Here is a 144,179-nt window from a genome sequence, read left to right as displayed (position 1 = left end):
GCAACAAGAACAAAAATGATGCGTGTATAAACGTTTGTATTATCTAATGCCGAAGAGTTTGTTCATTTAAACCGCGTTTATCTCATACGATATATTGTATATCGGAAGTGTATTATGTTTAAGAAACGCTAAGTCGCGTTATGTCTGTAAAATAGTGTTTTATCAAAATGTCTGTAAATACGCCTTTATTAAAATGTTATCAAACATGTTTTGCGTCTTACAATGATAATTGTATCGTATTTATGCATTGTGATTATTGTCCGTCGTGAAGCTTAATTAATTACTAGTAGCGTATTAACTTTTGTGTAAGACGTATCATCGTTTTATGAGTCGATGTATTATGACAACAGTATGTTTGGTTTTTTTTTTCACGCAAGCAATTCAGATCCACTCTAAAACTCATTACATGAGTGTACTGCTTTTACCAGTTTGTAATGTAGACGACAAGACACGCACTCAAAAAAAAAAAAAATGTAACCCACCAACAAACAAACGCATGTAATGTACACAACGCGAGAACGAACGAACGATTCTTTTGTACGTACAAACTGATCATTTATTCATGATGTGAATAAAAACACGAGAGCTTTGTTACATACACTGAAAAGATACATCTTGTCACAATCTTCCTTGTTTGTTTTGGTAGCCTAACGTTTAATCGGTTGTGTGTAGCGATTTGGCAATTTGTCTTAGTATCAGCTCTTTATCACGGATTGGTGCGTAAATAGGGAAGTGGTGATTGATGTATGCATGAACTTGGCGATCATTGTGTAAGCGATTGTGATTAAAGCGTGCGAGAATGCTACCAGTACTTTCCCCCCTAACTCTACGTAAAAGATAAAACAAACAATATTGTCCACACACTGTGGACCAATTAGACTGTAACGCTGTTTCATTGTATCGCCACGACCGACAATTCTTATCTAAGAAATTAACAAAATATTTGGAATATAAGGAGGGATGTCTGGCGAATGAATCGAAAAATTCCCCATGTCCGTTATCATCTATATAAATGGCTAACCAGTGACTTCCCGGTTGAGCGTGATTATCGGCATTAACGATCAAAGCCGCTGGAAAGGCTTTTACACCCCTTGGTAATTGATCGGAAGGAAACACTCCCAAAAATATGTTATTCAATTCGTAACAATTTTCTACAACGTTTAATATATCTCTAGTGTCCATCCTGAATCGAAGCACCACGTATACGCTTCAGACTCCAAAATCCAAGACGATATTTCGGCTTCGGTCAATCTCCACGATGCTCTCGTACTCGGCGTATACAAGGACATTGATGGTTATAGGCAGAGCTCTGGCAAATTGCATTTCTAGCCGTAGGTTTCCTTGCCTTCTCAGATTAAAGGTGTCTCCCGAGGATAGGTCCGGAGTCAGATCAAATGCGTACAAGCTATAGCCGTCCGCGTAGTCTTGACGGCTGATGCCATTGCCTTTGTCGTGAAAGAGAGTGTTTGTTCCCGAAAAGAGTGTCTGGTAAGCGAGAATATAGTTCGGGTTTGGTTCGGAGAACTTCGGTCTCAGCGGTTTCCAGGGGACTTGCTCCGTGTCGGCGTAGAGGGCGAGGAAGTTCAGGTCAAAGTGCTGGAAATTGTATGGGTTGAGCGCGTAGTCTCCGTTAAAGGCTGCGTTGCTTACGCAGCCTATGACTAGTCGTTTGGGCAGCTGACCTAAAATGAGACTTTCCCTGGTAAATGACAGATTACCGCGAGGGATGGAAAATGTCTTCACTTCGACTCTGCGAATCGGATACTTGGCCGTTTGACTCTCTAGCGTTTTGGCGTGAAGCAAGGCTGTTTCAGGGTTGAGTTTGATGCGTCTCACGTATAGAGAGGCTTCGCTGATGACAACTTTATAGTTGCTGTCAGGAGTAGATGACATTAAACTGAATTCATCTTTGCTGCGGTTCAGTTTAAGTTTGATGTCTAGGCCTCCGAGAAGAAGGCGATCCTGAAAGACCATATCCAGATGAAGCGTGCCTATCATGTCCACTGTGTTACCATTCTTGATAAACGAATGGCGAGTTTTCAGTCCTTGATTCGTGGAGCTTTCCGATAAGGGATTGTTGTCTTCCATGCCTCCAGCGGTGTCTTTGTAAAACAAAGCGGATGTCAATTGACTCTGTTTTGCTTCAGGCCCGTATGTCAGAAGCGATTCCAGCATAGCGCGATAATTGTAGGTATTGTTAGACGGAGTGATCAAGCGATCATTCAGCATTAGATCAACGTCGCTGAATAAGGTGTGCAAAAACATGTTCGTGGGTGCAACCTTGGCTTCCTCCTGTATGGGAGATCCATCGGGGTTAGTCACTTTTGCTCGAACGTGAAGTAAGGTTTGCGACAAGTCGGTGTATTCTTCCGGTGAGCCTTGGATGTGAAACTGAATGGGCGTGGCGTCCGTGATGTTTGTCAATGGAAAATATTGCACCCATTTCCCCTTTTCTACAGTAACTTGGGTTGGGGGTAACGAAAACAGATCCGTTTCGGACTTGTCGCATGGACAGGATGACTTGTGAGGTTTATCCATGGTAGTTGTTTATAGGGCAAGTGTAGGCACGAAAAAGTTATAATGCGTCGAATATATCGGGACTTCTTTTCCGTCTCTTGTTCTTGCTGGAAGTGAGGACCGGTCGAGCTCTGTCCTTCTTTTTATGCATGTTCGATTTGTGTTTTTTTGCGCGGGTTGTTAATTTCATTTCTTTGACAATTCTGTTCAATTCGGCGCTGGAAGCATCTTTGAGACGGTTTCCTTTCACGACATTTTGCGCGACGTTTATCCCGCTTTGTAGAGCTCTCTTTCCAAGCAGCTTACCACCTTGTGTTATAAGCGGTAAAGCCGTTTTAAATAAACCTTTTAACATTCCACCTAATCCGTATCCACGTTGTATTCTCGCCCCACGAAAGACTGGCACCGATCCACCAATCTGAACTGAGCTCGGTATAATTCCATTTCTCACGTTTAGATACTGTTTCAGAGACATTATTGGTATTGATTATTTATATTGCCGATTAAATTATTGCTCGTGCTATCATAGATATTAATAAAATAGGGCTGGCTTCCTGACAGAACGGAAATGAAGTATCGCTATGACTTTCCCACTTTCAAATGGCACCTTTTCTCCCAAATCATTCCTTATATCAATAGACACTATGTCAATGTATTTTGATTTTACGGGATAGTAATGAGGCCGTTGAAACGAGTGCGAAACAACTTCTCCAACCTTCTTTCGATTTACAGATACAATTTTCAGCAAGGGAGCGCTAATATCTCCTACTCTCTGATTTTCTATAATATCGGTATAAACGTATATAGCATGTAAAGCGCCATCAACGTCAGGCAGAAAGGGCGCCTCCGTGTTCGTCTCCGTGATTGTCCCGTCGGGAAACCCGATCAATTGTCCTAATCCCGCACTCACGCGCAAGCCACTACGTGGTGCCAACGTGACGGCTACTCTACCTGTGTTGTCATTGGTGCGAAAATTTACGTGACTTTGGAGGTTTTCGGGCAAAGACTTTTTGATGGCGTTACATACGTTAGCCGTTTCGCGGTAATAACCATTCGGTATGCATCCACTATGCACTTCGCGATTTTCAACGTGAAAACTAAATTTGTTATTGCTAGCGTTCACGTTAAACCACGAAAAGGGATAAATAAATTCGACCAAAGCGACTTCCCAACCACCTTGTAAAGAAAGAGGCGTCGCTAATTTGGTTTTATAACTGGTGAGAACATTGTTCGGAAAATAATTCATGGAACTATTCGACGGAAGCGTGACGTAAAATTGTTCTTCGCTCTCCATCGTGACCCAATCATAAATGACAATCTAGTCAGTTATGATACTCTTTATCTATCTCATCTACCCACTGATTAAAAGAGGAAGGATAACCAACAAATTTGACAAAATACTGCCTTTTCTTTCCTCTCTTTCTCGTCTTAAGCACTTGTTCAACTCCGTAATAGCCCTCTTTCGGTTTGTTTACTTTCTGCAATTCTGGTTCGTAAAAGGTGCCCGTAAGCGATTCTCCCTTATCGTCTTCTAATTCGTAAATAGGTAAGCCTCTGTATTTGCGACGTTTGACATTAAACAGTTCCTCTGTCCAATTTGGTAAATACCCCTTTTCAAATTTTTGCTTGGCCTTGCTAATACGCACTCGGTCACCTTTCTCAAACTTTCCACTATACCCACTATCAGACTTGATCGAGATAGAGTCTTTATACAATGTTTTCCAAACGTCTCCTTCGTTCCTTTTGCTGACGAGATTGGGCTTAGTTTTGATAGATCTGTGGTAGCTATTATTGTAGGCCGTCACTAGCTTTTGGAGAATCGTTGTGTACTTCAAAGTATTTCTATGGGTAAAATATTTCCACATTTTTTCTTTGAGAGTTCTATTAAACCTTTCAACCACGCTCGCCTTCGTGTCATTTTCCGTAGTAAAAAACTCTATGTCTCTCTCCTTTAAAAATGTCTGTACTCGGCGATTCGTAAATTCCGTCCCTTTATCTGTTTGTATCTTTAACGGTACGCGCCCTGATTTAAAAATACCCTTGATAGCCCTTGTTAATGCAATGCCAGTTTTGTCTTTCAACGCTACCACCCAAGCATATTTTGAGAGGACATCTATGACAGTAAGCAAATATCTGTTACCACCGTTATGTCTAGAAAGTGAAGACACATCTACCAGATCCATTTGCCATTGTTCATCCATACCAGTCACTAACACCTTACTCTTAGGAAATGTTCGCCTTACGGGTTTGTGAAGTGTGTAAGTATCAACGCTCGCTAACCACTCCTTAATTTGTTTGCGTGACAGCTTATGTACACCGTCCTCCTTAACAAACTTATGCAAGCGATCTACACCGCCAAAACTCGCCTCATGCTCAGGATTAAAGTATATTTGTCTCAGATATCCATCCATTGCATCCGCATTAACAACCTCACGCATTTAATAATAGCTATTCAAATGCACTCGCACCGTTCTTCAGCTCGCTTATAACTCAAATCTGTCTATCTGTCTGTCTGTCTGTCTCCTTCTCTCTACCCATTTTGTCTATCTGTTTGTTTGTTCGTTTGTTTATTTTCTAATACCCCCCTTAATCTATTTCAAGATCAAACACACACACACACACACACACACACACATGCAATTGTATATTTAAAAGAAATGTATATGTAAATATTGTTACGTACATGTATATGAATATATCCATATCAAGGACATGTCGGTGCGCGAAACATACGGGTATACGCATATTCACTCAAGCAATCGATCATACTAAATCTAGAGTGCACGAACGAGTAAGCCCAGAATTCACCAAACAACATCAACAAATCCACAATTTTGTTTGTAAACACTATCAATAAAATCAACAAAATACAAACGAGTTTCAAATTTTCACGGAATCATCCATACAGTATTAAAAAAAAGGCTTTTATTCGCAAATTTACTGAGTAGCATCATGTTATACACGTATTACATCCATATAAAAATAATCCATAGGGAGCTAGCTATCTAGCAAACTAGTATATTTGCTTATTTGTTATTGGGGGAGGGGGGTTGGGGTTGGGAGCGGCTGGGGTAGAGAGTAACAAAAAAAAAAGGAAAAAAAGAGCTCGGATGACAAAAAAAAAAAAGGAGGGAGGAGCTGTACAAAACTGGTTACAAGCTTAACACCTGTTTTTTGAGTGTTTTCTGTATTGCTTCTCTACCTAACTGAAAGTGGAAAAACTCCACCATTTCCACCACCAACAGCTCTCTATCCTCTTCAAAGAGTTCCTCCCAATGATAAATCTGGCGCAGTTGTCCAATCAGGTCAGTCTCACTGACTGACCTGATTGCTTCATCAAAATAATCATCGACTATTTCACTCCAACTCCTCCACAAACACTCTACATGGTCCATCTGTCCTGGCCGGTCGTGTTGGCAACCGTAGCAGCGAGAACGTACCACCTCATTAATCCTTCTCGTCACCACCGCTCCAACTACAACCATCAGCGACGCCGAGAGACTCGCCGTCTCCTCCTCCTCCTCCTCCTTCCCAGTTTTGGTCCGGTCTCCGTCCTCCTTCTCATCCCTCTTTTCCTCCTCCTCCTCTCCGTCTTGGTCCTGCCAACCGGCGTGTCCTCCCTCCTCCTTCTTCCCCTCATCCTCCTTCTCAGACCCAGGCACAGCACCAAACTGGATAGTTGTCCTTACTTCGTCCAGCAAGGCTTGGGGTATCTCAGCTAGCTGCCCCGACCGTTCCGGAGCCCAGCAAAAACGAGGACTTTTAAAGGGAGATAACACCACACAGGGAGGTGTATCGCCTCCGCTGACAATCTCCCCAGGCTCAAGTTCGGCGCGAGCATCCTGTTGTAGAGCAGGGTAGATAATGCACAGCGAAGAAAGCAACCGTAAATATACTAGTCCGACACAACCTTCGACTATTCTATTTCTTCTTTTTTTTCTTTGTAAAAAAAAAATAAATAAATAAATAATCTCCACGCCTATCCATCATCCCCCTGTTGGTTAACTTTTTTTTCTTCTATTTTGTATAATGTTCTCACTCCTTGTATCAATTTGACTTTCACATTAATAAAAAATGTATTTCAAAAACACAAACAAACAAACAAACAAGATATAAAGTTCACTTCGTTGACTTCAACTTTCTCTGCTTTGACAAAAACCTATCCGCTTCGGTGACATGAGCATTTACCGACCTCATCACTTTCATGAACTCTTTCCAGTTTTCTAAAGTGAGATTGATGCCTCTTTTTCCAGCAAACATTTTTGGTCCACTATCTTTTTTCTGATAATATTCCCTGATATTCACGTAGGGTTTCCCATAAAACGTTTTGACTACTACAAAACGAGATTTCCCAATTTCAAACGCAGCTTTGACACCCTCCTCGAATTTGTACGGTTTTTCTAAAGGCTGATTTTCACTAGTTGTCGGTTGCATCTTGCTTACATTTTCACACGACGAATCCTATCAAATAAAATTAAAAAAAAACAAATCAACAAATACTACGAACGTTTAAACCTACTACCATCATCCCATCAGCGATCATCATTATCACGCAACGCCATATTTCAACTTTCAGTAGCACATTCAACGAAACAGACATCATCAAAAAAAAAAATACTGTACGCCAACACTCGATCATTACGACATGATATCCACAATACAAACGACACTATACATTGTATCAAAACTACGTTTCGAATCTTACCTGGAAAGCGTTGTTAAGCAAGTTCTCTGCCAACTGATGCGGAGATAGTAGTGCACGGTTTTCCTCTGATGCCGCTACAGCAGCGTACGATGATGAAGCAGAAGCCATGATAAAGTCGGAATGTTGTAGACTCACAGTCAATTTGCTCACAGCTAAAAAAATCGCAACAGCAAATGCATGTCGTTCTCCTCGCTGTCAAGTTATTTATACACTTTCTACCACAGCTTTACCCCACCATCATAATTAATCCCAATCTTTGAACGTAACTACCATCATTCTTCACATATTTCCTTGCTCCAAAAAAAAATCACACCAGTCGATGCTCTCCAACCTTTCACACAACACGTTATAAATCATGTGAACAAGTCTGTCAAACTTCAACTTGACCCATAAAATACCACCATAATTTCACCATTTACCAACATTCACTACCATCAACTCTTTCTCATACACCTGACACGTAACTCCATTACCCTTATATTTTCATATCGCACCCCATTCATACCCTCATCTCTTTTTACGACTTCCCCCCAGAGCAAGGGATTAAGCCCCCAACTCTATCTATACGCCAGTCTATCTATATACCAATACCTATTCTTCTTGCGTTATGTTTTGTTCAAAAAAGGAAGAATGAAAATAAATGAAATGAAATGAAATGAAATGAAATGAAATGGCCACATGCTTGCCATCAATAGCTGCCACACAGTGGGGAAAATTCCACCTCTTGTAGAATCCACCAGCAAGTTGTCTCCATCCACCAGGGGTTGAAGGGACTGTCATGACTTCATCTGCATACTCGTCACATATGGCCTGACACACTTCCCTCACCACTACAGATAGGGTGTTTTCAGGCACCCTCCACCCATATTGCATGTAGGAGTACTTGGTGCCAGACACAAGATGACGGAGAGTAGCTGCCAACTTGAGACCTTCTTCTAGCGGCTCCCTGTACCAGGTGTACTGCCTCCTGATTCTTCCTCTGACCCTCTCCAGGATTTCATCGTAGAGTTCAGGAGGCATTCAGAGAAATTTCTTGAAAGTCGAAGGGTCTTCTCTTCGGAGCTTAACCAACAGCTGGTCGTAGATTCCAAAAGCCCTTCTTCTGGCAGGGTTCAGCCACGTCCTTTTTTTACGTTGTTTGACGCCTCGTCTCCATCTGAAGCGGCCTCTGATGAACTGGTGTAGGTTCAGCTGCTGATGTATAAATTCATTCTGGGCCATTGCGAGTATAAATACTGGACTCTGAGGCGGGCTGCATCTTCCATTTTTCTGAAGAAACTTTGAAACTTTCGGGTGGAATGTTTATATATGAATAGCGCGGTGAGTGGCTGATCACAGAGAGCAGCTCAGCGTTCGCCAATTTTTCGTCAGGTCATTCGCTCGTATTCGTATCACTTCGCAATCCATAGTTTGTCATAGTATCTCCTAGACTTGTCTTCGTGTATGCATCGCCTTTCAAATTTAGTAAAAGTTAATCTCAGTTTCCCTTCGCATAGAAGATGGGAAGCGAAAATACGTTTGTCATAGTATCTTCGTTTCTATGCGCAAGTCATATTTAGTCATCGTGTTGCTTCGTTTAGGGTTCTTTCGAGATCGGTCCACCTTGGCGAAAGCGCGATGAGGGACTATGCGTGACAATAGCACACAAACGATGAACGAACGATTACCGCAGACTAAATAAGAGATGCAAATGACAGACGATTTTTCAGTTCGTCGGGAAATTTTAAACATGTTCAAAAATCCCGTGCGAATTTGAATAATCGCAACTGTTAGTTCAGAAGGTGTACGAACCTAAACACGAAGGGTAAATATAACTTACTATCAATTACCATTGAAAACGATTTTTCCAAAAATGCCTTTCGCCAGCCATCGCAAGTCATATTTCAGGCAATTCTCTTAGTTGTGAGGGGGCCTTAAACAGCAGGATAATCCAGGAGATGCCAATCTGCCTCTAGCCCGTTTTCCTTCGACGACGACGGTGACAACAAGTTTTCGTCGACTTAGCCAGGCGAACCATCAGGCGGTCTGGAGCAAACGCCCACCTGCGATTGCTACACAGCAACCAGTGGAAGCCTTACCGAGGTCGATCCAGGGCGTCGAGACTGTGTGAATGGCAATGCACACCCAGCGGCCAACGCCCTTCTGCCCGGCATAGTCGCGGAGCTGCAAGCTGACCTGAGATTCAGCGACGTCCCCGTGCATCGACGCGTTCTCCACGTGATAGCGTCTGGCGTCGCCTCCCCGTCACGTCGCAGATGAGTAGGGCCCCGACGTTGGTTTTCTGAGGGTAAAACCCTGGCCAGGTATTACATAATCTGTCTTTAAGTTGTTTTTCGTTGAAACGATCCCTTCTACCCTTGAATTGTTATGGTTGATTTCGCTGTAATGTTTTAAAGAATTATTATTCCGGTTGGAAACTGATTGTTAAGCAAATTCCTAATAAAGCTCCGGAAGATTTGTTCATTTCAATAATTCACTGAGACCGCCTTGCATTCATTTGTGTGAACTTGACCGTAACAGTAAATGATATTATAATATATTTATGAAATGTAAAAACTCACCAAAATGTCAATAGTGATATCTGTATATGGAATGCCATTAGGGAAACAATACAAAATTCATTTCACTCCAGCCAATATTCATTTCACTTTTAACAAATACATTTCACTCACCAACATTTACTCTGTTTTTTACAAATATACATTTCACTTTTAAATAAGAATTCATTTCACTTTTCACAAAAACACATTTCACTTTTAGATAAAAAATCATTTCACTTTTCACAAAAAACATTTCACTTTTAGATAAAAATTCATTTCACTCTTCACAAAATGTATTTCACCTTTTTAACCAAAAACATTTGACTTTTCACAAAAATTCATTTCACTTTTCAAGAAAAAAAAATAAATCATTTCATTTTCCGTAAAAAAAAAAATCATTTCACTTTGGTGTACCATATTATTCTGACGAAACCATTTCACTGCACTAAAACCATTTCACTCTGATCCAAAAAAAAAATACGTTCCTCTTTTTTCCCGGCCAAAAGGTGGTGCCAGTTTGAGAGGAGTCACAGTGCCATGGCACTTTGTTAGCACTGAGCTGAGGTGAGTGGCCGGCCAGCCGGCCGGCTGGCTATGCAGTACCCGGATTTAGCGCGCTACACCGGCGCGGCAGCGACGCGAGGCGAACTAGCAGTCGATGGCCCTCGCCTCGGCCTCACTCACATGCACGCTCGTGCCGTTACATGCATACTACATCGAGAATTGAATCTACGCCTGACTTGCTGAATAATGCGTGCATCTTGGACTGGAATAGAGGGTTCGATTTATCGCAATACTCATTTTCAAAGATGGGTACCGTACGGTATGGGTCCGTTTCAGGCCCGTAACTGGAGGGGGGGGGGGTTCAAGGGGTTCGAATGAACCCCCCGCTAGCGAGCAGGGTCCGCTTGAACAAAAAAAAAAAGGTGAAAACTTCTTCCCGGGCAAAGCTCCAAATACGACAGAAGAGTGATTTCTAAAGATAAAACAACAACAGCAACCAAAATAAAACAAAAACAAAAAGCCAGCATGACCCAAACTCAACTAAAGTCTCTTGCGCTTCTCCATAATCTATTCACTACCACAAAGTGATCAACCTGGAAGAGGTGGTTGATATCTTCAGCAACACAAATCGAAGAAGGATGATGCTGAACTTGGTACAGATAATATAGGTATAAGAACAAGGGCGCCGGAAGCGGGAGAGGGGGATAGGTTGCAGGGGAGGCACTTGCCCCCCCCCCCCCCAAAAAAAAAAAAAGAATAATGATAATAATGATAATGATAATAATAATAAATATATAAATGAATAAAATCATAATTCATTATTAAAATACTGTAGCGAACAACAGGGCCTTGGCACTTATACAGACCGAGCCGACCGTCCGTTTGATCGAAATATTCGATCACTCTATGAAGAGGACAAAACCTCAAGTTTCCCACCACTCGTACGTCACCAGTCTACACCTTGCACTTCACACCATCTGATTCAAAGGCACATTCTCACTTTCATATCTAATTCACCCAACACACTGACAAGTGAATTTTCACTCTCACTCCCGACGTCGTTTCTAGAGTACGTTGTCCTCCGACGTTCGCCCTGGAAGTACGTCGTTTGTACTTTTCATTTCCAAAGTACTGTACTTCGTTCTCCGACGTCAGTTCTGGAAGTACGTCGGACGTACTTGTCCCTTCCAAAGTTCTGAACTTCGTTCTCCGACGTCCATTCTGGAAGTACGTCGGACGTACTTGTTCCTTCCAAAGTTCTGAACTTCGTTCTCCCACGTCAGTTCTGGAAGTACGTCGGACGTACTTGTCCCTTCCAAAGTTCTGAACTTCGTTCTCCGACGTCCATATTGGAAGTACGTCGGACGTATTTGTTCCTTCCAAAGTACTGAACTTCGTTCTCCGACGTCCGTCCAGATACTCAGTTATCCCACGGTGCAGCAAAGCCCGCTCGAGAATGCTCGCAAAGGCTGCTGGATGAGTTGTCTTCTGCACTAGAACCACCGGTTGCCATCCTAGTCTCACCAGCATTCATTCCAACCAATACGTATTTTACATTGAACACGAATGTATCACAACTTCAGAGGCGGTGTGCCGGAACACCAACTTGTTTATTTACAGGTATAGTGTGTACATTCTCATGTTCAAAACTTGTACCGAGTCCATGACAAACAGACAATACTATCCCGAGGATAAGTCTCTCTTCTCAACTACTTAAAGGACAAGTTCACCTTCATAAACATAAGGATTGAGAGAATGCAACAATATTAGTAGAACACATCAGTGAAAGTTTGAGGAAAATTGGACAATCGATGCAAAAGTTATGAATTTTTAAAATTTTTGTGTTGGAACCGCTGGATGAGGAGACTACTACAGCTTGTGAGTCATATGCGTACAACAGTATAAAGAAAATGTAAAGAAAATTCAACATATTTTCACTTTTAACGCATAATAAAAGAGCACTTGACTTGCCTCTTTCTAAAGGCAGGGGGAATAATATTACCCATAACATTTGTCGGTAACGAGTCGGGGGAATGTGTACTTTTTTCAAAAGATGAAATTTTGTGAAATTCTCTTTATATGTTCCTTATATTGTTGTACGTATGTGACATCTAAGTTATTCACACACTGCAGTAGTCTTCTCATCCAGCGGTTACTGCACAAAAACTTCAAAAATTCATAACTTTTGAACGGATTGTCCGATTTTCCTCAAACTTTCAATGATGTGTTCTACTAATATTGCTACATTCTCTCAATCCTTATGTTTATGAAGGTGAACTTTACCTTTAATATTGAGAGCATGAGCAGAGTAACAGGCGTGAATATACCAAGCTCAAGAGATAAGGAAATGAGGTAGCTAATAGTACCTGTGCTAAATCATTATAGACATGGTTATCAATTTCCCCTAAAATTTCCTTTATTCTTTCTTTATTTTTACACAGAGTTAATCTATCCCTTTAAACTCTTCACACTTTAATTGAAATCATTTAAATCAAACATCAACACCATTTTCAGTCCCATAACTGATCATGTTTACTAATTAAACAACGTTAATTGTCTAAAATGTGTCATATGGCCAACCTGTATACACACGTATACACACACACAATGCTAACTGTATGTGTCAAACCTCTGTAACACAACTTTGAACTAACTGTAGGAATTATCGCTGCACTTATCATCCATACTTTTTATCACTATCTGAATCTCCACAAAAAGCACTAATTGACAAATAATCATCAATACAGAAGACTGACTTAAAGGAACAATTTCAAACACTCTATTAGAATGCATAGCTTGTTACATGTATAAATCAGCACAAAGTAAGCCACCACGGCTACATTGTATTATTGAATTGCTACGAACAAATTTCGGGTTAGAAATGGTTTCTCACGAATTCCATATGAATTGCGCTACATACTACACAAAATGTAGATATCATTTTTTAACAATACATTATAATACCTATACACTATAATATTTTCTTATGAGTAAATTTATTGTATAGATGGTAGCCTCGCATCCTTGAGTGTGCCCCCTGAAACATACCTTTTGTAAACCTTACATTTTCCCTTTCTTTGATTTGATTTGATTTATTTGCGCTTAATTCCGGTTACATCAGATATGATTATGTACACGTTACTTATGACAAACAGTATTCCCTTTCTTCTATGCATTTTAGCAGTATAAGAATAATTTTATTGCTCGAACTATGCGATCACGTTTAAGCTTTTAATGAATACATTTCAGACGAATGGCAAAGTGAAAGTGGCTCGCTCACTCTGCCCGTACATAGTAAAATGAACAGTTTTCATAAGTTATATTATGATGATAGTCCTTCGCAGTGATGTTTGTTTTATGAAAACTGTTCATTTTACTATATTTATGTACGGGCAGAGCGAGCGAGCCATTTTCACTTTGTCATTCGTCTGAAATGTATTCATTAAAAGCTTAAACGTGATCGCATTGCAGGGGAGTCACCAGCTTTTTTTCAAGAGGGTGCGTTTTGACACTAAATGTAACGAGATTTTTTGGACAGACATTTGGAATAATTATAGGAAGCTCTAAATCCCTAGACTTTTACTGTTTTTTTTTGAGGGAAACCAACCGAGGAAAGGGCATCGGCGTAGCTAGGATTTCATTTTTTTTTTTTTTTTTGGGGGGGGGGGCAAGTGCCACCCCTGCAACCCCTCCCCCTCCCCCGCTTCCGGCGCCCTTGTTCTTATACCTATATTATCTATACCAAGTTCAGCATCATCCTTCTTCGATTTGTGTTGCTGAAGATATCAACCACCTCTTCCAGGTTGATCACTTTGTGGTAGTGAATATGGAGAAGCGCAAGAGACGTTAGTTGAGTTTGGGTCATGCTGGCTTTTGTTTTTGTTTTTGTTTTATTTTGGTTGTTGTTGTTTTATCTTTAAAAATCATTCTTCTGTCGTATTTGGAGCTTTGCCCGGGAAGAATGTTTCACTTTTTCTTTTGTTTTGTTTAAGCGGACCCTGCTCGCTAGCGTGGGGGGGGGGGGGGGGGGGTTGTTCGAACCCCCTGAACCCCCCCCCCCCCTCCTCCAGTTACGGGCCTGAAACGTACCCATACCGTACGGTACCCATCTTTGAAAATGAGTATTGCGATAAATCGAACCCTCTATTCCAGTCCAAGATGCATGCATTATTCAGCAAGTCAGGCGTAGATTCAATTCTCGATGTAGTATGCATGTAACGGCACGAGCGTGCATGTGGGTGAGGCCGAGGCGAGGGCCATCGACTGCTAGCTCGCCTCGCATCGCTGCCGCGTCGGCGTAGCGCGCTAAATCTAGGTACTGCATAGCCAGCCGCCCGGCTGGCCGGCCACTCACCTCAACTCAGTGCTAACAAAGTGCCATGGCACTGTGACTCCTCTCACACAGGCGCCACCTTTTGGCCGGGAAAAAAGAGGAACGTATCTTTTTTTTTTATCAGAGTGATATGGTTTTATCGCAGTGAAATGGTTTCGTCAGAGTGATATGGTACGCCAAAGTGAAATGATTTTTTTTTACCGAAAAATGAAATGATTTATTTTTTTTACTTGAAAAGTGAAATGAATTTTTGTGAAAAGTCAAATGTTTTTGGTTATAAAATGAAATACATTTTGTGAAGAGTGAAATGAATTTTTATTTAAAAGTGAAATGTATTTTTGTGAAAAGTGAAATGAATTTTTATTCAAAAGTGAAATGTATTTTTGTAAAAATTAAAATAAATGTTGGTAAGTGAAACGTATTTGTTAAAAGTGAAATGAATATTGGCTGGAGTGAAATCAATTTTGTATTGTTTCCCTAATGGCGTTCCATATCTGTACACATGTCTCTCAGTGAAGAACAAATATTAATTCTTAATTCCTCCCAGTGAAAAAAGTTTGCGAAAAAAAAAAGATGAGTGAAATCCTGGGAGTCCAAATATTGAAATAACTCTGTATCGCCAATGCTTTGGCGGGGGGGGGGGGGGGGGGGGTATTCTTCTTTTATCAACACCATCTATTATATGGTAAGACAATCTTTTCATTAATAATTATCATTTTCTAATATTTAATAAGACAATTTGAGATTGGAGTGCGAGAGGAAATCTTACCTTTTCACTTATAATGATTATTTCCTCACATTCAACATACCGTTATAATTCGCTTAATGTCCCGTCTTAAAATCAAAAGGCCCACAATATAGGTATGAGAGGGTCGTGAGTTTTAACAACGAGAAGCAAACAATCGCAAAAAAAAAAATCAAATCAAACTGTCTCTTGCGGTTTCTTTGATCTTTTTCTTTGTATTCCTTGTAATGGGTTTTTCTTTGTGTCGCAACCCCCCCCCCCCCCCCAAAAAAAAAAAAAAAAAAAACAGGGCAGCGCCTCTTCATCAGGTATCGTTCCACTATCGAGCGTTACACAACAACAACAGGTTTTTGGCGGGATACAAATGTCGATCTCCGGAAAGGCCTACGTCAAAATGACCTGGCTGTCTCATGCAACACGCTATTTGTTGTTGGTATGGGGATGGTTGGTAAAAAGGGCTTAACGGTGGAGGTTTTCACCAATCCAACGTCTGACTTACCGGGGCACCTTGTGACCTTAACCACTGGCGTCATACCCAACAAAGCTCTCATAGCCGTCTCATGTGAATGATAGAGTGTACTGCCACTTGAAGCTGGGTAATCATTCAATGATCAACATAATCACATGGTTGAAGTTTCGAAATCTTTCACTTGATAGCTGAAAACAAGTGTTTAAAGCCGTATTGGTGAGTATATTGCAATAGGACTCTTTAAAGTCTCATAAGATTATCTCGTAATCACGTATCGAGTAAAACTAGGGCCCTTAACTGCCTAAATATACACTCTCTTTTTTTTCTGTTATTCTTTATGGGACAACTCGATTGAAAAAAAAAAACACCAACAAAGCAAAACAGACTGCCTCGTCAGTTTTCATTCCCGAAGGTGGGGGAATCTATTGTGTTTGTATGTGTGTCAATCTGTCTGGTATGTACATAATTGGAATTCGTTATTACAGTGAGGTGTATTCACTTTGCACATTAATGTTCTTACAATATAAAAATTGTTTCAAGCCATTGGGGTGTTGCTCACACGGCTTTTGAATTAACTTTAATTTCACAATAAAAAAATAGTGATCATGCTTCTGAAATATTTCTTTGAATGGGTAAGCCAAATATACTTTGGAAAGGTGTACTTGTAGGAAGATATACCTGTATAACAGTTAGTGAAGACACTTTTTCTTGATATCAGCGAAACTTTTACTTGAAGAGAATTGAAGAATATTGATATGCGGTGAACACCTGGTCTTGATATGTGTACACGGTATATACTACTTAAAGTTGTTGAGGGAAATTTTTAAAACCATTTACTTTTATAGTTCCGGCACATTTATTGTCATATTATGTTCACTTCATGTTGATAGAGTGCAATCATAGTTCCTTCTTGCGAACGAGTCCATAGATTGTTGTAATGAGTCTGAAATACCACGTGTGTGGCGCTGTCGAGTGGATTTTAGGTAATTTGTGTTCAATAGAAGGATTATGCAATGCTAGCTAAACACACACACACACACACACACACACACACACACACACACACTTTCAAATTCCCTACTAATGGACACCGAATTTGTATACACATATTGTTGGCACTTTTCTGGTGTATATACTAGTAGAAAATAGAAAATGATTGAAATACGTCAGATGTAATAAAGTGGATTCTTCTTTCAAAACTGTTGACAGTTGACCGGCGTTTATAATTACCTTTTGGACCAAACATAACAGTTTCCGTATAACCTTTTCCCTTACAACGAGGTGGAACATTTCACAACACTCAGGAGAATAACGTACATGTACATAATTATCGATATTCTCCAAAAGAAAAAGAAAGAATAAAAAACTTCTACCCCTGTATCGAGCAACGCATATATTCGAGGAAGGTAGCAGAATTGATCGTGGTTGGTTGCCAGATGGTGTACATCTGGACAAGTAAAAATATGAAATTTGAGGCGTTAAATTGATGTATTATGCATACAGTTAAACTGGAAGAAAGATAGGTAAAAAAAGAAATACTTAAGCGTTAATGGAAATCAACTAATTAAATTCTTCGAAATAAAGATAAATTATAGAGTCAAATGATTTTAACAATGAAAATTGAACGTCAAATAGAACTTGTTTATGTTGACTGAATTGGAATGATTATAGTTCGATGTTATGCTCCTATAATGAAATTAAAGTTGTAACTTTGAGAACGAAATTGAACCTTTATCCAGCTGGCGCTAAATTGAATAAGACTTTGCCTCGTTAAATTGGATAAATTTTCCTCTAGATTGAATAAAATAGAAGCTAAAAGAAATGACATGAAACGAGATTGACTATGAAAGAATTAAGATGAGTCTTAAAAGCAGAACATTGTGGCAACTGACATGAACTGATGAATGTGAAAGCCTTGTAGTTAATTTGAATGCAAATGTGATGTAATTTGGCGGGAAATCCTATATCATACTCATACTCATGCTTTATTGGTCAAAAAGGCATTATTGTTTGTCTCTTCATGTCTTCGTGGAGCCAATACACACAAATTATATTATATATATATATATATATATATATACAGCTGTATATGTAATATATGTAACTATATTATTGAATTGACTGAGAGTATAGAACTCTCCTTTATTTCATTCAACATTTAGAATTTATACAGTTAAAAAGATGAAAAATAACATAATTCACGCATAATACACAAAGGAATGACAAAGATCGTCATATAATAAAGTGGTAACAAGTCAGACTTTGAACAAAAAATCAGACTTAAAAAAAAGAACAAGAGAAGAGAAGTGGAGAAAAGTGAAAGAAAAAAGTGTCCCGTAAAAGCCGCAAGGGTTTGCAGTGATTGGATCAACTGACAATGAAGAGTTAGATAATACAAGAATAATAGCAAACTTAGCGCTATGTTTGGGTGATATAAGTGGTGGATCAAGTGTGAAACAACGTGAAACTAGTATTTGGCGTGGAGAATATTTTGAGTTGTTTTTTGAACGTCCTGTTAAATTGTGAATTTCGAATACTGGGCGGTAGCGAATTCCAAGTGACCGGTCCAAGGTGTCGAATTGATTTTGAATGGATGTTTGTTTTCTATTTTCCAGCGATTGGATTTGGATGACTGACGGTGTTATAACTATGTACTTTATCATTCAAACAAAACATTTCAGTGAGGTGTGGGGGAAGACTTTTAGTGAAATACCTATGCATTAAAGAGGCAACTTGCAAGATATTGCAGTCATGGACATTCAATGTGTGAAAACGGTGGAACAATCATGGTTTTGACGGAGCAAGATATATCTGTATATAATGAGTGTTCGTACAAACACGGAGTGCTTTCTTTTGGAGTCGTAGCACTCTTGACACTTTAAAGGGATGTAACGAAGCCCATAACACATTACAATACATTATATGGGGTGAAATGAATGCGTCATATATTAACAAGAGGATATTACAAGGCAATATACTTTTCAAATTATTCACAACTCCAACAACCCTGGATACCTTACAACAGACAAAACTTATATGAGAATCCCACGTCAAACAGTCATCAAGTTGTACTCCAAGGTATGTGACAACAGATCGAGCGGTGCTCTATCAAAATATTACTAACATAAAGTTTCACATAGTTACATACGCTCAGCAAAAAAAGAAGAAGATTTGTTTATTTCTTTTAATCTAGTGATTTAAGAATCCATGCGACAATTTCAAGAAACAAACATTATTTTCAATTTCCTAATTTGAAAAAAAAAACTCAAATTTCTATCATTTTTGTTTATTATTATTTCTTCTCTTATTTTATTTGAATTTAGGTTTGACATAAGATGCTTCATTTTCCTCCATTATTTTTAACCTTCATCGATCTTTTGGGCTTTAAAGATATCATAGAGATCAAAAGTTTATATTTGCAACTTCAACATTCATGTTTCTTTATGTGTGAAATTTATTGTTTGTTCTTATTATTCTATGGAAGAGCACATAAGCATGAATGACAACTTGTTCAGTTGTGCAATTTTTACTTTTGTGCCCTGGAAGAGATAAACAATGGTGTTCACTCATGCATAAAATTTCCCTTTTTGACGTCCTACCAGGTTGATAGCCAATTAATTATTACCTTCAATATCTTATATAATACATTAGCGGTCAGCCAAATATTCTATGAGAAATCAAAACTTGAAAAAGCGTTTACTTTCTTTTTTTGCTGAGTGTGTATAATACATGTATATGTACAATGTGTATATATATATATATCATTATATATATATATATATATATATATATATATATATATTATATATTGTAGTTGCCTCGCGTATTGGCAGTACTAGAAATAGCAATAATGATGTCACAACAGAGAAATGTATTAAATGTCAATCCTGATTTTAATAATCCGAATTTTCGACGATGCGTCCTCTTCATCAGGGATGACAGTGCGCACTGTCAGCAGGCGGGTCCTCTACCTGCTTTGCCAACGGAAACGGCGTATCTCTACATTTCGGTGCAGGAGTAGGCAGGTGACATCTTTTCCGAAACCCTGTCCCCTTTCCTTCCTATGTAAATAATATCACTTGTAAATATCATAAATAAATTTGATTAGTTTTTTTTTCTAAATAATTAGAAGTTGTGTACGTTTTTGTAATTGCATTTGAGGGTATAATTGAATAATTTTTTGGAGCAAATTGCCCACCCGCCAGAGAGCTCCACAAATCTAAAAGAACAACAACATATATATATATATATATATATATATATATATATATATATATATATATAATAACCTCTAAGTCAATAGAATACTCCCTGCACGATACTCTGTTTATAAGCTCTGTCCAATGAAGTTGAGGATCGAGATTGAACTTGTACCTAGTACTCGGTATTCGAAAAGGCATTCTGAATATGAGTATGTACACATTATAGCCATAAATAAATAAGTTTGTGTTCCGGTACATCGCCTACGAAGTTGGGATGCATTCGAGTTCAGTATATGACAGGTATTGGTTGGAATGAGTGCTGAATGCCGACGAAACTATATAGGATGCCCATCGGTGGTTCTGCACTAGAAGACAACTCGTCCAGCAGCCCTTGCGAACATTCTCGAGCGGGCTTTGCTGCAACGGGGGATAACTGAGTTTCTGGACGGACATCCGACGTTACGGTACTTCCAGCACGGACGTCGGAGAACGAAGTACAGCACTTTGGAAAGGACAAGTACGTCAGACGTACTTCAAGAACAGACGTCGGAGAACGAAGTACAGTACTTTGGAAATGAAAAGTACGAACGACGTACTTCAAGGGCGAACGTCGGAAGACGACGTACTTCTGAACTAAAGTGCAGAACGACGAAGTACAAGGGCGGACTTCGGGAAACGACTTACTTTCTGAATGACGTCAAAGAACGGCACACTATAGGAACGACGTCGGGAGTGATAGTGAGAATTCACTTGTTAGTGTGTTGGGTTTTGAAAGTGAGAATGTGCCTTTGAATCAGATGGTGTGAAGTGCAAGGTGTAGATTGGTGACGTACAAATGGTGGAAGATTTAAGGTTTTATCCTCTTCATAGAGTGGTCGTATATTTCGATCAAATGGACAGTTGGCTCGGACGGCATAAGTGCCAAGGCCCCGTGTTCGCTACAATATATATATATATATATATATATATATATATATATATACCGGATGTCCCCCAGAAAAGCGGAACGGTGGATTTTTAGTACCTTGCGCTCTAAAAGTGATACATTTTTTGACATCATTAGAAAGAGCATCTTCCGCAGAAGACCATGATACCAAAAATCATTAAATTTGAATCAGTACTTTTTATTCTACGCTAATTTCTGTAAATGCAGTCATTTTCAATTCTATGCGACTTATGAGATAATAATTTGGGTGCGACACGCGTTCCATACGGTGATTTGTGTAAGCTCGTTGATCTATCTCGACAAAAGATAACGCTTTCATATTAGGCGCGCACACACACAGACACAGACAGACACACACACACACACTGTTTTTTGCTGGCCCGTGCCCAATGTGAAAGCTGTATCTTTTGTTGACATGGATCACCGAGCTTACACAATAATATTCACCGTATGGATCGCGTGCTGCACTCAAATTATTATCTCATAAGTCGCAAAATTCCGGCGAAATTTGAAAATGACTGCATTTTCAGAAATTGGCGTGGAATAAAAAGTACTGAACCAAATTTAATGGTTTCGGTATCATTGTCTTTTGCGGAAGATGCTGTTTCTAATGATGTCAAAAAATATATCACTTAAGTAACGCAAGTACTGAAAATCAACAGTTCCGATTTTTTGGGACACCCAGTATATATATATATATATATTGTGACGGCCGCTCTCGCCGTCGCTCTCGGCCGCCTTCATACTCGCCTCATTATCTACACCTTCTCCACCCCCATCTCCCTGGTGCCTGCCCGCCTTCACTTCTTCGGCCGGGATCCGTGTGGCGGCAGGGGACGATACCGTGGGATCACTGAGGCGTTCATCTGACCGATAGAGGGCGCTCCTTGTCTTGTACATTACTATTCTTTCTGGATAATAAAGTATTTGTCAGGTCCGAGCGGTATCTTATAGATCCTCAAAATTGGAAATGTACAGGACGAAATTCTAGTTCATAGTATCACTGTGACATGTATGACATGTGTGACATGGATTCGTTTCCATCAAAGTATATGATGATGAAGTAAAGGGAAGTAAAGATTTCTATCTGAAGTGTAGAGGTTTTGTAGGTTGTAATGCTGGAGTATTCGTAACTTAAGTTTCTCACACTAATAAGATGTCAGAAGAGATTTATCTTTCAATTCAAAGTGAAACAATCCAGATAACAATTCTCCGTTGGGCCAACGTCAGTAATGGTCGCCACGGTTGCGGTCGGTGAGATGACGTTGGCTCAACGTTGGGCAAATGTCTTTATGGTCGCTACATGCGGTCGGTGGATATAATTGGGTATCCTACGTTGGGCCAACGTTGGCGGTACGGTACGGTCGCAGAGAACTAACGTTGGCACAACTTTGGGCCACCGTCTCACCTTGTCCGTGATGCAAGATCGATATTGGTTGGTAATTCTAAGTTGGGGCAACGTTGACAATGGTCGGCACGGTCGCAGTCGGCAAGCTAATGGTGGTACAAGGTTGAGCCATTATTTTACTTTCGTTCCCGAGGGAAGGTGGTTATTGTTTGGCAAACCTACGTTGGACCGACGTTGGCAATTTTTGTTTTCGCACAGCCGGTGAGATAACGTCGGCACAACGTTGGACCACCCGTCTTACTTTTGTCATTGATGCCATATAGATATTGTTTGGCTATCCTACGTTGGGCCAACATTGGCGATGGTCGGCATGATCGCAGTCAGTATGCTTACGTTGGAACAACATTGGCTCTTTGTCTTACTTTTGTAACTAATCTAAATACCCCTTTCCCGCTGCCACTCTCGGTGAAACGCCGTTGGATTCCCCGTTGAACTCACCGGGCAACATCGGGTGAAATTTTCAGTGCCGTCTTTTCACACCTACGACAATGCTCTCGGTGAAATTTGTTATGCAACTTTCCCCTAGACGTGTTTTCTGCTCGCTCCGCGGCCGATCCCAGCGGAAGTGTGTAATAATGGCGCGATATTTCGCGCGCTAATTTGAACGTACTGTATGCAGTGCGTAGTGGTTGGTTCGTACTCGTAATTCTCTACCTCTATTGATGGTAATTGGCATATTCGGAGGGCCTTCTTTTTATTGCTCAAAGTGTTGTAATTCGCGACATTAGCCGTTCATTACTGGGTACAAAAAGAGAAAGAAAGAATGGAATTTGCTATCACTGTACACCCAGCACTTGACAAGCACAACGTACCGTACGATAACACTGGAAGAGGAAGAAGAAAAAGAAGACACGGCAACTTGAGTACACTCTAATCAGCTCAGTTTATTTGTACAATTAAACAATACAACACGATGCAATACCACAATGCCGTCGCGGCTGTGAACGTCACACGAACGACATACTACTGTAGTCGTGTGTATGTTTACATGGGTATACACCAACTACGTGTGGATTAATCTGGGCGCTAGCTAGCGAAAAACATAATTTGCATATTTCGCACGGTGTTTCACCGAGACGACGTTTCACGCTGGGCGTTCCTTGGTGAACCACCGGGGGACTCCCGTTGAACTATCGGTGTTTACCCAGGACACTTCTAGGGTAAGAATTGCCCAAAATTTAATCGGTGTTTCACCTAGGTTTCAACCAACACTGCGGGGTTCCCCGGGTGCCCTCGGGGAAGATTTCCTTCAGCGGGAAAGGGGTATAAGGCATCGGGCCAACATTTGCCCAACAGTGAAATCCTTTTGGTCAAACGTCATGCGTGTATGTTGGCACATCATATTATGACGTTGGCTCAACGTCATTTTAGCCGTCAGACCACCACTGGTCCAACAGTGAAAGTCTGACGTTGGAGTGACGTTGGTACAATGTCAAACCAACCATATTATATCCACTAAAAGGGTAGCATTTGTCCAATGTTTATCCAGCTTACAAGTGTGTATGTTGGCACAACATTAAGAAATTTGACGTCGCGCTGACGTCATTTTGGCCACCTAGCCAATATTGGCCCAACAGTGAAAGCCTGACGTTGGACTGACTTTTGTTCAATGTCAGACCGACATTATACCAACTATGTTACCACTTTGAATGCTGCGTTGGCCCAATGTAGGTAAAAATAATTAATGTCATGCGTGTATATTGGTACATCGTCAGAATATGACATTGGCTCAACGTCATTTTGGTCGACAGGCCAACATTGGTCAAACAGTGAAAGTCGGGCGTTGGCACAATGTGAAATCAACATAACATCAATCATATTTCCATTCTGAATACTGGAATGTTAATCAAATTTGAAAATGTGTATGTTGGCACAACGTTCGAAATCTGAGGTCGTTTCGACGTAATTGTGGCCATCAGGTCAACATTGGCGCAACAGAAAAAGCCTGACGTTGAAACAACGTTGGTTCAATGTCAGACCGACATATACCAACCATGTTACCACCTTGAATGCTGCGTTGATCTAATGTTGGTAAAACATCATGGGTGTATGTTGGCACGAAGTCAGAATATGACTTTGGCTCAACGTCATTCTGGTCGTCGGCCCACCACTGCCCAACAGTGAAAGTCTGACATTGGAATAACCTTGGCACAATATCAAATCATCATCATATCAACCATATTCCACTTTGAATACTGCATTTGCCTAGTGTTAATCTAACTTGAAAATGTGTATGTTAATTGGCACAGGGTTGGAAATATGGCGTCGCTCTGACGTCACTTTGGCCATCAGGTCGACATTGGCCCAACAGTGAAAGCTTGTCATTGGACCGACGTTGGTTCAATGTCAGACCGACATTATACCAATCATGATATCAATTTGAATGCTGCGTTGGTCTAATGTTACCCTTTTAATAGCCTGGATATTGATGGTCTCAGTTTGTATTCTATATAAATCTGTTATGAATCAAGCCATCGTTACTCATTACCCCTGCATTGTCTTTATTTTATGGGCAGGGATTATTATTACCACTTCAAGAAATCTGGGGGAAAATTATATCCTATCAACTTCGACGCCATCGATCATCGTAATTATCATCATCAGCACCATAATCATCATCATCATCATCATCATCGCAATTTCCACTACCATCAACCTCAACATCATCATCACCACCACCACCATTATCATCATCTCGTTTCAATCACTGTCACCATCATATTATCATCTTCATTATTAACAACTACCATCAGCAGTAGCATCATAACTAATATAATCATCATATCATTATCATCATCATCGCAGCAGCAGCAGCACCACCACTACATCATCATTATCATCATCATCATCATCATCGCCATTTCCACTACCAACAACCTCAACATCATCAACACCACCACCACCACCATTATCATCATCTCGTTTCAACCGTCACCACCATCATATTATCATCTTCATTATTAACACTACCATCAGCAGTAGCATCATAACTAATATAATCATCATATCATCATTATCATCATCATCGCAGCAGCAGCACCACCACCACTACATCATCATCATTATCATCATCATCATCATCATCATCATCATCGCCATTTCCACTACCATCAACCTCAACATCATCACCACCACCACCACCACCATTATCATCATCTCGTTTCAACCACTGTCACCACCATCATATTATCATCTTCATTATTAACACTACCATCAGCAGTAGCATCATAACTAATGTAATCATCATATCATCATTATCATCATCATCGCAGCAGCAGCACCACCACCACTACATCATCATCATCATCATCATCATTATCAACATCATCATCATTATCATCATCATCATTATCAACATCATCATCATTATCATCATCATCATCATCATCATTATCATCATCATCATCATCATTATCATCATCATCGCCATCATCATCATCATCATCAGTATCAACATCATCATCATTATCATCATCATCATCATCATCATTATCATCATCATCATAATCATTATCAACATCATCGCCATCATAATCATCATCATCAATATCATTACCATCCCGTCATCATCATCACCAGCAGCGGCAACAATAGCATCATCCCAACATGGATCACCATCATCATCATTGTCATTGTCATTGTCGTATATTTTTATCATCACTGTCATAATCGTAATCGCCAGCATCATGGGGCATTTCGAAACACTGTCCAAGTTGACTTCAAGACAAAGATTGAAATCGGACCGATTATAATACATTATCAACTTTGATGCAGAATAAAAAATTCATGTTTTTGCATACTGGAAGATTAATGCGTTACCATATCCAGAATTCAACTACTTAACGCTTTTTCATCATACTGAGATCCGAGTCTGACGGAACAATAATATACTAGTCTGTTTATTTTGAATCTTGTGTCTTGTTGGTGGACTCTTAAAAGTGAAGGTAAAGTACTACTGCAATGTTAATATCTTTTCTAGAGATGTGAAAGTTGAATTCAGCAACAACAGTTACTTGTCTGTACAGCACGTAAAATAACGACACGGACAAACTGTTATCGTTTACTTTGAAAGTTCTGTAAGTTATATTGAATTATCGGAAATAATATAGACAATGCACAACATGACAGAAACAACAACAAAAGATCGAAATAAATTCGGTTGTAATGCATCTTTCTGTTCAACCATGAATCTAGACTCATGATTAACCTCTGACCTCTACGAGTTTATCTACTCTGATGTCTAACTACTATGAAAAGGTGGGATTGGTTATATCATACAAATGGAACATTCAGACAGTGTTCAATAAAAACTCCCCGAGTCGAAGCAAAGTCCCCTATGTACACACATACATGTACTTGTATTCATAGTTAGTTTCATAAATACGTCAATGTCATTATAGTCAGTCGTCACTCCAGCCATTGATAAACTACATGAATAGGCTTGTAACATGGTGCTCGCGTTTTGCTCAGTTCGCGACGAGAGGACGCCACCGACGCTGAGAGATTGAAGGGATTAAGAAGTCGCATCTGAGGGACCATGCGACACAAAATCTACGAACATTGAGATAATTCACTTTTGATCAATCATAGCTGTAGACATACCGTGGCAGTTGTTGAGACAAGACAGTGTGAAACTATAGCCTTACTGACATCACGTTCTAGGAGAAAAGTTAGAGTGAAGGCAAGGTGTGAAATTTCAATGACTATATATAGCCACACAGATATATTAACATTACACATCTGTTTTCCTGCTAGGACTATGAAATTTCACGTGATAATACGGCAATTTGGGTTCTCAGATATTATGCAGCACTCATGCATTTAAATAGAACATGAAATACAAACGAGGACAGTACAACAACTGTACGGATTTCATTCATCACAATTGTTCAAGATATGGCATGATGAATTTCATATTTTCTTAAATCTTCTTTCTTTGAGAGGTTACAACCAAATAACAAAAAAAAAAAAGTCACTAAAAGTAAGGTTAAAATGGTTAGGAATGTATGCAAGAACTATACAGTTTTAAGCAGAACATTCTGTCTTTTTTTAACACAAAAGCAAAAGATCATTCCGTTATATTTTCAAAAAGCGATAGTCAAATTGGGTTAACAAATGGAGTGCAATGCCGACTAGTGATGGATAAGTCACTGAGTGTGCAATCATCGGTTAACGGGATTTCCCATTACTTTGCTAAAACGAAGTTATAGCGACAACCTGAAGTACTACTTCTTCTGAATGAACAGAACTTATTATCATTTTTAAATTTTAGCTTCACACTGAAAAATGGTGTATTGTTACGTCGATTACTTGAGTTAGACTTCTCATGCTATAATATGTTCTTGTATAAAATGCGGCACCCAAGCATGGAACATAATCATCTTAACAGCATCTAATAGCATTGTTTGAGAAATCTCTGTCTTGTGCTTCCTTTCTTAACTTTTTGTTTTTATTTTGTTGGCAAAGTGGAGAAATACGGTTCTTTCGGTGAAAATGGCGTTGTATACATCCTCTGCAATACTATTGATGTGCATCGCAAGAGTCCAAGTCAATGAAAACTTGCCTTGAGAAGGACGGATAAAAGTGGCTGATTTTATGACGTAACACAATGTTTGTTACGTAGTGAGCCCAATGTGCCGTATTGCCATAAAATTAAACAAGTCATGCGTGTGCCTGAGTGCTATAAGGATGCTCAAATAGTTAAAGACCACCTCACACGTTGTTATGATTGTGTGATACTTTAACGGATTGATATCTATTGTATCAGTCCAATTTATTTGTTGTTGTTGTTGTTTTTTTCATTAGCTTTTCCCACACCAACAGTATAGCCATAAAGGCGCAATTTAACCTATGAGCATAGTACAGAACAGCAAACAAGGGAAAATCTATAATTACACCACGTATGTAAAAAAAAAAGAATTATGCTTATAGAGGTTTAAAAAAAGTTCCAATGAATATTAGTAGAAATAGGCAAGAATGATGAAACATACTCGTGTTTGTGAGCAAATCCACTTCATCATTGGTTTCTCGAATTTCAAGAAGAGAGGAAGAATTGATATCACAACAAAGACATTTCACTCCCTCCATGTAAGACATTGACAACTTCAAATCGTCATTATTAGTAGTATGTGATTGAATATCAAATATCATTTTTTTTTTCTATACACACTCGTCTCTTATGAAGCATCATACATTACATAGTACACTACGATAGCACGGTACACTAATACATCGTACACACAAGCAATACAACATTCAGTACAAAAAGAAAATCGTCAGTATCCGTCTAAACTCTCACCCTCTAATTATTGAAATAGGTTGAAAACACAAGAACTGTTCACGTTTCTTTCAAAATACTCTATTTTTCATATTGTGCGGCAAGTTCGCAAATAGCTGTTATTTCATAGCCCAAACATTATTTCGCCCTCCCCCTTTCCCCCAATGCAAGACTTCACCCACGTTTGTTTGATTCAGATATTCATTTCATTCTTTTTCACTACCAGTAAAAAGTGAAAATAGATCGCCTTGTTTATTGCTGCAATATACGGAAAATAACCTAGAGAAGGAAAAGAGTAAAAATTTATACTGATGGCCACGACGCGCATGCGCGATTTCCATCGTTACAAATACCTTTCGAGTTCCCGACACTTCTATACCAAAAGGTGTACCGATGACTACGAAGAAGACTCTGAATAGATTCTCAATTCATCCGTCTCCCCTGGCTAGATCCTCTTATCCGTGTGACCAGTTACATTTAAAGTGGCATTGGTTTGCTTCTATTAGTTTTCTGTGCTTGTAAATCTGACATGTAACAGTGTTTGTTGGTTTGCTTGTTTGTCTGTTTTTTTATCACCCTTGAATGAAGTTCACCATTCGCAGCAAACAAAGTCCAATGGCATATACACCAGCTATCTAAATCGTAAGTCATAATTATTCTTGATATAGGTGAAAAAAAAAAAAGCAAATTGGCGCTCCGCATGATGGAACGTATTAACAATGTTGCTCTTGGAATTCATCGTTCAAAATGACATAGTTCAATACTTTCCATGTCTCCACCTCTTTGCTTCCAATCTTATTCTGAGCAGGAATTTCAGGTCATATAGTTCTAGTTTTGGTCGCCAAAGTAAGCCAGGGTATGATGTACTAATGCGAGGATATGAATTAGTTCGTCTTTGTTTTAAGCACTATACACGTGGACAATTTTATAGTGTTTCTTGCTTGAAAAAGAAATGCAGATAGGAACATTGAATAGATTTGATAGTTCTAACATTTCATCAGATGTTGGAAATGGTATAATGGGAACCTACTGGGAAAATAAACAGATATAAATACACATTTACTGACAGAGTGATGAAAGAGGTCAGAGAGATTTATACTATTTCAGCAATAACTAGCTCATTGAAAATTTGTGCGTTCAGACAAGGCAAGACTGGTATTTCGACTTTGCGTAGAATGTCACTGGCTCATTCTCTTTGCTTTCTCTGGACACCGTCTGTTGATATTACATGTAAGTCTAAACATACATACATACGCACATACACACTCACAACGTAGCAAAACCCGGTATCTGGCATAGAGCAAACAAAAGATAAACTTAATGATTTCGGCCGGTATCTGGCATATAGAGCGAACAAAAGATAAACGTAATAATTTCATGTCGTAAATGCAATGACTGATGCTGTCAAAATTGGGAAAGACGGCATGCTACCACACACTAAAATATGCAACTATGCTCGATAGTCATTCACGAGATGTGTGTGCGTGTGTGTATCTTGGGACATGCTTGGGTGTGTGAATATCCCGTATCGCTTTAGCTCTTTTTTATTTTGATTTGATAGTTTCGAACACGCCATGGGGACTCACGGTTGCACAACGTCCTGAGCAGTTGAATACGCTCTAGGCGACAGTCAACATAAAATCATTGTGGTTTATCGTCTACAACGCTCTATTACCAATATTCCGACGGCTGTTCACTTTGCGAAGCATTGAGAAATCATGCTGAACCCTATAATGTGAGCAATGGCAAAGTGAATGGAGACGCGCACAGTAATTGTGCATGTCGCAGAACTACCTGAAAATTTGATACTCTCATCTTCAATGTCACGAACGTAACCATTACTCATATTTATTTCCAATGAAATAGATGTCATGATAGTATCAGCCTCATTCTCTTTAATACGCATCACCCCTCCCCCCCCCCCCCCCACACACACACACATACACACACTCACACACTCACTCACATCACAAAGATAGTTATCAGGAGAACTTCCTTGGACTGTCTTACAGCCAATCTTAAGACCGTTTGAGGTATAAAACAAACATGCCGACAATCACATTTGCTGGTTTTCAGGGAAAGCAAATAGGATTATGTGAAAGATGCCACAAAAGAGGGCAACAATCTGATTCACAATGAATGACATAACATTTCTTGGCGTCTTACATTATGGTCAAATAAGATAACAAAAATATAACAATGTAACCTTGTTGTGACAAAAAGGAAACATGGTGGAACAGTACAGACGGTAGTAACTGCTATATACAAAGTAGGCATGATAGGCGGGCTCAGTTTATAGTGCATGATCAAACATCTCATGTCAGTCGAAAAAAAAATAGCAACGTGAAAATAATTTAAAAAGTAATGATAGGGTGAGGGCCGATAAAACTTTCTCTAATCTTTTTAAATGAGACTTGATTACAATAGTGTGTGGATTTAACAGACAATACTCATGCAACTGGTTGCTGAATCACGTAGCTCCGGTTTATCATTACCTATAATTTCTCGATTTGAAGAATGATTTCGTTCTTTTGGTGGCATTACACGGATACAGTAGTATTTAGGTACCAGACAATTTGCACGAGTGGAAATAACCTGTGATTTCGATAATTCAGTCTTTGTCAAGCATTTTCTAACCATCCTATACCACAGTGAAGTAATAGTCCATAGAGGTAAAGAGCATGGAGGTACCATTTTAATGTTACATGTAGATGCTGCGACCGACAACATGCCGAACGCTGGCTGGTCTATGCATCTCTTTTACGTCGCTACAGCGATGATTAATTAAATGCGGCGAGTCGCATCAAATCTACACCTTATCCTCGAAAAGAATGAAGAGCGGCTGAGGACGAGAACGCTATAGAAACACCAATGTCCCACGCAACAGTTTGAATGTCACGAACAAAAGACTGAGGAGCCACCTTTAGACGGACCATGTTGCTCAGCTTCCCCATGTCGCTCCCGAGGCTTTCGGTGTTGCTGACAGAGACAGCTGCGTTTAGTCGTCGTCGCGGCCAGGAACTCTAAAACTCTGGCATACCCGCGGCTCGGAACAGATCCGCGGTCCTCGAGGCCTAGATACAAGTTGCAGCTCAGTACTGTGGATACGCTATGTACAATAAGAAAGAAAAAAAAATGATCCTAAATGATTGGTAGGTACCCTGTACTTTCCTATTGCAGGAACCCACTGATTGCCGTCACGGACCGACTGGAGGTCCCTACGCTATAAGTGTCGGTTTTTCTGGGGACTACTGGATGCGCGGCCAGTACTGGTGAGAAGGATGAGTGTCAGCGGGGGAGGAGCCCGGCACTTGCACGGGAACAGACATGCCGGGAGAGATCAGGCCTGTCGACGAGAGAAGCGTGTAGAGAGGAGGAGGAGGAGGAGGTGGTGGAGAAGGAGGAGGAGGAGGTGGTGGTGGTGGAGGAGGAGGAGGAGGAGGAGGATGGGGAGGAGGTGGTGGAGGAGGAGGAGGAGGAGGTGGTGGAGGAGGAGGAGGAGGAGGTGGTGGAGGAGGGGGAGGAGGTGGTGGTGGAAGTGGAGGAGGAGGAGAAGGAGGGGAGAGGGAGGAGGAGAGGGAGGGGGAGGAGGAGGAGGAGGTGGTGGAGGTGAAGGAGGTGGTGGAGGTGGAGGAGAAGGAGGAAGAGGGGGAGGGGAGGAGGAGGTGAAGGAAGAGGTGGAGGAGGAGGATGAGGATGAGGAGAACAAGGAGGAGAGAAGAACAACAAAAATCAGTTTTAAAAAATGTTTCTAAAACATGATATCGTTGCAGATCTAATGGATACATACTTTCATCTGAAGATTTCTGAACATTACACAACATGAGAAACTGATTTTCCGAATAAGAAGCACAGGCATAAGAATTTCAGCAATGCCGTTATACGCTGTTAATGTCAGTCGGGAATAAAGCTTGAGGTCTTGAAAAGGTAAGAGGAATCAAAATGATGCTAATCCAATCTTGAATTCCTGCAGACGAATAAAAAATATAAAAATTGCAGTGCGTCTCTCCTTCACACATCGCACCACCTATCTCCAGCCCCTCACAAAACTGATCAAACACTGTAGACGTAGACGTAGACGTACACTAATAATTTTGTTACATTGCTGGACGATGGTAGTTTCTTTCAATCACTACATTTAAAGGCAAAAATATTTTCATGGAAAGCATCAAGTTTTATCGCCTAATTGAATGAGAAATCGGCAGAGAATGACATCAAGATATACGTAAACATCATTATTGTTAACAATGAGCTCAACATGTAATGTCCCCATGATTGAACAAGACAACATTGAACTGAATTTTTGCGAAGTGGTCGACATTTCGATATTTCAAAATTTCCCCGTTGAGTTTTCATGTACTGTGGTCTAATCCTTACAAGAAATATCACAGATTATATTAGTAGATGAAATATATGACAGATGAAGAAACGTGATTTTTACCATTATTGCAAGCGCTGTTCATGTGCGGTTGATGCATGCCTGGATGGCCGGTGTGTCCGTGCGAAGACAGCGAGTGGTGATTCGGTGGAGCCGAGTAGAGCGAGTCGTAGCCGTGGGACGGCTGGTGCAGCAGCCGCGTGTACGAGCTGGTGTCGCGCGACACCGCCTGCATGCCGAGGTTGGGCGCCGAGGCCATGGAGAAGCTTGGCATGGGCGGGATGGCGCTGTATGAGTCGGCGGCGGTGCGCGGGACCATGGTCGCCGCGGACGGTTGCGGGATGGGCTGGTACACGCTGACGTTGTTGCTGCTGAAGCCGCCGCTGATTGAGAGGTGGTTGGAAGACTGCGAGTGCACGCTGCCCACCTCCGCCTGCTGTCGTCGCTGGTTTCGCAGCTTTTCTTCCCGTCTCCACTTGGCACGACGATTCGAAAACCACACCTACAACGAGAATATCATAGGTATCAATGTATTGTGCATTGATTTATTTGTTCGTTTGTCTATTCGTTGCTGAAGATTTTATTGACCAATAAATGTAGCGATTGAGATTTATTTCATTGGGAGTAACGCTCGGGGTAGGTATAATAGACCGAATGCGTGCGGTACACATCAGACAGTTTTGATTGATTGGCTGATTGACTAATTTCATTTCTGCATTTCTTTTTCATACACAAATGAAACACAAAGTCAGTTTAAAAAAACAGTAATTGAGTGAAATATTGTGTGAATAAAACAGTCTAAGTAGGTAAGCGATTATTAAAAATTTGCAATATTATCCCATGAAAATACAAAACGAAGACAGGTGTTATTTCATCATGCATACGCAAAACGATTCAAATGTGTAGTACATGCCGTTCAAAAGACAAACTTTAAAAGTAACTCTGAATACAAGTGTAGGCCTATATCAGAAATACAGAAGACCATCTTCATAGGTAAACGTTACAATACTACAGAATTTTTTTTTTCGATTACAAAGAATTATTGCGATTCAAAAGGGAGAGAAGAACTATCAAGAATAATTTTCGCCTTTGTCCACTAGCTGGTTTTCAATGATCGATGTGACAAATAGACCGTACCTGTATCCTTGCTTCCGGTAGATCGATCTTTTGTGCAAGTCGCTCTCTCGCAAAGACGTCTGGGTAATGTGTTCGCTCGAATTCTGCGGGAGCAATACAGGAGGAAAATTTGATCGATTGAACCACATCGCATTCCATACATTTTAAGATCAAGAGATCGAATCTGACAAATTCTGACATTCTCACCCTTTTTTTTTCTCTCACTTTAAAAAGAGTTAGACGAAGTATGATCGTTATGGCACAAACGTGAAATCTTGTATGTGAAATGACTATTATTTCTTAGATGATTGATATGATGATGTATTCTTTTTTCATTCATTTTTATTTACATTTCCAAATAATATACATGTATATAACGAAAGACAAGTAAATAGTATATTCAATGTGCAACATACACATTAAAGACGCAAATGTTGTTTCATTTAAAAAAAATGAAAGCTGAGGGGCTGTTCAATGAACGAACTTGTACGATTCTGCCCCCCCCCCCCCCCCTTACGGAACATTATTACGCCGCATTGTACAAAACATACGAAATAAGAAAAGTCAAGCAAATCAACCGATGCGAATATATTTTAGATATTATTATATCACTATGTATTTATCATTACATGATTTTATTAACAACATACAACGGTCGTCATCCCGAAGGACATGAGCATGACGAAATTGACAGTAATTATGATAATTTGTACGAAATCCTGGGAGAAAGACTGTCTGTCCAAAACAAGTGGTTACAGACAGTTGCCGCGCGATTGAATACTATGAAACGCCACGTATGCACTAATTTGAAAAGCAGCACTTCAATCGTCAAAGTCAGATTGACAATTGTTGACTTGGAAAAGAATTTAGTAAGATGTTGAGACGGTAATCCCTTGTATCGTATCCACGGATAGATAAGGTTTACACACATACTGACTCGATGTTGAGTATGAGGAGAGAGGTACAGCGCATTCGATTCAATACAATTTATCATTCAACTCAAGCATTGTCAAGTTTATTTCCACAAATTCAGTAAAAAAAACAAACAGAGAGACAATCAATCAAGATATACATATACAAACCAAAATCATTTCAGGTAAGTACATAATCATAATTGAAAAGTGTGTGACGGAGATTGTCATAACAATTTGAGTAATAGTGTTGGAGATAAAATGAAATGAAATGAAATAGTAGGCCATTGGCCTTTCGAGGCTGATCCCATTAATAAGTTTACAACGTTTGAAGCTATACGTCGTTACATCATAGGTCGCAAGTTACACCAAAAATCAAATTTTGCAATGATTAAGGACAAGGAAAAGAACATCCAAAAGAAAGGAACCCAGGCATACGAAAAACAACTATACAGGAGTGGGACAAAATTAATATTATTGTGTAACTTACACGAAACCAAGAACAAAAATCTTCTTTATATCGTTGTAACAATTTTTCTCTATAGTCAGTACGAATATTTCTTTTGGCGTAAGCGGGACAAAGGCGTTAAATTCATCAAAAAGATTTGATACTCCGAAGAAATTGAAGATTGATATTTGACGGTGCGCCTTAGGACAATCGAAAATCAGACCGGTATATTTTGTAAGAGCATAAACAAACAACTATGAATGTGGTCACTGATTTGGAACAAGTCGATTTTGCTCAAAATGACATTCAGCTGTTTCGGGTTCGCTTGGTAAATCATAACTTTTGCAATTGAAAAAAAAAAAAAGGAGAGAAGAAAAAAGAAATGCTTTTCAAAGAGTCCATGATGGAAAAAAAATAAGTCATTCTGAACCGAGTTTGACAGATCTGTATAAAAACAAAGTTTTGACCAGAAATAACTTCAGAATTATTTTTGTATGGGAACTTGGGTATACATCACTCTCTCTCCCTCTTTTTCTCTCCTTCTCCCTCTCTCCCTCCCTCCCTCCCCCGCCCCCCCCCCTCTCTCTTCTCTCCATCTTTCTATATACAGGGATTGTATTAATATGCAATACACGAATAGTCATATACAATTAAATGAATACTCTCTTTTGTGCCCTACAATCGACGTCATAATTATGGACTGAGATTCAAATGGAATTAATCAGCAAATGCATTGAGATGAGTCATAAGACCCTCTGCCGCTAATACCCGTTTGTCGTTCCTTACCCGCTCCCCCCCCCCTTTTTTGTGTGTGTGTGTCTTTCTTCACTGTCTCTAAATCACGGGGCACATCCACCAGGGATGACTTACATGCAGGGCTGGCTGGCAACTACATGCGTGCGAGTGAAGTAAACCTAGTCCTATATAACGTTAGCCATTGATAAGCGTTCGATTTACCTACAATCCATTCGTGGTGTTAGTTCAAAGTTGATCAGATATACAACGAATAATTAATAATGATATCAATAATGATGATGATGATGGTGATGATGATGATGATGATGATGAAGGCGATGATGATGATGATGCTAATGATGATTTTGATAATGATATCAGTCACTAGCATCATCGTCAACATCCTCACCATCATTATCACAATTATCGTCATCACCATCATCATCATCACCATCAGCACAATCATCACCATCACATCTTCACCACCATCACCATCATCATCATCATCATCATCATCACCATCACCATCATCATCGTCAACATCCTCACCATCATCACCACAATCAGCATCATCATCATCATCATCATCATCACCATCAGCACAATCATCACCATCAGCATAATCAGCACCATCATCATCACCACCATCATCATCACCATCATCACCATCACCATCATCACCACCATCATCATCATCATCATCATCATCTCCAGTGTACCGTTATCATCATACTCAGACAACAAAACTAGAAAACAGGCAAATGATGCCGACCCCTTGTGGCTCGCCCCAGGTGACAGGCAATAGTCAGCAAACGGTTTCAACCAGGCACATTGTGACATTAGAAGCAGAAGAGGAAGAAAAAAAAAGAAGGAGGAGGAGGAGGAGGAGGAGAAGAAGAAGAAGAAGAAGAAGAAGAAGAAAAGATGGTGTTGGAGGAGGAAGATGAGGAGGAGGAGAAGAAGAAGAAGAAGAAGAAAATGAAGAAGAAAAAGAAGAAGAAGAAGAAGAAGAAGAAGAAGAAGAAGAAGAAAAAGAAACAGAAGAAAAAAAAGTAGAGGAAGAAGAAGAACATCACCATCAACATTATCACCATCGTTGGCATCATGATTTAGAATCATCTCGCTCTTTCTATCAAAAGTGCAATACATTGAGACCATTCAGTTTCGCATACCCATTGACATGATTGTACCATGGCTTCACTACTGGAGTTATGTCGATCTGGCTGCCACGGTGAATAGATTCACCTACAGTCATTCCTTCGTTTTTATAAGATAAAACTGTATGTCTTTAACACTGAATTATTTGAACAGTTTGTTGGTTCAGTATAACCTTACGGACAGTATAAGCCTTTGTACTGGTCTTCCAGAAAATGAGTAGATTATCACAAACACCAGCCTCAATGTCAAACTTCCTTCTCGTAACGTACGTACACATTCATGTCAACGCACGAGTAGTAAGTATGGATGCCAACAAATTTGCATTTGCCGTCCGTCTTTCGCACCGCGCTCCCTGATTTTACTCAAGAACAGCAAGTGCTGCCGACGGCTCGCTGGAGGGACTCGGTGTACCGAGCTATCACCGGCCAATATATCACCCGCGAAGTCAGGCGTAATGAAGGTGCGAAACTCCCTCAACAACAAAAAGAGGTAGAGGAGGAGGAGGAGGAGGAGGAGGAGGAGGAAGAAGAAAAGGAGTATTGACGAGATGGGGAAAGATGAGGGGGGGGGGAGGAAGGGGTAAGCAAGGAGTGAAGATGTACTGGTCGCACTCTCATATTCCAAAGAGCTGTGCAAGGGACCTTGGGTCTTAATTGGATGAGAGTTCGCGCGAAATGCTAACCGCAAGAAGCCGCAGTACCGGACTTGCCTCGTCGCCATGGCAACATGGCCTCCTTACCATCTAAATGTCACACCAAATACCAATAATCTTGACTTTTAAAGACAGAAAAATACTCTACTACACAGATAACAATTCCTAAGAAAAAAAAACAGATATAAATACTATTCGTGTTTTCCTGTTTGTTTGTTCTTTAAGAGTCCACACGAATGGAATAACATTCTTTATCTATTATTTAGTCACCACAATGCACATTTTCCTCGTATAAATTCGCGTCATACACTGTGCAAAGTATCTAGCTTCAAACCAGTCAATGATATAGGAGCAAAATATCCATCTTGCATGAACACATGTTTTCTCACTGAAAACCCTCACAAAAATATTGCTGCATTTTTGTTATTGAATTATCTAATAACTCGTTAGTGCTGCACTGACACTTCGCGGATTATTGTGAAGCTTGCAAGCTGTGACGATAATTATCTACCAAAAAGGATTGGTCAAACTATGGAGCTAACTACTAAGCTCCACTGTCAAACTGTTCGAAGATCGACATTATGTGTATCTGTCATCTCTATTGACATACAAAGATAGTATGATTCGTTTTTGGATATCAAACTTCGGCTGTGTATTTTGTTTTGGATTTTCTAACAATTACTTTACCTCGACAACGAACCCTGACATTTATTTTGTTCTAATCAGGGAGATTGGTGGGAATCGCGAATGGTATGCAACATCATGCCTGATGCTTTTCAATATAATCATGAACTTCTATTTACGAACTTTGCTCTTTTTGATGCTGTGTTGTCGCGGAAATACATTTCAAGATCAGACTTCTATAGCGTATGATAGCCCTGGAAGAGGTATTACTCAAAAAAGGCATGGTTGATAAAGAACGGGACTTGACCGCACAGAGAGAAATTATATTTGATATGAAAATCCATTATGCAATCCTGTTTTCAAACAATCAAAACACAAAATGTCGAAGCATCTGCGGAAATCGATCCAGAGCCATTCACCTTAAGATTCCATGACAGTCTATACGCATTGGAAGAAACCCTGAGTCGAGGTATTAACAAAACAGTTTTATGCCTTGATGTATTTGGCACACCGGTAAGTTTTGTTGTTTTTGGGTTTTTTTTTTCGCTAACATGGCATCGATCAGACGTTGGTTAGACTACGAGAATCAGAATAATCTGAGGAGCACGTGATCAGGAAGGGATGGGGAGAGAGATAAAAAGTATGGCGATTGATAGCGACAGAGGAAGGAGGGAGCGAAAGTCATAGAATCGAGAAAAAAGGAGAAAAAAAATCATATATATGATAAAAACAAAGCACAAGAGCTGCCTTCCTCGTAATGGTCATACCTAACTAACGCTGACATGACCAATGGATTCACACTTGTGTCTGGTTCACTAAGTGTGTCCATAACCGCCACTGTTTAGGCGTCCATAGCTTTTTCGATTGATTGAATCCATCAATATTCATGAACTTCTTCCGCTGACGCGCATCATGGAAACCTGGAAGTATCCAACGAATTAAGCGCGAGCAAAAAAAGAAAGAAAGAAAAGAAATCAACTGGTAGCACAAAACAAAAAGAAAATGAATTTTGTAATAAAAAAGGAGGAAGAGAGGGGAAGAGGAGAAGGACCGGCAGCATTCGACTGATCTGACTGATTAAATTGACGCTGGGGTGTGGGTACAGGAGACTGTCGCGGTGAGCTAGAGGCCAGGACCTTTCAGTGTGACTGTCGGGGAAAGACGCCCCGCCGAGCGCCCCCGTCGAGTCCACGTTCGTGATCTCGCTCGCTGCTCGTCATCGTTACCATATATTATTATGCTAGTCTCTGTACCGAATGTAATATATTCTCTCAGAGACAAGCATTTGATAACAATAGGAATATTGCATTATACACTGTATTATAATACATATTCGTATAGAGATAACAATATCAGTATTGTAATATTATTCCACATTCAATTACCATAGTACTTCATAGACTGATAGAGTGGCTTAATAGAATAAACACAGAAAGAAAGAAAGAAAGATCTCAAGTTCATTATAGCGTCATAGCTTTGGCCGAAGATTCGAAAAGAGCATGTCATTTTGGCGAGGAGAGCATCGTAGTGACCCCCCCCCCCCCGATTGTCTAGATAATGACATTGACAATAATAATTTAGCGATTCTGCTGCTACAATTTCGACTGTCTCATATTTGTATTGTTGGAAGATGAAAAGAAGTGTAAGTATGATAATGATTATTAGGATAAATATCTTACAAGTATATAACTCGACTTCGTTCACAACTGTTTTTAAATCACTTCTTAACCTGTAAATATTGATGATAACGATGATAACATGATACAAAATAATTATTTTCATAATCATGAGTAGTTGTATAGAAAGTCAGAAAATTTTGACGACACTAACAGTAATAATGATGATGTTGAAGACGATGATAATAATGACGATGATAGTAATAATAACGATAATAATAATGATAATAATAATAATAATAATAATGATAATGACAATAATAATAATCATAATAATAATAATAATAATAATAATCACAATTATACTAATAATGATAAGGAGGAGGAAAAGGAGGAGGAAGAGGAGGAGAAAAAAGATGAAGATGATGAACTAAGAATAAAAACCAGAAGAAAGCGGAGAACAAGTACGTTGGTGCCACAAACACTTTCCGAATATTTCACTAGGAGAACATGCCAATGAGAGAGAAAAAACAAGACGACCAAAACCAAGCAAGAAAAAACAGAAAGAAAGAAAGAAAGAAAAAATAACTGAGGTGTCATCCAAAGCCTTCGCCAATAATTGAGCCAATATGATGAGCTTATATGACACGTATTATACAGCGACCTTGGCTTGACCGTGCGTTATATCACGCGTGTACGTGTGCCGATTAGTTTGCGCACGGATGATCCCCACCACGGTATATTTCCTGCGATGATATAGCAGCACCTATGACTAAGTTGTCGCAGCAAATCGTGCCCACTCCACTGCAAAAGAAGTCCCCCCCCCCCCCCCCCCATCATTCCTACATTCCTATAATGAAATGACTTAAGAGAACAGTGTAAATATCCATACGCAAGCGCTTATTTATTTCGAAAGGAAAACTTACTCTCAACGGTTGAAAAACAGCACCCAAAGAATTGTATATTCTTATTTATTATCATTATCATTATCATTATTCGTTGAGTGGGGGTAGTTTATGATGGTTTAATTCTCCTCGAATTAGCAATAGTTGTAGATTAAAGCAGTTGAAGTAAAAGTAGAAGTAGCAAGCTTTATCGTCAGGATAAATAATGTCATTATCAATGTGAGTTTTTCACACTCTACGGTTTGATAATCAATCAAAAGAACACACAGCAGCTTTCGCTAGATATCCGGCATGTTATGACTGTGATAACGAATTAGTAAAGACTGTAACAGCCACTTCAAGTAGCAAAAGTATATTCGCTTATTGTCATACATAATTGCCTTATACACTTTGTATGGATCCACCATTCCGTTTGTCATTCATGACATCTGGCGTGATTGTGATGTTGATTCTAGATGAATTATTATTACACGGCATGTTACTGGTACGCGGCTGCAGGGCATATAATGGGCAAGCTCCTTCAAACATTGATTAGCCGCTATCATAATCTTGTAAATTATCAGCATCCTTTCAAGTATTTCACATTCCATGCTGGGAGAAAAGGAGCATTTCTGCTTTTCTCTCGAAGATATATGTAGTATGCTCCATCGTAAATACAACGTTTTTATTGTACAACGAGTTAGCTCTATTCTTGTTCACTAAATTGAGATATGTGCCAGTACACCTGCTTAAAAAAACAAAAAAAAACAAACAAACAAACAAAACCAGAAAATGATAAAACATAAGAGATATCTTTAATCATAGTCTAATAATAATATTCCTCTTTAGGCCTAAGCATCGAAAGCGGCAGTATCGGGAAGGTTTTCTTTTGCTCTATTGAGATGACGGACTTATAGGCCCTACTTTAAAATGTAAGGAAATGGCGCGTAACTATTTTTGAGAGAAAAACTCTTCATGTCTTATACCATTACCATTTGTATGAATTGTGTGTGTTTATGTTGTGTGTATTTGATTATGCGTTATGTGTATGTATGGTGTATGTGTGTACATTATCTTTATAACATATTTTGTCGTTATGCATGTATGTACAAAGTAGGTATATTTATATGTGTATATGCACGTATGTATGTATGTATGTATGTATGTATGTGTATGTATGGATAGATGGATGTTTTGTATGTAAGGTTGTGTGTACGTATAAAGCCATGTATATCTTTATGTGTGTACAAGAATCGTATGAATGTATGTATGCACAGATCTATAATATAGAAAGAATGATTGACAATTTTTTCACGTCGGACAGAATTCTATCTAACGATTGGTCTCCCGACCCACCGCCGTCTCGTCGCCGCCTCGGCTTCGGTCGACTCCCGCCTAGAATCCGCCAGACCCAGCGGCCCGCGGGGTCGGCGTTAATCGCGTTACGCGGGCAAATGCACACCGTTGTCACCTTCGCCTAGCATTGGCCATGGACTTCAACAGGGACATGGCCATACCATTGGACGCTGCAGCTAGAGTGCGGGGCGCTTGCTCCTAAAAAAACAAAGGGACCTTTTTCCAACTCGATTAAGTAATGGGATTGAACTTAATCATGATCTATTAATAAGTAATGATTGAGGCATCCACTGGACGTGAGTACAGCGTGGCTATTTGTTTATGTTCTTCTTCCCTGATGTGCAATAAAGTTATTGATGTTTAATGTAAGGATTACCTGATCAAGAAATCGGCATTTGAATCAAAATACCCCCTCCCTCCTCCATCCTATTCAAAGATTGTGTATAGCTTCTGGCTTTCCCCATGTTGCTTTTGTGCCCCGTTCTTCATAAAACATAATTTCACGTCAAAACGCTATCTTAGTGCATAAAGGAAGCCAAGTATGAACTATAGGACGAATGCCAAGTTCCCTCACCTGATATAAACGAAGCCAACCTGGTTATTATCAGTAAACAGATTTCAAACCTGTCATGTGATGTAGAATGTGGTATAAGATACAAAACTATTACAATGAATTTTATCGTCATTCAGGTAAAAAAAAAAGTGAAAAGCAAATGTCAATTATTGATCACACGCCTGAACAATAAATCAAATAAAAAAAAATAATCAAACAAGATAATTATCATCATGCATACAAGTTCGAGACAAGGAAGTATAATGGTACTCACTGTGTGAGAAATTGTATATCTGGATGTGTTTGGGTTAAGATCTGGCTTGGATGGTCAAGAACGGAGCAAGGGCCTAATACATAATTATTACGCATCTTTACATAATTATGTATATTGAAATTGAAGACCAAGGCAAAATGATAGGCTTCATAATGGATAGTCTTGTGGGAACACTGTGGGCGAGTTTATAACGTAGTCAGATGAAAAGACGTTTCATCTTGATCTTCAGATTCCTAGAATGACGATAATGAGTCACACACACAGAGTGAAACACAAGAAATGGCAATTGTGCCCCCTTTCCCCTACACGCTTCCCTTTGGTTGCGGTATTTTATATGTTACAAAATAATTATAAGCCATTCCATTGGGGTTGATATTAGCATCTGCGCAAAGACAGAGAGAAGAGAAGATGAGAGAGAGAGGGGGGGGGGGGGCGGGGAAGCACTGGGGGGGGGGGGGATAAGGAGAAGACAATTTGCCAAAGTGAACATACATACATGCATGTACCAATTTTCACATCAAATTTTTCATATCTCCGGCAGTGGCACTCAAAATTTTAACGCAAGCGCGATTTTACTCTAGCCTTTTAAGTGGCCATCAGGTGTAATGCATTATGAAACGCCTGCGTGACTCTAATGCAGTGCGCCCTCAGTCAGCAGAAAATACACAACGGGCGCCATTAAGTGCAACATTGTACGAAAAGAGCGCTACATGACACATTATTCATGAAACCATGACAACCGCGTTGACAAGGGATAGTGAAGAATTATATGTCAGAAGAACAAAGAATGGCAGTGATGATGACTGTGATAGCGATGATGCTGAAGATGAGATGTACGGGACACAGAGTCAGAATTTTCATTTTACCACAGTGATTGTACCCCAACCTCTCGAAATATGCGTTTTGTCAACGAAGTAATCTACTACACTGATACTACAGAGCTATGTTATTAAGCGTAAAAACCAAATTTCACCGTTGCGGTATATATAGTGTGAAGTTGTGATATGAAATTGTTGACACTTATACACAAACAAACATATCACCACACGCTGGAATCATTTCAATTTGCTCTGTGTTTGTTGTATGATATGTAGCTACAGCACATTTTGTGGTTCAAAGTGCATACATTTTGAAAGAGCGGCAACCCTATCTGTTGCGTTAGTTCTTTTTGAAGGTGAGTGTGCAATTTATTTTAATGCTGACATGATTGATGATAAATGCCCCTAAATCACCTTTGTTGTTGTTGTTGTTAGCGTTGCCAGTTATCGACTAAAATGTATACGACAAGATATTAGTGTCATTTAATGTTGCGTCAATAACATTATACAACGTATAAATACATTGCTTTTAAGCACTACATTTTGACGGAGTTTGTTGATTATCGTCTGCGGTGAACGCATGCCGATGAAATAGCTTCGCGAAAGTTGATGCGCACATTATAAAATACAGCGCGCGGGAGGAAGAACATCGAAATACAACAATTATATGAACTACAGCTTAAAAAGGGAACCGCTTTTATCCACGCTTCAAGTCGTAGTACTCCTTTTGTCCATGACAACACACGCAGATCAGCGGAGCAGTAAGTAGTTCCGATAAAGGGTGACAGACGGCTAGCGGACGGTTCGATAGCAAAAATGTGACGAGTTAGGTCGTCAACGCAGTGTCTCATGATCATGAATCAATTTCCAAAGAATTAAACACAAACATCCCTGCAGAACGGCATTAAAATCGCGTCAAAATACCCTCTTCCCCCTTCGTCTATTCCCCATGCGCGTACACGGACTATACCCGATCGCCGCGGCATATTCCCTGGACTACGTCAATTATTCACAACGTTCTCCCGATTGGGCATAAAGGCCAAGGCGTGCGCGGTTGGCACAGAGCTTGCGGTAGGATCGTATACCTAGTTGTAGTACGCCAGCAAACGGTGCGGCGCCTCACTCTCTTGCCGAAGCCAGTGCCTCGCCTTCATATTAGACTCGCTCCCAGGTGATCAATTATTAAATATTAACAGACCTCATTTAGCTCCCGGTACCGACTGATTTTAGTGTTGAGCCTAATAAGCTCATAATTACTTCTTAAGCCGCACAGCAACCTGTAATGCAGCGCCTCTCCTTTTTTTCTCTTTTTTAAACTTATTTTTTTTCTCTTTTTTGGTAGATTTTTTATACAAGTAAAAAAATTCAAAAGAAATTTCAGTATCTGCATCCTGCAAATTGCGATAAATATTTTAATGAATAAATGAATTTTAAACCATTAATAAATAAATGCCATGTCAAATACATAATATAGTTATCACGGAAATATAATATTGTATCTAACAACATATTTCATTTTTCTTAATGTTACATTCACTTCCAATTTTGTTTCAAAACATGACACTAAAAAAGTCCCACTGAAGTTTGGGACATAACTGGTAATGACTATTTGGGGCATAACTGCATGGTGATGATTATTTGGGACATAACTGCATGGTAATGATTATTTGGGACATAACTGGTAATTATTATTTGGGGCATACAGTAACTGGTAATGATTATTTGGGACATAACTGCATGGTAATGATTACATGTATTTGGGACATAACTGGTAATTATCATTTGGGACATAACTGGTAATGATTATTTGGGACATAACTGGTAATGATTATTTGGGACATAACTGGTAATGATTATTTGGGACATAACTGGTAATGATTATTTGGGACATAACTGGTAATGATTATTTGGGACATAACTGAACGGTAATGATTATTTGGGACATAACTGGTAATGATTATTTGGGACATAACTGGTAATGGTTATTTGGGACATAACTGGTAATGATTATTTGGGACATAACTGGTAATGATTATTCGGGACATAACTGGTAAAGATTATTTGGGACATAACTGGTAATAACTATTTGGGACATAACTGGTAATGATTATTCGGGACTTAACTGGTAATGATTATTTGGGACTTAACTGGTAATGATTGTTTGGGACATAACTGGTAATGATTATTCGGGACATAACTGGTAATGATTATTTGGGACATAACTGGTAATGATTAGTTGGGACTTCATAACTGGTAATGATTATTTGGGACATAACTGGTAATGATTATTTGGGACATAACTGGTCATGATTATTCGGGACATAACTGGTAATGATTATTTGGGACATAACTGGTAATGATTATTCGGGACATAACTGGCAATGATTATTCGGGACATAACTGGTAATGATTATTTGGGACATAACTGCTATGGTAATGATTATTTGGGACATAACTGGTAATGATTATTCGGGACATAACTGGTAATGATTATTTGGGACATAACTGGTAATGATTATTTGGGACATAACTGGTAATGATTATTTGGGACATAACTGGTAAGATTATTAGGGACATAACTGGTAATGATTATTTGGGACATAACTGGTAATGATTATTTTGGGCATAACTGGTATTGATTATTTGGGGCATAACTGGTAATGATTATTTGGGACATAACTGGTAATGATTATATGGGACATAACTGGTAATGATTATTTGGGACATAACTGGTAATGATTATTTGGGACATAACTGGTAATTATTATTTGGGATTTATTATTTGTCTTGCAAACAAGACAATATCACAAGGAGATTAATTCCAATAAAGTCTCTTCCATTTCCAATAACTTTTATTTCACATAGTAAGGTCACATTATGATTGTATAACATCACACTTTATTTTTCCCCTGTTAAAAAAAGCGCCTCAATTCATTTGTATAATTATGTATATGCAAAATATTGTACTGTAATTACACACTGTTGGAAATGGAAAGAAATGAAATTATATGAGAAATGAAATGAAATAAAAGAGATTTTCTTTTGGAGAAAGCAAATAAAGCCCAATAGATACAATAATATTTAAAGGTATGACATTGTATACAATGTCATAATAACTCGTGGAACGAAACAGATTTTTAAAATGTCTATGCAATATTAACTTGATATTTCTAATTTCATGGGAGAAAGCTAACTAAAAAGCGAATAAGCTTTGAGAGAAATGTCTCTTCGAGACAGACAGACAGACAGACAGACAGACAGAAGATAGACAGACAGATAATATGTTAAGGTCGACTGAGCGAAACTAAAATGTGGAAAACAGAAACACAAAATCCCAGAAACATGATCATGAGTACGTGCTTGATCGTAACATAAGACAAATACATATGTCAAAGGTATAGATATGTGTCATTCAACTGATGTTTGATGTCTGGAAAAAAAAGACATCGGAAAACTGAAAAACAACGACACACGCTGAAACTCCCACATATGACTTGCCCGCATGTGTGCAAAATATGCACATTTACTAGTTCACATAATACTCATTTTGTTCGCATATCTCTGACGGGGATGTGAAGAATGAAAACGAAACGGAATCAAATAATATGAAACTAGGAGCTGGTAGCAATCTACGATACCTCACGCTGATGATATTTCTCATACCCCCTCCCCTCCCATATTAAATCAGAATTCCATCAACTGCCAACGATCCGTTACAGATTACGACTATGATTCAGATGCGTGAGCGAAGGGCTTTCGGCAAATCAAACGCTCAAACGCTGTCGCGGTTGTAGGTATAAAGTGAGCATGACGATACGAAAAAGCTATTTTCTCGAAACAACGAGCTTGCCTTCTCAGAAGAGGGATGTACCCACAGAGCGTGAAATTATCTATTTTGTCGAGTGAGAGGAGCAACAGATCAACGAACAATAGTTATCTGTTCCAGTTCTTCGTCTTTTATATTCATCCATCTCAATATGGTAGGTGGGGACGACGATATTTCTGTTTTGTGCACCATTGCCTGTGAATAGGATCCCACGGCATATATACAATCGCAGCACAGTCATCAATGACTAAAAATTCCTTGCTTGATAAGAGATATTTCTTGTTTGTTTAAATTGGTCATCGTGTCGGTTGAAAGATCCTATTTGTCATCCATTGAGTGACTGATACCACCCCCCCCCCCCTCGTACCCTCTGCCAATCTACAGCTATGCAGTCAGCGAACGGCATACAGTCCCACAGGTTGTTCCTTCACACTTCAGTCTTTTTTTTTTTGGGGGGGGGGGGGAGTGAAAAAGGACAGCACATTTTGACCAGATAGATTCTTAGTTTCAGTGTATTTTATGATTCACGATTAGCCGTGTCAGCGTATGAATAATTGGCGTGACTCAGACCATTTTTAGCTTAAAAAGAAAAAGAAAAAGAAAAGACGAACGGGATTTTGATAAAGAGATAGCCTACAAGAAAAAACGGAAAGAAAAAAAATCAATATGTAGATGCGTCAGCTACTTTTCTCTTAATTGAGCAACGAATTGCTGCGCCACGACGTACACACTAAAAGCCCAATCATATCCCTCTTTAAAGTGAACCCTCTCTACGTGGTCAAGTTCACTGTAGACATTTAATCACGATGGAATCCGACCAGGAGAACACAAGTGATAGGACAGTATGAAAAAAAGCCAAACCAAATCGGAATACAATAAGAACTATGATAGTATTGTAATTTCACAAGCTTTCATTCCACAATGGTATCGACAAAGAGAAAGCGCGCAAACTGGATGAGCTACTGTGATGTCACCGATGACGTCACCGTCTAAAGATATTTCATTGTAGAGTTTGCATAGATTAAAACAAAACTGTAGCATTGCTGCATAAGCAGTCAGCATGCGATATAATGAGATTTGAAGTTGGTTGCTATCTTGGAAAGTTGAATGAGTGATTAGAAGTTCAAAAATGTGTTACCCCCCCCCCCCCCCCAAAAAAAAAAAGAATAACACGAAATGAATCTTTGGTCCACTGGCTGACCGTTTCGCCTGCTTGTTTGTTGTGAAAGTAAAATCGTAAGAGTGACATACTACCTATTACTCTTTGTTCCATCTTGATTTCATTTCAACTTGCATATCAAATTCTGCAAATTACCATGCTTTTGACGTTCCATCCTAAAACATAACAAAGACGCTGACATTAAAAGGACAATTACCCTTTTGCGCAAATCATTGTGGGTGCCCACAAATTTTCGTTTCCTCGCCTTCACTGCCATAGAATGCACAATCAACTTTTATCTGATTTAAAGGTATATAATTTGAATACATAGAAATAATAACATAAATATTAATCAAAATGATTGGATGAGAGCTATCACGTAACCAGCCTTTTATTTGGTGTTCAGGCCCAACTTCACTTTTCACCTGCCAGGCGTTTATAGGATATGATGTCTATGACCTAAGTGTACAAACGACCTTACGTTTGCAGCAGCCAGCCGCATTGTTTGTGTATCGCAAAAGCGTAGCAATAATCATGTGTGCGGTTTAGTCAGCTCAGAGGTGAATCATGGTTACTGGAGGGTATAAATCATGTCATCAACTTATAAAACGAATGATGCACATCGCTTGATATATTTTGAACTGTTCAAAACTCATTCGGTTCCGTCTCGTCTGTTTCCGACTGTTCCACTGTTACTGTCAATGTATAACCAATACAAACGCCTTGTGTAATTTACAATATTTCCCTAGTTCTCAGAAGTTCATGGTTTAAATTCTGCCCATGTTAAAGGCGTATCTTGCACATGCGCGTGTCAGCTTCCATTCAGCCTACGTGACGTGTCACACGTAGTTACGCAATCAGAATTTGCAAAAATAAAAAAGCAAAACAAAACAGAACAGAAAAAACAAACAAAAAAGATACACTAGATTTAAAGTACCGTTGTCAATTCGAGAAACTTTGTGTTGAAATGCCTAATCCCCCGCACTCTTGCCTATGTACATCTGGATTTCGAGGAGGAATTACACCTTTAAGACAGAGCTGCTCCTACATCTTGTCGTGTGCTCAGTGAGGAAAACCAACAACTTTCTATCCCTCATTTTGCTAAGCGCCTAAGAAGGTCTTTGATAAAGGACCTCGATTCTATCTAGCTTGTAATGACGTCATTCTCTGGTGCGCGCCTCGAGCCATTCGAGTCACGATTAGGAAAAGTCGCACCTATATTCAAAGACTTACACGACTCAAACTCATCAAAAACATTCACGGAAATGAATAAGATGAACCCAAAACGTCCTTTCCATCCCAACTCCTTAAATATAAGAGTACGACTCAATCACCTTCAAAACACTTTATGGAAAGGAAAAAAACATGAACTCGGGAAGAACTTTTTTCTATCTCTTTTTGCTTTGCAAGAAACATTACTACTTCCTAAGGTGTTTAGCCTTGAATACGATCATTCTAAAGGCAAAGAAGGACTGAATTGCAAAACAGGCTTCAGTTTCTTTAATAGCTGTATCTCCTCCTTAAAAGATATTGTGTAACACTGCTCTTCATCTCCTAAGCAAGCAGTGATCTATAAGGCAGTATCTCCATTTCGTGTGAATCGGATGTAATTTGTTGCTTGGTCTCGCATGATTATGGTACAGACGGACTAGCTTTTGCTTTTTGAAAACTTGAAGAGTGTGATTGCAAAACAAGTTATGTCTATTCATATCAATTTGCGATATTCGCGATTGAAGCTGCTGAAAAGCACCGAACGCATGATATAAAGACACGGGACATTTGTAATCACAGCTTCAATGAAACACCTTGTTCTTTAACAAGCGAGGTTTGTCTGAAAAGGTTTCATTTTGTTCTAACTGATGATGGACTTACTCTAAAATGTTTTAAAAATGTTTTGAAATGGCGCTTCACCCATTTTAGCGACCAAGCTCTTACTACACTTTGAGTGAGTTGTTACCTTTTTCTAGTTCCTCGATCTGCTGAGCAGTGAATGATGTTCTGTTCCTCTGCAGCTTCCTCTTCAGTCGAAGCCTTGCTTGGGCGTCTTCATCGTCGTCGGGTTTTGCATCATGTTCGCCTGCATCAGCAACAAAGGCAAAAAAAGAAGTCGATTATTGAGTCAATTACGAAGAAGCGGTACCAGTCCGCGCAATGGAGAAACGGACAAAACTCGAATGGCCCGTGTTTTGCTGTACTATAGCACAAGATAGTCACAGTTACCACAAGTTCAGTTCTGCTTTTCTATTTTTTTCCCCGGAAGAGAAGAAAGGCGATATAGTCGCCAGTCACTAATACAATCGCCTAAAGGTCAGGGAGAGGAAATGTTGAACTAAAGAGTCACTTGGCTTTAGCAGGGATGGACGAGTATACAGGAAATATTTCTTTCTTTCTTCCTCAAAATTGATTCCTCTCCTTCTTCTCTTTATTTTCTTATCTTCTTACTGAGAGATAAAGCAATGGATACAAGAAGTCGGAGCAGTGATGAATACCTCTGAAAAACTGCAGAGGAATAATGACACATAAAGTGTACCTCAGAACAAGCATGGATGAAATAGGGATAACAAAATTACAATGCTGTTGATGAAGTGCATATTGGTGATAGGATTGAAGGTTAGCCAAACCGCTATGAAAGATCATCACAAAGTGAAAGGGGCTTTCCTATCGTATCAACAGAGACTGAGAAACAAGGGTCAACAACATCAGACATGACACGAAGTGTGGCACCTTTCGCCGAAGAAATGACCAGAATATGGATGTATGAGAAAGGATCTTCGCAGAAAGATCTACACAAAATAATGAAGTATCAAGCTGTCAATCTATTTATCTATTTCATCCGTAACTCATAGTCTCCCCTCTGTCTATCTGCCTGCCTGTCTGTCTGTCTGTCTGTCTGTCTGTCTCTGTCTGTCTGTCTCTCTGTCTGTCTCTCTTTGTCTGTCTGGCATCATCTGTATCTCTGTCTGTCTCTATTTCTCTCACTTTCTATCTATCTATATATGAAGAGCTTGCTTCCAAAAGGCGCTAAATCCATCATTTTTCAATGGATTTAGCGCATTTTGGTTGCAAGCTCTTCATATCTATCTATCTATCTATACCTATCTATCTGTCTACCTACCTATCTATCTATCTATCTATCTATCTATCTATCTATCTACCTATTTATCTATCTTTCTATCTATGTATCTATTTATCTATGTATCTACCTATATATTTATCTACCTATCTATAATCTATTTATCTATCTATCTATACATCTATCTATCTTTCTATCTATCTATCTATCTATCTATCTATCTATCTATACCTTTCTATCTGTCTACCTATCTATCTATCTACCTAGTTATCTATTCACCTATCTATCTATCTATCTGTCCACCTATCCATCTATCTACCTATTTATCTATACTCCTATCTATCTATCTATCTATCTGTCTATCTATCTGTTTGTCTGTCTGTTTGTCTGTCTGTCAGTCTGTCTATCTACCTATCTATCTATGTACCTATCTCTTTCTCTCTCCCTCCCTCTATAATACCATCTCGATACTCTTGATTACTTGGTGGCCTAAGTTCATCCTGAGAGTCAGGTCGTTGGCGTCAGCTGAAGTACATTATAAAAACTTCGACAAATAATGTGTGTTACAAGGGAGCCGCCCATCTCAACATACTCCCTTATTCACTTCATCAAGACTGGGTACAGGGAACATGGATGAATATCTTAAAGATAATACAATACTGAAGATAGCGTACAGTATTCTCTCGACATGTCAAACCAAGGCATCGGGGCTTCTGCGCAGCAACCGCTGTAGCGTGGCATGCAGAAAGTTTTCCAAGTGTAGTCGCGGCTAATCCAAGTAACGTCAGTTTAAGCTAAGCTTGCTCTCAGAATAGCACAGCTTACTCTTCCCTCTTTCTCCAACGTGTCCTCCTTTTGTCTCTTGATGTCTTCTTGCTCATCAATTTTGTTTTTCCTTCCTTTCTCGTCTCCGTGAAAGTCCGCCTGAAACAAGAGGACTACACGTCGAAAGCATTCGACAGTTAAAACGAATACGCGAGCCTCTCTTTAACAGTATCATCAGAGTCAACTCCGCGATTCTTTAGAATTCAGTTACCGGAAATAAACACACCAGCTGAAAAGTTTATCCAACTTTGTCCACGTGCATTACTCTCTAGAAGGTTGCTGCAACCATAAAGGTAAGAACACAGACGGATCTGCGGATTGCTATATAGTGCAAACGTCAGAGACAGTGACAGAAAGCCGGTGCACTAAAGTTGACTCCTTTCCGAAACTGCGGCCAGTGACAAACGTTTGTAATTTTCCCTTCTCAGCAGACTTTTGGAAAGGGCAGTAGAACTTTTTTTTTTCCGCGCTGGCTAACTCACAAGTATTCCATATTCTAATGAGTGAAGAACAACGTAAAGTTTGGGAGTTATGGCAATTTCTTTTCCACTCTTTGCTAGAATAACCAGCGTCGGGATCGTAGACGCCAGTGCTGTTATCCCCAAAACCCAAGTTGCAGATTGCCAAAGAGGCGTGATGAAAAATTACCACTCCTCGCCGGAGATTTTCGACAACTGATGAAAAGAAACACTCCATTTCAAGTGCGTTCATTGACATCGCTTCACCAAAGTGCAATTTTCGCAATAAACAACGGAGAAATGGTGTCTTTTATTCCGCCAATAGTACATTCAATTGCAGCTTTTTATTTGTATGAAAAGACACAAAATGGTTCCAGAATTGGCGATCGTTTTCCCCCTTCTAAAGTGTGACAATGCACTGCTCTAACAAAAGTGCACGATTGCCTATTGGGCGCAGGGCGACAGAAAGTTTAGTTTCTCGCTCCTTTCGCGAACTCTTGTAGAAATAAATACTTTTCTCAGGAGTCAAGGGAAATACATCATACTGGATGACTAATTGCATTGTTCAAGTATGATAAATCCATCAGCTCATTTTTGTCTCAAAAGAACACAACACCACCAAACTGCCGCGTAGCGGACAGAAAGACAACAACGGGGAAAGAAAAAAGAAACGCATTGCATCTTAATTCCAAAGCTTCAAAATCTTACGTCGTCTGATCGGCACCTTCCAAAGAAAACAACAACAATATATGTAGAAAGTTGAAGCAGGAAGGAAGGGGAAAAAAGAGGACGGGCAATAAACAATATAGGCCTAAGTATAAGTATAGCATTCTTACTTTTGACAATCTGCATACGATACAATAGTGGGCCAGGAAACAAAGATGTAGAGAAACACACATCACACACAGTGACAAACACATGCACACACATTGTGCGTCGTATGAATGAAAGGGAAGAAAAAACAACTGCGCGATTTTACAGCCAATCAATCGCATACCTCGTTAATAACTATTCCACTCCGGGAAACACAATGGCAAATCTGCTATGCCAAGGCACTCTTACACCACCACTCCACACCGGGAAAAGAATGCGAAGTGTTTTGATATGATGATTGTAGTAAATTGAAAGAAATCAGAAGCACAAAGGTACTCTAATTTTCATACTTCCATCCAGCACGAGATATTTCCCCCTCTACATTTTGCCGTATCGTTATTTACAAAGCTGAAGTGATTCGTAATTCTGATTCCTTCTAAATTCTCTCTCTCTCCTTCTCTCCCTCTCTCTCTCTCTCTCTCCTTCTCTCTTTCCCACTCTGATAAAGCGATCAAGATCAATCGTGGCGACGCTATACACCTAATTAATTTCACATTGATACCCTTTTATAGGGACATTTTGAAGAAAATCTTAAAACCCTGCATCCAGTCTTTCGAGTGTCCATTTTTGTTAAACCGCATCATTACCAACAAATAAAGCGCAAGTCATACATTTTTTATCAGTTTTTTTTTTTTTTTTTTTACAATATAATGTGTAGACATGTCGGTCATTGAACTCTGTATATCGTCATGTTTGTAGAAATGCACTAAAGTAAAGTAGGCACTTCTATGAAAAGCGTCGTTACAGAAATTTTAATCTTAAAGTAGGGGGGGGGGGGTCGTGGGAAAAGAAAAATAGAATCAACAACCCGACAACACGAATACAAAATAGCAATTGACTGAGTACAAGATATCAATAATTCTAGCAGGCTAAGGACCTCCTACAGTATGTGGTAACCTGTTATTCCACACACCTGCATATTATACACACACAAAAAAGTTATCTATACTTCTAGTGTCGCACTTGGCATAAGCTGTTGTTATGTCGGGCAAATCTATAAGCAGCAGACTTTCTGGCTGTCTGGTTAAAGCATCTTTTGGAAAGACATATACGCCCTATCTAATTTGTATACGTTATTAGACATCTGTTGTACAGATGTATTATATTGTGTTTGTGTGATACGAGATTTCGTTTTGTTTCGTTGATTTTATCGTGTCAAGTTCCAGTTATAATGGAGTTTACGTCGAAGTAATGATGTTACAGTCTTTTGTTATATAGCTCGGGTTGAGACCATGTTCGCGCATCATTATGTCTTTAACATTTATTCTCAGATTTCAACTTTCATAGATTGACCACGAGGTTCTATTTGTTTGCAATATTATGCTTCCTATAGCTGGATTTATTTCATCTTGTTATGTTATTTGATGTATTTTTCATCGATATATCATGAGAATAGATTGATAATGAAAATTGAAATTGAAATTAAACACTCGGGCCAGGTGAGGTTGTTTAGAACCAGTTTCCATGGCGGTGAGTGGCTGTGACATTGCACCTTGTTACTCTACACGTGACTGTCGGAGAACCAAGAAAGTCCACAAAATGGGCAGGCCAGTCAATCCATTCCTTCCTCTTCAGCTTGTTATTCCAATTCTTTGTATCATTATTCGTGATTTTTAAACTGTGAATAAACAAACAAAGAAACTAGTCTGTTTACAAGCATGATGTGATGAGTCATCAAACCTCAGCTAGAGAATTCCAAGAACATAATATTTGGGACGCGGGACAACGCCAGGTGCACAGATTTTTGTTTGTTTGTTTGTTTGTTTGTATGTTTTTAAATCAATGGGGTGTGCTAGAGAGAAGGGAGGAGGAGGAGGAATAGAAAAACATTAACCCATTGTCTAAGGAAACCCGACGAACCACGTATCGATCTATGATCATTTTCATCACATAGCCTTTTATTAATGGAACAAGATACGTTTCTATAAAGATGATAATAATATGTTACATCGAATATACAGTAACTATCATTCTTTTACGTTTGTAGGCCTTATATACATGAATTTTGGGACTGAAATGAAAGTTAAAAGGATCGAATAACCATCATATATCGGAGTCATTTATAATGGGCTCTGTCTGTCGCTTACTGCAAAGAAATATTTTGAAATCACTGCGCCTGTGTTGTCACTTTTATCTATCGTCTCTCTATGCAATTATTCATTTCAGAATTTCATCATTTTTTTTTTCATCATTTATCTATTCATTTACTTACTTGCTTGTTTATTTATGTATGGAATACTTCGTTTATTCATCCATTCAATCACTCACGTCCTCATCCATCCATTTATGCTACTAATTCATTCGGTGATTAATAATCATACATTCATTAATTTTGCGCTTTTATTATGACGGGAAATGGGTGGCGCGCAGACATTATCACCAAAAGGTTTGATGTTGTTACAAAGAGTCAGAAACGTGATTTTGAGTAGTTCCTAAACTGACAGGAGCCATGTGATTGGTTACTGCTTGTTGTCATTTATGGCTCACCTTGTCTATTTTTGTTTGTGTTTTGATATAGTTTTCTTTGTTTAGAAAAACTAGTAACAGAAGCTACAACCATGGAGCTATACTGCAACGTTCAACAGTGCCCACGCGCCAACGCCAGAGTAGTTGCTCGTGTCTGCTTTGTACAGCAAGAGAGTAGCGAAGCTATGCAGAGCATTGTATCATGCCAAGATTGTATTATTTGCTCACAACACGGTGCTTGTAAGACACAAATATTCAGAGTTCTGTTTTATAGGTTACTTCGCGTTTAGATTTCTGTAAACTCCTGACTCGGCCCGGGAGAGCATAGAGCGTGGCGCATCGCTTTAGAGCGCCATCTTTTGTCACATTTTGTGTATCTATAGGTATTGTTAATTATATATAATATGGAGAGTTCTGCGTGGCATTCAGCTAGAGGCCTGGGTCTATACATGCGTGATTTGTGTGAATCTGAGTTTGAGCATGGATTTATTTCACGTGCCCTCAAGGGTAGAAATCAGAATGATGCTCAGAGGTAAGCGCTCATGAGGCCGACAGTTTGAAAGTAACGGCACCCCTCCCATCTCTTTCCCCTGTTAAACAGACGTCAGATTAGGGTGTGAAAGAGGTCATACAAAAAACAAAAACAAAAAACAAAAACATAAACTGACCCACTGCGAGAGTTGCGTGGTTTGTTGAATTGTACAAAAATATCATGCAGTATTTGTGTTAGTACGTAGGATCTCGTTTTAAATTCTTATATTACTGCAAACCCATCCTCCTTGCATGATGATGAAACGCAACAAAGAAAAGCAATCGGGGAAAAAGCGGGAAAATATTAAGCAAAGGCAGAAAAACAAAAAGAAATAACGATACCTGATAGACAAGTCGAATTAATAATAAAATAAAAAACAAACACAATAAAGAAATGCAATCGATAGAAAAAAAGTCAAGCAAAGACAAGAATATAAACAGTGGCGTATCTAGGGAAAACGGCGCCCGGGGCAAGTGCGAAAATTGCGCCCCTAATTTCTGAAAAAGTGTTCAACCCCAACCCCATTCTGGTAGGGACTTTAAAAAAAGTCCACATGATATGCTTTTTCAAGCACTTAAAAGGGGTCTTTTGAGGGTGATTTAAATGTAATAAATTTTGATAAATTTTGACGAGCGAGCGCAGTGAGCGAGCCGAAAATTTTTGTATATTTCCGCGTCATCATCACGTTTTGTTCTTATCTTCTTCTTTCTTTTTTTTTGGATAAATTTTGGCGAGCGAGCGCAGCGAGAGAGCCGAAAATTTTTGTATTTCAGCTTACAAAACATGGAATTCTTGTAACTTTTTGCCTATTAAATCTTACAGTTCTAATCAAGATATAGTGACGGCCTTATAGATAACGATTTATACCAACAAACTGAGGCGAGCATGTTGATAAATTTTGGCGAGAGCGAGCGCAGCGAGCGAGCCGAAAATTTGTGTATTTCAGCTTACAAAACATGGAATTCTTGTCATTTTTTGCCTATTAAATCTTACAGTTCTAATCAAGATATAATGACAGCCTTATAGATAACGATTTATACCAACAAACTGAGGCGAGCATGTTGATAAATTTTGGCGAGCGAGCCGAAAATTTGTGTATTTCAGCTTACAAAACATGGAATTCTTGTCATTTTTTGCCGATTAAATCTTACAATTCTAATCAAGATATAGTGACGACCTTATAGATAACGATTTATACCAACAAACTGAGGACTTGAAAAATTACTTTAAATTAGTACGCACGAGTGAGCCTAAATTTGTATATTTCAGCGCCATTATCGATCACGCTTTGTTCTTATCTTCTTTTTTTTTTTGATAAATTTTGGCGAGCGAGCACATCGAGCGAGCCAAAAATTGCTGTATTTCAGCTTACAGAACATGGAATTCTTGTCATTTTTTGCTTATCAAATCTTACAATTCTAATCCAGATATAGTGACGGCCTTATAGATAACGATTTATACCAACGAACTGAGGACTTGAAAAAAATACTCTAAATTAGTACGCGCGAATGAGCCGAAATTTGTATATATCCGCGTCATCATTAGCTACGTTTTGTTCTTATCTTGTTCGATTTTGTTTTTTGCGCCCCCCCCCCCCCCGTATGTTCGACAACTTTGGCGCCCTCGTTTGATCAAATGGGCGATCGCTTCAGAACGAAAGAAATAAAATTGCAGCCGCTGCTCCGTGTAATATTCTGCCTTCTAACGATGGCATGTGCGAACACAATATACATTGTCATTTTGTCCGCGTCATCATCACGTTTTGTTCTTATCTTCGTTTTTATATATATAAATTTTTGCGAGCAGTTAGCGAGCGCAGCGAGAGAGCCAAAATTTCAGTTTACATAACACGGAATTCTTGTGTGAACACAATAAACATTGTCATTTTTTGTTTTTATCTTGTTTGATTTAGTTTTCTCTCCCCCCCCCCCCCCCCCGGTCTGGGCGAGGTTTTTTTTTTCTTCTTCTTCTTCTTCTTCTTCTTCTACTTTTTCTTTTTTCTTCTTCTTCTTCTTTCTTTCTTTTTCTTCGTTTTTTTTTCGTTTTTTCGTTTTCGGCGCCCCCAAGGAGTGGCGCCCGGGGCACGTGCCCCCCTTGCCCCCCCCTAGATACGCCACTGAATATAAAAGACAAAGAAATTCTGATAGCCAAGTCGAATTAATTATGTGTTGAAGTCTTTTAAGGGTCATTTTAATGCCCTGTTTTATTTCCTTGTCGGAAACGATCAATGTTTGTTCCATCAAAATAACTTTTCCTTTATGTTATGGATGTAGTTCATGCCATCTGTATTGTTCATATAGCAATAAAAGAAACATAAGTACAAATGCCGACATAAGAGAGAAGCAAACTTCTCGCATCGCTGACAACGACTGAACACATGATTGGCCAGATGTGATTCTTGTCGATGAATAGCGCCAACTGTAGTCTGATGTTGATTATGAACTAAAAGTATTTCATTCACTGATCTCTATAGAAAATATCTGGATATCTCATATAGACCAGTCGTATTGAAGCTACCGCGTCGCCATTTTACCATGCATATTGCCTTACATTTTGTGTACCGAGCTCGCGACATCATGTGATCTTCGTGACGGTGTTTGAAAATGTGTTCAAATACCCATAGAGTGCGTGGTAAGATGGCGGCGGGGCGGCTTCACTTGTTTGTACAGTATGGATGGGTTAATGAGATATCTAGATACCTCCCACCTATCGAGATCAGTGATTTTTATAGACATATATATATTTATTGATTTATTCATTATTATCATCATTATTACTATTATCATTATTGTTATTATTATCATTATCATTATTATTATTATTATTATTATTATTATTATTATTATTATTATTATTATTATTATTATTATCATCATCATTATTATCATCATTATTATCCTATTATCATTATCATTTTACACGGAGCTAAATGCATTACACTGCCCAAACATGAACAGTAGCATTGTGCTATTAAGATCTACACTGAAACGTCGAAGCAATAAAATGATCTTATGTGGGTTATTAACTGCAAAATTGGAAAAGGTTTTGGATCCGTGCAATAAGAGCAAGGGATGAAGTACTTGCATTATATTATATATGTTAGAACGACTCTTTATTGAACGTCTGTTAAGATTATCACTATGATTCTTAACGTCATTCTCACGTACCAAACATTATCTATATGTTAACGTTCCTATAGTATGAGTATTTAGGTCAATATTATGATTTAAGAGACATTAAAGCAATGTGAAACTAAAATGGAGTTCCATTCTTTCAAGTAACAGGCAATATGATGCTCAGAGAATCAACTCTTTGTGCAATCTCGTTGTAGTATAAGTGAACTATTGAACTCAGATCTGCCCCTAGCGGAGATGTCATCTGAAAAGTTAGCCTCTACTCACAACATCATCGAGAGCGTTTGCCAAGATGTGCGGTTATTGTTTCCAATACACGATTATGTCAAACGTTTTATAGAATGTATACCCCGACGCTTGAGTCAAAATACCAATACTACGGGTTGAGCGATATATTTTAATACAATAACGTCATCCAGATAAAAAGGAAAAAAAGTGCAGCTATTTGTAGAATGTCGCTGCCAAACGCATTGCGTACATGGGGAATCCAGGTACTATTGTGGCAACAAAAATAACCGCGTGCCCTGCCCGACCATTTTACAGGTATTTTCCATATGCATTCATTACAAAATTACGTCGAAGCTGCTGCCATTCGCTCTTTGTGATTCTAATTGTGGCTGTAAGGTGACTGGAATAATAGCTAGAAAATGCTAGCGAAGAGAGAGAGAGAGAGAGAGAGAGAGAGAGAAATAGGGAGAGAAAAACATAACAATTTCCCCACTGCCTGGTAACTAGAAGGGGAGAAAGAGAAGAAAAAAGAGAGAAAAAATATCTTACTGTCAAAGTCATACGGAGAAAAAAAAAATCGCGAATTCATGGGGGATTCGCCAAAGGCAATTTTTCAGCAAATGAAAGGGGCACATTGAGCTTGGGGAAGGAATTAAAAGAAAAAAAAAAATAGATGAAAAAGAAAGAGAGAAAAAAAATGAGGTGGTAGGCGCGTACATTCATTGGGTATCTTAAATATAAAAACAGTCCTTAACAGGTCATGATGAAAGTACAGCAACCCTCAACACAAAACGCACGTTATGTCAAGACAAAATGAAAGAAAGAACAGCGAAGAAACAACAAACAGTCATGACAGAGAGAGAGAAAGAGAAAGAGAGATAGACAGAGAGAGAGAGAGAGAGAGAGAGAGGGATGAAGATTAAAACAGTCAAACGTCATGAAAGCAAAAGGCATCGTGAATGGTTGCCCCTCATGAACATAAGATTATATTATACGATGTGTTTTATCTGAAGAAGCAATGTAACAGCGTGCTTCGTCGCCTTAACAGCTGATTACATCGGGTAATGATCATTGATTCGCTCGTGTTTTCATTCCAATCGTCTAGAAATAATCATTCTTTATGATCGCCTTTCTTTCTTCAATTTTTTTTAAACACACAATAATCATTTAACTTGCAGTGCGAATTCCATACATCTCTGATGCCGGAATATACTCCTCACTAATATTCAAATTTGGAATGTCACCCCTAGCTATGGAGGACTATACAATACATTTCTTTATTTAAAAAAAAAAGAATGTATACCACCAGTAGATACATTATGTTCTCGCAATACAACACTCAAAGACATAATATTATGATAGTCACCAATTTCACCCCTGTCTTTGGTCTATTCCTGGCTTGAAATTCAGATGAATTATCATAGTTTGTTTGTTTGCTTCTTTCATTAGTTTGACATCATTTCCTTACCTATTTCCTTACATATTTGCACAAAAATATGTGCAAAACCAGTGCGTATACAATAAGAGCAAGCACGCAAAACAAACAAGATATGATCCATATGGATTACTATTTTTGGCGGAGAACCCGTCGTACTGAGCGTCATTTTGAATTTCAAGAGCCTGTCCCTTTCCTTGTATACTTTCCCTTTCCGAATGAACCTTTTATTTTCTGTGCCGTTTTCTTTTGCTTCGTTTTCCATTTACGTTTCTGTTTGGTCATTTCCTCATTCTAAAAGGGAAAAGGGACGACGGGGATGTAGTCATGGGCGTCACCAGGGGGGGTGCGTTGGGTGCGAACGCACCCCCCTTCAGACCCTAAAAAAAAAAAAAAAAAAAAAAATCATGGGCAAAAAAATTCGCACCCCTGGTTCTGGCAGCACTGATTTTATACATATCTACTGTATAGTACAGGTGTATTCTATACAGTGTTTACTATTTAGATAGATTTTGGACATCTTCCCATGCTTGGCCACTTCGACGCCACCTCGCTGGTCATACCTCCCCCAGTCATGAACATAAACCGACACCCTTGACTACCAGTGGCGGATCCAGGGGGAGGGGCGCACCGGGCGTCCCCGCCCCCTCTCAATTTTCAAAGCGAAAAAGTATAGCTACAAACGGCAGTTTTTGGACTGTAAAATGTCAAAATTTTCAAGCTCGCTCGCTCCGCTCGCTGGCATTTTAGTCGTAATGCCATTCTCCCGAAGTTGCTGCCAGTATTTGCCGGCAGTTCCACCCGGTGCGCCCCCCCCCCCCCCCTTACTGCAAAAAAAAAAAAATTAAATTAAAAAAAAAAAAATATATATATATATAGCTACAAACGGCAGTTTTGGGCATGTAAAATGTCACAATTTTCAAGCTCGATCGCTCCGCTCGCTCGCATTTGAATTCACCTGATATTGCTGCCAGTAATTGCCAGCAGTTGCGCCCGGTGCGCCCCCCCCCCCCTTAATTTCGAAAGCAAAAAAGATATAGCTTAAAACGGCAGTTTTTGGACTGTTTAATGTCAAAATTTTCAAGCTCGCTCGCATTTAATCTTTACGCAATTCCCCTGATGTTACTGCCAGTAATTGTCTGCAGTTGCGCCCGGTGCGCCCCCCTCCCCTTAATTTCCAAAGCGAAAAAATATAGCTACAAACGGCAGTTTTTCTACTGTAAAATGTCAAAAATGTTCAAGCTCGCTCTCTTCACTCGCTCGCATTGAATCGTTATGCAATTCACCTGGACCCTGTGTTATGAAGAGTTAAAATTGATTATAAAGTTGATTTCTATCATAAGTCAATGGCAGCCTGTGTGTTAAGGAAATTTAAAATAGATTATAACTTTTGATAAGACAGGGTCCAGATGTTGCTGCCAGTAATTGCCAGCAGTTGCGCCCGGTGGCATGCGCTCCACCCCCCCCCCCCAAAAAAAAAAAAAAAAAATTCCAAAGCGAAGAAATACGGCTAAGAACGGCAGTTTTTGGACTGTAAAATATAAAATTTTCAAGCTCGCTCGCATTTAATCGTTATGCAATTCACCTGATGTTGCTGCCAGTAATTGCCAGCAGTTCCCGCCTGGTGCGCCCCCCCCCCCCTCCCTTGATTTCCAAAGCGAAAAAATATGGCTGAGAACGGCAGCTTCTGGACTGTAAAATGTGAAATTTTCAAGCTCGTTCGCTCCGCTCGCTCGCATGTAATCGTTATGCTCTCCTGATGTTGCTGCCAGTAATTGCTAGGAGTTGCGCTCGATGTGCCCCCTTACATTCTAAAGCGAAAAAATATAGCAACAAACGGCAGGGTTTTTTTTTTTCTACTGTAAAATGTCAAAATATTCAAGCTCGCTCGCTCCGCTCGCTCGCATTTAATTGTTATGCCTTTCTCCTGATGTTGCTGGCAGTAATTGCTTGCAGTTGCGCCCGGTGCGCCCTCCCCCTTTATTTCTAAAGCAAAAAAAATAAAGCTCCAAATGGTAGTTTTTTTACTGTAAAATGTCAAAATTTTCAAGCTCGCTCTCTTCGCTTACTCGCATTTAATCGTTATGCCATTCATCTGATGTTGCTGCCAGTAATTGCCTGCAGTTGCGCCCGGTGCGCCCCCCCCCCCCTTAATTTCCAAAGCAACAAAATATGGCGACTAACGGCAGTTTTGGGACTGTAAAAAATGCCAAAAATTTTAAAGCTCGCTCGCTCCGCTCGCTCGCGTGTAATCGTTAAGTCATTCTCCCGATATTGCTGCCAGTAATTTGTCGTTTTACACCGTCATTCCATAATCCATTTATAGGGGGACAACCCCCTCCCACAACCTCCCCTCTTGCTCGTTCCGCTTGTTCGGGCTCGGTCGCGTTCATGACATCAGTGTAAGAATTATTACTAGAAGTTTATTTGAATTATACCATTTATGGGCAAATTGTTCAATAATAATTTACTTCAAAGTGTACTGATACCTTAAACAAGTGGGACTGTTTCAAGTCGATAAAACACGCAAAATACCTGCATCAAATTGCACCATTTACAACATCAAAATGCAAAAAGCGCTCACCGTGGGAGGGGGACACTCCCTCCCACATCCTCCCCCTCGCCCACTCCTCTCGCTCTTGCTTGGCCGCGTTCATGATATTCAGTGTAAATATTAAAACAGGAAGTTTGTTTGGATGATACTTTTTTATAGGCAAATTGTTTGATGATAATCTACATCAAAATATACTGCTTCACTTTAAACACGTGGGACTGTTTCAAGTCGATAAAACAAGCAAAGCATGCATTAAATCCCCCCTCGCTCTCTCCGCTTGCTCGGGCTCGGTCGCGTTCATGACATCAGTGTGTTAAAGAATCAATACAATAAGTTTATTGAAATGATATAGTTTATAGGCACATTGTTCAACAACAAATTCCATCAAAATGTACTGCTACCTTAAACAAATGGGACTGTTTCAAGTCGACAAAAACACGCAAAAAGCCTGCATCAAATTGCACCATTTACAACATCAAAATGCAAAAAGTTCTCACCGTGGGAGGGGGGGGGGGCAACAGGAACTTCCACCCCCCCCCCCTTGCTCGCTCCCTCGCATACTAACAACCCCCCCCCCCTCCCACAAAAAAAAAAAATAAATAAATAAATAAATAAATAAAATAAAAAAATAAAAAAAGATGAAATCCTAGCTACGCCGGTGCCCTTTCCCCGCTTGGTTTCCCTCAAAAACAGTAAAAGTCTAGGGATTGAGAGCTTCCTTTTTTCCAAATGTCTGTCAAAAAAAGAATCTCCCTTACATTAGGGTCAAAACGCACCCCCCTTGAAAAAAAGCTGGTGACGCCCCTGGTAGTGAAAGTTACCAGCCGACATCCCGAGATTTTTATCTCGTCCGAGCTTTCACAGCGGTGGGATGCACCGGCTGAAAGCAGCAGACACTGCCTGGCTCATGCGGTACGCTAAGCCCTTACTCCCGGCTGTTCGTTGTCTGCGGAAAGTGACGAGGGACCATAACCGTGCACGTATTACACGCAATTAAAAGCCTCCATTGGCGGGAACACTCAATGATCACCATCAGCTCAAATAATGACTCAAAAATGAAGGAAAAAAACACAGAAAAAAAAAACAGGCGCCAATGACGATTGTGTGCTGCTTCGGAGAAAAAAAAAGAAGGAAAAAGAGCAACAATACATCAACATTAGACATTGAATTCTAAAAAAAAAAGAAAAAGTTCGTTAATTCCGCGGACACAGTGATTGATAGAAAGAGTTTGGTTACATCAGCTCCATGTATACCGAGGTCTCTAACGCATACTTCGGCTTTTTACTGGATGTCGAACATTTCTTTTGCCGGGTTAAATTGAAATTGATGAAAAAAAAAGGGCTCACATAGGAAGCGTGGAATAATCTATACTGTCGACATAAAGGCCGTCTTCTGGGAAAACTGTTTTCGTATTCAGAGAAGTAAGCGGATTACACGAAAGTGATTACTGAAATAAAAACCTTCACTGAGCAGGATTTGTACAAAGACGGACGTCTTCAGACTGAGTTGATACGTGGGCACCAATACTTTCACCTCGAGTGGCATTGTGAAGACGGAGTGGGAAGGAATTACGAACACAAACAGACATGATACGCGCTTTGTGTGACGAGAACGCGCGCGTTGACAGCGTGATTTCTTTTTCTGGCACAGGTGGGGAGTGAACGACGACGCAGATAGTGTCCGTACGTGCACGAGTTTTCCATTGCAAAGTCGTCTCGTCGACACGATGGGTTCTTTCCATGTTTGTGTGTGTGCGTGTGTGTGTATGTGTGTGCATGTGTTCAATTCATAAACATTGAAACAAAAAAAAAACACGTAAGTAGTTGTGGAAAAATGTGAGTAAAAGTAAACTACTTTGCAACATCAGCAGGAGAGAGAGAACTCTCGGAAAAGACAACTTTATTCAAAATTAATACTACTACTTCTGACAATGATAGAAATAGTAATAAGGAGGATGATAATGATAATAATGACACGATTGTAACAACGATAATTGTTGATAATAATGATAATAATAATGATAATAATAGTAATAATAAAGAATAATGACAAAACCATATATTATCTATTTCTGATGTAAATTCTTCTCATTCATCCAGTCGAAGTACAAGATCAAAGATTAGTTGAATCAAGAAACTGGAAATAAACTCACTGTTGCGACGTGTCGCCAATTATCAATTGGCTTCTTCGGGCGAATGAAGCTCCCGATGATGGAATGGCCCTTAAATAGTGCGAGATTGTGCACAGGGCCATTCCATCATCGGGAGCTTCATTCGCCCGAAGAAGCCAATTGATAATTGGCGAAACGTCGCAACAGTGAGTTTATTTCCAGTTTCTTGATTCAACTAATCTTTGATTATCTATTTCTCTTCCGTTCTGTTATAATCGTAATACTATGAAAGGTTGAAGTCTCTGGAATGCTACTATCTCCTGGTAAAAGGAAATATCCCCCGAACTTCGCCAGTGGTCTCACACTCAAAGCAGCCTTAAAATTGATAGTACACATATTTTGACTTACAACAGGTATCTTGCTAGAATATCAAAATCTCTATGAATGTATGGCCATTTCGTGACTAAGTTTTATTGGGGGGAAAAAGTTGTGAATGAAAAGAGAAAGCAGCATGCTGATGCTATTTTGAATGTTCTGGATATTTGTTGCAGTTAAAAAAGAAATACTCTTTCTTATGAATGTAATCGGAAAAACTTAACGACGATGTCATAGAATGTTCTTAGTCACGTACTTTTTGATATATGATTTTATATGATATGTTAAATTACACATATTATGTATTATTAACTGATGTTCTATGCTGCGCATGGCAAAGTACATTGCATTTCATATTAAAACCCTTTTTACTTGTAATGGACAAGTTCATTACTTCACTTCCTCTTTGATAGCACTCGTTACGGGCATTCCTGGTTTCATATCTACGGAAGAAATGAACCTACCGACAGGCCATAGGTCAAGAAGACTCAGCTAGCGTTGCCATGGTCGTTAATGATAATCCTCTTTTTATTTGACACATAACAACAAATGGTATTATTTTCAACCTATATACACGTAGTTATGAACACCACTCTTCCTGATATCAACAAAACAATGTGGCGATAATATCATAATAATGTAATATTTCCCAATTACTGTGGGATATTGATCTGCTATCAACTGCTGACGAATTCTGAAGTAGTCGCCGTGATCTATGCTTATGGGTTATAGTACATTTTCATGAACTTTTCATTGTTGTTGTTGCTATGTATCACATCATGCCCTTATAAGATCTCTTCTTGCTAGAGAGTTATTCTCACTGGGCCAAGATATTAGAGTATATGTGGATACACTGTGATGGTATAAACTCTATAAGTATGGATGATAAGTCTGTAACTCTGTAACTCTGTAAGTATGGAGGATTGCCAAACATTGATATCGAACATGGCGGTGATGGCTTCGCTTTTCAAACGTGTTAACATGTTACCTTGAATATTGAAACACCTTGTTTTGTGCTATTTTCACCAATTCTTTCTTTATCTTTATATCTTTTTTTTCAGCGTCCATTGTGAATTACGACTATGTAATATAGCAAATAGTCGATATTTCTGTCTCCAACCTTACTCGTATCGTTCGGTGATTTGAAAAAAAAAAATCCATGCCACATGGCACAATAATTGCCTGATATAAATACATTACTTCCAAGCCATCGCTCCTTAAAATTTTTGCCATTTTCATTCTCATATTTCGCCGAATCTTTGCTGTGCGCCTAGCCCCGCTACACCTCTCAACTATACAAACCCGAGGGGAGCGCGTTATGAGTTGAACTACGTAATTTTTGCAATTACGCCACGCTTCGCCGACGAAAATGCCCTATCCGCACTTCTCGCCACGAAGGGGTAATTTTATGGACGGGCATCAACGGCAACAGACCGACGAAGGATTTTTACTTTTTCCCCCTCTTTTTCTCTATCTACATTCCCCTCGTCGCAGCCGGCGATTTCTGCTTCTACATACTATCGGCAGTTTTCCCATAGTGTACCCTTTGCACCTTTTTTCCCTATACATCCCATGTGTTTGGCGATCTCTCAAAAGCCAAGTTTTGAATGTACACACATAAATCATAAGCATTCATTCTTACTTCGATCAGTTCATCCATCAAACCATCCATCCATACATACATACATACATACATACACACATACACATACATACACGCATACATATACATACTATACATACATTGTACATACATACATACATACAAACTGTACATAAAGTCAACACAACATACCCACACTCACACGTACGAATATTGATATCATTTTTCCAATTCCCAACATGTTATGCTCCAAAGTTGGTTTGTATGCTAGCTATAATGAAATCACTGACAAAAGACTTAATTTGGATATAAAAAAGTAAATATCGTTATTTCTATTAAGGCCTCCGATGGATATCATTTTTGCTAAAAGAGTATAGATCCTTCTATTTTCATCGTTTTGCTGGTTCTTGCATGGACATCCTACGAGATTTATTATTCAGACATTAATTCGTCATACCCGTGATCATGATCATCCTCCTACAAAGGAATTCCTGCCAAGACATCCACGTAAAACCTACCATGTCATGAATGTCGTTCATTCCTTGTCCCTTGCCCCCCCCCCCAATTTTCCCTCCTCCGCCCCTTCTTTTTTCCCCTATCTCTTTACCTCACCCCTCAATCCCAAATCGAAGTTGTTCCGTTATTGTCCATATGCCTCCTCTCTATTCTACGCCTTATATTCCCGCACGTATTCTCCCCCATTCCTGTTTCCCCCCCCCCTTCCTTCATCTTCGTCTTCTTCTTCCTCCTCCTCCTCCTCTTCTTCTCCTTCATTCGTGGCACATTACACCCCAGGAGTATATCCGTCCTTCCACTTGACTTGGGAGCGAGTCTGGCTTTGCCTCAAGGTAATATCGAAGACAAGGTGTACGTAAACACGGCTGGCGAGTGAAAGTAGCTGCCACACCGAAAACGGGTAGTTATCTTTTGCTATGTAGTCGATCGTGCTGGGATCAAGCTCTCTTCTCTTCTGATCTCTTCTCTTCTCGGGTTTTCTTCTTTGTTTCTATTTTTTTTCAAGGCACCTGTTAACAAACTAATATAGACTGTAAAGGGGTAGAGGCGTTACGCACTCGTAGGAAAGAGCTCGTTTGTAATTACGTTCATATTCGTCGGCTTATTGATCCATTTTGGAGTGGCAGAGTGTCCTAGATGACCACAAACTCCATCAGACATCTCACAGGACAGCTGTACCACAAACTTCAAAGTCTGTCGGTCACGCACATCCCTCAGGGACAGAAAAGGGGAAAATGAATGCGTAAAATGTACATAATGTTTATGCATGCGCCATTGCGGAAGTGAATGTAAGGTCAAACTAAACCCCTACTTCCTCAATTGTGTTTCAGAGGTCAAACCTAATAGACTCCAGCAGGAATCAAGCACTATGAAACGCAATGAAAAGGAACAGTATAACAAACTACAATAAGCGAACTCCAGATCATGACCAGTCAAACAGTGTTCTGTGTGAAGTATGTTGGATGAACGCATTTAAATTTTACTTTATTTATACCAAAGAAAGAAATCCGTTGTATATAAATAAAAGAAGGCATGAGATTAAAGTTAGTCTGTTTTGTTTTAAACGCGGTTATAACAAGTTTACCATAACTTATTTATTAACCATCATTTATCTTTCACGCAGTCGGATGTAGGCCAAGGTTAATTCCTGATTTATTCTGTGTTATGTTTTGTTGAAAAAAAAGAGTGAAAATGAAAAAGAAAAACACGAATTGACCAAAAAAAAAAAATGAACTTAATTGATCGTATTGACCAATGCCATAGAAACAGACGCAAAAACACACAAACACACAAACACATACCATAACCGGCACACACATGCAGGCACTATGAAACAAAACAAACAAACAAACGAAAAAAACAAACAAGCACACAAACAAACAGGAGACGCCAGAAGTGTAATCTAAATATATATATCGATCCTATTGACAATTGTCAAAGAAACAGCCGGAAACCACATAGACAGACACGTGAAAGAAATATGTACAGTGTACGCAGTAAAAAGCAAGTAAACATTGTCAAATAGAAAAACACCAGGAGTATGATTTGTTACCAACATCGAGGCTAAAATATGGTGTATAAGTCGCCAACAAAAAAAAAGGGGGGTCCTTTCAAAATAATGATGCCGTCATAACCACAATAAATGTGCCACATTATCTAACTCGAATCAGTTCTGATCATAATAATAATAATGATGATAAAAGATAAAAAACATACAGAAAAATGGGGCGCACGTCCTTAGAGATATAATACTTCTTTCATTGTATAAAATACGTCACATGAGGGCTCCATCAAGCACCTTTATGAAGGATTTGTCGTTACTATGGAGATTCGAGAGCTCTCCTGAGAAGACCGAAATTGAAATGACAGCGTGGTAAAGACCGAAGGAAAAATACCGGAAGATAACAATGACAGCAATAACAATGCGTCGTGCTCTGCAGTTAGATAAACAATGGTTTCTTTTTTATTCCCCTCTCTTTTTTGATTCTTTTTTTTTCATAAACAAGTCTGACAAGTATACAGTTAACAAGAAAATAGATGAAAAAAAAAGACCCGATAATGCGATTCCAAAGTCCCCCCTCCATGTGGATGGAACGCACATCATATCACATCAAAAACACCTCGGCAGTTCCTGTCGACCATGACCCAAACGTGAACTTTTTTTCCGCTATAAATTACCAGTGGGGATCAAGTCGAGCGGAAAGGTGTATAGCGTACGCGCATTTGGACCCCAGGTATTCAGGTAGCTCCAGTGAGGCGTACGTTACCGCACAAGAGTAGCTTACTTTAATATACGTAACCCCCTCGCGCACTGAAAAAGAGTGATTGGGGAACAAGTTTGCGACTTGCGCTGTAGTATCTCAACTCTATCATGTTGCAGCGAAAAAAAAAAGAGATAGTGCAAAACGCGACGAAAAGATTTTGTGAAAAACAACGCAAAACAAAGTAAAGCAAAGCAAAGACATTATAGAATAAGTATCTTATAAAGTGAATATGCCACTGAATTTCTAGCTGACTTTCAACAGAGACGAATCGTCCCCACCTCACGCAAATACAATCAAACAATATGTCAGCGCCTTACAATTCCCACATCGGTCTGTGGGCCTACATAATGGCATTTTTACAAGTAATGATTTGGTCGATTAGTTAGGCTTTACGAAACACTTGAAGAGTTTTTTCGCAAAAACCGATAAGTCCATTTTTGAAGATTTTGAAGTACGGTCTCTGTCATAAAGTACAAAATAATACCTTTTAAATTATATATTGGTCACTAGATTATAAAGGTACATTTTCGAAGTTATGGTAAAAAAAGCACAAATTTTCTTATTATTCTCTTTATTTTTCTTGAACTTTAATCGCAAATATCTCCATTTGGCAAATATGGATTTATCGGTTTTTGCGAACAAACTCTTCACTTTCTACCAAGAGTATAATAGGCCCTAAAGCTCTATTAATTCAGGGGATGTTTTGTCGTTTTTGTAAATTGATTGAAAAATAAGAATAAAGTCAGTGACGACTTAAGTCCTGTTCATTGAGGGACTACTGAAGTGAAGGCATCTGCTCATCCGACAATTGCAACATTATAATTTCATGAGGTAAATATTGTATTGTTACATGTTTCTTGCCTTCAAATAAGCAATAACACCAACATCGATAAATAATTACGATAATAATGCAATAATGATGATGATGATAATAATGATAGTAATTACTATTATTATTGTTATTATCATTATTATTATTATTATTATTATTATCATGATAAGTATACTGAAATTGATGTTAAGTTTAATGTCAGAATAAATCCAAATACAGATGACATTCTACTCGAATAATGACAATGATAGTAATGATATTGATAATGATAAGTGATTCTGCATGGAAGCACTGTTTCACGCTTTCAAAGGTTTCTCAGAAACCGTTCAGAACTTACACAAATATTTCATCCTATGCACCGAATACTAACAAATCATAAAAGCTTATTATTCATCATAGTTTAGAAAATAATAAAAACAAAGAGATTTCTACCGTACTGCATAGTACTCCATTATTCAATTGAGCATGGAAATGCAAAATTAATTCACATTATATGATAACAAAGTTTGTGCTGATATCTTTAGCTGAAATTTTAAATTGATAAAATTAATCTTCTGAAGATCTAACCTAAGAAATCTTGGCAAAGGGTTTAACTCTATTTCCTTTTTGTAGCCATTTTTGGTTTATTTTCTAGGTACAAAAAGAAATTTGAGTATTAACTCACCTTTACACTTTCTATTCCGTATAGAAGTCGCAACACAACTTTAACAAGCAGCTCGAAGTGTGCGAGTTATAGTGCGTGAACTCGACGGCTAAAAATATTATCATTATTCGTTTCCTTCCGACGACCTACAATGCAAAGTTATTTTAATGCTAACAGAAATGTAATGAGGCGAATTGAATCGGAAGAATCAGCCCCGAGGTCAGGTACGGGAAGTCATCGCACAACATTTGCTTTTGTTGTCGGCAGGCAGCAGCGCGGAGAAGGAAGAAAAACCTACATCAGTCGCTATATATTCGTTACGCACACATGGCATGCAGGGCGTACGCGGAGACTGTGTCACGATCTTGTGGGAGCATGCAGGCTGGAGCCCTCGTGTATGCGTAATTTGAAACATAAACACATTCATACTTATTCACAAAGACTGGGCGAAATGATGGGGGAGGGGGGGGGCACAAAAGTAGGAAAATGCTTCGAAAAACTTGCAGGAGTAGCCCTAGAATTATCTATTCTTCAAGCTTTCTTCTTCATGTCTCCACAAAATGAGGACTTTTGTAAATACAGGCGTCGGCCTTGCAACAAAAAGATATGATATTGGAACGAAACAGATATTGCCCAGAAGTATAATAACAAAGTAATTGTATTTCATTTCGTTTAAAGGGATGGTACAGTATTGGTGGAGATGAGAATTGGGCTTTTAACTTTTTGTGAGATACCAAGAAAACACTTATGAAATAGTGCAGAGCATACCATTTTATTCAGAGGAATTCAAAGTTTATTTGATGAAAATCGGGTTTGGAATGACTGAAACATCCAAAAACAAAGAAAAACAAAGCGATTGTAATAAAGTGTGGGTCCCACACTTATTAGAATCGCTTTGTTTTGGATATCTCAGCCATTTTAAAACCAATTTTCATCAAATAAACGTTGAATTCCTCATGGAATTAAATGCTCTTTCATATTTCATGAGGGGTTTCTCATTATCTCACCCAAAAATGTTAGAAACCTGAAATTAGGTCTCAACAAAAACTATACGATCACTTTAAGGACAGATTATAGGACAAAGAGACTAATAGAGTTTATGAATGCTAATTAAAAGTATATAGGAATAGCAACAATAACAAAAGCCACCGGCACTTTAAAAAAAAAAGATCGGACACCTGCAAATTTGTCTTTGTATGGAAAGTTCCAACACATCTAAAGCGTAACCAATTTACCAATTTGCCTGTACTGAAAAAAAGCTTTACAGATAAGAATGCAGAGATATGAATTCGAAAAAGTGAGCAGTAACTGTCTGGGGTGACGGGATTAGACATTATTTATTTTCTCTCACAACCAGCAACTTTAAAACAAAATGATGATGGTAATAATAATAATAATAATAATAATAATAATAATGATAATAATAGTAGTAATATGAATAATAATAGCAATAGTAATAATATGATGTAAACAGTTGAATAGCAAGGCAATTTATGTCCTTTCCCCATTAATGCAGTGTACAGAGATCATGTATTTTTGTCTCCGACAGTAAAATTTCCCTTTATTCTAGATTCCGTCACCAATTATTTGATAGTTGCCAACAGGAGCTTAATGACGCATAAAAATCTGCCTTTGCATCTTGTAAATATTGTGAATAAGTTGCTATAATTAATCAAAGACAAGATCGGTCAAACGGCTTTGAAAAAAATAAGAAGGCAAGATATACCCATGACTCCTTTATGACGTCATATGACCGTACCTATGTGAGAAATCTTTGTGTCGAAAGAGAGATACACAATCTGTCTCATGGATGTCCTTGAAAACGACAGCTCAACCTACAATATTCCCTTGGGGCGTTCTTACAGAAAAGATGATTTTTTTTTTTCAAACTTGATAACATGACTACATTTTATAACAGGATTTTGCTCTCTCTTCGGTCTCTCTTCATGATTTTATGTTCATACCTGTATCTACTCTACTTCCCCCCCCCCCCTCTCTCTCTCTCTCTCTCTCCCAATCTCTTTATCCTTTTTTTTTCAGAGCAGTACATATATTCCTCTCTCACTCTCAGAAGGAAAATATATTTCTTCTACATCTTGCATTTTCTATTACATCGCCTTCCTTACTTTCCTCATTATTTCATGATCAAATCCTGACCCGAATACTCTGCAATCTCTTGTAAACACTCTATCATTTTGCCTAACTTTTTCCCCCGTCTCCTGATTCAACGCCGGTGATTGAAGGAAAGGGGGGGGGGGAGACAAAAAAAGTGAGAGAGGGAGATAGATAGAGAGAGAGAAATATATAGAAGAGAATCATATAAAAAGGGAGAGAAAGAGAAAAAAGAAGAAGCGTGCCTCTCCTTCCACATGCAATGGCAGAGAAAGGGTAATTTCCTGCGCTGCATCCACCTCCTTCAATATTTTCTCCGTCATTGCTTCTGCTCGGCTGCGCGCAAAAGTACGCTTACCCGTCGCGCCTAGCTTGCGAGAAGTCCAACTTCCACCCAGCCGACGCGCTGGGGGAACGGTCCGGCGACATTGACTGTGGGATTTTCACGTCTTTAGATCGCCCCGCTCCCCTCATTCGCGCTGCTGCCGCTCCGCCCGCGAACCCTCGGCGGAATTGCCGGGGCCTCGCGCCGTCAGCTGCGGAGATTTGAGTTGATTCGAGCGGAAGGAATATGGATAAAACTATCGAATAGGTGGAGGAAATAGAGGGATGCGATGAGAGAAGAAAAAGAAGGGGAAAAAATACACACGGGCGAGGATGAAGAAAAACAGGATGTTCAAGACATTGCTAAAAAATGATGGGGTGCTATGCCCTATGTATTTGCGTCGTACAGGCTTTTGTTTAGGCAGTCATCTTACAAAAACTCTACTCTATTCTTTTATCTAATTATCAGTTCCTTATTGCCTATCAAGAATATTATCAATTCACCATCGGAAAACACACGAAATCATGTCGGTTGTCCCCTGTTCAGAAAATTATTCATTCAGTTCTATCTTTTACCATCTATTGATAAACTTACGAGTGAAAGGTTTCAGTCTACTTCATAAAAGCTATCAGAGAACGCAAAGACAGATAGAGAGACATAATTCCATCGTTGTGACTACTGTGTGTGTGTTTGCGTGTGTGTGCGTGTGTATATGTGCGCGCGCGCAATCAGTTTTACCAATAACATGAAGGTGATAATGTTCCTGAAATTTCGAGGTAACAAGGCATCTACTAGATTTATGCATTTACTTTATTGCAACAATATCAAGTTTATCCTGAGGGGTTTGATCAAGCTGTGATACAAATTAATGCAGGGATTGTAATGGCTACAAGCTGTCACACATCAATAAAGCGTTAATGTTCTTATTAGGCAACTACAGTATAAATGATAACAATAACAATCGAAAATGACAATCGTCACATAATGTCTCGGGTGAACATTTTGGCACCCCCTGACAAGAAGAGTCAAACCTCATAGAGTCAATGATTCATCCTTTTCCCTCTTTCTTGATATCACTCAGTTTGTTGGTTTGTTTGTTTGTTTGTTTGTTTTACTATTTTTATCGCAATGTACTTGCTGCCTCTTTGCTAACTTTTTGCACATACAATTTTGTACAAATTGACCACCAGCGACATAATCATGTTGAGAAGGTGGAGCGTTATTTTTTCTTTCTTCTTTTTTTTTCGAAAAAGAAAAACCCAGACAAACTAAAGTTATCATATAGAAGGAGGGTAGGCGATTCAGATTTTAACTTTTTGCGAGATAGCTGGAAACCACTTTTGAAATATTAAAGAGCATACAATTCTAAGATGAATACAAAGTTTACTGATAAAAACCGGTTTTGAAATGGCTGAAATATCAAGAAACAAAGTAAAACAAAGCGATCCTAACAAAAGGCGGGCCCCACGTTTTATTAGGACCTCTTTGATTTTTGATATCTCGGCCATTTCAAAAGTCATTTTCATAAAAAAATCTTTGAATTCCTCTTAGAATTACATGCTCTTTCACATGTCATAAAATGTTTCTCATTATCTCGCAAAAAAAAAAAGAAAGTTGGAAACCCGAAGCTGCATCTCAGCCACAACTATAAGAGTTAAAACATCACGAATAAGTTTTCGATACATCCTGTGACTGTACCTGCTCGTTGTGGTATGATATGGTGCAGGCTAAACATACAACAATAAGTTCTCTACATCACTAAAAATCATCTAAGCATTGGAGGACGCAAGGGTATTTTTGGTGCACCGTTCAATTAAAAAAAGAAAAGAATAAAGGTCACGTGACAAGGATACATTTTCCATATAAGTATAGTCTTGTTGCTGTCCCAGTCTCGTCTCATGATTGTTTGTTTATTTGTTTGTTTTTGGTGTGTGTGTCTCTTTCTTCCTCTGTCTGTTAGTAAGCTTCCAAGCTTTTTGTTGTCGTTGTTTCACCAATTTTTCATTATTTTTTTTCCACGAGGGGCACACATTCTACACCAATTGTCTTTTCAGCGGGTTCCTTCAATGCAAATTGATATTCCACTTTGATTACTTCAGTTCTTCTTACCATGTATCGTTACTGTAAGGTTTCGAATATTCTTGTTTTCTCCGTTCGATTCACATTGTCTTCTTTAGATTACTTCTGTCACTATAAAGAAAGTGATGTGTACATTATTACCCTTGTCGCAAAATGGAAGGAAACTTGAAACTTGAAACTTGAGGCATCCCCACCTCCCCTTCCCTTGGTATTCAGGATCTGTTTTGTTATGTATTTTACATAATTTATGTTCTTTGTAGTTGCCTGCATGTATATTGTAGTGTAAACTGCCCTGTTGAGACTATACGCCTTGATATCCTGATACATCCATCGCTGGAATCTTCAAAAACCCTTTCTCGACCACCCAAGGTCATCGGCAATAGGAGTGACCGACATTAACATACCACTGCGTTTCAATGAGTTGGCTTGAATATCAGCAGCATCTATAGATCTTGGTATAAGGACTGTAACTGCTTACCACCTGTCTGCGCGGAGGCATAGGATATGAAGCCGATTCCTTGTAATGATATCAGGTAACGTCCTGCTTCATAGCTGGGAAATCCATGAATGTCACAATAAGATGCATTATTCTTTGATTGATATCTATTAAAAACAACATTTTTGGACTACGTTGAATACGATTCAATCGGTATGTCGCCACACTGCAATTAACAATACCTATTCTACACATTACCATTTTTTTTCTTTTTCTCCTTTCGATTTGTGTTCTAGGTCTCTCATAAAGCATTATCGCTGACAGCAATTCGATGTCTTTATATGCTGGAATTTCTTTGATTGTAGAAACCAGTTTCATTAAGCATGATCGAAAAGTTCGTAAACGAGAGTGCTCAATGGAATAAATGGAGTTTGCACAAGTCATTTTATGCGGAAGTACTAACACGATGTGAACTGTCATCAGTGTATTTGGCGTATATAAAGTGAGGCGTTTGAGAGAGGTATATAGCGCGATGAACGTGGGTCCCTTGTGTGTGTAAATGTGAGTGTGTGTGTGTGTATTGTGTGTATAAGCAATAGGGTAAAATGCTGCCGCGAGGAGTGTGCGGACTGGCGTGCACGGGCGTGTTTGTTTAATGGAGAATCGAAATTGCGGCGGCGGAGAATGAATTGGAAGCGACGCCACAACGACCGGCCTCGCTTGCCGGGGCACTTTGCATAGATGCATTCGCGAGGTGGGTCCGAGACCCCTGCTGCGCGACTAATAACGTGTACTTCGCATTGTGTTTCCGCATTGAAAGTATAAACGCCATGCTTAATAATTTCCACGGCTTGCTCTTTTTTTTTTCTTCCATCCTTCCCCTCATTCGTATTTGCTCTCCTCATACAGGCGAGAAATGGCCCAGGCCACATTTAACGCAATGATGGCGATTGTGTGTGTTTGAATTTACAATTTAAAGCGGAGATGAGTCTCGCAGGCTGCAAACATAGAACAATAGTAAATTCTGATAACGACGAATTTCTATCATATAAAGAAAAAGCACTTGGGAATGCCGATGACTTTGGCGACAATCACATTAAACGTTTTAACGGGCCGCGTATACAGCTTTTCGATAATGGGTTGGCGTTGATGTGTGTATACACAAAAACGTACGCATGTTTGTGTTTGTGTGCGTGCGTGCGTGTGCGTGTGTATTAGGTATAAGCAGGGAGGTGTTCCACCTGTCCTCCCTGGTATAAGTACACAGTGAACTCTATTCCACTGGACAAAGTAGCTTTGAAGATTATAGGGAGAGTGAATGCTGAGACAATTAACGATAGGCTTTATCACCTATAACTGAAGAATTGGACTGTTTCTTTGAATCCTCCCCCACCCTTCGATTACGGTATAGGACTTTTTTTTTACACAAGGTGCGGGAAATGTAGGTTTATTTTCGCCTCATTTTATTCCCACACGTGTTGATAATGTCACAACCGACATTCGATCTTTACTGGGGAAAAATGGCATCAATTAACCGTTCTGTGCCATTGTCTTTTGACAGTGTGCACAATATAATATTATACCATGCCAAAATAAACACTCAAAGCACACAAATGGTTAGACAGTTTCTACGTCATGTTTTATATACACAACGTCTTTACCGTAAGTAAACAATTAAAGAAACTGCGAGCGAAAAGCACACACAAACAGAAAACCGAAGCACCTGATGCAGATTAATCAAGTGGGTAGGCCTTACTATTAGCAGCATAGCAGTGAAGAGAAGAGTGATTTTAACTTGCATAGCCATTATGACACTGATATTCCAAATCACATCTAATCCAGCTTACGGTAGTGATGGTAATAGTAGCAATACATAATCTAGGATTGAATACCGGTTAACAATAATCTTTATGATTCCATCATAATATTGAAAACAATCAAGCTTTAATTTATTACCTCCAAGTATTTTGATACCTATCTGGATGATTAAAAGTAAGTAAATAACACCGACAAGAAACTGGAAATAGTATATACTTGTCATTATAACGGTAAAGAACCCCCCCCCCCCCCCGAAAAAGAAAATAATATATTGACATAATTTTATATATCTCGTCGCTGTGGTACATATTTTGAGGCTCAACCATAAGATAGGCCTATGAATTTTCAATTCCATTTTTTTTTCTGGGACATTTATCCAAATTTGATGAAATAAATTATCAAATATGAAACGTTGTGTCGTAATGTTTCTATATAGGCTGTGAATATCATTATCCAAAGCATTCGTTACATTATCTGTTACATTTCTTCATTTTTCAAAATCATTCAAAGAATAAAACAGCACTCTTTGCAGTTATCATGTAAAGTTGGGTTAATATCACTTGCCCTGCATATTGCAGTGATAAAAGAAAATGCACAAAATGTAAGGCAAGTAATGCCCCATGAGTATCAATTGTCAACCATACTTCAAGGTTAGGTATCAGGGCGGAAATGATCAGTCTGTTCGCTGCATATTTTAGATTTAATTAAAGAAAACAAGATGAGAGAATAATTCGAAACTAGAAGCGCAAAATTTGAGAAATGCGATCTCATTCGTGACACCATATCTTTCTCTTTTTTTAATACTATTATTATTTAAGTACGCCATTATATTCACTGGCCCGGTCCGTCATTTGCATTGTTGTTGTTTCTGAAAGATGATGCGTGGCTGATCGCTTGTTCCGGTTCTACTGATGCCATTAGTTTGACACTATTATAGCGCTGCCAGTAATGCCCCCGTTATGTCCTTCTTCCCTTCCTTAATGGTGTAAGTATGCGTATCATATTACCCCCTAGAAAAGAATGTAAGAAACCATCGTTCCGCAGACTTCTCGCAACTCTTGGTCGCGCCACTTTGCGGGGGAAAAACGACGAGGTTTAAAAAAAAAAGAGTAAACACGGGGCCTGTAGCTGCCACCACTCGTTAGCCCACACGCGCGTGGGGAGCAATCGGGCACCCGGCTCGGGTGTCTGCCCGACGATGCTGTGTCACCTCGCGGAAACCCGATATCTGTTTGAATTTCAATGGAATCTATCACGATGCTTTGCCGCGTATACTTAAGGGTGAAGAACGCAGGAGACACGCTCTTCCGAGGCTTCAAGTCCCACGTCCGTTTCTTGCTGTAGGGTTTAAACGGATTATGATAAACCAGGAATAAGGGGATTGTTGACAGACGGGAGTTGATATATCGCGGAGCGTCCTTTAATCCTACGAGCTACAAGAAGACTGTACGTAATATTGCCAAAGAACACCTTAAACGGAATCCAACTACAGACATTAACATATTTAATATTCTTAGAAGGTAAAGCTTTTCTTCTTTTGTTATCATAATTATCATTCTGACTCCCTCCATCTTTCTCTCCGATAAATTTTCCAAACTGGACAGGAAAAAAACCCACTGGCACATAATAAGTACACTTCAATAATGATCACAAAACACACATAAACATCCATGCGCACTAAACGCATCGCGACTTGACAAGTTTAATGAGATTCCGCCCTCTGGTGTTAATTAACAAGCAGGCGTTACTAATTGCTGCAACTATAGTCGATTAGACTCAAGAGTGCACTGGGATTTAGCTGCTCCCCCGATGCCCCGGTGTGGAAACAAAGGATCCCCTACTGTGACACCTCCTTAAAGAATAAAGCATCGCACTAATTCCAGAGTCATCTCAAAAAGAGTTGTGCCTGCGGACCTATGAAACCCTCTTGTCGTAGAGTTGCTCACGTTGTTTACGCTGCTCCGTAGACGTCGTCTACCGTCTCAAAACGCGATCTGGTGACGATGAATGTCGAGGGAAAAGATTGCGCCCGAAACCACCAAAAGACAACAAAAGGAGCAGCGAAATTTTAATGATACCATCTATGGCCTCCTGCCAACGGTACATTAATTAAGAAAAAAAGAAATAGTTGATTCATCTATCTATATTGAATTAATGTGACATTCGGTTCATGCAGACTTATATAAAATGGCACGGAGAGTGATTACATAACAGTGTGAAAAAAGAATCATGCGAGTACTGCAGGAGAAAGGGGAGAATAATGCCAACCCCTCGTGGTTCGCCCAAGGTGACTAGCAATAGTCAGCGAACGGTATCAACCAGGCACATTGTGCCATATATACATGCTTGAATTACTGCTCGTTTGTGGTTGAGAATTTGAAATATTCATCCAACCAGCAGTTCCATTATGTAGTGCGGGTTCTCAAGTTGACGAAAGCAACTCAGTAGTTCCTTTTGATCGCATGTTTGATCCCATGCCTCCATCATACTTTTGTCCTTTTCTCTCCTTTACGACTGCTTGTTTTTAAAAGAACACATTACTCTTTTTTTTTAACAGAGCAAAATTAAAGAGAGCAAAATTTTTACATTACTAATTTGAATGCTGCATGCACTTTCTTTTCTAATATTTTTTGATGGCAGAACTGTGTAGGAAACGGGTCAGATGAGGTATTATGTTCTTGCTGGTTAATTTGAGGACAATTCGTTTTGTTTTGTTTTTCCTTCCGCAGCTTGCTGTCAGTGGGAGATGCGTGACACAATACCTAAGTGCTTTGTCGCTTTCCGATTCCCGAGTGCGCTCGTCGTCAAAACTTATTGGAGCGGTTTCAGACTTTTGTTACGCGTTTTTACTGCATACGAATCAATCAGCTTCTTCGAAAGAAAATGCATTCTATGGGCAGAAATCAGGTGGGTGTCAAACAGACAAAAGTCAGTTGTTGTTGTTATTGTCTTTTTATACATTTAGGGCTGAAACTGAAAAACTGAAAAATGATTGTCACTATCAGCGTGATGTGAATGCCTATAGGAAAGAACGGGTAAACCTCGTAGCATACTAGCGCTTCGAAGAGGAAACAAATCTGACGACACAAATGGTTGACCTTGACACAAAGCTCCTATATTATGATGATGATCGCTGTAGTCTAAGAAGAATAGAGTGCTTCGTGTTTGGTGTATCCATGGCGTTCAGATTCTCTTGATGGGGAACGACTGAGGCACACTTGGGAAGTGAGTATGAGTAAAACGTAGTGAGGTAATATTTGCATTACTTTTCTCTCTCTGTCTCTCCAATCTCTCCCTTTCTCTCCAATTTCAGTCTCTTGTCTTTGGATTGCAGTATTTAAGGCAATGTTTTAGCCACACCTATTATGATAATACACGGAAGACCGCCGCGCCGGTTCCTTGTCCGCGTGTGCGACAATATTGCGCAAATTGTTGAATATCTGCGTGCCATCGAGTTGACGAACCTCATCACACATCAGGATCAAGGCTCACAGGGAAGGAAGCGAAGGTGACCGATTGTGGGGCTCACACTGCAATAACGAATAGTATCATCACGTCTACGTCCATAAAAAGGTGTATTTCTTCCTGGTGATTGTACAATCGTACCTGACAGTCATGGGAAAAAAGAGGTGTTCTCTTCAATAATCTCATTTGATTATTTTCAGTGTCCACGTTGTTGTGGTAATCTCGCCTTTTCTTTTCCCCCTCATGTATCTTGGTTTTATTCATCTTTTCTAGGTCAGGAGCTGCCGATGCCGAGCACAAAATTCGATTCCATTTTTCCCCGCCCGCGTATAGATGGGCGATATAAAGCTAAGAGGAATTGGAAGATGGTGGGGGGAGAGAGGAGGGGAGGGGCACAGGATGCCCCCCCCCCCCTCCCCCATCCTTTGATTGCGCCCTTCTAGCGTCCACATTTGCACGTAATTGTATAAAATAATTAAATGAGACAATCTTTGCACGCATTCTTGCGTAACAGAGCCCTGCGTTTCGGTCTCATTGCTCGCTCTAACCTATCACCTGGACCAGGGGCATGTTTCGCCTGCAGGTGTCGATCCGGCACGTTCATGTGTTCTCTTTTTGAAGGCAGAGAAGGAAAGCGACAGGCAGACATACAAACAGACAGACAGACAGACACACAGACAGACAGACAGAGAGGGAATGAGCAGAGAGGAATATCTAGGATTATAAGTAGCTGCGTTTATTGGTAGACACAACGTGTCAGCTCGACGGAATGGGTGCACGTCACGAGACCGACACCCAAGAGTCATACAGCCCACGAGTTATACAGCCCATGAGTCATATAGCCCACGAGTCATACAGCCCATGAGTTCGACACTAAACAAACAAAGCCCACGAGACCGACGAATTAAGCCCCGTGTTGTATCTGACGAACTCGTGGGCTGTTTTTATCTAGTGTCGAACTCATGGGATGTATGATTCGTGAGCTGCATGACTTATGGACCTGTTTTCAATGTCGAACTCGTGGGCTGTATGACTCGTGGGCGTCGGTCTCGTGGGATGACCCCGACGGAATGGCATGAACCACGTTATTGGTTTGCGTTATTCTATAAGCGGGAAGTTCGGCCTAATGAAGGATGAAAGGTCGCCTCGTGACAAAGTCGCTTGCTATGGCCTCTACTTTTGTGATACTTTACTCTCTCTCTCTCTCTCTCTCTCTCTCTCTCTCTCTCTCTCTCTCCCTCTGCCTCTCCCTCAGTCTGTCTGTCTATCTGTCTGTCATTCTGTCTGTCTGTCATTCTGTCTGTCTGTCTCTCTCTCTCTCTCTCACTCTCTGTACTATTTTGACCAGCAAAACCTATGTCATGAACTGCGGCAGCTTTATGACTGCATGCACTAGCTTTCATTTTTTGGGGGAAAAAACACAATGGACAACAGAACTATGTCTCTGATAGTGACTGTCGCACAAACTCCTGATGTGACGAACGGGGTCTCGGCATGTATGACGTCGAACATGTATAAATACTCCCTCCTGATGATAGATTACAGCATGCTTCTCTGCACAGGAGTCTGGCATTGGAAACTAACACATACAATATCAAAAAAAAAAAAAAAAAACGGTGGAGGAGAAAGCGAATGAAAGAAGATGCCAAGGCATGCGTGTAACGAATTTGCCTCAAATCATCCGTTGCCTAGGCAACGCGAAGTCAGGTAAAAGTTCAGGTGACCTCTTGTGTATAAAGTGCAGTTAGGTTTTCTCGGAGCTCTGCAATCTCTACGATCGCAGCAGCGACTCGATGGATGTGCTGCAGCGATCAACTGTGAGTTGGGTCTATTCTTCAAGTCTGTTTGTTTTCCCCGGCTATCGCTCGTAACATGACAAAATCGTTTTGTAAGACAATAAACTTATCGACGAATTGCATTTGGGGAGAAAGAATTAACAATCACATATATACGTCATAGGAATCTTGCTGGCGACAGAACAATTCGTTTACATTGAATAAAGGAGTCGATTTGCAGTGTATTTGGAGTACATAATGCAGCCGCAGCCTCTAATCTTGTTCTTCGCGATGTCCAATGTTTCATGTGTACGTTTAGTAGACAAGCACCGTAACAATGCAAGCCTCCACGACTCCGTATTATCATATACAACTCTCGTGTGTTTTTCCTTTACTTACCTTCTTTTTTAAAGGCATCCATGGTATGACCAAGAGGTTGGCTCGTCATCGCTGGGTTAACGTTGGGGGCGTACCACGGGCCGGATCGGGCCCACTGGCCATTGAGCATGCGCAGTTTATCGAACATATCGCCATGTCCCATGGTCTTCTCAGCTGCAAGATTGCGTAATACCCTGTTAATAGACGATACCTGGAAGGAAGCAGCGAAAAGAGGTCATAGGTCATACGTAATAATCAACATTATCCAAAATTTAGTACTGATCATTTGCTTTAAAGTAACCTAGGGTAGAATTTGTTTGTTTGTTTGTTTGTTTGCAGATATTTTCCGCAGCTATTTCAAAACAAACGTTATTAATAACGATGATATTCACAAATAGCGAACCGATGAGAATGATCATAATTAATACAAATTATACAATTAGAATAAAAGTTTTCGATACAAGCACTTGTTTGATAAAATAGATTCAGTTTCGATTAATACAGAAGGCGATTCAATCATGATTCGATGTTTAAAGCGATAGTAGCCTAATAATACTGTGGGGTGTTGTTTTTTTGTGTGTGTGGGGGGGGGGGGGTCTATTCATCGTTATGGGCTAAACGCCATGTTCAATATTGATACTTTGTCAGGAATTGGATGGTACTTTGATGACTTTGAAGGTTTTCTCGCTCAGCGTAGCGGTTTTGCTCATTAAATCTATGGTATTGACAATTATTATCAAAACGTAGTTTGGATGTTTCGATTCGTGAGATATAAGTTGATTGATTGTTTGTCTTATTTCTTTGATATATGTGATGCCTTGCGATTACGTGTAGCAAGGAAGCTTTTGGATGTTGAATTCTACTGACTTATAATCTTTTTAAATACTTAAACCCACACTGAAGTGAAACTATCAACCAAGAAATTGCGGTCTCATGTTTCGTATATTATTCATTTTTTTCTCTCTCGACCCTCTCTCTGGCGCTCTCTCCCCCTGCGACTTTCGGTTCAGTTCAGTTTCATTTCTTTTCCATCCGACATCCAACAAAGAGTACAATAAAATATAAAGTATGCATTACATAATCACATTGTTTGGTCAGTTTGAAAGAGAAAATACATAACGCAATATGAATCGTAAAGTACATGATAAGATATGGGCCTAATATGTACATCGAAGTAGAAGAACTGAGAACATCAATGCATACTTTAAAATGTTGACAGAACAGGATGCAAAAAGAGTGATCCACTAAAAATCAAGGCTTGTAATACGTGTATCACTCAAAACGTAATATTTCACTAAACTTGACTCAAACAGAAAAGTCCCAAATATGCGTGTATGTTGATTACATTGGTCGATTTCCTACGAACTTCGTCTTTGTCACTCTATCATTAGGTTTGAATCATCTTGCAAGTGGCACGTGCTCAGTGTGTACATGTTGTACGGGTAAATGCGGTGCATATGTTTCAAGAACAACTGCTGACTCCCTCCAGAAAACATACTAACAAACAAACGAACAAACAGCAGCAAAAACCCATAACATTATAAAGCTTTCTGCGCATTTCGTTCTGTGGTCTTAACCATAAACACTTGGAAAGCAACCCAACAGACCGAGTACATGAACTAGAAAATGAATGTTTGAAAATCAACCACACAATACCGGATACGACGGCATAATAATGCATGCTGTGACGAGAAATACGACAATAATTCTCATTGAAAGACTATAGATGAGAGAGGGCGCTATAAGCGTATGGTGAGAAGAAAGAGCGCATAAACCGTTTGCTTTTGCATGCTAAATGAACTTGAAAATAATCAATGAAATGACTTATCATAAAAAGGGAGGATCGATCCTTTTTGTGGTAGTACGTAGTGGTCAGACAGTGCAAAATGTTTTCAACGTAGAGAAAAATCGATACGCCACAGACAATCGAAAACTAACGAGACAAAAGGAGGTTCTTTACGCGTGATATGAGGCATATTTTCCGCTTATTAATTTAGATTTTGTTTTATTGGTCTTCTAATTACATGATGGCGTTCGTTTCTTCTGGGCGGGCGGACGATGGCATAGTCTCGAAAGACAGGAGTAGTATTGTGACAAAGAGTTCGCTTTATTCATCTATAACTGCTGCTAATGCCATTGATTTTCCTTTTCAGACATCGTTTATACATCGTCATAATGGTAATATCTTTATTTTCCCATTACGGCCAAGGCCTTGTAAGAACAAAAAGCGTACTGCTGCAAAATGTATTTCTCCTTTCGAATTTCGTAAAACAACTCTGTACACCCGGGTCCATTATAAAATTTCCTATAGATATCTGCACTGTCTGCAGGAGGTCCAGTCAAACTCATTTTCCGTAATCGTCGATAAGAAAGATATATACAATTTATAAATTACCCCCTCCCCCGAAAGTATCGTGCTATTCCTAGCAACAGGGCATTTTGTATCAGTCTGAAGGAAACAGACGGGGAACGTCGTGGTACCGTGTAGTGGAACCGCACAAACAAAAATACTGGATTTCTATTCACCACGAAAAAAGAGGGCTTCTGAGATATCGTTAACGCGTTTGTTTATTCAATGCATAATAAGCGTAGACGGGAAGGCGCGGCGTTCCATACTATAAGAACCGCCATCTAGACTCATTATCCCAGGCTGTTTATCGATTTCTATGTTATTCTAATGCGTCATATGAGGTTGATGTTTTTGGAACGGTAGTCTGGATTTCTATGGCAGAGCAGATGGTAACTGAACTCGCCTTCACGATCCAATCTTCTTTCCCTACCATTTTGCGTCCCCGCAGTTTCTTTCGGACGCAGCATGCACGCAGAGGTAAAAAAATAAAAATAAAAAAAAAGGATAAGGGAGAAAAAATGGGAGGGAAAAAGGCAACTAAAAGGCTTCAGAGATTGTTATGGTTTTGTTGGCGAGAGCCGAACCACCGAGGATGATGTTTTTACTACTATCTAGCTCGCGCGGTCTAGACGACGGGAGACGGAGTGGCAGCTCGGTGTCTCGCCGAAAAGTCTGGCGGGGAGTATTCCCCCGTGTACGGACGGAGTCAGACTGGAGGGACGGCGAAAAAACAGCATTTTCGTCATGATAGAATAGATGCCTTTTACCCCTCCTATAAAAAAAAAAGAAAGAAGAAAAAAATCCATTTTCGAGTTCTTTCCTTGTATATGACAGAGCAGACCGGATTTCCATCTTTTGTCATGTTCTCTTCGATCAATACTTTCTTTTAACATGTTCAAGGTTCTGCGAACAGATCATAACTTACAACACATGAATACACCAACACATGGACTGTAGCTGACAAGTGCAATATTTTAGACGTAATAATGCATGTACATGCACGTATACATACATATTGATATCTATATAGCATATAAACAACTTTGAATGTAATCATGCCTAAATCTGTTTGTGTTGGTGAAGTGAAATTCTTTGCTTGATACATGAAATAAACGCACTCATATTAATGATAATATTAATGATACCAATTTAATAACAATGGCATAATCACGAATCATCGTGACATTCACTGTGCTCACGCTTTCCATTACTTGATTGATTGTGGTGGTAAAATGCTAGGTCCGTCTCCCGGTTGGTTATAATAAATGCAATATCATTTTCATTTTCATTGTGTGTGTTTTTTTTTTCATTTTCCTTTATTTCGTGTGAATTATCGCTACTCTCTTCGTGTGATATGTCATTTGGATCAAAACCAGACTTGACCACGGACGTTACGTAATCTATAAATCCCTATTTTGTGAACATCATCTTCTAAATCTTTCGCAAACTTTGTATGTAAATTTTACTGTACCAGGAGAGAACATGACGGTTTGCAAAAATAACAATAATGATTTGGAATAGTAATTAAAGATAGGGATAATTCCTGTAATAACGATAATAATTAGTAATAGTAATTAAAGATAGGGATAATTCTTGTAATAACAATAAAAGATAGCTAAAGAAACGACAAATTGAACAAAAGAGAACACAACATTACACCCTGAAAGGGAAAAAAAAAAACTATACCAATTATTGTAACGTTTCTATGGGTATAGTTTTGGTTGAGATGGGGCTTCAGGTTTTCAACTCTTTTTTTTTGGGTGAGATGAGAAACCTCTTATGATATATAATGAAAAAGCATATAATTCTAAGAGGAATTCAAAGTTTACTTGCTGAAAATTGGTTTTAAAATTTCTGAGATATTCGTATCAAAGTGATCTTTATAGAATGTGGGAAACACTTTTTATCAAGATGTTTTACATTGTTAATGGATATCTCAGCCATTTTAAAACTTATTTTCATCAAATAAAATTTGAATTTCTCTTAGAATAGTGTGCTCTTTAACATTTCATAGAGTGGTTTGTTATCATCTCGCGAAAAGTTAAAACCTCAATCCTCAACTCAGGCAATGCTATTCCGTCCCTTTAATCATGTTTTGAACACTAACATGGCATTATCAGCGACTAATTCCAAGTGCTAAGTTTTCGTATAACAAGCTTGAAAAAATACAACAATCAGAATGTTTCAACGCGCACCATTTCACTCATTTCAACTCTGAGAGAGTATTTTCTTTCACAGTCTGTACGAAAGCGTGTAAATGAGGTGCCTAGGTAATTGATCGCTCAACAAGTTCTTACAATGGCCGAATATTTTACAGATGACATGATCCATGTTGGTTTATTGGTGTGTGGCAAAACGTCCGAGTGGAAAAACCTTATAAGCGTTTACTCAGCCAAATATGCTTGTCGCATTTGGAAAGGCCCGGTCTATAAAATGAGTCGATATATATCAGCCAATTCCTGTCAGCAAATTGAAAACCACTTTCATTTCAAGAAAATGGCAGTCTGTTTACAACAGTATCGAGATAATTCCACACAATACTATGCACACACTCTAAAATTGTGTAGACCATGTCTAATCTGAAGAAAATGATGATAAAAACCCGAATTATGATCATAATGATAATAACGATAGTTCTGTTGTTGACGGATGTAGTGGTTATTGCAGTAGTAGTAGTAGTAGTAATAGTAGTAGTTGTATGGCAATAGTAATGATATTGAAAATGGGTTTCTGCCAAAAGTAACAAGTCAAAAGAATATAAAAAGAATAGCAATGACAAAATTAACGTAGACAACGTTGAGAACTTGAAGCAATCTGCCCTTATATTATGGAGTATTATCATCAGAAACCTGCAGTATATCAGATGTTCCACTAAATGGTAACATCCATTACCACGACTCGGTCAATTTGGTTAAAGGGGAAATCCAGTCCAAAATCAGTTAGTCTGATAAAAAAGAGCAAAATCTTACGAGTGCAATGGTAAAGATTTAACTGAAATCCGATGAAAAATAAGGAAGTTATGAAATTTTGAAGTTTGCCAATTTCTGCAAAACAGTTCTTGTACAGTGGATATGAATATGTAAATGAGTGAGCTGACCGTGTCATAACCTCACAATTCTCCATTGAGAGTGTACAAAAAGAAAATGATGAAATTTCAATCTATCGATGTCATTGAAGTCTAAAACATGATGTTTTTCCTGGTTGAATAACTTTAAAATAGTGATCAGTTAGATATATCAGGATTTTGAGCCTCGGGCATAATTGCGTTTGAATGAAAAACTGAAAAATTCAAAACGTTATGTACAAACTATAAGACAACTTGTGAGGTGATGACATGCTCACTTTGCCATTTGCATATTCATATTGACCGCTCAAGAACTGTTTCCTAAAAAATCAGCAAAAAATCAAAATGTCACAACTTCCTTATTTTTCATCTGATTTCGATCAAACTTTTACCGTTTAACTCGTAGTATTTTACTCTTTCTCATCAGACTAACTTATATTTGGACTGGAGTTACCCTTTAACCAATGTGTGAATTAACAATACACAGTTCTAAGCGCGGGTTTTATAGATTATATATGTGTAATAAGCTTACTGAACTAATTCATAAAATCGAAGATAATGTATTACTCAAAAGAACTGCAAAAGACAATGCGGTATGAATTCAACCTGGGAAGTAATAGGTGAAATGATAAAGAAACTGATTATGTGACAAAACTTATCATATAAATACGAATGATAAAATATTCAAGAAAAAAAATCTCTCTGATATTTCGAAATAACTGAAATAGTTGGGTTTTTTTTCCTCTCCATTGGAGCGGATTTAGTTTCAAAGATAGGTAGTAATAATTAAGTTTTACTAAATCTTTATCATGTTCATCAACAAAAGCAATATCTTTTAATACAACACAAACTAATCAACTTTTAAATCATTCAATCTACATTATAAGACTTCAACTGGATATGATAGATTCAAAATGAAATTACTCACACATATATAGTTTATTCAAATGCATCTCCTTCAAAATATACATGTATATCCAATATGTCTTTATCGTTTGGAAAAAAAAAATGCCTAAATTTATTAAAGATTGCAAAAATGATATCAATATATAGAAATAAGTCAAAAATGGTAGCAAATTATCGCCCTTTCTCATAACTTCCCGTTATTTTAAATGTTTTTAGTAAGGAGTGTATATATATATTAAGAGATTATGCTCGTTTTTGACAGTAACATCCTTAATCAATCTCAGTTTGGATTCAAGGGAAATTGTTTAACCATTTTGCCATTGTGCAGTTTTAATATATAGATAATGTTACAAAACAACTTTCACAAAAAAAAAGATCATGTAATTGCCATTAAGATGGATTTACGCAAGGCCTTAAAACAGTTCTTTATAATCTTAGATAATGATGTTATACGAAGCTTTGGTGACTCTTGATTTAAAAACTTATATATTTGATAGGCAACATTTTTTTTTTTTTTTTGTGCGTACAAGATTACGAGTTATCCATGTCAAATATCCAATGTGGAGTCCCCCAAGGCACGATATTTGGCCCCATGCTTTTTATGTAAATGATATAATAAATTCGTCGATTTTGGTTTTGTTTTTGCTTGTGGATGGCAATACTCTTTTAGCTTCCCATAAGAATAGTCACAACCTGATTCGAATATCAAAATTCAGAATAGCAGAAAATGTCATCTTGGTTTTGTTGTAATAAATTATCGCTGAATATTCGGTCAAACAAATTCCGTGCATTTTCAGACTACATACGCCAATGCTATTCTGCAAATTGTTCATGACATACATATTAATTGATTAGATAAAATATATAATATTGCATTTGTATGATTTAGGTTTGACATTCATTTATTGTGGATTTATCATATGACCAATTCAATCATATCGTCACAATTAGCTAAACAAATTGCATGCTGTGTGCAGCATAAACATATTTTGCATTAAAAATATCTTGTAATGCTTTATAACACTTCCCTGCTATCTTACCTCAAACACTGCAATCTCATGATTGTGGAAATTGTGGTATATCCAAATTGAAAAGAAATGTTCAAAAGCTGTGAGAATTTGTATAAATTTAACTTATACAATACATCCTGATCGTTTATTTTATCGATCAAAAAGTCTTCAAATCAGATTTATTAACGATTTTCAAACAGCAACATTTATTTCAAAGTACACTAAATATATGTTACTTAAAGTTTTTAATGATTATTTTTCATAAAACAAGACACATTTACCCATCTTACCCGTATATGCAATGATATTCACCTACAGAATCCACAAATCCGGTTGGCTCATAAACCTTTTTTATAAGACATTATGGATCTGATGCATGGAATGCTCTCCTTAAACATCTCAGGCAGTTTACATTTTTAATAAACCTTTTTAAAAGAACATTAGAATTATTAATAACAGATACATGTAGAAAGATAATTTACTGTCTTTGAATTAATATGAATGAACATATAAGAATATATATATTGAAAAGTAGAATATAAATTGTTTACTACATCAATAGTACGGTTATTTTATGTCTCTGTAACTATAAACATATTTTTTATTAAATTGAAATCGAGTCTGGCTATTCGTGACTACCTCCCTCTCCCTCTGTTATGTTTTGTTTTGTTTTGTTATAATATGTAGCGAGTAAATCCTTGAGAATAGACTGTTTTCCAGTCGCTTTGTCAGGAAAGGGTTGTCATCTTGTTAAATATCTTTACGTATAAACGGTGTATCATGACGACACCTGATTGATTTTGTGTTAACACTTGATATTCCTTATGAAATGCTCTTTAACCAAAATCGATGTTAACCCTCGCTTGAATGATAGCAATGAGTAGAGGCGGAGAAACCAATGGGAGATTAACACGTTAACGACATATTAATTATTCTAATAATCAAACATATATCAAATTAACATCATATCTTTAAGCTTTTTTTTTTCAAAGTCTGAATTGATTAACATAATTCAAGGTTGCATAATATTGATAAGGTTGTATTAACATTCAAATTGTATATATTGTCGGCAAACCACACACGGATGCACAATTCTTACTAATATTCCTGAGTCAAGATAATACAATTTCTTCTCTGTCGTCTACAACCTGTAGGGATGTAAACAGCAAAGAGTTCACATCATTTGACAATATCAAATGAACATCAAGTTAACCTCAAAGTTACGTACTCGCATGTGGTCTAAACGTGTGTATATGATGTCAGTGTATGGGTATTCGGCCTACAAACTTTCAAATCGTACAATACGACTTAAGAAGTTTGGGTTCCAAAAATAGAAGAACTCTCTATCAGGGAACGCGTTAGACTTCACCATGAGAGTTACAAAGTGATGGGCCACAAGTATATCTCAATATGGCATGGGCGTAGCTCTCAAGGGTATTCACAAACATTCAGGGCTGTCACTACGGATCTATGATTTGCCTTTATTTGCTTCCGCATACATGTGGTTTTTACAATAACTTGGTGACTTTTTACCAGACTGTATTAGGATCATATTTTTTAGTTAAAGTAGTAGAAGTTTTTGTTTGTTTGTTTTGTTTTGCTTTTTTTTTTACTCCCTTCTTTGTTTGCTTTATTTTGTTTTTCGACCTTACTGTCTTTGTTGGGGTTTGTTGTCGCCTGGCAAGTTTCAAGCACTATCATGCCCCTCAATCCAACAGACTTGGGGTAGTTTGTGCGGCGAAAATTATGGTATTATTATCATTGAATTGAAAGCTTTGAAGTTTACTCCTTATCCTCTATTTGGGATATAGTGGATTGAACTGGTCACTTATGAGATATATATATATATATATATATATATATATATATATATATATATATATATATATCATATATATTATGTTTATAATTGCAAGAAACAAACCAGTAACGAGAATTGCCGATTTAAATGCCTAACAACGTGTTGTCCATTGAGCTATAAAATGAATAATATCTTTTGCTGATTCAAACATGAAATAGCAACCCATGACCTAAGTGACCAAAATAGGAGTCAATTAGAATGAATTGTTTTAGTCTATTTTTGATCTACTTATGCATTCAATGATAGATATCTATTAGTTAGAACGACGAGGCATCAATGTTTCGCATAAATGTGTTTTCTAGCATACCATGGGTTACTGTGCTCTATACATTCGGAGACGCCAAACAAAGATGTTATCATCTTATGTTATTTCTAGAATGCTGCTCCCTGAAAGAAAAACCTCACGAGATGACAACAACAAGTCCATGTCGTTTACGTAGCGGCACGAGACTGGCAACTGAATACGTCCAGTACAGCAGCAGCTATACGGTAACGTCTATGGGATTTTTAATTGATCTGGAGCGGCGTCGGGGCTTCGCCGTACTTGGGTGGACGTGACCATGGAATGTGTCAACTTGTACACCTCAGTATTTTATCGGTCTGTTCGTTCGAAGTATGTGCATTGTGTCTTCAAAGCATGTGCTTGTGTATGGTGTGTGTGCGTGTGTGTGTTTGTGTGGACGGAGGTATACGTGTGTTCGAGTGTGTTGATGTGTGTGCGTGTACATGTGTCTTGTGTATGGATGTGTATGTCTGTGTGCATGCGTTTTGTTTGTGTACACAGAAATTGTGGTATGCAGGCTTACCATTTGTATGTTGGCATCATTATATTTATGCCCATTGACAATATTGCACTGAGAGACACCAAAAGCAATTCAAGCAAAAACATAGGCAAGAGTTGAAACGTGCACCAGTTGACTTGAAACAACCCGTTCGTTGTGGATGACTCTGTTTTTGTCCAACTAACGGTTGGGATAGCGAATGTAGATAAATGGATGTCCTATAGGACATCCTATATGACATCCATTTATTAAAGGGATCGTACCGTTTTGGTTGAGACCTAATTTCAGGTTTCTAACATTTTTGATGATATAATGAGTAACCTCTTATGAAATATGAAAGAGCATGTAATTCCATGAGGAATTTAACGTTTATTTGATGAAAATTGATTTTGAAATGGCTGAGATACCCCCCCCCCAAAAAAAAGCGACTCTAATAAAGTGTGGGACCCACACTTTATTACGATCGCTTTGTTTTACTTTGTTTTTGGATGATTCAGTCATTCATTTTCATCAAATAAACTTTGAATTCCTGTTAAAATGGTATGCTCTGTACGACATCATAAGTGTTTTCTTGGTATCTCGCAAAAAGTTAAAAGCCTAATTCTCATGTCCACCAATACTGTGAACTATCCCTTTAACATGCGCTATAGGACATCCATTTCTCTACATTCGTTATTCCCCTCAAAAACCGAGAATTTTCTGTCGTAAATCCCCCTCCCATTTTAAAGATATTGTTTACCAATGGGAGGGGTGATTAAAAAAAATCAAGTTATCACATTTGATGTATATAATGTGTAGGTCAGTTGTATCACAAAACATCCAATCATATCAAAATTCTGCAATAAAGCCTAAATATAAGGAGATATCACTATTTTTCTTAATGATCCATAACTGTAGACGGCTTATTCTCGAAAAAATATATATATTTTTTTAATCATTGTTAACATTTCGTATATTTAACAATATTACTTAACATTGATTATACTGATTAACATTTTTTATTGGTTATTTCTATCCCTAACTCACATTTAAGAACTGTTTTGAAGCACTAGAGCTGTATTTTTGTTTCATGAGCAAACATGGCAAATGGTAGAGAATGCCTCTAAGTGACCATGGCGCAATTTATTCTGTGTTTTCTGAAACTGAAAGTTTCCCAGGTGAAGAATAACTGCAGGGCTCTTCTTCAACGAAATTGATGAGCTTCGGAAGGGCAATAGATCTTCACCGAAAAAGCTATCATCTTTGTTTGCTTTTGACATATGTCTAATTACCGGATTAATAAGGAGACCCCCCCCCCCCCCCCCAAAAAAAAAAATAAAAAATAAAATAATAATAATAATAATAAACAAATAAAAATAAATAAATAAACGAATAAAAATAAAAATCTCCAACAGATATGATTTGTTATCATTTTGTCCCAACGGTTACATTTTGAGAGAAGAAAATGTTTTGGAAAGTTGCACGTACACTGACATTTACCATTGTAGAAAGATAATATAATTGCTGTCACGTTTTCATGTTTGTTTTTTCATGATGCTTTCTGATTTATACCTTTGATCTCATGTTGAATTATGTGATGCCTGATTTAATTCTACTGCAGCTCATTCGAGCATTTACAATAACAAATCTAAACCAACATTTTAACGAAAAAAAATCTTTGATTCATTGAAATTCAGCGTATTTTATCGCGAAGTTGTCATGAGAGCTGGTGGGAAGATTGTCAACAGTTTAAAGACACTCGGTCGTGGCGAGTGGTTTGTGCGGCACGGAGACGAACGCAACACGCTGCCTCCCCCATTCTGTATCAAATGTAGTGACCCCCGAATGAGAATAGCGCTGGCTCAATGGGTCAGCGAAAATACGGTAGGCTACAAGAGAGCTCCCTGTGCTTATCTCCTAACCCAAAATGGCTGTCCCGAGAGCTTCCGAATGGACGCACACTCTCAGTGCGCATGCGCATGAAGAGAGGCCAAAAGAGCCACACATCTTCTGGCCTCTCTCCTCCAATCACCGCAGCTCGCGGTGACAATATTTGTGTATGATGCGTACACACACACGCACACACACACACACACACACACACACGCCGCAGCGTCTTCTGGCCTCTCTCCTCCAATCACCGCAGCTCGCGGTGACAATGTTTGTGTATGATGCGTACACACACACGCACACACATACACTAAAACTTGTCTCGGTGGTAGCATTACACAAACTTCGGTCGTTCGGAGTTTACGTACCATTAGGGATGGCGATCGGCTGCCTTTAAACAGAAAGCTGCTTGGACGGGAACAGAATGTCAAAAAGGAAAATTCACTTCCCGATTTACTGTATTTTTATTGGTTCTACTTTTTTTTCAAGTCTGGGTGGTCAAACTTGATCGTGTCTTAATGCACTACCTTACCTATACATTGCACCCATGCACTATAATTCCCTTCTTAGGGCTCAATCATCATCTATTTTGCCATTCAGAATTAACGGTATAAACAAATATCCACATCCCGGCGTGTCAGAATATAAATAAGAAAAGGTAAATATTTCCCAATAAGTGTCTGAATAATTCTCATAAAGGTTGGAAACTCCATTTCCCAATGTCTACTGAATTACCCATTACTCAATACAACGTTTAATAATCCTTTAATTATGACTTTTGTTTAAAGTTTTGTACCTAATTATGCATGACAATTCAAGGCTTTGATGTGAATATTTGCAATATGTTCGTAAAATGACGATGTGTAAGATTGTTTGAAATTGTTTCTTGGATATGAAAATGAATAAAACGAAACGAAATGAGGGTTCCCCTTATACTGCATGTTTGTCTGTAAAGGGTGATCGGATTGTACTTGTGTATGCAACTTTATCGCTTTACGAAATATACGACGAAGCCAGCGAAAGCAATTATGATGATGGCGTCGATGATGATGACGAAGATGATAAAGTGGTGATTACTATAACCAACGAAAATGAACTAGAGAAAACCTCTGTTATCGAGTAAACTGGAAGGCGTGAATTCCAATAAGCACTAGGATCTACATATCTCACATGTGAGCTATGAAAGCGAGGCGGTAACAATAGAAATCTAGCGCTCTACCCACGTTTTCTGATTGTCAAAAACGAATAAAGTGACCGTGTAGCGTGCACAGTTTTCTCTCAAACCATATCAAAAAAAAAATCGGAAAGAAAATGTGTGTATGGGTAGCCTTTAAAACGTTGTGAAATAAACTTCAAGCTCAATAGAAACGTGCTAATAAAAAGCCGGCTTGTACGTGTTTCTTTTTCTCTTTTCTTTCTAGCCGCGTAGTGAATGATTTCGCATAAGATATTTCACAGTCCACCACTCGCTATTATGATGCTCTCTTTCTTTCTCTTTGTATCACTCTACTTCAATCTTTTCTCTCTGTCTCTTTCTCTCTTCTTCTTCATCTTCATCTGTCTTGCTCTCCCTCACCATTCTCTCTTTCTATCTCTATGTCTCTCTTTATTTATCTATCTATGCATGTATATAATATATAAACACGCTGATAAAACATGCACTTTGAAATATCCTGCCTTTAATCGATACAACCAACTGACAACATCTGATATTATGTAGGACCTATATTGCAATATAAAAGCTATTACTACATATACATAGATAACACACAGGTCCCTTTAATAATAGTTATAATAATAATAATAATAATAATAATAATAATAATAATAATAATAACAGAGAGACTCTTATAAAGCGCTCATTCCACCTTAAAAGATACTCATGGCGCTGTAGAACAGAGTACATAATGTATCACGTTACTACAACATTATCAATTTTTATCAATTGACATCTGAATATTTTCATACAGTTCATCTATCTCTCCTTTCTAGACTCCTCTCCTGTCTGTCTGTTTGTCTGTCTGTCTATCTGTCTCTCTCTCTCTGTATGTATTTTTTTCTCTTGCACCATCAAAAAATACAACCATTTCGATCTCTGTGCTCAGCATTAATAAAGTTCACGTAAACAGGGGAACTTTTCTGAGTATTGTTGTTCGAAAAGAGTTCAGCATATCTAAGTTGGAAATTGAGAGGAATAAGAAAAAAATGGGGAAGTGGTGTGTGTGGCATTGTTCAGCAATGTATAGAGAGGGAGAGGAAGCATACTACAATGGGGTTAGCCCTTTTTCACCCCCCTCTTTCTATTCCATGCCAAACACGGGTAGGGTACGGGCAGCGAGCACCGTCGGAGGGGCTGGATGGAACACTCCCCGCGGGGCCGAGAGCGGCACGACAAGAGAGCAATTATGCGGGTGACTAGCCCGTGAGAATGGAGCCGACGGCCCGGTGGTGATCGGCGTGTTGGATTTGACAAACGCTCCTGACCTTGAAGGTTGTAAAGAAAGAAAACACCCAGACCTTGCCCAGGTTAGCTTGCACTTTTTTGACGAGTCCCACACCCATGACCCAGCAAAGCCGCTCGTTGTATCTATCCCTCTTCCTTGTGTCCTATTGAAATCTTAAGTCCTACACAATGAAAGGAGGGGAAAAATGAAGGAAACTCTGGTAAGCATAGCTAAAGAACGCGCAATTTTATACAGTGCAGAACTATTGCTGAGAACATCGAGGGGAACCCCAAAAGTCTGATACATGTACTGAAGAGATGTGTTTGAATCTCTGCGGTAGTTTTGGGGTAAAAGTGCTTGGATGTTCACTCTTAAACGACGAGCTGATGTAAATTGTGACAAGAATGATTTAATCATTTGATCTGATCATCCTTTTACGAAACTCCCTCTAGAATTTGGGTGGGTTTAATCGTGTTTACGTTTATATTCTTACCGCTATTTTCAGTATGAAAGAAAAGGAAGGAAAAGCGCGATAAAAACCACAGACCACTGATGAGAAAGGGAAACGAATTTTGGCCAGGCGACGCTTTCGCGGAATCCAAAAACCGCCAGCGGCAAAAACGGCCTCGCACTCTGACGACGTATTTTTCATGTCGATCGGCACCACGACAACATACACATCGGTGACCTATTCACCTTTCACGTGTATAATATGACACAAAAATAAGGTGTAGTTCAGAGGCGCAACAGATTTGGGCAATTGATAATCCATTGTTTCATTCAAAGTTTGGTCAGAACAATGAAGCAGGGTTCCGGTGTCCGGACAAATATCTTCGCCGGGTAAACTCAGACGGCATATCGCTGTAAATGACTGTAAATCACAGACGGAAAAAAACAAAGTTGTCGTTAGCTTTTGCACAAAATTATTTCCTCTTCCAAGCTCCCCCTCCCCCTTGTTTCTTCGTCTACTGCTGATAGGATATTTGCATGTTATGTTCACGTTAATATACTTATTCAAAAACTGATCCTTCACCACGATACCTTTATAAAGGTGAAGAGTCGAATCCCAGAAAAATACAAACTAAAATATATTTGCTAAAACGCAGTTTTAGAAAAAAAAGTTTTGAAACTTTAACACTTAAATGCGCTGACTGTTGCTGTCAGTAGTGCTTATATCGTGTATTTGGTACGACATGATAAACGAAATATTGTACTGTACTCTTAGAATCTGAGATTTTCAAAGCTATGTCTGTATAATGAACGTTTACACAATCACCGTAACTATAATATGTTAATATAATAACATATGATTATAAGAGAGAGAGAAAGAAAGTAAGAGATGGATAGATAGATAGATAGATAGATAGATAGATAGATAGATAGATAGACACATAATGAAATTGTAATCGCTTAGATAAGCATTCAGACATCAAATTGGAACAAATCATATTCCTGGAATCTTAAGACTAATAAGAAATCCGTTAACATAGCGAAAGTAAAACAACAACAACAACAACAACCACAACCACAAAAGGCAGGATCGGCGACTTAATCACGACAACGACTCAAATAACCATCACGCTCGTGAATGGTAGCTGTGGTGAAGCCATACGGTGCTTGCAAACATACCTCTGTGTGAGGAGATACACAGCGACATTGATATCCTCACTGGTCATAATAAACCATTACCGATGGACTTATACGACTGTCCTTATAGCTGTTTTGGAAAGCTAATACCGTGGTCTGGACGTAGATATATCATAAAAACGCCCATGCAAACACCCACACACAATGTACATGTACATAACAAAGTAGCATGTGAATGATTGTGTGTCTTTGTACGTGCCTTGAGTGTGTGCTTGACAAGACGACCTTTATCGGATACTGTATTTCCCAATATCCCATATCCAACAATGTTGTACATCAGAAGTTGGCAAATGAGATTATTATTAACAATAATAATGTCATCATTATTGTTAATAGTAGTATTACTAATCATACTAATGAAGTCACCAGCGTAGGTCATAATAGCCTTTTTCAGTGTAAGCACCAATCCATTAGTGAGCCTATTACCCTTGTAGTTTTACATGCACCTAGATGGTTTTAAACCTGGCGCAAGACGGAAGGGTGGGTGGCATCGATCATGTCCAGTGAAGTCCACATTGGGACTCGAACCCGGGATACTATGCTTTAGCGTCCAGATCGTTGTCCACTATACCACAGTAGTGCAAGTTTCCCTTGTAAGATTCGGCACTTTCCGAGCACACACAGAACCACGCTCATAGTACTTTGGGAGGTCATTTTTCGATTCACATACGAATTCGAATGAATACAGCTCATGTATGTAATCTCACACAGATTGCTTGGTGTCAGTCGACTTGTCTTCTTTTATTGCTCGCCCATCTTTGTTGCTTCGGATTTTTTCCCCTCTCTCTCTCTCTCTCTTCCGAAAGGGTGGCCAAAGAAACATTTTCCGGTGCCCTAATAATCATACTCATGAAGAAATTGCCGAGAATATTCCTCCTCCTCCTCCGCCATCCTTTCATTTTGTTTTGTTTTCCTCTTTATTCCGTAGTTCCTCCATTCTTTTCTGCGCAGGAAGAGGGGAAGAAAAGACCGGCGTGGTGACGAATTAGGGGAATAAGCAAAACTGGGGCTGTTGGGATCGCGACAAATTCGACTGCGATGCCTGTAATCACGCGTTTTTCCGTGCCTCACTTTTTTGGCGGGAAAAAAAGGCAAAGAGCAGACGAGAGATGGTGTCCGCAGTGACATTTCCTACTGTGAGACTCGTGCTTGCACTGTAGACCTGAGTGATCGTTTGCATCCAACCTCGCATTGTTAACTTTCATTATTTCATTCTCTTTGATGTCGACGAGTTGAATCATTTTTTCTTCTTTTTTTTTCATCTTGCCCAGACATTGCTTTTTCTCTATATCACAGGACTGCTTTTTATGCCTTTTAACTCATTAAATATTACGACAAAAATGTGTAACGTAAGAGAAGAAAAAGAGTGTACCTGCAATTTTGTCGCCTCTTTAATGGCTTTGTTAAGTCCCACCGAATACCATGAGGTCCTCACTGATTGAGACCTATAGGCCTATACGTGAGCAGGCAGACTACGAAGACACAACACACACATACACACAAAATGCATTTCATACACACGCACATGGATGCGCACATCAATATGCTTGCAATAATGTCATCGGTACATAAAGCAGTATACAGTGACATGATATTACAGCAGCTAATGCTTTCATTAGGTACAGATTTCATGATTTCTTTTTAAATGACAAGCAGGGCTTGCATGGGATAGCAATGACATGGGCAAAGCTAAAAAGTACTGTTCCGATAAATCAATACACCAACGGCTACTAATACCGTAATGATTTATTGATAAATTACTTCATGAATAAATCAAAGATAAATAAGAAGAAAACGGGGCTAGTATTTTGAACTCGGAAATGATTTCGTGGAAATAATATCATATTTGATTTGTATTTAGGGTGTCATCGTCATTTCATCGCTTCCATAGATGATTAAAGTCATATTGTTTTCATCAACAATATCACCGTACTATGCCACAACTGTACACATCCATAATATCCATAATGTCCATGATATGAATCAACAAAGGGCAATCAACAATATAAAATGGAAATCATATTTGTGGTACTTGCAACGTCTTTATTCCACAAGCTACCAGTGAGGAAAGCAGAGAGGAAAACAAAGGAGGCTGTATTATAACCATCCATCGCAAAAATATAGCCCATACCCGCTGCAACTTCCTTAAGAAGTAGTAAACCCACTATTCTTTGCCTTGCTGAAGCCTTAATCTACACTACTTTAAGAATAATATAATATACATTTTTTTTTTATGTTGAATATACCGTACGTACTTTACCACTTCATTAAGTGGTTGGACAGAAAGCAACGGCTGTTGTTCTCGTTGGTTTTCGGCCGGAAACAACACTCATTGTCACCCCTCTATCACAACAAACTTTGGGTAAACACGATCTAGCTGCTTTCTTTGGAAAAAAAAATCACTGCCCCCCCCCCCCCTTTCCTCGAGGTAAATCAAAGACGAAACATTAAATAAAAGGAAGGATGGGGAGGGGGTGGGTTCTTCTATTTGATAGATATTTAATAATTACCCTGATCTCGGGCGTTGTCACGAGGATAGGCTGTGTATATAGAGGACGCGTTTTCATTCCGCTTTGAATTGCGTGGCGATTCGTGATGCACGCGCACTATTGTAAATGCGTGTTCGTGTTGGGGATCAAGTTTTTAGTAAGATCCATTGGGATATCAATTATTAGTATTTGGTAACCAATCCAATGCGATGTGCATGTATAAAAATTGAAATGATTTATTGATTCCATCGTTCAAGAAGAGTTGATAATGACTTTCTGTATTCTGTTATTAAGAGAAATAACTGTGGGCATGTTTAGAGGAGAAATGATTATTTTCTTGATTTATTAATATTTGTTGGACAAAAAACTCAATAAAATTGCATTGAACTTTAATTCGCAGAATCGTCTTATGTAGATCAGATGATAGGGTTGTTTTCGTTTGATAGCTTGCATTTCGAATTTATCAAGAATTTAAATGGTCCTGGGAATCAAATCTAAAACAAACAAGACTACCTTGCGCTATAGTCCAATAGTACCTTGTGTTTTCAAACGAATCCACTGCGATCCAAAAATTCTTCGAAGAATTATGTGATATTACGTCTTTTTTTTATTGTATATAATTATATACATCTTGATCATTCCAATTCGGGCCCAATCTCCTTACCAAATCGACCCCTACCTCACATCAATTTCACATGTCTACTTGATTACATGTGATGTTTATATGCTCTGTCTTTTAACTCCTTCCTATGCCATCTCTTCTTTTCTCAATCTCTTCTCCATCTTTCTCTCTCACTCTACTTTGATGGGTTTTTTTTTTGGTCTGTTTATGTCCACCTCCCTCACTGCTCCCTGCTCTCCTTCTCGCCTCCGTCTCCCCCTCTCTCTGTCTCCTCAAAGCCTCTCTCTATGCAATCCTTATGGTGTCCCCCCCCCCCCCCCCCCCTCCCCTCTGCTCCTGCTTTTTCCCCCTCCTCCCTATTTTTTATGTAATGCTGTTGTGGTTTGCCAACCACGTATTGATTTGTTCTCGGGGCAATATTGGAAAGGTTCCGCCCGTTCTTGCACGCACATGCCCGTGCACTTTTTTGATACTCGCCTTACCCATCTCTCTCTCTCTCTCTCTCCATCTATCTATATCAGAAATGTTGATTTGAAATGCGCAAATAAAGATATAGATCATAATGCACATTTATATATTCGTGTCTTGTGCCATTTCTCCCTTTTTTCTCTGTTTGCTTATATTTTGTTTGTTTGCTTTGACATGTTTGAGAGCGGATTTTGTTTTTGTTTTGTTTCGTTTTGTTTTATTTTGTCTCTGTTAGACTGAGAGGTCACTTCTTTTCCGGAAGTCAGACTTAATGAAGTCAGACTTTAAAAATCAATATTTTGTAAACTTATCCTTTATTATGTATTAAGATGAAATTTATGTATTCAATTTCTGTAACATGTTTATATGTTTCTGTTGGAAATGGAGAAATGAATGAATGAATGAATGAATGAATGAATGAATGAATGAATGAATGAATGAACGAACGAACGAATGAATGAATGAATGAATGAATGAATGAATGAATGAATGAACGAATGAATGAATGAATGAATGAATGAACGAACGAATGAATGAATGAATGAATGAATGAATGAATGAAATAAAGAATGAATGAATAATTGTTGTGACGTCACTTCAGATGGGAACACCTGAACTTAAAGCCAACCGATAGCCTTTCCAGTGGTCACAAGCACATCATTACAATTGATTGACAGAATTAAAAAAATGAAATAGACCTGAAATCTGAACTTTTGCTAAAATTGAAGTCTTAAATCGGTATCTGTTACTCTTTATAGTATAGTAATTTATTCAAGTTGTCAGAATTTAATGTATAAATGACAGCTTTACGTTTCTGTTCGTTCAGCCATGATAGAGCTACTCTGGTTCAGCTAAGGGCACATGTGACAATGTTGATCTTACGTAACGTAATATCCTTTCCTTGAAGTCTTGATGAAGATATAATTATATCATAATTATGTATAGATATTCAACGGAGAAAGCAGTCAGAAAGAAATGAACATAAATACAGACATTATTTTATATTATGTTCAGTCGGATCTAGTTACGCTGCTTTCACGTTTCGATTTCAGGCGACCTTAAAAGTAAGTGTTTGCTTACCTCATAAACCCTGACTACATTTTTCCGTACGTCGAAGAATGTCACAAACAATATTTGTTGTTGTTTTTGCTAATGATGGGGGGGGGGGGGAGGGAGATTTCTTTATTTTCAAAGTTGCCCAATTTATTGATGTTCTTATGATTTCTGTTTGTAAGATTGAAAGTAAGCACATTGCAATAGTACCGTAAGGACGACGAAAAGGACAGCTCACTCGCATATATGTATACGGATTCCAACAACTTCTGATTGAAACATTTTCAAAGAGACAGCAATACACATGTTTAAATGGAATACTTTCTTGAATAGAATTACGGTGATTGCAGTTCCTCCGCTACTGGCAGCCGACTTCATTTTCTTTGGGAGAAATGCGATATGAAAAGTATCCGGATTTCATGGCAAATCAAGCGCTGAATAATGGAAGCAACCTTGAAATGTGCGGTATCAGTACAGAGGAAGAGATGCAATGGATATTGAAAAACTGTTTAGATGTATTATTAAAGTGAAAGCACTATTCGTCCCTCTAACTGATTTGTCATACTGAATAACATATGAGTGTATATACATCGTGTCTGGACGTATTGTAGGTCTCAACAAGTGGGTGTATACAAAAATTGATATCAGTGCACTTCTAACATAATGTATATAACGATTATGTCTATGTATTGTATGTTTGCTGCTTGGGTTAAATCTCTTCATCTGAGAAGTTGGTCTTTACTTACACTTGGAATGTTTTCCTGAGAACAGATCTTTTCAGCGAGGAGTCGATCTCGAATCTCCCACGCAAAAATGGAAGGGCACTCCCGCTTGTACTGTGCTATCCTCGCGACGACATGGGGAGTGGCGACCCGCGGCTTGCTCCCGCCAATGGCTCGGGGTCGTATGCTGCCGGTCTCGTAGTACCGGCCGAGTATTTTCGACACGCAGCCATTGGACACTTGCAGGATGCGCGAGATGTCGCAAGGGCGTGCACCGCTGTGGGCCAGCTCGACGATTTTCTGCCGGGTCGAGTCCGGGAGCGGGCGCCCGTTGACGAACACTCCGCCCAGCTGGTTTACCCCACTATGCCCTGCGAATAAACGCAAAGAGAGAAAAAAAATGAAAGAATATCGGCTTAAATGCGTTAAATACAAATACAAGAAACGCTCACATATCTTGCAATGAAGATCAGTCACCAACATGCCGCGAAATGCGTGGGGAAGATGTCGTCAACCTCGAATGGAAACATTATATAGGCCTACTAAAATTATAATTCAGTAGGGCCTACTAAAATTATAATTCAGTAGGACCTACATTTGTGTTTGTGTGTGTGTCAGCGTGTGTATGTGTTTGCGTGAAGATGTCCACGCACTTACGCAGTTTATCTGGATTGCTCCTTACCGGTAAACATCACACTTCTTTAAAAATAAGGGACAACAAAAACGTGGTATAGAATTAATTCTGACCATGCTATTACATTTCACCCATGACTTTCAAGGCAGCTTAAGCACATGAAAATCACACATTTCAAACATTGTATGATATGCTTTCTTGCGCCGACATCACAATCTTTTCCATGAAATATTAATCTAAATGATATTTGTCAATGATTTGTACGTTCTATTGAGGAGTTTTCGCTCTTAAATGAATTTGCATCTTGAGCTATATAACGGACAAAGTAGTCAAGCATTTTGCCAGACTTCTCACCATAACCTCAAAACATCAATTCATTGCAGAATAGGAACGATCGAAATGTATTCATATCGCAAGCATGATTATCATACACATAGTTTGTACCCACACGACATAATGATACACAAGTGGGCATTAATCAGACGTATAGAATATTCACAGGCTGTATACTCGTTGTCATCTTTTGAGTAGTGCTTCTGTATGTTAGTGAACCTCTCAAAAGAGACCCGGTTTTTTTATGTTTTTTTTTTTAGTCTTCACCTTGTACAAGGTCACGTTCAAGCACTGATATTCTTCAGATAGGATGCAGCGATTCTACAAGATAACACTCTTGTTGTTGTTGTTGTTGTTGTTGTTGTTAACCGTCTCGTTCTTTCTCTATGATTTTATCGCTCAAAATACCACATGCTTTCATATTATTTGGACACTACGAAAGCTGCGGAGATACGTCGTGTGTGTGGAATAACAAGTCAGAAGAATTTAGCAGTTCTTAAGGTCACGCACACATACACATAATATTTATGCAGACATAATATCCATACACACACACATGCACACAGAAATACACAATAAAAAAAAAAACTGAAGAAGACTGGTAAATAAAAAAAAAATGCACGAAAGCAGCAGGCGTAATTCCACTCATAATCACGGCGTTCTGAATGATGTCATATTGTCGATAATAATCGGAAACTTGCTTGCGCGTATTTCTATGGATTATTATTGTGCGGGAGTCGCGGAATAGCGTGCAGCCCGTTCAAAAGGCGAGCGAAAGACGACTCGCACCTGCTCCCAAGTTCTTGCCTATTTAAGAGCGAGGCGCCGCATTCCGCCCAAGCCGCGTGGAAGGGTTCTGTCGCGGGGGCAAGTACCTTTTTATCACTGGAAACGCAGGAAGCTGAATAAAGATCAAACTAGATGAAAATTCAAGCACAGATCTTTTCATGTCTTTCACCCCCCCCCCCCCCCTTCCTTCTTTGGTCGGTAGATTTGCTGTATTAGATATTGGAGAATTGGTTTCACAGTGTATATCAAACATAGCGATGTTTCGCCTTAAATATGCACTTATTTCCTCATATCAAAGCTTCAAACCAAGGGCTTACAGGGAAATACTATCAGACATAGGCAATGAACCAGACTATCAGATAATAGACGATCGCATTGTACGTGAAATCTGAGTATTACGCGACCAAATGAAAAAAAAAAAAAATTGCAAGAATTGGGCAAATAATCCACCAAGAAAGAGAGAGAGGGGGGGGGGGGGCAACAGTAATGTTAAAAACTAATAAAAACATTAGTCATGTGTTAGGCTATTATGCATGCAGACAGACTTTACGATATTAACGCATTGGACAAGCACGGGTATAGATTCAAGTTTACATGAAACCGTACATTCCGTTACGAACTACATTTTCAATTCATTCGGTGTTCATAGTCTTCAAATTCAACGTTGAATGAATACATCGCAATGACAGAGTAATCTTAAAGGCATTGGGAATTGAAAATAATTATGTCTTTTTTTACGTAATGCTTTTTTGTTTCAATTGATGTTATTTCGGAGTTAATACGCTTTGTTTGTTTGTTTGCTTATGTTGCTTTCTTGATTTTCGTCCCCAATGGTAGTTATTGAAATATCTTGTCCGAAAGTGCGATTCCCTTTCCATCTGAGCAATTTGCCTCTACACTGTATTGCTATATCAATATAGCGATACAATTAATAAAGACGTCAAATAAAACATTGTCATATGAGATTTATATGCTGGTTGAAATAATCGTATTGTATTTTGTATGTAAGACATAATCTAATTTTACATCGTTTTGTATTACTTATATTTGATATCATATTCAATCTAAAACTTCAATTACTGTTTTAACCTACTTGTATTTTATACTGTATATTGTATGTACTATAATTATTGTTATGCACTGTGACATTGCAATGTGCAAGAGTTGTTCAGAATTGCAATCTCTATTCTATTTTTTTTTTTTGGTTTGTGTTTTCATGTAATACAGGGCTCTCTTATAAAGGGGTTTTATACACTGAAGAAACTATACTGTATAATGAACACAGAATAAGCAAATAAATAAATACATACATATACATAAGCTGCTGGTAACAGAATTCAGTGATTTCAATAATTTGTCTTTTAAGAACACTATCACAATTTGCCAGACAATTTGTTTAAACTTTTTAGATTGGAATGATGAAATAGGATAATAGTAGTGATGTTGTCTATAAATAATAACATTCAATATTAAGGTAGGGTAATGATGGGGTTTTGATGCACTTCGTGTATCTTTTTTTAATGTTTCATCATGGATGCAAATCTAATTTGGAAGACAGTTGCAGCTGATCACGGTAATTTCATTCACATTGCTGTTGTTCTTTTCTTTCTCAGCATCCTTTAAGCTTTTGAAACATATGGTTTCTATATTGTAGTAATATTCGGTTCACATCAAAAGAGGATGGAGTTTTAAGACATTGCGTCTTGTCATGTCATGCGTCACACACTGTCTTGTCTACGATGAGTAATCTTATTTCAAGTTTGTCAGACGCACGTAAATATATAGATAAACGTTCTTGATTCTTCGATTTTCTATCTTTGAATTTTCATATATAATTTTGTAAAAACACTTTTCTTGGTTCAGTCATTGTCAGGATTTGTTTTGTTTTTTTTTTTTTTCGTTAAGACTTGGGACTATACCCTCCTGCAGAGACCAGTGGCCGACTTTGCTCAACTCCTGCCCGCACTCATGTTATTGCTATTATTGACATGATTCGGCGAAGAATGTAAATTTAGATAAATTATAATGAATATCATGCTACGCAAGATATTGTCTGTACAAACGAGGCGTTGCTCCCTTCCCGTCTATTTACGTTCTCGAGCTTCGCGCCACTACTTCCCGCCACAGTATACAAAATACATAACATTAATAGCATACTGTCTTTGATAAAATAAGATGCGTTTTTACATATCGCATGTTCCATGATATATAACATATAACATTTTGACGTTTGTAATATACATGTAAATTGTTTGGATATACAATTGAAAAAATAATGAATGAATGAATAGCTCACATACTTTATTATAAATCTCTCTAAACTACGACGTTTAAGACACAGACATAATCACCAAATCCAAGCATATCAAATTATTCACTTAATTATTATGACAAGACAGACAAAAAGAATAAAAACAGAGGTGCCTCAATCGACGGTCTTCGTGAACATCTTGTTGCAGACAGCTGTTGGTAGTTTCATATGAACATTGTTTGTTCTAGTCTTTAGTATGGCTATGTAAATTAATAAAGTAACAAGGTGAAAATGTTGTATTGATTACAATGTTCATTTCCGTACCTCTGGCCATTCTTTCATTTTTGTGGGCAATATTTACAAGCTATGCTTTCTTGAGTTTTCCTTAGTAATGTTATGCATTACACCATGGTTAAAATAATACACATTTTTTTTTTTTTATATTTGTGTTCATGTTTTGTAATGACGCGTCCTTGTTTGCATGTCATTTACGATTATAGGCCATACCTAGTGCATAAACAAATCACATCAAATTCAAATCAAACTTAAATAGGAAAATGAAAGGTATTTTGGCATCGTGGCAAACAAAGGAGGAGTATCTTAGAAAGCAATGATTGTAATATTAAGATGAACACCGTTGGTTGGCTAAAAACTAATAATAGGACGGGTCCTTCCAGAAATGTGTCAACGAAAATTGTACATATATTTAGCATTATACAAGCTTGTATTGTTTTCCAGCAGAACAAGTGCAAATGCAAATGAACCGATACACTTCACTATCAATTTTAGAACAATATCATTTAAACATTTGTGAAATATTATGTTAATCAATTTTATTTGATAAGATTTTCCATTTCATTCTAATGAAATCAACATGGTACGGGAAACGTACGGAGAAGTGAACAAAAGGGAATTCTTGTTAAAAAGTGGCCCCCGCCACAAAAATGGTTGTGTACAAGTGTGTAACTATTATGTTCATAATCAGGAAATAAACGCACAAAAAAGATGGACAACGTAGCACAGACGATTACAGCACAAACTCATAAACACAATAATTTACAAATATAAAACCAGCTTTTATTACTTAGTTAACATAGAAACAGAATGCAATAGTGCTCAGAAAATAGGTGCGGTAATTATGGTTTAAGGACTGCCTAGATTGATTAAATGACTTGACATATTTTGAAGATTTATACTAAAAAAAAAAAAAAAAAAAACTCTGGTGGTAAAGGGCTTTAGTGCACAAGACAATTGAAGGTTGAGGATTTGAAGCTTTAAGATAAAAGAATTACTGTCACCTGACATATATGGCAGCCTTAGAATCCCGTTTCTTTCTTGTATGCCGAAAGAAAGAGGCAGTTTGTTACAGCAAGAAACATTTGTTGAATATCAAACAGTAGAAACTCGCTCAATGCTTAATTGTTCGTCGCTGAGATACTCAAGGACGCGCTATTATACAGGCAATATGTAAACGATAACTCGTTTATGGACGTTTGCTACGCATCGTGCTTCCCACAGTTCATAGAGCAAATCCATGGCTGCATTTCCCCCTGAAGGCATCGCGAAAAAAAGCCAACGAGCCTGAACGCACAAAACAACAACACACACAAACACACATACGCGTAAAGTCGCACGCACCCGCACTGTAATTTCCCATAATGCTCAGTGACACCGCGACAATGGTTGACGGATTGCATTTCGCGCGTAATTGGTTCCGCTGATTGGTCGGCTCGTTGTGAGTGGTTTCTTTAAAAGCGCCAAATTTGTCTATCTGTGAATGATGGACCATAATCTGCCAGACACAAAGGCTGACGGTGATAAATGGCTTCGCTCTGTAGACACATTGCATTCTGCCAATACGTGTACCTATGTATTAGAAGGACTTTGCGTCTATGCTAGCAGCATGCTCCCAGCGCGAACATTTTTAACGAATTGATTACGCATCGTGACGTACTTAAATGATCATCAGTACACGCGTTGGTACAGACAACAAGATCTCACGATTTCTCAAAATCACTTGATGATCAGTAACGACAAAACAAACAATTTATATGTATAAAACTACAGGTTTCTTACAAACTCACATCTAAAATTCATAATAGCAAGTCGTCTGTTCATTTTCAAGATGACGGTATGTCAACTCTAACGAAAAAAAATCACAAATGCAAAAATATGTACGCGCATAAAATAAACACAAACACGCACACGCATAAATATAGGTATATATATATATATATATATGTGTGTATATATGTGTGTGTGTGTGTGTGTAAATTTATGTAATTATACATCATTTGAGTTGGAAATCATTGGATGTATCAAAATCAATGACATCAAAGAAAACGGTTTTTCAATTATGACAATTCAATTTTCCTCAACACCGTTCTTCTATTGGGATCAAAACATAGCTTTGTCGTTTCAGAGAGAGAATAATTATTTTTATTCCTTATGATTAAACTTGAGTGTCAATAAAAAGCGCATTTTTTCTTAGATTGCGTTTGTTTTCTTTTGCTTCAATGATGACAAACAGTCAAAGGAAAAAAGAAGAAAAAGGTTTTGCACACACACACACAATAAATCTGATGAGAAAATTCTTGAAATTCATTGTATTGATCTTCCTAACTTCCCTGCTACTGTGTACGGGATCTTTTAAGACTGTGACTTATCAAAATCAGTTATCAAAATAAAAAAGAATAAAATCCAAACTAAATGAAATTTTGACAGTTGTTAAAAAGCTCTCCTACCTCTACGTAGAAATGATAGCAAGAAAAAAAAAACCCACAAACAGCGAACCTTGAAAACGAAGATATTGTATGTTTCCTGTTACTACGGGTATAATCCTGTAGATTAAATATTACATATTTCAATATTATCATAGTATAAATTATGGGCAGACGATTAATCAGCAATCTTTTATCTCATCGTTGATCTAATTGATATGATGACCCCCCCCCCCCCTCCCAAAAAAAAGAAGAAGAAGAAGAAGAAGAAGAAAGAAAGAAAGCATTTATAGCACCATGATGGTATTAGATGCAGATTGAAGTTTCAATTAATTTTAGAAAAAAAAAAAGATGGGGAAAAACAGTCCTGACTGATCCCAACTGTATTCCACTACATCGATCTTCAAATGGCGGCCACGTGAGAGTTTTGACGCGCGTATGGTCGCAAGCTGCCGCGCCCTTGCTGCTTTTGACACATCTCTGCGGAACAGGCCAGTCCTGTCTTCCCGCCACTTCCCCGTTGCCCGGCGCGTTTGCTCCGCCTCATATCAACAGCAGCAGCTTGAAGATAATGCACGTGTGGACAGCTAGCGTTCGTCAACCTCATACTTATGAGGATAATCGTACAAAATTGAGAGGCAGCGATGTTGCAATGTCCTTCGACCATCTTGAATGAGATTATTATATCCAGTAGAAAACACACTTCTTGTTCATCCCATGGAAGCCCATAGAAATTGACTTCTATTACTGTGTAATGAACTGTACGTAGCAATGAATCGAACTATCTGCAGTATGAGGGATTTCCTTCATGACCGGAGCTGAAGAAGACACACATACACACAAAGGTAAAGATATTGTACTGAATGACATTCTTTGGAGACATTTGCACGCAAAAAAAAAAGAAGAAAGAAAGAAATACATGACAAGTTTCTACACAATGCTAGTCCATAAGTTTCAACACAAAATTAAACAGCCATGCATGTCACAACACTTGTAATGCCACCTAAGGGGGAAAAAACAGATTATAATACTAATAAAGTGGTGCCAACATGTCACCAAGAAAAAAAAAAAATCGGCATTATCATTTTAAAAGTTGATACATTTCTAATTACCAAGTTTGGTACTGGACTATGAAAGTGTTTCGCGAGGGGTATTTATTCCGTTTATAAATTTGGAATTGAGAGAATTGTGCGTTGTAAGGAAGTTATGTTACAAATAATTGTGCGGAAATCCCTCTGAAATGTATAGGATACCAACAGGCTATTTTGTTTTTCTAGATGGTGAGCTTGAGTAAAATTGAGCGACGTCCACCGGAAAAAAAAATGTCTGACGTTATCAAAAAGGCGCAGAAACAATGAAGAATTTTTTAAACACATGAAACACTCCTGTCTATATGAGGTATATCATCTGTACCTATATCTTATGAGATAAGATTATATTACCAGGTCTCCTTCGTGAAGTTTGTAATAACAACCCTTATAGTTCTTTCCCAAAACACTACACTCCCCCCCCCCCTCACGCTATATGCCAATCAATCTATCTATCTACCTATTTATGTATCTTTCTATTAAGCAAAATGATATATTCACTTACTTGCAGTTACATTTATCACATGAACTTGGAAGACGGATCGATATATCCCTCTGTGTGTATATAAGTATATATGTATATAATATATATATATATATATATATATATATATATATATATATATATATATGAAGAGTTTGTTCGCAAAAACCGATAAGTCCATTTTTGAAGATTTTGAAGTACGGTCTCTGTCATAAAGTACAAAATAATACCTTTTAAATGATATATTGGTCACCACATATAAAGGTAGATTTTTGAAGTTGTGGTTAAAAGATGCAAAAAATTTCTTATTATTCTCTTTATTTTTCCTGACCTTTAATCGCAAATATCTCCATTTGGCAAGTATGGACTTATCGGTTTTTGCGAACAAACTCTTCATATATATATTCATTATTCTCATGCAAGACAATAAAAAATGAAATATGTTGTGTCCTTATCCGTCTTTCCGACTTCCGAATTATGTAACATTCGTTAGGCATGAAAGGTCATATCCGATAAACACCCCCCCCCCCTCGCCCTCCCCTCGCCCCAACCCCTCCCCCCCCCCCCACCCCCGGCAATGTGACTGTTCTTGCTCTTATAACTTTATTCATTCATTCATTCATTCATTCATTCATTCATTCATTCATTCATTCATTCATTCATTCATTACAGTGTTTTCCTTTCTCTCTTTTCCGCGTGCGGATTGTCATGATTGTTGCCTCGCCTGTCCCGGCCGGAGAGCTATTACTCGAATTACATCAGCCGAGATTGTGACAGGACATACAATGGGGATGGGATTATACTGAGTAATAAGTCATCATCCAACCTGTCATCATCACTCCGGATGAATCCACATGAGAGATGGAGATATATTTCCATATATTTCCATATATTTCCTTCTATTGCCATCGAGATGACATTTCTAACTATAACCCCGACTTGCCTATAAACGACGTACTATCTCTGTATAATATCATAGCTCTCTTCCTCTTCCTATATATATCTATATATTCTTTCTTTAACCCCCTCTCTATCCATCTATATATCATTCTATCTGTTTGTTTCTATCTCTCTCTTTCTCTTTTTGTACACGTGATTAGGATTCTTTTAAATACGATGGCATTCATTTGCCGGAATCTTGAATTATCATCTCCATTATAGATTATTTGCTGATTACTCTAAAATGTCAAGGGGCAGCGCACAATAACATCATCCGCGATGACATGTTAGATGGAGATATTTCACTTTGAGTTTTCACTTTCCCGACCTCTCTGGACGTTATTATCATGAAATGCTGTAAATGAGCAATATTGCAATGGAACAATCATTAGACGAACTGGAAACGGCACATTTGTGAAATACATGTGGATTTTTGGAATTTCATAAGTGCAAGGTATGACTGATGTTCAAAACTTGATAATAACGTCATTAATACTCGCATTGTTTCGGTAGTCTCCTCTCTTTCCCCTCTCTCTCTCCAATATACATATATATATATATATATATATATATATATATATATATCGTTTGGTATCGTGTGACGTTCTTTTTTTTTTCTTAACACTGATTTAAATGTTACCCATTATTTTGATATTGGAACATCCACGCAAATATGATACCACCAAACATCCATTGCAGTTCTGGATTTTGCTTCTGTGTATCCAAAGAGAACGTTGTTACCTTTGTATTGCACGCGTCACGCCCTCCCCCCCCCCCCCCCTTCCAAACACACACGCTCCAGTCCATTGAATGTATCCCCAATATAGACATTATATTCTACTGAGTTATATATAGATATATATGTACTATATATCTTCTTAGATAATACTTGGTAAAACTTAAAGCGATACTTTGAATGGATACTATGAATTGATATCAATACACATCTGCAATAAATAACTCACAGTCTAGCTCTAACAATAACTGAGATATTTCTAGAATCTGTAACATTCTGTCACCACTAACATTCCATAGGGGGTGCCGGGTTGTGTCTCGGCAGTGAATGAAGATATGGATATTCTTGTGTAACGATTTATTAACTAATAGGTCACCTGTTTACTGACGTAAAGTGTTTGTTGTTGTTGTTTTCTTGTACGTCACGCTATCTATACCGTTGTTACATATGAAGAAGCGGTAAAAATGTCTCATGTGTAAATGCCAAGATTTGCGCCCGTGTTGGTGGCAAAACAACCGCCGATATTCTGGGGACTATACGGCTAAGAGTTCAAAGTCAATCGTCATTTTCAACATCAAATACAGAAGATATGTAATCATATTTAGCACCACCGCATACCTATACTATTTTCATCTGGATGACAGCAGCAGCTACCATGCCATCATCTTCCCAGCACATGTAGGAGGAGAACATAATATGAACGGACTCGACAAAAGGGCAGAGTTGGAAAATAGACGGGAACACTTTTATCTCCCTGAGCTCTCCTCCGCTTTTAGTAAAAACCTTTCCTTGAACTGTGAAGGTCAGGACTAAGATATCACAAGATATAGAAACAGAGCGCTTTTTGCTGGTGATTTTACGTAGACGTACATACGCGAGTCAGCCAAGTCAAAATTAATATTTGAAAAGGAGGAGGTTGAATTGCATAAAATCACAATCACAATAATTACACTCTTGTACAGCGCTATTAGAAACCATTTAGTTGTTTCACAGGGCTTTTCATCACAGTGTCGTCTAGAGGCAACTACTATACATGCAATCTATGTCTACTTGATTTCTCTTTAATTGCATTATATACCAAACACAATTTTAAATCCAAAACCACTTATCAAAATCAATACTTATCAACACTTGTCTATCTTGTTACATATATTATAACGAGAGCGAATGCAACAGCAGTGAAGTGTTTAGTGAAAGAAAATATGGAATTTCAAACGTCAACTGATATACAACCTCTATGTTAATTAAAATGCTACTTATGAAAAGTTTCTTCAGTACACTAAGAAAATACTCACAAATTCTTTCCAGGTCAAAAACACCCCATGGTTATCATGCTGATGTTTTGTCACGATATATAGTTACTCGTCATGTAGAATGAAATGAAGAGTTTGTTTGCAAAAACCGATAAGTCCATTTTTGAAGATTTTGAAGTAAGATCTCCGTCATAAAGTACAAAATAATACCTTTTAAATGATAATTGGTCACTACATATAAAGGTACATTTTTGAAGTTATGGTCTAAAGAAGCAAAGAAAAAAATATCGTTATTCTCTTTATTTTTCTTGACCTTTAATCGCAAATATCTCCATTTGGCAAATATGGACTTATCGGTTTTTGCAAACAAACTCTTCAAATTGATATCATTTCTCTACTATCATAAATAGGACAAATAGTAATACCTCCGTAGGGAATTCAAAAGGAAAACACAAAAATCTACCACATACTAACAACAGGTTGTTTTCACAGAACAACATGTCAGGCAACATCATAACGATAGTTTGCACAAACTGGACACTCGATAATATGTATAAATTATCTAATCCCGCACATAGCTCTGTTCTCCGTGTTATTTGAAGGCGGTATACTTTATCTGTCGGAAAGTCTCTGTCGGAAAGAAGTATACCGAGCGATTGTCTCAATGTTATTCAATTCCAAAGACACCAACATCCAACATTAACGTAATCACATACTGGATTATGAATAATACATTCAATTAAAAAGGACAGTTGAAATACTTCTTTCAAGCTGATTATTTGTAGAGGACAAAAGATGAAATTCGATAGAATCAAATACCATACACTCTCCATCTTAAACTTGCAACATCAGAGAGCTTACAATTATGCTTTTTTTTTAAATACGTAAATTCTATAATCGTCACTATTAATTCTACATTATTGTCATCAACATAACTTATTTTCCATATCTTATTATCATAACTACCTTGCACTGGTAGCCCTTTTGATGGTTGAAAAAAAAAATCATAATCATGTGATTATTATCATGTGACCATCGGCAATGAAAATAATTTCAGCGTTTTACCGAACACTGGTCGAAGTGCTAGAGACGCTAAACAGGGCACATGCTTTTTCCTATTAACAAAGAGTATCCCCCACCCACACAAGCTCATACACAAACACGTGTACGTATCATAATACCTTAACTCAAAAAATTTGTTTGCATAATAATATGGTATCAAAATCATGTGGTTTGACTGTGGAACGAGATTCAGATAAGCTCTTTCATCCACTGTGCGTGACAGGGAGGCTGAAATGTAAAGCTTTACTTATCATTCGTATACGCCCATGTTGAAAAAAAAAAGATAATAGAGAAAAAGCAAGGCAAAACGAAACAAAAGACTCGCAAATGAAACTGTCACGCTATATACTGATGTAGGCTACAGGCAACCGTTGTTGGGGGGAGATGCATTATCGTATTCATGAAATCCAAGAAAAACAACAACGACAACAGCAAAATTCCCGAGATAAATTCTGACCATCCATGTAAACACATGGAGTAAACAGGCGAGATTTTTTGGAGCGATAGCGAATGCACTTTTGTGCAAGCGCTGAGATTCGGGGGAGATGGTTTGAGGCCCAAGGCTTAATGAGATTTTATCGAGGAGCGCGCAAGGTCAGGGGCGCCACAATAGATTAAAGTTACAAGACACGTTGCGCCATGGTACGCCAGTACAAATCCTATCTACTCCCCACACCTTAACCCGTTGAGTGCCAGCCCGCGAGTGTACACCCGCAGAATGTGTGTTGAGAAAAAGGTCGATTGTTTCCAAAGGCTTATACTTTCTACAGCATTATATCCAATACTTGGAGGTGCTGAAGAAGGCATCGCATAGCTGTGAATAAGAATACATGTACTACATTATTATGCCATGAAAGTAGGAAAGGGAGTGAGGTTGCCTGTACATTTTCTTGAGTGATATTCTGGAATGATAAATGAAGCCTTTGATAGTGCGATGGAATTATGAAGGCCATCTTTGAAGGATAAACATAAACGAAATGCGAAGACAATTTTGAATAAGATACACGATAACATGCGAAATAATAGGAAGATGGTGGTCTTTCAAGAACGATCACTGATACATAACATTCATTTTTTAAGAGATTAGTAAAGTTTTTAATCAATGCTCTCGTTTGTCATAATATGAATGATATATTGATTAGATCATCACATAACATCATTAACTAGCTTTGAAGAAACTGACCACAGAATTTGTCGCACTAATAAGCTTTCCACCGGGCGGCTCTTTTGTTGCATGCATCCGCTGCGTGCGTTAACCTGTATTCACATATAATATACGCGGTGATTCTGAATAAACAATAATTCCTGCGTTAAATCCACAACGGTGCATTCCTTTTCTACATCTTGCGGACTGCAATGGCGGAATCAGGTTTTTTGTGCATTACTTCCTCGCGTCTGAGAATAGCCACACTCTAACAAAGAAAAGCCACAATCGTTTGCTAAGCATGCGTTGCCGCGGCTAATGTTCATTATAATAAAATGTGCTCCTTTCTCCTCTGCGATATTGATATGAAAAACACAATGTTTGTCAAAACGAACCGTATCCATAATGATATGTTATAAATATGCTAGAATGCCTGATCAAAACTGCAGACACAATGAAATGTGAAAAATGAAACTAATTCTAAAACACACACACACACACACACGCACACACACACAAATTATAATCATGAGACGAAAGCCAGAGTATACGCTTTCTTATGAGCGTTCGTAGTTTTATAGTTAGTATTAAATATATTACGTATTAGAAGTGTATAAAGGGCTAAGTATGTGTTATGCTTGTGTATGTATGTGTATGTGTATGTGTGTTTGAAGTTAAATAGTATTACGATATGTTCCTCTGTCTTCATTTTCTTTCAGATATCATCACTTTAACCAACATAAACGTGCATGCTTCATATAAACAATTATACCATAATCATTTACATACATGTGTATGATATTAAGATTGAGAGGGATACAGACAGCTTTATAAGAGCTAGATATCAACGTGTTCGTGCCTATGATATTACACCTTCTTCATATTTTGGGTTTAGAAATACAAAATTAAACAAAGAAAAATGTCACAAACAGTTGTTGCAATATGAGGTTTAACATGAACTTTTTGCATGTATGATGTCATCATGTCCATTGATAACAACATAGATGGTACATTCCATTATGCCGATTATACTTTGAATAAGAGGATTTAACAATGACGCATAACCTTCAGTATATCCTCGTATTACATGCCACAATGATAAAAGGTGCAAGGGTGCATTGATCGCAGGAGCAAAATCTCTTATCAATCATTTCTCCGTTGGAAAGAAAGAAAAAACAAGAGAACACATTTATCTAACACATTGGCTCTCAGCGTATAACATAAAATACGTATTACTGTGCTAATAAATGTTGGGGATTTTTTATCACCTTTTTGTGAATGTAGGTAAAAATATATGAATGTTTTATATGCAGCATAAAATCAATGCATATTGTGTTTTGTAGTCTGGCATTCATTGTGTTTTTGACGGCTTTATATCCGATGCGATACAACTGTAAAAAGACCACCTCTCTTCGCTCCAAATTCCATCTTTCGCTTATTTTTTCCCCTTCCTTTTCTCTCCACTTCCCGTGAGGTAGGATTTCGGTGACGATGTGTTTTAGGAGTATATAAAATCATATTTTGCTGTGAGACGGATTACAGCAATCGTGAACACCTTGACAGCACAAATAGCATTAAATCCTGCCCTCCAGGTCCGGGCGAAAGCTTCCCCCTCGGATAAGGCGGCGTGCTCCGATAACGCGAGCCCGCCGAACGCCCTGCCTTTCCACGTGTGTTTCCTTCCCTGTGTGTAAATGGCGTCTCTTCCTATAGGGACGGGTGGGAGTGCGACGGTGTCCGGAAAGTGGGAGGCGAGACGGCCCCGTCAGTTAGGGGTAAACTTAGGTGGAGGCAGCGTAGCAACCTTACCTCTCACAATTTCGGTAAATCAGTGGCCTGCTCCGCGCAGTTCTAAGATTTTGACGCTTTTCTATATATGTACGATCGAATACTAATTGAAAAAAAAAAACCACTTAATATTCATGCTGCCAAGTTGAGAAGGCTTTAAAGAAAAAGCCAATACGATGTTCAGGGCAATTGTACGCATAATCTGCCCATATTATTTCGACGTCTGTATTGAATCATTGAAAACAGACAAAAAAAATCACTTTACTGATCGTTTCGTCAGTGTGCTGGTTGAATCTTTCAGCAGATTGCTATTAGAAAAGGGGAGCTAACACACATGAAAAAACTAAATATCACTCCACTTTCAAGTTCACGAACCTTCATTGTGTCATTATGGTATCTATCTATCTATCTATCTATCTATCTATCTGTCTGTCTATCTATTTCATAATTATGAAAAACATCTTTTGGGGCATTGTCTTGCATTGTTAAGCATATTATTCAACTAAATCTACTTCTACTCCTCTTAGAATGTTTCAACATAGAGATACCCTGACAAACTCTATTCACTCTCAGGAGATTCTGACATGGTTTCTCCTTACAATTGAATCTCATTTATCGGCATAAACTGCAAATGACCTAATAAAATCAACAAGCAGAGTAACAAACCACAAAATGATTGCATTTACGTCACATTACACCACAGTGCATGTTCACTATAAGAGATCCTTCTCCTCTTCATCGTATTAACTTTCATGATAAAACTCACATCAAATATTGTTGTCATGAAGGAGAAGTAGTAATAATATACCTGAAACAAAAAGACTCGAACAGTTCCACCAGGGTCTGAGAACAGTAAACGCCTTTTACAAACGGGTCAATTCATTAAAGATAAAGAAATTGTAATCTTGGTGCGAATATAAGATGATAAGCCCTCAAGCAAATGTCAAGAGTCTATCCCTTAAAGGATCCTGAAGCAAAGGCACACATCTTGTGACCTAGTGCTTGAAACATGTAATATTTCCTGGGAAGTGTTTAAAAAAGGTTTGGCAGCAGAAAACAATCAGCAATATTGTAAAATTTACATTAAGAAATAAAGAAAATAAAAAACAGAGAAAGGAAATAAAAAAATGAACCGAGTATTATATGTGATGAGGCGGTGATGTGAAGTCATTCAGTCATTTAAAGATCACGGTACACCCACCACGTAAGGTGACCTTGCCATGTCATGTGTGGGGAAAACCTCGCCGATACGAGGGCCTTCCTTTCATTCCAGGTTCCCGCTGAGCAATGTTCGCTTGACATTCACCCCTACTCAGCCTTCCGGAAGATTTTTTTTTTCAAAGATATTCAATCTCGGTGCATTTACTCCTCTTGACCATTTCTTCACGTTCCATCGAATACTCAAGAATATGCGTTTGTAAATTAGTGGAAGCCGGAAGAAGAAAAAAAGAAAATAATAATAACAAAAACAAGCATGTGTTGATTCCCCCTTCATTGAGCAGCTCGGGTTACACCTTCTCCTTGGAAGATATTATGAGGGCAAGGCGTAAAACGAGGGAACAATGATTAAATGTGCATTAATAATTGCTAATGAAGCACGAATTTCTAATCACTCTAGCAGTTGGTTATTGCTTACCTCTCGACCTGCTGCTCTTCTTCGGTTTGTTTCCACCATTCTGATCCATTTGTTGCTGATTATTACCACCTGGTATGTTTGACGCTTGTGTTGGGTCGGCTAAACCGTGCTGCGACATTTTTTTTTCCGGACTTATTTTGTTGACGTTATTATAGCTATATGCTCGTTGAACTTGTAGTGCTTTCAGAAGGGGAAAAGCGGTCGTACTGTCCAACAAATTTGTTTTTATCCACACTGGCAGCTTTTTCTTTCTTTCATGTGAGACCCACACAATTGAGAGTCACTATCATGCCTCACAACGGCAAAAAATGACCGGCTTAAGCGGAAACTAACAGGCATAAAAGACACCTTTGCAGTGGTCCTCGCGCCGGGATGAGAACGAGCCAAATTGCAGCGGGGCTGTTGAGACTATGTCTAGCCCCGGGCTTCTCTGGCGTTGGAAACGCGTGAAGAGAACGAGGAACCTCGCCAGAAATGAAACACGACAGATGAAAGGAGTGCGATTAGTACACGCCGTGTGGACTGGTTCGCTTCGCTGGACGATCTCACACTTTTATGCCAGCGACCATTGAAGGAACTCGCCCAACCTCGCTGGTAAGTGGCCCATCCAACCTAAGTCTCCTCATGCAGGGTACGCCACTCCCTGCCTTAACTCGACACACACAAACACACACACACACACACACTCACTCACACGCACACACAAACGTTCTCATCTGCCATTGAAGTGAACACACTATCTCTCGTAGCTCAGTCGTACGAAAAAAAGTGCATTGCCGACAATATCACTGACATAATGGCATTTTATACACCATGCAGAGTTATGACGGAGGGGAAAAATCAAAAGCACTTGTGAGAAGCAATGTTAAGTTCCCACGACGCATGCGTGATGGCGCCAACCCGTGTCAAAGAGTAGGTGCTTTGGTCAATTTTCCACCTTCAAATGTATATTTTAGAGATAAAATACATATGTATGTATATATGTATACGTATATATATATATATATATATATATATAATTATATATATACATGACGTATACACAATTATGATATATTATAATTTAATTATATATATCATATAAATTCTAATTGCACTTTAGATTGGGATGTAAAGTGTTACATTACTATTACCTTGACAAGAGAGTATGTAATACATTTACGTTATTAACACCATCTCACATTATTGTATAACTAAACAAATCAAACAAATTGCAAGACAGATTAAAAAAAATCATTCACATGGGCTAAAAACAAGAAAGTTGAATGTTTGACCGTCAACACATATTGCAAAGATCCAGGCCCAAAGATCTAGCTGAATGACGTGATTACTCTTTTCTCTCTCTCCCTTTCTCTCTGACTCTCTCTCTCTCTCTCTCTCTTTCTCTCTGACTCTCTCTCTCTCTCTCTCTCTCTCTATATATATATATATATATATAATCTGTATATATTATTTTTGAAAGAGAGAGAAAGAGGGAAATTTACCACAACAACAAAAAAAAACTAAACTTTTCCATGAAATTATTCTTGAAATAAAAAGTTGCTAAGTTATTTACAAAACTACATTATTTTCTTCCCTCATCGAATTAGTCTAAGTCATGTTAGTGGTTGTGGTTAATATGACATATTTCATGATTACATGTGAAGCATGTGTTTATTTTGTCAGATATTTGACAGATATCTGTGTTATACTTGTTGTTTTGTATATCTTCGGATAGAAGCTATTTATGTTCTTTATCAGTGTCAAACTGTGCACAGACTAGAGTTCCTTATATTTGACAATACATCAATTAGATCAGAAGCGGATCTAGAGGGGGGTTGGGGGGTTGCAACCCCCCCCCCCCCCAAAAAAAAAAAAAAAAAAAAAAATCCGGGGACCATTTCTTTTTATCTTATCTTTTTTTTTAACTTGTAATTTTTATTTTGGCAATGACCTCTATACCAAAAATAGTGGTGCTTTAGATGCAAGAAAACGCCATTTTCACACACAGATTTTCAAAAATTCTCCCTACTGTGGGAGGGGGGACACCCCCCTCCCACACCATCCCCCCCCCCTTTATAAAAAGCTACATCCGCCCCTGTAGATCATGTTTAGATCTTGTTTACGTATTTCTTTTTGCGCTTCTCACAAATAGGCATGTACTGAGTAAAACAATGTCAATGTTTTGACACAAAAATATGTTCAGTCATAAATGACGCTGCTTTTTAAATGTACCATTTGAAAAATAACAATAATAACATTGTAACCTCTCAACGTCTAAACCCAGAGAAACTCTACCAAAAGTAAAAGCGCTCAGCTGTTGAAATTTCTCGCAAACTCGATGAAAATTTCAATGAACAGTAACATTTTAAAGCTGTCCTTATATTACAAGCTTATTATATTCACCTTTTTACTGATCTAATCGGTATAAGTGAGTGTGACTGATATAACACGTTTTACTTGTCAAAGGTCCTGTTTACTTTTAGGAGCAGTGATTTAAAAATTTTCAAGATATTACATTTGATGCATATGTATAGGTCTGTTATATCACAAAACACCCTACTAGTCAAAATTGTCACAATAAACACCAGAATTTTTCCCCATTGAACCATAACTGTAGACCAGTTAGTCGGGAAACATTTTTATTGTAACTATTGTTCACATCTTGTGTATTTCAAAATACTTATCTGACCCTGCGTCACAACACCAACAAAAAGCATGAAAAGTCACCAGACATGGAATTTTAGTTAGCGTTATCCTTTCAAAAGTTATTAGACTTGAAAGTGAAGAGTGTGCAAAGGATTTCAAGAAATGACAAGGGGCCTCTAAGACATACCTGATCATCCTACTCTCCTCCCAAAAAAAGTTGTAGAAAAACTGCTGAAAACACACTTCCTCATTCATGTTATGATCCCAAACTAAAGAATAATGTAGAAGAAGGATAGCTCTTTCAGAAAATATGGAAAACTCAAGATAAACTCGGTTGACCCATTTCATCTTTTTTGAGTCCTCACATAAAATCAAGGGGTACGACTTTTTGTTTGTTTTGTGATGCATGGTCACATTGTGGATTCAAATCTTTACTGTGGTTGTTTCTGTCCCTAACTCACATTTTAGAAAAAAATAATTACAGCATTAATGCTGGATTTTTGTTTCATCTGTATATAGTAAATTATGCCTTTAATTTTTTTTTTTCTAATTTTGTCAGATATTTTACCGACTTAATTTTTCTAGTGTTGTTGTTTTGGTTGGAAGCCTTTAATGTTCTTTATGCAAACACTTACATAACACTTGATTAATGTCAACCTTTACACGGACCAGAGTCCCCCGCCCATATCATTTACGTCACCTTGTTTACGTATGCATTTCTCACGAGAATATGTATTACATCGTCAGTTTGAGGATTCAAATATATTCTGTTCAGCCATAAATGACCCTCGTTTTTAAAGTGCTCCTTCTTACACTAAAAAAAAATGACATTGAATAGTAATGTTACAGTCTTTCAACATTTGGTGCTAACCCAGAAACAACAACAACAAAAAACTCCACAGATTGTAACAGAGTTAGGCTGTTGAACTTTCTGGAACACTCGTTAAGGATTTTTTAAATTCAAAACATTTTAAAGCTGCCTTTATACCATAAGCTTATTATACCCACGTCTTCAATAATCGAATCAGTATAAGTGAGTGTGACTGACAAGTGATACTCTTTTCTATTTTGTCAGATCTTTGACCGACTTAATTTCGTTAGTGTTGTTGTTTTGGTTGGAAGCTTTAATGTTCTTAATGCAAACACTTATGTAACACTTTATCATATCAACATTATCAGTGTCAACTTTATCAACGTCAACTTGTGCATAGACCGAAGATCTACATATCTAACTGCAACATTTACGTCATCGTGTTTACGTACTTCAGTATCCGCGCTCGATCCTGACAAGTTTGTATTGCAATGTCAATGCTTGATTTAAAAATATATCTAGCCATAGATGACGCCGCTTTTTAAAGTGCTTTTCTTTCAAACAATATTTTGCATAATAATGTTATAACCTTTCAACATTTGGGGGTGACACAGAAAAAACTCTCTTGAACAAAGGGGCGCGCTAAGCTGTTGAACTTTCTGGAACATTCACTGACGGTTTTGATATATGCACAAAACAATTTTCGCTGCTTTTGAAAAGATCGTAAAATGCTAAGAATAGATGCTCAATATCTCATTTCAAATTATTTTCATATTTCTCACATAGATCTATAGCATATGTCTCACATAATATGATAAGTACATTACATGTCATAAGTCCGTCTGTGCAGTGGCTTTCCCAATAAGTCAAGATTCAGTTCGTGGTTTCATCTTTGCCACGTGACTGTTGTATATATATGGCGTGTAGATTATGATTTTATCATTAATTTTGTCTTTTTTATTAATTCTTATATACTATATCGTGAGATTACTCTATTGTTTCTTTGATTTTTACCTCCCAATATTATAGAATTGGGATTCAAAGGTTTCTTACTAGATGAAGATTGAATTGCATTTTTACATTGAAAACTGAAGTTCTTTTGTCAGGGCTCAAAAATCATGTTGTGAGATACATAGTGGTATAAATTAATGATAAACATTATACACCTATTATATAAGTATATGAATAAATGTGCATACACATATGTATATACCTAAGTATATAAATGAATTAAATATATATATATATATATATATATATATATATATATATACAGTATATTGGTTTAGTGCAATCGTCACTTTTCAGTGCCTACCTGGATTTTGTTAACGAAGTACAAATAGGTATATATATATATATATATATATATATTATTATTATTATTATTATCATTATTACGATTATGTAAGTACCTACACAGGACAACGTTTAAGCTGTTGAAATTACATGTACAGGAGTTCGAAATACACGTATATCGCGATGTTGTGAACGTTTACATCTCCAATCCCCAAAGATATTATTCAATCTCCAACGATTCCTCAAAACACTTTTTTTTTAAATTTTTTATCTTATGGTTAACACATAACCTTCAACTTGGACATCAGGAGTGCAAATTTTGTTAATATTTCAGTTTATCATGTACCACGTCCAATGTTCCATTGGTGGTTGTAAATTGTAATACTAATCCGCTCGCCCTATTTTATCCCGTGTTCTGAAGGATATTTAGAGAGCAAAACTTCGGTTGTTTTCCCTGGAAAAAAAAAAAAACCATCGTGACATGGTAAAGCACATGGGGAAAACGACATTAATTACCTATCAATAGGTATGTGTCTGAAATTCGTGCACATTTGACTCATTAGCACAGATATGGTTAACATGCGTTATTGACTACCATGACCACCTTCAACTCAAGGACCAGAAACAGAAAAATGCAGAGGACAACTTTTGTTCACTTCATCAGAATTAAGAGGCAAACACGTTTACAGTGCTTCATACATACTCATTTTTTTTTCCCTAGCAGCGCATCTTTTTACATGCAAGCAAAGTTACAACTCAAAGATTATCAACAAATGAGATATTCAGAATATATTGGTCTTACCGGTATTAAATGTGTCCAGTGTAGCTGCCATTTTGTCACAACAGAAAGAAATACATCCAGCCCCTTTGGAGATGCCGTTGCGTATGATCGAAAAATCACCCACGATAGCTGCGGCGAAATTCGACAAACCGAGCGCAGGTATAACGGTTTGGAACACTCGGGGAAGAGCGAAATAAGCGGGTAAGTAATTGACAAAGTATAAAACCCTCCACACGACTTTGACGGCAAGTACGCGACGTAAAATAGTAAGGCTGCTATTTACATGGTATGTTACATAACAGTTTAATGTCTTTACGACGGAATACGACACCACTATTAGATATGAAGATATGATAATGCTTCTTCTGACCCGCTTGCACTTTTTTGGCATTAGCAGCCTATACCGTCTGCTCATGGATCTGGAATATGCCCTTAAAGTTCACATGATTTAAACAACGACAACGACAATATTCAGACAGGAACTATCAACGTCGCGATTGTGTGTCGCTGTGACAAGGAAAAAGCCATAAACTATGTTTGAAATGAAACAAAAGATGCAACCTGCTATTGACATGTATACGTAAGAAAGACATTAAATTTAAAACCCAAATATAACCTTCCTAATGATTTCAAGCGAGATCCCGGCTGGCGAGCATATGAATTAAATAAAATGGTTTACTTTGTTTTTCTACCTATCTATTTTCTACCTAGTTTTTTTTTTTATCATTATCATCATTTCTTTAATTTTGGTAATTTGTCTATGAGACAAGTCATTCGCAGTATAATTGGCTTTTAAAGGAGACCTCCGGATGATTTTCAGACTTTTACATATGAACAAGCATAAATCAATTATTCTTGGAACAGAGTTTCAGAATTTTAGTGATTGAGATGAGGAATAAGAATGTTTTCAAAATTCATAACAAAGCACAATGAACAAGGATGATGAGATAGCAGCCTAACTCTAAGAATGCATGAGTAGGAGCTCAAGGAAGCAGCACCAAAGAAAAAAGCATGCATAAATTCTATACAGATGAACTTGTTAAGCATTATTGTAATATATTGTATTGGTATTGTCAGGTATTGTAATGGTATATATTACATTGCTACATTTCTTAAATATGTGAGGCTCCTATGTCATCATCCCTGTTTTGTTTCAGAAGATTGATTTCTCTGCTCAAGGACCACAATAAATGTCACAAATCTATACATGAAGCTGTTGATTTATGAACTCCACGATGTGAAATTTTGAAAATTGTCTGGAATGTCCCTTTAGATATATTTGAGGAACAGAATCTTCACAGAAGAGCAAAAATCAGTTGCGTATATTTCCCTTCTCAGCATTGTCCTATGTTCAATATAATGAAAAAAAAAAGATGAAAGAATGACTAAATAAATGTGTAAATGTTTATTTCTTAGAAATTTTTCGATACAGAATAAGGGAGTGTCCCCAGTAAAATATCAATTGCCTATTTTCGATTTTTACAATAGTTTGTATATAAGATGGTATGAATTTCAATAGGGTCATTTCAAGAGAAGAAAAATGAACAAGATAACTTTCAAAATGTATATCCTCATGTTATATGTTTGAAATGGGGTTTCAAAAATAGAAATATCGTACTGTGATATTTTGTTTTTTCTAGATATCAGTTTGACATATTTTCAGTATAAGATCGTATAAATAGGATCTTTATTTTGAACAAGGAACTGTTGATGAAAATAGTCAGTAATGATGAATGTTCATTTCGTAAAAAGTGTTTTTAATGAAAGACAAATTAGAAGACATTGTACATTTTGTAATGAATGTGAGATTGGTAAATCAATCTGGAATGATCCAGAAGAATGTAATGAGGTTGAAGCAGTGTATATTGGGTTCGGATAAGGTTTAGATTTTAAGAATTTAGAATTTACAAAATATCATTTTTGATTTAAAGAAAAAAGAAGTAATACTTTATTGAGTTGTAATTCCGATTAAGCAACAATTTTTTTTTTTTTTTTTGGGGGGGGGAAAGTTAAATAACAAAGGTCAAATTTTGAATATGGAACATTATCAAAAAATGAATATCATGGAGATGATAAATGAACTTATTCTGTATACGTGTAACATATTTTAAACAAAGTGGCAGTCACTCCAACATTTGTTTCTATGGGTGAAAAGGAGAGAAAACGAGAGAAATGTAAATCATGGAGCCTAGAGGTCTTGGTTGAAGATATCAGTTTATTGGGTTGTGAAATGTTGGAATTGGACGGCTAAAAGTTTGGAGGAAACAAAAAGCCATGGTAAGTCAAGAATAGTAGAAAAAAGATTGCAAAAAGTCTCGTCTTTCATTCCTTCTGCATTAACACTTGGAATGAGTCTTTCTCACGATGAGAGTTTGTAATTATAAAACAAATATCACTCAATATCTTCACTTTGATAGTTGTATTTTTTAATTCTTTGTTGGTTTTCTTTTTTTCTTGTTATCTCCATGAGAGACTGCTTTGTTTGCTTTTACTATCGCATTAATTCCTTTAGAAGGTAGACACAGTTTCCAAGAACTTTACTCTACTGTCAACCCTTATGCAAATCATGAAATATTCAGGAGCTTGGTGCATTTTGGCCTGCTATGGGTTGAAAATAAATGCGAGTTGAATGACTCGCTAGTCTTTTGACCTGTTAAGTAATAATGCAAAGCCATGATATTATGCAGTCACTTGGGACGAAAACATGCATCGCAAGGAAAAAAAAAGGGGGGGGGAATACAAATGTTTTGGTTTCCTACATACGGTACCGCGGGAGTAGCTTCCAATCCTTTTTAGCTCTCATGCAAAGTTCAACTTCAAATGTTCTCCTCCTCTACATCGCTTGTTTCTTTCTTTCTTCCTCTCTTTTTTTTTCTTTCTTGTAGGCGTCGCTGTTTATTTCCTGAGCCTCGCAGAAGATAATTCGCGGAGAAGGAAAGAGAGGAAATCGCCTTTCAGTGCGACCTGTCTGTTTGAGGTAAAACAACCGTAAGGCCTTTCGTACTGTTTCCGCCTCAGAACACCGACAGTTCGGCCAGTGTCGTGACATTGCATGAGGAAGTTCTCTACCTTCCTTTCTCCCCCCACCCCTCTCCTAATGTAATGTATTCCTACATCTTAACACCAAAAGAGGGCGCTTTGGATTTTGTTTCCTCCTTTGGAAACAATTTACATTGGCAGTAGAGCGTGTCATTCAGCATTATAACAAATATGTGACCCCAATGACATTAGTCATTAACATTGTTAAATTAATTGCATTGTTATACACTTGCGCACATCGAAATTACGAATAGAACATTACGGTATAAATAACTTGACATTATTTCATTTTGTATCTGTCCCTCCCTCCTTTTGTCATCCAAGCAGAGCTGCACACAGGAAAGGAAGACAATTATAGTTTTTAAATGTTGGTTTTATGAATGTTTGAAATAACTGCTAATGACAAACGCATTGAGGGTGTGAAATGGCTATGTTAGCATTTGCTCTATGAGTCTCTATTCAAAAAGAGCTTTACTCTTTTCGATCCAAAGTTTGGAATTTTTCTTCTCACTTGTGTAAGAGAGCACGCAAGGTTTTTTTTTTTTTTTTTTTTTTTTCGTCATGAGCGCGAGACAATGCTCAGAAAGCCCATCGTTTAATCATTAAGAAATGGAGAGGTTATACAATTCTGCCAGTGTAGAAAGTTCCAAAAATTCCTGAACAATTATTCTTCACTTTCAACAGTATAAAAAAGAAGCAACAGCAACAAAATAAAAAGCACATCTATATTTCCTCGCTCCCCTCTCTCTTAAAGGGATAGTACAGTATTGGTGGAGATGAGAATTGGGCTTTTAACTTTTTGCAAGATACCAAGAAAACACTTACGAAATAGTACAGTGCATACCATTTTAGGAGGAATTCAAAGTTTATTCGATGAAAATCGGGTTTGGAATGACGGAAACATTCAAAAACAAAGTAAAACAAAGCGATCGTGATAAAGTGTGGGTCCCACACTTTACTAGAATCGCTCTGTTTTGGATCTCTCACCCATTACAAAACCAATTTTCATCGAATAAACATTAAATTCCTCGTGGAATTACACGCTCTTTCATATTTCACAAGAGGTTTCTCATTATCTCACCAAAAAATGTTATAAACCTGACATTAGGTCTCAACCAAAACTATACGATCCCTTTAATGTATATGAAATCAAGTCAAAAGGATTAGTTCGAGAACTTATCACAGTTTTTTTAGAAATGAATATTGAATTTGACGTTAAACACATGTATGTTATTAATCACACCATGGAGCTACAAACGAATATAGCTCCATGATCACACCAAGCTGGTAACATCGCTAACAAAAAAAGCGGTGGAAGCCACTCACTATACATTTTATACTTGTTGAACATAGCTATTTCATTCAGATCGTTAAGGAATATTCTTGAATTCGCGTCTGTTCTTTTTCTCTATTTTCCTTAAACTCACTTGTTTTGTTTCTGTTTGTTTGTTTGTTTGTTTGTTCGTTTGTGGTTTGTGGTTGTTTGTTTCTTGTTTGTACGTGTTTGTGTGTGTGTGTGTGGTTTCTTTTTTTTGGGGGGGAGGGGGAGGGGGAGGGCTGGGATGGAGTTGGTGGGTAAACAGTTGTGCCTCATCATCTGGTCATGTTAATGGCAAACCTCGAACGCATTTTATTGTGGTAGTTTTCATGAATGAATTGAGACAAGGGAGAATAATTATCTTTGCAAAGCTCATAGGATGGAAAAGTTACGGTTAAAATGAGCATACTCCGCTATTACCACTTAGGGAAGAAATCCTGATAGAGATTAAGCAACAACAACAACAACAACAAATTGATAAAGATCGCGCAGATTTCATCACGACAAAAGTATTCCAAATTGAACAGCATCATTACCACAGAGAGGAAAAGTAGACCTCTTCTGGGATAAATGCAAGAGCGAACTTAAATCGAAGACGGCACTGTGAAAAGAAAAAAAAAAGAAAGAAAACGAAACACTTAGCCCTTTACTGCCTTAATGTGGCCTGTAAGTGGTTTAAAGGCCGCTCATCACGCTTTCTTCTACGGGAATCCATATCATTTGCACTAATACTTTAACCTGTTGACAACGGCAACATGTTTTAATGCGTGGAGTCTGCGAAGCCTTCATGCACTCACGGAAAACTGATTAATTATTACTCAACCTGTGGATACATACGCATATAGCATTATCATAATTATACGTAATATCTGCATCTTGGTCTTTGTGTGTATGTGAGTGTGTGTGTGTGTGTGTGTGTGTTGACTTCATACTTCTTGTCGTTTTGCAATGCAATATGCAATATTTTTCATCTGAAAATTCACGAAGAAGATGAAAAAAAACCCCATCTATGTATGCATTGTATCGTTATTTCTTGAGCAAACTTCTACTAGCCAATAGTAGTTACTGATTCTTTAGGTTATGTTCGGTATCAACCTTTGATTTTCCTTTGGAAGAGAGGTGAACGAACCGACTACTAGTATAACATACCTGGACGTACACATGAGATTTATCAGAAACATTATATTATATATCTTTCTTCAGATGTAATGTAATATAAATAAATAAACACACGTTCCGCATATCCAACAGTCCATGGTTTAATTCAGCGTAAGACGGACCTGATAGAAGGTTTTTGCAAACAGAGAAATATTGAATTGAAACTAATAAGCGATTAACATCTAGCAAAGAAAGACGACAGAGGGCCGAAAACTTCGTGTGTGCGCGCCATCTGGAAAATATTTTCATTTTGTACTTAAGCCTTTGTGGGCTTTGAGCGCCAATCCGCACAGAAAACCCATAGCATTGTGCAAACTGTCCAAAGTCTCAGGCGCAGAAAGGGTTAAGTTATTGGTTTTTCAAAAGTGCATGACTTCACCTTTTTGCGTTGTTGTTGTTTTTTTTTTTTTTTTTTTTTTTTGTTTTGCTGTTGTTGTTTTATATCTGTGTTTGCGTGTTTCTGTTTGTTTCTTGTTGTTTTTTTTTGCTAGTTTGTTTTGTTTTTTTTTTGCTTGTTTGTTGTTGTTGTTGTTTTGGTTTTTTTTTGTTCCCCTACCAGATTTTAGGAGAATCCAAAGTAAGCAGTGGGGGTAAAGCAGTCAGGGGAAGAGAGGGAGAGAGAGGGAAAAAAAAGAAGAAGAAAATGATGGTGAAGAAGAAAAAAAAAATACACACAATAAATCAAAACGACCGGGGTCTAAAAGAAATGCAGGTTGCTGAAATTTACAGAACTTACAGTGATTAGTCAGTATGAAATCCTGAAATGCAGATGATCGATTCAATCAAAACTCAACTACATCAGTGGGGCATTAATGGTGCCCTAGATTCTTTGTTGAGTAGCTTCTTTGGACAGTGCATTGCAATTTTGAATGTGTGGGCTTGGAATATTCTAATTTTTCCTTTCATAGAGAACCCATGATAAATGTGAACCTGGGTTAGCTAGTAAAGAGCTTTAAAAAATTGCCAACACTTCGGCATGAAAGTTCAATTAAAGAGGCTTCCACAATACCAGTAGATAGGATTTTTTTTTTCCCTACAGCACCTCGCTGTTTAAACCACACGCATAATAACCTTGACCTGGCCAGAAGTGCGCCGAAGTACAGTCCCTGTGACCTTGAGTGTGAAACGATGCGCGCGCAGTTGCGCAAGCGCGATGAGGGCGAGGGAGGTGACGCGTGCACAATCGGTGCCGGTGGGGACGTGTGCAACAAGACGGAGATAACAACAGTGTCGTGTACGGCTAGCTAGAGCGAGAGGGAGGGAATTGGGAAATAACGCACAAGACAAGAGGGGGACAGATTTTCCTGCATCTTAAAATGACTGACAACCTCTTGTCTTTCAACGGATTCAAGAGAGTGCAGCGCACAGAGAAATCGATTTTGATAACGAACTAATTCGAGAGCATATATGAGCATTTCCACCCTATTTTTCTTCCTCTCCTTCTTCGGGACGCTGGTTCTAAATGAGACCCATTGTTGCTCCAGGCGTATAGTGTGCAAGCCCATTGTCAGTTTAGGTTTATCCTGGTAACATTCATGACTTCCATATGGTTCTTGCCCCCTCCTCCATCTTCCTACCCCCCCCCCCCCATCTCTTTATCCCTCTCTTTCCCTCTGCTGTTACTTTTTTTTCCTGTTTAGTCTTTTCTTAAAGGTTGACATTCTTGTGTTGTTTAGCAATTTCGGACAGATGTCCATTATCACGCTTTCACCTTCTTTTAAAGATTACCAAAATATTTTGCCAACTCCGCCAGAATTTCAATGCTAATTTCAAGTGCACGTGAAAGTGGAATAAAATCAGTAAATATATAGCACTAATCCTAAGTAAGCCTATAATAAAAACTAGTTGACTCTGTAAAGCCACAACGCTCGAAATATATCGTTCTTTTCCTGAAGAGTAATGACATTTTCAGAAAATATTTCGCACATCTTTAAAAAAAGAATCACAATTCGTTTGTTTTCAACTTAAAGATTGTTAAAAAGGTGACATGCCATGTCAGTCAGTGAATCTTACTTTTCCGACAGTCTAAAATGGACATTATGTTGACATTATGATTATTCATGAACGCGCAGTCTGTGCTAAAAGGCTTAGTCGAAGTGAAACAATATTTTCCCACTTTGTGGACCCAGGTTGGGAGGGGAGGCTTCTAGAAACATTTCTACAGTAAAGTGGCAAGAAGAATAGAAGGGAAAAGGTCATTGTCCTCGGTACCTAGCGAAGTCAGCTTTAGGAAGGCTGCACTTAATTATGGTTTATACTATATATTTTGTTTTATATAATATTACATTGTATCATGTTATATCGCATTACAATGTTGTATATGATCATATTATCTTTTATCGTAATATCATTCTTATATCATATTAGAATATCAATGTCAAACATATTAAAGATGATCAAAGTTAAAAAAGATTTTAAAAAGTATTTAAGTTGATTCTATTTATTTGAATGTCCAATAACTTACAAAAATGGGATAAATAGACAAATATTGGACGGTACGAGGTCTTTGGAAGTATTTGCTAAATAATAACAATGATAGTGGTCATTTGTATAGCGCACAGGTTCACCTTTTGGTACACACACACACAGACACTCACATACATACGTACATATCTATCTATCTATAAATTCATCTTTTATTTTGAGAAACTGTGCGTGAATTCTCAATTATTTATGATCACATTCTTCTATAGTTTCTCATTTTAGCACTTCCATGTCCAATGTTGTCTTGATGAAAGTTTTTCTTTTACGACATCAAAAAAGAAAAGAAGAAGATGAGAGTATAACTGTTGGAAAAATATTCGGGGGGGGTGTGTGTGTGTGTGTGTGTGTGTACTTGGTAAAGTGTGTCAGAGAGAGAGAAAAAAAAAAGAGAGAGCAAGACACAGACAGAAAGGGGGAAAGAGAGGAGAAAAAAATCTATGAGTTGATGCCGTCAAAAGAGAAATAAAACAAGAACAACAACGAGATCATGATAACTTTAGTTTTGTCTCCCTACATGTATAGCCCGGGAACCACAGGAAAAAAAAAAATATAGGAAAAATTCACCGGTTTCATTTATATCATCATCTAACGGGTGCTTTCTTTTTTTTTTTTTTTTTTTAATTGGGTCAATTTTAGCCGATGTCAACGGCAACGCCCAAAGCTGCCCGTGAGTCTTACATGATTTCTGTGGCACTCGCTTTATTATTAATTCGAATTACATTTCATTAGGTAATTGATTTCACCTATAGTCTTTTCACCAAGCTTCTGTATTATGTCCTTCCTCCATTTCACCTTATCTCTTACATTATGTTTCTCTTTTTCGCCTTCTGTCTCTCTTTTTCTTTCCGTCTTTCTCTCTCAGTGTCTCTCCTCGACTTTAGAGAATTAAATGTGCGTATATATATATATGTATACACGCACATATATGTATATATATATTTAAACATAAACAATACATATATGTATATATATATATATATATATATATATATATATATATATATACATAATATATTGGTCATCTTCTCTCTCTACTCTACTCTACTCTTCTCCACTTTGCCGCCCGAATCAGCTGACAATGTACGCGCCAATTTTTCGGCAAATTCATTTGTTTTCCAGAATTAGTGCAATATTAATCGAGATAATGGTCGGCAACGAAAGCAAGAAAACATCCCCCAGTTATGAGTGCGCCCGCCTCCCCGATACAATCTAGAACTGCCCGAGTATGGAAGAACCTGTTTGAGAAAAGCAAGATCAAACCTTTTTTTTTTTTCTTGTTCTTTCAGTCATCTGCAGAGTTCATGCTAAAATCGCAGGATAGATTATACAAATGGGTTGATGTCATGTTCGCTATACACAACTGTTTGTTTGACGTTTGTTTGCTCGCTGTATTCTCTTCTGGGCAAAGTCGTTCAAATTTGGAGGTTTTCTGCAAGTTATAGAGGTTCCAAGTAATTCCTATCTCCAACACGTTAGATAGGTGGTCGCAGAAGTCTATGGTGACTTCGTTTTTTTCTCTTTCATTCTGTCATACATCTCTCTATCCCTCTCTCTCCTCTTTCACGCTAAGCATCTATTTGTCTCGTTTCTTTGTTATGACGTCGAATTTGTGTTTTTATAAAAACAAAGCTCAACATGACCACGAAATATCGGCCATACTACCAATATTTTCATTTGCCCAAGGCGCTCCATGTTCAGGCTGTTGCAGAAGCCTAATGATTGACGTATCATCTGCGCGCTGCGCTTGGCGTGGATCGCAGTGCCCTCGGCCAGCGCGCAAGAGCGTTCGGGGATGCCCTAGACTCGCGTCGAGTCGCCTGGTAAGAGTTCGCCCAGAGCTTAGTAGTGACTTCGGGCGTATTATGATATGACATAATGTCGTATACGGTCAATGTTCAGGGAGACAACTGCCGGCATTTCTCTATGGGCTCGATCCAGCGACATGGCAATCTTCCGTGTTTGATATTGAGTCGACAGAACTCAAACAGGAAAGCGAGGGGGAATGGGGATGGGGTGGGCTACGGAAGAGTATTTTCAAACGTGGTCACTTTTTTCCATCATGGTATACTCCTTCGAAGCCCCGTTCGGTGAAAGATGTGTGTATGAACACAATGTGTGTGGGTTTCTATGTGTTCGCTGTATGCTTCTGTGTGTATGAAGGATAGAAAGAGAGAAAGAGTGGAAAAAAGAACGTAGAATATTTCTAATTTTGTTTGATAAATTAGATTATCATCCCCAGGGTGATTGGGTATTGCAAAAATCTCGCCGAACATTTTTAGTGAAAATAAACCCTCAATGTATGAACTTGTTCATACATGTCCTTCTTCTTTCTTGTTGTTGTATTTTTCATTTAATTTTTCTATTCATTCCTTTAAGCCATGGGTAACCTATTCGGTCACCTTTCTGTTTATATCTCTGCCTATTTTCCAAAATCTAATACATGTACTTTCGTTTCAAACATGTTTTGTGATAATGTCGAAGTGGCTGCCTCGTTTTCAAGGGAGAGCCACGGACAAGACAACGAACCATCAGGACTCTCCAAAGAGGTGATAATAATAAAAATTAATAATGATAATATGAATCTATATTGCGCCAAATCCACTCTGTAAGAGTGCTCAAAAGTGGCAAACATTAACGCCGAGGAAACCACAAAGTAAGGTTAATTGGCTGAAAAATAAGAAACCTCAATATTTCAAAAGCTTTAAAGCAAGCTAACAAACAGGTTCTTCAAAAAAGCAAAGAAGAGAAAAAAAAATTACCGATATGCAGTTTTCATACCTAAAAAAAAAAATAAAGTGCAATGATACTGGTAAGGTAAATGAACATGAAGTGTTGCACACACAGAGACACGTAATACACACATAACCCCCACCCTCCAACACCAACGCACACACACACTGACGGTAGTTGCTCCAAGACAATAAAAGAAAAAGAACAAGGTGACATCCCTTTAACAGTACGTATAAATCCCCCGATCACACTGGCAAGCATTCTGGGATGTTCCGCATATACCAGGCTTTGTGAATGCTCGATTGAGATAATAATTTTGGGCAACAAAATTTGATATTATTAAGCGTGAGTAGTGCAATTAAAAAAACTTCTAATACATAATTATCTATTAATCTTCTTATTCCATTGCGTGTGCACGTGGGTTTTCTCAAGCAAAGATCAAAGAACATTCAGTCATGTTTATACCTAAGATGTAATGGAACTTAACAGGTACTAAGGAGCGAAGTGATTGTGAGAAATACTCTGCTGGATCCACCGCCAGCTATCATTTCAATTTCAATATCAATTTCAATTTCAATTTTAATTTCAATTTGGCTGAAGTGTAAAAAACGAGGGCTCGGTTTACTGGTTTGTCGGTATCAAAAGTTGACATTTTATCTTTTTTTAACAAGGCAAGGGAAGGCGGAGGTAGGCTTTTTTTCTTTTTTGTATTTAAAGGGGATGGCTAGTAACTGATCAGTGGGAATCAGTGGGAATGCTGAGGGATGATTGTTCCAATCCTTGTGGGATTCATTTAAGAGTACATTATATATCTATTCTTGTGTGAAAATAATTTGCTTCAGAATGGTCTCATATTCAAGTAATGTGCAGTTTAATGTTTCCAGGTAAGCGTCCCTGGTCAGTGACGGGAGACCGTTCTGAAGCAAATAATTTTCACACAACAGTAGATATATAATGTACTCTTAAATGAATCCCACAAGGATTGGAACAATCATCCCTCAGCATTCCCACTGATTCCCACTGATCGGTTACTAGCCATCCCCTTTAAGGGGGTTCGTTTGTTTTTTGTTTGTTTGTTTGTTGTTGTGTTTTTGTGGGTTTTTTCCAACTTCATGCATGTACCAGAGGTAACAACACAAGACGCTGAACAAATTTGCACCTAGTTTACTAAAATATAGGAAAGGTAAACAGATTGAAAATAGAGGGATTCCGGGTTTTTTTCACGGTTCCAAAAATCATCTCTTTTTCATTTTGTTCTTTTTAATTTTGGGAATGGGGGTGGTAAGGTGACGATGATGAAAAGAGGGGGTACGGGCAAGAGGGTGAAACACGCGCAGTCCAGTTGTGCTTCTTTAAACCGCACAAGCCACATGCCTCCTGTTCTTGTGCTCGCCGTTCCCCGGCGCTACCCGCCTCCTTCTTTCCCCCCGTTGTCAATTTGAACGCGACCCCCGCTGTGCGAGGATTCGATTTTAATTCCGTCTTCTGACATCGCGCATTGATTATACGCGCAGGCCCTTGCCAGGGTACGACACATAATTTTGTTGTAACCTCACATTTCTTTCTTCTTTCTCTCTTTCTTTTTTTTTTCTTTTTTTTTAATTCCCCCTGCTTTCCAACTGTCCATTCAAGCCGTCATTCTTTTCTCTTGTTATCCCCTCGCATTTCTTACAGAAATTGTTGATCCGGAAACGAGCCTTTTTCACTGGTCTTTTACACCGAAGGTAACAGTCCAAAGCAAAACAAAAGGAGAAGGGCGTTTGAGGCGTCAGATAACCTATTTCTGGGGTGACGTGCACTATTGGAGGAGGGGGTTTGATCAGCTTCATAACACATCTCATGAACTACAAAGAGAGATTTATATATTTTTTGTGCTTTCTTTCTGTACAACGTTCTGAAGATATTGAATGTTATACTCTTTTATTCACGATATCTTAGGGAATGAAAGTACACATCCACACACACACACACACACACACACACACACACATACACACAATATCGCTGAATGAACATTTTGCACTCTACAAAAGTTTGCACATAAGACTTGTAAAAAATGAACACGATATTCTCATGATTCTTTCAATACATCGTGTTGCGTCGCATTTCTTTATGCATCGTGTTCAAATTGACTTTGATTTGATTTGATTTGATTTGATTTCATTTGATTTGATTTGATTTGATTTATTCTCTGTATGGCACATCACTTGCAATTCCTTTTTTTTTCAGCAATATCATCAAACGTAATATATACAAATGTGATAAGTTACACTATGGCTATTTTTTTTTTTTTTTTTTTTTTACAATTTGAACAATGAAGTAATTTCACAATATCAAATCTACGGGGATTTCGGAATTAATTGAGAGAATGCAACAATGTTAGTAGAACACATCAGTGAAAGTTTGAGGAAAATTGGACAATCGATGCAAAAGTTATGAATTTTTAAAATTTTTGTGTTGGAACCGCTGGATGAGGAGACTACTACAGCTTGTGAGTCATATACGTACAACAGTATAAAGAAAATATAAAGAAAATTCAACATATTTTCACTTTTTTTCACATAACAAAAGAGCACTTGACTTTGCTCTTTCTAAAGGCAGGGGGAATAATATTACCCATAACATTTGTCGGTAACGAGTCGGGGGAATGTGAACTTTTTTCATAAGATGAAATTTTGTGAAATTCTCTTTATATTTTCTTTATATTGTTGTACGCATGTGACATCTAAGTTATTCACACACTGCAGTAGTCTTCTCATCCAGCGGTTACTGCACAAAAACTTCAAAAATTCATAACTTTTGAACGGATTGTCCGATTTTCCTCGAACTTTCAATGATGTGTTCTACTAATATTGCTACATTAAGTATGGAACGGGTCAATTACATATTACACCCTCACAATGGATTAACATACAGATATTATTGGAATCCAATGAATATTCACAGGCCTGACATACTCCAATATAATTTAATATCATTTAAGATGCAGTCATCATTGCACATTAGATACAACATTGTCAGAAGTTGACTCGCAAAGTCAGCTGGACGACGAATTATTATAGATACAAGAAAATCGGTGTTATCATGTTATACAACTGCTACCTAAAGAGTTTTTTTCTTATCTCTTTCAGCACTATCATTCATGTTACAATCATTGTCACTATGACTGATATAAACAGTAATAATAATGAGAATGATACAATATGCATTGCAATTACCATTACAGTAGAAAGATAAACATCATACAAAGTTGTAGTTATTATTATTGTCATTATCGTTTTGCTATCATACTATTCATCATTGATTATAATAACCATTATCATCATTATCATTGCTATCATTATGACTATTAACGTTATCATTATTATCGCTATCATTATGACTATTATCATTATCATTAGTAATACGTTTGAAGGCAAAGATGGTTGTCTTTCACATACTTTAATAATAATTGGCTTAAACGGACACCGAGGAGGATGGTCCAAGAGCGGACCGATCCTTGCGTGCGTTGCCATTCGATTCCTTCAAGCCCCAGCAAATTGTTCGACTCTTCACAACAATGCCAATACTATGCTAAAAATCAATTCTTTTGCGCCGAAGGATGCCATGAAATATTCACCGGTTTCTTTTCAATGCAACCGTATTCCTATATAATGAGATACGGTTCATCTGCGCATCCTGAAGAAATGCCATGATGATGATTATTATGCTGTTTTCATTGACACTTCGCACATTATATTCGTATATGTAGCTAGATATAATCCATATCTTCCCTTTGATCAATCTATGTATTTTCATAATTATATACCCTTCCCCTATCCATCTCTCCCGCCTCTCTCTCTTCTTTCTCCCTTTATGTTAGACTCTAGGCGTTTATACATGAATGGATATTTGACTAATTATCTGGGGCATGGCTTTGCGGTGCAAGAGGATTAATAATGCAGATATGGTGATGTTAACGAATTTTAGCGACTGGTCGATGCTCTCGCGGGAGCAAAGACCTTGTAAAGTGCAACTAGCCCAAGTTTGATACTCCAACTTTTCTTTGTCTGTACATAGGTCGGAAGCTCGTTGGTTTAAATTGTATACCTTAAACACAATAACATTATTTGCCATTAGCAGTATCAGAAAATAACAGCAAACAAACAAACAAACAGAAAATAGTCTTAACGACTGTGATATCAACAAAAAAAAAAAGATATTTCCTTCATGTACCAAGGTTATGATTGAAAAATAATGATCATGAAAGCAATGGTAAACTGGAATATTATGAAGCATAGGAACGGTGTTTTTTAATTATAATTGTATGTATAATGCGGTAGTAATA

At 38.2% G+C, this 144,179-nt stretch overlaps 3 protein-coding genes across 3 annotated transcripts; all 3 read right to left on the bottom strand.

Moving 5' to 3' along the window:
* Positions 1 to 1,209: 1,209 nt before the first annotated feature.
* On the bottom strand, positions 1,210 to 2,538 carry LOC139708081 (uncharacterized protein F54H12.2-like). The gene has a single exon (XM_071620062.1). The coding sequence runs from the start codon at positions 2,536 to 2,538 to the stop codon at positions 1,210 to 1,212; it is 1,329 nt and encodes a 442-aa protein (XP_071476163.1).
* A 2,569-nt stretch (positions 2,539 to 5,107) lies between these two features.
* On the bottom strand, positions 5,108 to 6,914 carry LOC139708079 (uncharacterized). Its single transcript, XM_071620061.1, has 2 exons — positions 6,641 to 6,914; positions 5,108 to 6,456 (listed from the first exon to the last, which is right to left on the bottom strand). Exons 1-2 carry the CDS (start codon positions 6,775 to 6,777, stop codon positions 5,670 to 5,672), a joined length of 924 nt encoding a protein of 307 aa, XP_071476162.1. The 5' UTR covers positions 6,778 to 6,914; the 3' UTR covers positions 5,108 to 5,669.
* Positions 6,915 to 31,894: 24,980 nt separating this feature from the next.
* On the bottom strand, positions 31,895 to 123,725 carry LOC139708078 (paired box protein Pax-6-like). Its single transcript, XM_071620060.1, has 7 exons — positions 123,608 to 123,725; positions 106,775 to 107,121; positions 85,485 to 85,674; positions 51,112 to 51,231; positions 34,162 to 34,244; positions 33,088 to 33,526; positions 31,895 to 31,992 (listed from the first exon to the last, which is right to left on the bottom strand). Exons 1-7 carry the CDS (start codon positions 123,723 to 123,725, stop codon positions 31,895 to 31,897), a joined length of 1,395 nt encoding a protein of 464 aa, XP_071476161.1.
* Positions 123,726 to 144,179: the final 20,454 nt, after the last annotated feature.

Source organism: Diadema antillarum, unplaced genomic scaffold (genome assembly GCF_040938485.1).
Source record: "Diadema antillarum isolate AM-2024a unplaced genomic scaffold, OU_Dant_1.0 seq00001299_RagTag, whole genome shotgun sequence".
NCBI classification, from domain to species: domain Eukaryota; kingdom Metazoa; phylum Echinodermata; class Echinoidea; order Diadematoida; family Diadematidae; genus Diadema; species Diadema antillarum.
Note: the sequence above shows the minus strand (reverse complement) of the source record. Positions and strands in the feature narration are given on the sequence as shown.

Excerpts from the sequence above, each read along its gene's own strand:
- LOC139708081 (XM_071620062.1), bottom strand. The coding sequence starts at position 2,538 with ATGGATAAACCTCACAAGTCATCCTGTCCATGCGACAAGTCCGAAACG.
- LOC139708079 (XM_071620061.1), bottom strand. The coding sequence starts at position 6,777 with ATGTTTGCTGGAAAAAGAGGCATCAATCTCACTTTAGAAAACTGGAAA. Across the intron at positions 6,457-6,640 it reads AGAAAGTTGAAGTCAACGAA|AAAAAAAAGAAGAAATAGAA; the intron begins GTGAACTTTATA and ends TTTTTTACAAAG.
- LOC139708078 (XM_071620060.1), bottom strand. The coding sequence starts at position 123,725 with ATGTCGCAGCACGGTTTAGCCGACCCAACACAAGCGTCAAACATACCA. Across the intron at positions 107,122-123,607 it reads GAAGAGCAGCAGGTCGAGAG|GGCATAGTGGGGTAAACCAG; the intron begins GTAAGCAATAAC and ends GTTTATTCGCAG. Across the intron at positions 51,232-85,484 it reads GGATGCCTTTAAAAAAGAAG|GCGAACATGATGCAAAACCC; the intron begins GTAAGTAAAGGA and ends TTGCTGATGCAG.